This window comes from Geotrypetes seraphini, chromosome 13 (genome assembly GCF_902459505.1).
Source record: "Geotrypetes seraphini chromosome 13, aGeoSer1.1, whole genome shotgun sequence".
Lineage (NCBI taxonomy): Eukaryota > Metazoa > Chordata > Amphibia > Gymnophiona > Dermophiidae > Geotrypetes > Geotrypetes seraphini.
In genome coordinates, this window is record NC_047096.1 from 45,784,675 (window position 1) to 45,928,853 (window position 144,179).

General features: G+C 43.4%; 1 protein-coding gene across 1 annotated transcript; it reads left to right on the forward strand.

Moving 5' to 3' along the window:
• Positions 1-2,451: 2,451 nt before the first annotated feature.
• On the forward strand, positions 2,452-116,878 carry ADAMTS8 (ADAM metallopeptidase with thrombospondin type 1 motif 8). The gene is made up of 9 exons (XM_033917514.1): positions 2,452-3,247; positions 58,042-58,281; positions 65,955-66,087; positions 68,930-69,097; positions 78,276-78,574; positions 91,680-91,863; positions 106,137-106,309; positions 107,826-108,001; positions 113,888-116,878. Exons 1-9 carry the CDS (start codon positions 2,534-2,536, stop codon positions 114,621-114,623), a joined length of 2,823 nt encoding a protein of 940 aa, XP_033773405.1. The 5' UTR covers positions 2,452-2,533; the 3' UTR covers positions 114,624-116,878.
• Positions 116,879-144,179: the final 27,301 nt, after the last annotated feature.

The following is a 144,179-nucleotide window of genomic DNA, read 5'->3' on the forward strand; positions in this document are numbered from 1 at the left end:
GATATAAAAAGAACTGTGTAAGAGCTGTTCCGAGAAACGATCCGTAGTATCAACTAGTCTTTAGTTGGAGGAAGCGTTTCACTGCTGGGAAGTATCGCCTGGCTCCAGCCCGAAAATGGCCAAAGCCTCGGTGTTTTTCTTTCCTGAACTAGAAAGGTTTCCAGTAATAAGGAGAAGACGTGAACTTGTGCTGATGGCTTAAAACTAGATGCAAGACTGGTTGTCAGGGGATTAATATTTCCATTTTGGAAATTAATAAAAAGGTCCAAGTGCCCAAATTTGGAAGCATTCCTCCTTGCTTTCTGTGAGGCCGTCACAATAAACAGATTTTTTTTTTAAGGAAACAGATTGTTAAAATAATAACAACAATGGAATGCATTTGTAACCTTTGCGGTTCTGGAGATTATTTATTTTTGGAATTTTGTAACACTTTTGGAGAGTAGAAGCAAAAGCTCCTAATGGATACGATCAGGTTCGAGTTTCGTATCCGTTTTTTGTTCTGAAATTAATGACGCCCAAACGCCCTAAACTCCTATTCGGAGTAATCAGAAACGAAATTCAATAGCCTGAATTGGTTTAACAGTTTATATCTCCATTCAGCCGTGAAGTCAAAATGTTTATATATCAGCGAGGAAGCACGTGTGTGTGTGTTGCTTAATCTTGCAATGGGGTTAAAACCCGTTCAGGGCTGATGGGCTCTAAACTAGGAAGATGGATGTGTGTGCGTGATGATCTGTTCTTACAGATCCCCACGCCCACCCCCACTTTTCATTTGCTAGAGGTGGGGTGCGGTTAGATCAGGGGTAGGCAATTCCGGTCCTCGAGAGCCGGAGCCAGGTCAGGTTTTCAGGATAATCACAATGAATATGTATGAGATGGATTTGCATGCACTACCTCCTTGAGATGCAAATCTAACTCCGTGCATATTTATTGTGGATATTCTGAAACCTGACCTGGCTCCGGCTCTCGAGGACCGGAATTGCCTACCCCCTGGGTTAGATTAACCGCAGGGGTAGGGAACTCCGGTCCTCGAGAGCCGTATTCCAGTTGGGTTTTCAGGATTTCCTCAATGAATATGCATGAGATCTATTTGCATGCACTGCTTTCAATGCATATTCATTGGGGAAATTCTGAAAACCCGGCTGGAATACGGCTCTCGAGGACCGGAGTTCCCTACCCCTGAACTCATTAATGCAGTGGTTCCCAAACCCTGTCCTGGGGGACCCCCAGCCAGTCGGGTTTTCAAGATATCCCTAATGAATATGCATGAGAGAGATTTGCATATAATGGAAGTGACAGGTATGCAAATCTCTCTCATGCATATTCATTAGGGATATCTTGAAAACCCGACTGGCTGGGGGTCCCCCAGGACAGGGTTTGGGAACCACTGCATTAATGCATCAGTGACTGAAGACAAACAAGGGGGTAAAACACGGACCTGGCGGATCTCAACCGCAGGTTCTTTAAAAAATCTTCCTTTATTGACAGCTGAGGTTTCAGATTTCATGCGTGGCAAGTGTTTTAGCTCCTCATTCCACCGCAGTGGCTGTTTCTTCTAAGACTAAAAGTGGCAAAACTTGGTTATCGCGCGAGCTACGAAAGTAGCCCAGAGGTTAGGGCAGCTGTGCCCTGCTGATCTGGGTTCAAGACCCCAAATTCGCTGCTCGTGCTAAGAGCATAAAGTATATCGTCCATTAGTTTATAGGGCGGGTGCATGAGATGTCTGAAAGAGTTAATGCAAAAAATGTAAAAGAACAAAAAAAAAAAAGTCGGATTGACACTTAAAAGGAGGGGCGTGACTCCCTAACTCATTGGTCTTAAATTTCATCCCGAACTTGTGGAGGGTTTTTTTTTTTTTTCTTCTTCTTCTTCTCTCTAGTGCAGGGGGAGGAGAAACTGGAGTAGTGAGAGATCAAAAATAAACCGCTTAGGTCAAAGCGAGGGAAGGAAGTATAAATACGCCGCAGCTCTTCAACCTGCGCCTGTGCTTCAAAGACCTCCGAGGAGTGGATCGGTCAGATCAGAGCAAGAGCTTCATCGGGACGCCTGAGACGGGCAGTCGCTCGCCTCCCGCGACCCCTGCTGGACCACTCCACATCCCCCTGCCGGGTGTCTATCGCTTTGCATTTGTGATTTGGTGGGCTGCAAGCTTGGTTCAAAGCCCTAGACCAAGATCTGAAAATCCTCCACCAAAGCCCAGATTATTAACCTCTGTCTGAAATACGTTTCTAGAGTCATCCACATCTCCAGCTGGAAGGATGCAACGAGGATGCTGAAAAGACTTCACCCCTCGTTCTCTTTTCTCTGTTTCTCTTCAGCGATAAAAACCTACAAAAACAACTGGGTTCATTTAAACCCTTTTTTTAATGCATAAGTCATTTTTTGCAACACTTTTCGTTATTTTTGAAATTGACCTTCCAGTTCCCTAAGTGCCTTTTTTTTTTTTTAATGCAGATCCGCATCAGGTTTATTTTGCAAGTTGAGAGGCGTTAACATATTCCTGCATATTTATTTTCTTACTAAAGGGTCTCCCATGGCACGTCTGCTCCTTTCACTGGGTGGCTTTGGCGTGGTGGTGCCAGCCCTCTTTTCCCTGCTGGTAGCATCCGGCTCCCCGGCACTGCCCAGCTCCCAGCTGACGGTGCCAGTCCGGCTTCCGAGCCCCGGGGGGCGGCAGTTTCTCTCCGTCCGCTTCTCCGCCTTCGGCAGGGACTTCAGATTGCACCTGGTGCCCGATGCCAGCTTCCTGGCCCCGGGACTCCGGATCCAGTACGTGCGGAAGGGGCAGAGGACGCCGGGCGACGCCAGCGAGGTGCCCGACGGGCTTCGACGCTGCTTTTACTCGGGCGTGGTGAACGGGCGGAGGGACTCGCTGGCGGCGGTCAGTCTGTGCCGGGGGATCCGGGGCTCCTTCGCTCTGGACGGCGAAGAGTACGTGATCCGGCCCGAGGGGCGGGGGCAGGACGAGAGGATCAGCCGCCGCCCGCAGCCTCACGTCATCCTGAAGAGGCCGAACCCGAGCCCCGAAGATCCCGGCACCCGACAGAGCGAACCCGGGGAAGGAGGGGCCGGAGGAAAGGCGCCCCGGGGAAGGGAGCGAACGATCCTCGGGCGGGGAAGCCCGGGAGAGACCGTCCCGACGGCCCCCCAGCTCCGGCGCCGCAGGTTTGTGTCCGAGGCTCGCTTCGTGGAGACTCTGCTGGTGGCCGATGCCTCCATGGTCAGCTTCTACGGCGAGGATTTAAAGGTAACATTCCAGTTCTTTATTTTTGTCAACTTTCATTGGGTTTGGGAGGGTTAGTATGATTCCTTCAATAAAATGTTATAAACGAAATTTTGGGGGAGGTGAATAGGGAAAAGGGAAGGAGGGTAGGAATTAGGGGGAGGGTATTGAGAGATGTAATGGGTATTTTGGAAAGATATTTGATGGAAATTAATATGACGAATTTTAGTTTAATGACTATTTTATTGTATTATATTATTGTATATTTACTGATTTCTTTAAAAAAATGTTATAAACTACAGGTAAGAAAGAGACGGGTCCTTGTTGATCCTCCTCATCTCCCCTACTCTACTCCTGCATTAATCTGCACACATGGACCTGAGCACCCTCCCCCCTCACAGAAAGACAGCATGCATTTTTTTTCCTTCCCTTCACTCTTGTGAAAGTGTCCCCAATAAATACAGGTGTGACCACACACGCTTTCCCAGCCCTTTCTACTACTGACTCCCCTAAACAGGATTTGTTGCGGGATTTCTGAAGAAGGGGGGAGGGGGCTTCCTGCGTCTGCGAGGAAACATGTTTGATTCTCAGTCTGGCTGTGGAAATATGGAGGACTGGGCAAATTGGTCCCATGGGGAAAAAAACCCAGTACGTACATAAAAAAATCTTTTCTACCATACCTCCTAGGTGGCAGAAAACATAGTGCACTCACCTTGAATGCACCAGCAAAAATGCAATAGAACACCTCTGCAGGTTGTCATTAATATATGCAATGCCGTGCCCTTCTGTAAGAGAAAAACACTTTTAATTGGGGATTTCCTAGTGGGGGAGTCCCCGGGAGAACAGAAGGGGTAACGGCCTTCAGATAGGTTTGCTGGAGAGGAGGGATGTGTGTGTGTCAGACACCCATGGAAAATAACTTTCCATGAAAAATACCCTGCAGCACTGCACAGTGCACACCCTGGGATGGGTAGAGGGAGGGGCTCTTTGGTGTAGGCACCCTTTGAGTCAGTCTAACAAAAACATCTTGGTAAGAAATTATTACAAGAAAGATTGTGAAGGTTGCCTGTGGAATTCAAATTCATGCCTGGAGTGAAGGGAAGGAGAGGAGAGAGTTTAAAGTTTGGGGACTTTTAAATTGAACAGCAGGTCAGGTGAAATGATTGCCTCCTGCTTCCTATTTGTAGGTAAAGCAGTTGAGGAGGTGCTGAGTAGGGATGTGCCTTCCTATTGGGCGAGGGTTTTCATGTGTCATTAATAGGTGCTTTCTTCCAAAGAAGGGTGCACTCTTCCAAAAGAGTGCTCTCTCTTCCTAAGTATGCCCTGTTTGCAAAGAAAGCACATTCTTTTGCATTACTGTACACTTCTACAAATAGCACGCAGTCAGGAAACCGTGTGCACTCTTTCAGAAAGAACACATCCTTTTTGTAAATAATGCACACTCCTTGTGAAATGTGCAAACTTTTGGGGAACAGTATGCCGTTAAGAACATAAGAACATAAGAACTGCCATCACCGGATCAGACCTTCGGTCCATCAAGTCCGGCGATCCGCACACGCGGAGGCCCCGCCAGGTGTACACCTGGCGTAATTTATAGTCCACCATATCTTTATATGCCTCTCTTAAGGAGATATGCATCTAGTTTGCTCTTGAAGCCTAGGACGGTCGATTCCGCAATAATCTCCTCTGGGAGGGCATTCCAGGTGTCAACCACTCTCTGAGTGAAGCAGAACTTCCTGATATTAGTCCTGAACCTGTCTCCCCTCAGCTTCATTCCATGTCCTCTAGTCCGTGTCAAATTGGACAGTGTAAATAATCTTCTCTGCTCTATTTTGTCGATTCCTTTCAGTATTTTGAAGGTCTCGATCATATCCCCACGCATTCTCCTTTTCTCAAGGGAGAACAATCCCAGTATTATAAGTCTATCCTCATATTCCAGTCTCTCCATACCCTTCACCAGTTCTTTCTAAAAGACTCTAAGGCAGGGGTGTCAAAGTCCCTCCTCGAGGGCCGCAATCCAGTCGGGTTTTCAGGATTTTCCCAATGAATATGCATGAGATCTATTTGCATGCACTGCTTTCATTGCATGCTAATAGATCTCATGCATATTCACTGAGGAAATCCTGAAAACCCGACTGGATTGCGACCCTCGAGGAGGGACTTTGATAGCCCTGCTCTAAGGGGTCCTTTAACTAAGCTCAGCTTAGTGGGGGGTAGAAAAGACCCCTTAATAATATTGTTTCCATAACACAAAGAAAGCAGAAAATGACGAAAATGGGAAACCAAATGAAATTAACATTGTTGAACTTCACACCCCTAGTGCTGAGCTCTTCCTCACACAGAGAGTGACAGATACACACCTGGGCAGGTTAGACGTCAGACGGAGACTTCCCATTGACACTCAATACCTGTCTAGAGCTATCTTCACAGCACACACAGCAAGCTTTTAAGAACCACACCTAAACTCTTCTTGATGACCTTCCAGTGTTTTGAAAGTGAAATATAATTAAGCACCAGAGAGATTAGAAAGTTATGAAATGAAAAAACATTTGTGTTATTTCAGTTTATTATTCTTTAAAAAAAACAAAACTGTAAGTAGAAATTTCTAATAGAAATTGTAGTAGCAACATATACAGGATGACAAAGAGGTTCATAACTTTACCAGCTGGCTGAAGATAAAGTGAATGATAATGTGTTGATCTATTTATGTTTGTTCAAACAGGCTCACTAGTGCTGCCTTATGTGAGTTAGAAAGTCCAACTTTAAATTGCAGAAGTGTAAGGAGTTATGGCCAAGACTTGCTTGAACACTGTGCAAACTAGGCAGTTACCTAGGGTGGCAGTTTCTAGGAGGCAGCAGAAAACAACTGCAGTAAAAAAAAAAAAAATCTTGATAACTACTCAAAACTTAAAGAGCCCTCAATGAGCAATCTTCCAAGAACCCACTTACCAGGGGAAATGATTTTGGCAATTGCTTTCATGATATGCAGCCCAATGAGCAAACATATGATTACCTCAGGGCTTCCAGTAATTTGAAAGTAACTGCATAACAGGGCAGATGCAATTTAATCAGTGCTGTCACCGTTGCCTTAAAACATGGCAGCTATCTGCACTGAACTGCAGCAGCAATTTTAAACTGCAGAGGTATGACTGTATCAAGACGCCGGAGCAGCATGGGGAAGCTAACTTTGTGATGGATATTATCTCTTCTTGGGATAGACATGAGAAGAGGGTTGAGGGGACAGGCGGAAGACTTGGGCAAGAAAGGAATTGGTATTGCATTGTCTTCGGAAATTCTATAAGCAGACTGTATGGTCAACTTGGGTCTTTATCTGCCATTATTTACCATGCATATACTACTGAAGGTAGGCTGGTGGCAGTCAGCATTTTCTAAAAGCTGGCTGAATTAAGCTGGATAGAAACAAAGAAACATGATGGCAGATAATGGCCAAATGGCACATCTAGTCTGCCCATCCGCAGTGACCATTATCTCTTTCTCTCTCCAAGAGATCCCAGGTGCCTATCCCATGCCCTTAAATTCAGACACAGTCTCTGTCTCCACCACCTCTACCGGGAGACTGTTCCATGCATCTACCATCCTTTCTATAAAAAAGTATTTCCTTAGATTACTCTGGAGCAGGGCTGCCCAAGTCCGGTCCTCGAGATCTACTGGCAGGCCAGGTTTTCAGGATATCCACAATGAATATGCATGAGAGAGAACATAAGAACATAAGAAGCGCCATCTCCGGATCAGACCTTCGGTCCATCAAGTCCGGCGATCCGCACACGCGGAGGCCCTGCCAGGTATACACCTGGTTTATTTTATAGCCAACCGTACTTTATATGCCTCTCTCAAGGAGATATGCATCTAGTTTGCTTTTGAAGCCTAGGACTGTCGATTCTGCAATAATCTCCCCTGGGAGAGTATTCCAGATGCCAACCACTCTCTGTGTGAAGCAGAACTTTCTGACATTAGTCCTGAACTTGTCCCCCCTTAGCTTCATTTCATGTCCTCTTGTCCGTGTCAAATTGGACAATGTAAATAATCTTCTCTGCTCTATTTTGTCGATTCCTTTCAGTATTTTGAAGGTTTCGATCATATCCCCACGCAGTCTCCTTTTCTCAAGGGAGAACAATCCCAGTGTTTTAAGTCGATCCTCATATACCAGTTTCTCCATACCCTTCACTAGTTTGGTTGCTCGTCTCTGCACCCTCTCCAGCAGTTTTATATCCTTCTTTAGGTAGGGAGACCAATGTTGGACACAGTATTCCAAGTGGGGTCTGACCATTGCCCTATAAAGCGGCATTATAACTTTCTCCGATCTACTCGAGATTCCTTTCTTTATCATGCCCAACATTCTATTTGCCTTCTTTGCCGCTGCCGCGCATTGTGCTGACGGCTTCAGGGTCCTATCTATCAGTACACCCAGATCCCTTTCTTGTACACTTTTTCCCAGACTTGCACCTGACATTCTGTACTCGTATTCCTTATTCTTACTGCCTAAATGCATTACCTTGCATTTCTCCACGTTGAACTTCATCTGCCATTTCTCCGCCCATTTTTCTAACCGACACAAATCGCTCTGGAGTTCCTCACTATCCTCCTGCGATCTGATTTCCCGGCAGAGTTTTGTGTCATCTGCAAACTTGATGATCTCACTGGATGTTCCGTTTTCCAAGTCATTGATATAAATATTAAAAAGGATCGGTCCAAGTACCGAGCCCTGGGGTACACCACTAGTCACTATCTACACTGCCTTCTTGGTATGCAAATCTCTCTCATGCATATTCATTGTGGATATCCTGAACAACTGGCCTGCCAGTAGATCTCGAGGACCGGACTTGGGCAGCCCTGCTCTGGAGCCTATCACCTCTTAACTTCATTCTATGCCTTTTCATTGCAGCGTTTCCTTTCAAGTGAAAGAGACTCGACTCAAGCGCATTTACATTACAGAGGTATTTACATTTCAGAGGTATTTAAACGTCTCTATCATATTTCCTCTCTCCCGCCTTTCCTCCAAAGTATACAGATTGAGATCTTTAAGTCTGTCTCCATACGCCTTATGATGAAGATTACATACCATTTTAGTAGCCTTCCTCTGAACCAACTCCATCCTTTTTATATCTTTCTGAAGATGCGGTCTCCAGAATTGCACACAATATTCTAAATGAGGTCTCACCAGAGTCTTATACAAGGGCATCAATACCTCCTTTTTCCTATTGGTCCTACTGGCCATACCTCTCCCTAGCATCCTTCTAGCTTTCTCCATAACCTTTTCAACTTGTTTGGCCACCTTAACATCATATCACATACACTCCAACCCAAGTCCCGCTCTTCTGTTCTGCACATAAGTTTTTTAACCCTAAATTGTACCGTTCCCTCAGGTTTTTGCAGCCCAAATGCATGACCTTGCATTTCTTAGCATTAAAATTTAAGCTGCCAAATTTCAGACCATTCTTCAAGCTTCGCCAGGTCTTTCTGCATGACATTCACACCATTGCAGATTTTGGTATCATCCACAAAGAGTCAAATCTTACCTGACAGCCCTTCAGAAATATCGCTTATAAAAACGTTAAAAAGAAAAGGCCCAATAACTGAACCTTGTGATACACCACTGGTAGCATCCCTTTCATCAGAGCGATCTCCCTTTCCAGTCACTGGCACCAGGAGGCTCATCTGGCTACCAGCTCTTATGGAGGCCCTTTCTGATATTCATCTAGGACCTACATAAGATTTTATTTATTTATTTTTTCAATTTTCTATATTATTTTTCCAGGGGAGCTCAGAATGGTTTACATGAATATATTCAGGTACTCAAGCATTTTTCCCTGTCTGTTCTGGTGGGCTCACAATCTATCTAATGTACCTGGGGCAATGGGAGAATTAAGTGACTTGCCAGGGTCATAAAGAACAGTGGGGGTTTGAACCAGCAACCTCAGGGTGTTGAGGCTGTAGCTTTAACCACTGCACCCCATTTCTGACCCTCCCCGATCCACCCCAATAGCAGCACACACCACTTCCAGCACCTACCATCCACCTACCCACTCCCAAGAGTTGCTTCCCTCCTGGACCCCCACTTGAAGCTCCTCCCCTTTATGCTCCCTACCCACCCACTCACAGGCTCCCTAGGCCTACTTTGTCTCCCTGGTGGTCTATAGGTCATCTTTGGGACAGGAGTGAACCTCACTCACTCCTGTCCATGTATTCTGCTATCACAAAATGGCTGCTAGTTGGGAGGACCAAGAGGAGAGCAGTTATGAGGAGACTTGAGGAAGAGCTCAGCTCTTGTGGGTGGGTTGAGAGGGTGGAGTGCTGTTGAGAGTGGGTATCAGGAGCCAATCCAATTAAGGTTACTACCCCGATATTTGAATAGCTAACCAGACAAAGATAGGACTGGGTTTTTATGTGAATAAGTCTGGGCTCCAGAGCTGGATTAGCGCCAATTGAAGCCCTAAGCAAAGCACAGCCCAACAATGGTGCCCCTTCCATTATTTAACTGACAAGACATTAAGATTTAATAAGTGTTGAGAAAAATCATTATTGGAAGCCTAACATGGTGGAGGCTTAATCGATGAGCTCCGTACTTCCGCAAGCCTTTGTTATACTTTTCGTTAATTAATTTGTTTAAATTGGAAAATTTCACTCACCAAATATGTCCACATCGCGTCAAGCCAAAAATGAATCGGCATTTCAGGGAGGAAATGCAAAGAGGGCCAAAGCAGACCCGCCGACTCATTCCAGAGTGTTGTCGCCGCCGGAAGAAGCTATGGACAGCGCAGGCATTATAGCGGAGCTGAAAGCTATAATGCTGGAGGTTAAAGAGGAAGTAGTCAATCTTGCTAAAAAGATGGAAATCGCTAATGCTAGGACATTACAAATTGAAACCAGTTTAGAAAATACAGAAAACATATACATTATAATGATTAGAAAAACACTGAAATTCATCTTGGACAATGGGTGTGGCAGACACAAGTGAAAAAGTTAAGAGCATGATAGCTAGAGGGGAAAAAAATCTGTGGTGCCATAAGCACATGCTTATTTTGCTTAATGGTTAATTCAGGAATGTCTGGCTCCACTCATTCTCAGCTCCAGTCCGCCCCATCACTACCCAGGTAGTATGGGGGCAGTTTGTTTCTGATATTTGGCGGCACAGTCTGGTTAAGCGCCACTAGGATAAAGACAATAAATGCGCATGAAAGAAATTTGCATATAATGAAGGCAGTGAATGCAAATCAAGTGTATGCGTATTACATTACATTACATTACAGATTTCTATTCCGCCATTACCTTGCGGTTCAAGGCGGATTACAAAAGATTTAAGAACGGGGGTTACAATGGAAGAACATTAGTATTCATTGTGGATGTCCTAAAAACCTGACTGGCAAGGGGGGTACTCCAGGACCGAGTTGAGAAACAATGATTTAGGGCAGTGTTCTTCAACCGCCAGTCCACGGACCGATGCCAGTCCACAGAATAATTCTTTTATTTCTGCCGGTCCATAGGTGTAAAAAGGTTGAAAAACACTGATCTAGGGCACTATGGGGTCCTTTTATTAAGGCACGCTAGCTGATTTAGCACGCACTAAATGTTAAGGCAGCCATCCTGCCTGCGGTTTGTCATTTTAAGCTGTGGTAAGCATGAATTAGTGCTTACTACAGCTTGATGAAAGGGCCCTAAAGTTTTGGGAGCATTGCAATATGCAAAGAGTGCACTCTTCTGAAAGAATATGCACTCTATGAGGGAAATTCTATGGAAAGCACTGAAAATTAGGCGCTGAAAAAAAATTTAACACAATGCGCCATTCTATATAGAATAGCATTTAGTGCAGATTCTGCACTTAACTTTCAGGTGCTGGACTTACACCTGCTGAACCTAGTGTAAATGTCAGTGCCCAAGTTAGGCCCGGTCAGGCAGTATTCTGTATTTCAGTGTGCAACTTTTTGGAACGCCTCTGACAGGCCTATGGCCATGCCCCCTTTTTTTTTTTTTTTTGATACATGCCATGGGAGTTAGGTGTTGTGCCTTATAGAAGAGCATACATCCAGATATGTGTGCAAATTTTAATGAGTGCTAATTAACATCAATAATTGGTTGTTAACACTCAATTATTGTTGATTCAGAGCTCATTATCCAGTTTATTTGTGCAAGCCTAAAGATGACCACACAGCTTTGGGTGCAATATATAGAATCTGGGGATTTGCAAATAGTAAATTTGTAATAGTGCTTCGTCCAAGGCAAGACAAATGATGGGCTGCATCCGTAGGGGTTTTGTCAGCAGAAAACCTGAAGTCATAATGCCACTATACAGATCCATGGTGAGACCTCATCTCGAGTATTGTGTTCAATTCTGGAGACCACACTACCGGAAAGATGTGTTGAGAATTGAGTCGGTTCAGCGAATGGCTACCAGGATGGTCTTGGGGCTCAGGGATCTCACGTATGAAGAAAGGCTAAAAAAACTGCAGATGTACTCACTGGAGGAGCGAAGAGAGAGGGGGGACATGATTGAGACCTTCAAGTATATCACGGGGCGTATAGAGGTGAAAGATGATATCTTCAGTCTTACAGGGCCCTCGGTAACCAGAGGACACTCGCTGAAAATCAGGGGAGGGAAATTTCAAGGTGATGCTAGAAAGTACTTCTTCACCGAAAGGGTGGTCGATCATTGGAACGAGCTGCCTCAGCAGGTGATTGAGGCCAAAAGCGTGTCAGATTTTAAGAGAAAATGGGATATTCACGTGGGATCTATAGGGGAGTAAAAGTCGGGGAGTGGGTCATTGGTATGGGCAGACTCGATGGGCTATGGCCCTTTTCTGCCGTCAATTTCTATGTTTCTATGTTTCAAAAAGAGTCATTAGTAGCGGTATAGAAGCGTGCAATAAACATATACTGTCAATGGCATTGCTTCAATGACAACATAATTATGAGAATTATGAGAAGCATCAACCCACGGAGACTGCACTAGCCTAAAGCAACTATAATGTATTATAATACATTATAATAATTTTATTTTAAGGGGTCCTTTTATCAAGCTGCGATAGGGGTTTAACGCGCGTATTACCGCGTGTTAAACTGCCTGCCACGCTAGTCGCTAATGCCTGTATTGAGCAGGTGTTAGTTTTTTAGCCGCATGGGTTAGCGCGTGATGTAATATCCGACGCGCTAACCCCATTAGCTCGGCTTGATAAAAGGACCCCTCAGTGTGTAACCTTAAGCCATAAGATCTAAAAGTCAAAAGCCCAAGCCCAACTGCTTATCAACAGCTCAGACATCCAGTAGGCATACAGGCTTTCTGCTGCACACCATCATCGGGATACACTAATGTGCAAGTCAGCAAACTAATACAGTGAAAAAGGTGAATCGAAAAAGTGCTTTCCCAGTGAGATAATGTTAATCAAAATAAATTTTCAAAACCACTTATTTTGGAAATTCTTAATTTTGCTAGATGCCATCAGTATATATTTTCTCAATAGTATGCTCCGTATACAAATCACAATAATAGGTTTTTTAAAAATATATATAGCAGTAGTTTTGTTCCTACAGTAGGATGTTTTGCTGTATTGATCTATGACAACATAAGGCAAAAACAAATGCACATTTCTAGAAACGACATAGGAAATGACACGAAATGAAAATTTTCTGGTTGCATACCTCTAATTAATGTCAGCAAATCTATGTAATTGGCTAGGAAGTCCTTTATTTGCTTCTTTTCGCTGTGTCCTATGGATGTTGTCATTTCCGGTAAGGAAGTTATGAAAACTTTGGGGGAGAATCTAGATAATGATCTGCTTTTTGATAAACAAATATCTTTGGTTGTTAAATCTTTCTTTGTATTACTGATTGTCGAGTCTGCAAGTTTTTAAAGGACAAAGAACTCCAAACACTGCTATTACATGCTCTTGTTCTTTTCAAATTAGATTATTGTAACTCTCTCAACAATAGTTGTAGTCTGAGTTTCATGAATACTGCAGTGTGGTTAATAATTCATGGTCAAAGCATAGATTGTGTGGTATCATTGATGTTTAGTAAAGTTTAAGATTTTGCTATTAGCTCATCCAAATTTGCATATTGCATAAAGATACCCCTATATTGTATATCTCACTGATTGGATCATTTTGGTTACTGCACTCATAACATATGGATCTGGAATGACCAAGTTGTCACCCCCTCACACCCCATCTACCCCCCAACCCTCGTAATCACAAAGTCCCTTGCTTATCAAAGCTCATATAACCTCAACAATAATGTCAACAATAAATAAACCACAGACACTTTATTAATAGTAATAACCAGGCCGCAGCTTTGATTATTGGGGATAACCAATAAGCAATCAACAATTGCTTCACTTCTTGAGCTACAAAACATTGCAATTTGACGTAACTCCCCGCCATGTCAGCAAGAGCCTAGGGGGTGGCATGGACCTCCATGCCCCTATTCGAGGCCACCTGCCTCCAGGCATATTCGCTCATCTGAGCTCACTTCCCCTTAACTGCTCATCCCCTGATGAGCCTGGGGGGGTAGGCATGGACCTCCATACCCTCTTTCTGGGTCACCTGACCCATGGCATTGCCACTCATCTGAGCTCACTACCAAATGCCCGCTCATTGTCCAATGAGCCAAAACCTTGTAGCTCAGGATTACCGCCATATCTCCCGCACAAACACTATATCCAAAGGGGAGGGTGGGAGGGAAAGTTGCCTTCGAGGGACAGGGAAGCACACTGTTCCTCGGAGGCATGAAGCCTACATAACCCCTATCTCCTCACAGCCCACTCCCCTCCCGACCATCCAGCAGAAAGTCCCTCCTTACCTACCTCTTCCCCCCCTTCCCCTTAACCAATTACCTCCACGTAGGCACCTGCAAGCTGGCTCACCATGGGCGACCAACTTGGGCCATCCAGCCCATTGTTATAGTTGCCCATCGAGACAAGCTCGGCTCTTTTTTACAAACTGGTTTATTGACTATTCATCCTCTGCTTAGAATCTGCTTTGCATGACTCAGCACTCTTCTTTCGCCTTCTAGTGGAATACTCTTCCTCTTGATTATGTGCTGGAGGCTTGTTTTTTCATTACTGCTTTCCAATATTGTTGCTTTGTAAACTTGGCCATAGGTTAGCCATAAGAACATAAGAATAGCCTTACTGGGTCATACCAATGGTCCATCAAGCCCAGTAGCCCGTTCTCACAGTGGCCAATCCAGGTCACCAGTACCTGGCCAAAACCCAAGGAGTAACAACATTCCATTTTACCGATACAGGGTAAGCAGTGGCCAAGCCAGGATGTTTGGCACCTCTATGTTGCAATCTATTCCTTTATGAAATATTCCTTCCCCTTTTTCTTTTTAATTGGTGTCTATGTAATTTTAATTGACACATTACAGTGTTGCATTGTTTATTGTACTTTGCTATTTATGTATTATTATGTTTGAATATTATATATGCATTGCTTTCTAAACCACTTTGCTATATTTGTTAAAATGCGGCTAATCAAATTTAAATAAACATGCATATCCCATACTTGCAGGCATTCCCAAAAGTGGAGGTTTTTTGTTTTTTTATACCTAAACAGCATTGATCTCTGAGAAAACCTTTAAGCTTTCATCTTAAACAGTAAGGTAATAAACAGATAGTGCTTTGTTATATATACCGTATTTTCACGCATATAATGCGCGCGTTATACGTGTTTTTACCTACCGCGCATACCCCTCGCGCGTTATATGCGTGAGCGCGGTATACAAAAGTTTTAAAACATAGTTCCCACCCCGCCCGATGCCCGATTCACCCCCCCAGCAGGACCGCTCGCACCCCCACCCCGAACGACCGCTCGCACGCGCTCCCACCCGCACCCGCATCCACGATCGGAGCAAGAGGGAGCCCAAGCCCTCTTGCCCTGCCGACTCCCCGACGTCCGATACATCCCCCCCCCGGCAGGACCACTCGCACTCCCACCCCGAAGGACCGCCGACTTCCCGACAATATCGGGCCAGAAGGGAGCCCAAACCCTCCTGGCCACGGCGACCCCCTAACCCCACCCCGCACTACATTACGGGCAGGAGGGATCCCAGGCCCTCCTGCCCTCGACGCAAACCCCCCTCCCTCCAACGACCGCCCCCCCAGCCGACCCGCGACCCCCCTGGTGATCCCCACGACCCCCCCACCCCCCTTCCCCGTACCTTTGGTAGTTGGGCCAGAAGGGAGCCCAAACCCTCCTGGCCACGGCGACCCCCTAACCCCACCCCGCACTACATTACGGGCAGGAGGGATCCCAGGCCCTCCTGCCCTCGACGCAAACCCCCCTCCCCCCCAACGCCCGCCCCCCCCCAAGAACCTCCGACCGCCCCCCAGCCGACCCGCGACCCCCCTGGCGACCCCCACGACCCCCCCACCCCCCTTCCCCGTACCTTTGGTAGTTGGCCAGACAGACGGGAGCCAAACCCGCCTGTCCGGCAGGCAGCCAACGAAGGAATGAGGCCGGATTGGCCCATCCATCCTAAAGCTCCGCCTACTGGTGGGGCCTAAGGCGCGTGGGCCAATCAGAATAGGCCCTGGAGCCTTAGGTCCCACCTGGGGGGGCGGCCTGAGGCACATGGGCCCAACCCGACCATGTGCCTCAGGCCGCGCCCCCAGGTGGGACCTAAGGCTCCAGGGCCTATTCTGATTGGCCCACGCACCTTAGGCCCCACCAGTAGGCGGAGCTTTAGGATGGATGGGCCAATCCGGCCTCATTCCTTCGTTGGCTGCCTGCCGGACAGGCGGGTTTGGCTCCCGTCTGTCCGGCCAACTACCAAAGGTACGGGGAAGGGGGGTGGGGGGGTCGCCAGGGGGGTCGCGGGTCGGCTGGGGGGCGGTCGGAGGTTCTTGGGGGGGCGGTCGTTGGGGGGGAGGGGGGTTTGCGTCGAGGGCAGGAGGGCCTGGGATCCCTCCTGCCCGTAATGTAGTGCGGGGTGGGGTTAGGGGGTCGCCGTGGCCAGGAGGGTTTGGGCTCCCTTCTGGCCCAACTACCAAAGGTACGGGGAAGGGGGGTGGGGGGGTCGTGGGGGTCGCCAGGGGGGTCGTGGGTCGGCTGGGGGGGCGGTCGGAGGTTCTTGAGGGGGGGCGGTCATTGGGGGGAGGGGGGTTTGCGTCGAGGGCAGGAGGGCCTGGGATCCCTCCTGCCCGTAATGTAGTGCGGGGTGGGGTTAGGGGGTCGCCGTGGCCAGGAGGATTTGGGCTCCCTCCTGGCCCGATATTGTTGGGGAGTCGGCGGTCCTTCGGGGGGAGGGATGTATCGGACGTCGGGGGGGGCATCAGGCTTTCAGGATGGGGACAGACCTTCAAGGGGGGACAGTGCACGGAAGTCAGGGGGGGTGAACGGAGAGTCGGGACAGCGCACGGAAAGTCAGGGCGGGCGAAAGGAGCGTCGGGCAGCATGCGCGGTATACCCGTGAGCGCGGTATACCAAAGTTTTTGTACATATCATCGTGATTTCTGTGCGCTATACCCGTGTGCGCGTTTTATACGGGTGCGCGTTATTTGCTTGAAAATACGGTACTCTTGTTCCTCATGAAGGCTGTGTCCTTGGCATGGCTTCAGATACCTGAGAACTGATCATATTTATTACAAAGCACACCCTGCAGAACTTCAATGCTTTTCTGAAACTGATTTCTGAAGGAGTTGTGCAGGAGCTTTACATTTTGATAAATTAGAATTCTGATTTCTCTCTGTTCTCAGTGGGAGTGGTAGGTCAGTCCTACTTGAGTGGAGGGTATGTTAAGAGTCGGGGCTTTATTTTTATGGTTTCTCAACAGCCCACATGATTACGGCACAATCCCCTTCCAACTGCTCTTGTTCTCCTCCCCATTTACATAAATTCTAGCAGAGTTATTTGAGGCCAGGAGACTGACTCAGATAACAAGTTCTGCCTAGAGCCATAAAGAATTCTATTCTGCAGGCAGATGCAGAAATACGTTTTGAAAATATTTTTTTTAAAAAAGATTTTTGAAAATTCTTATGATCCCTCTCCCATCTGCTATTGGCTAACTAAGGTTTACTGTGATGCCCCGCACTGAGCCTGCACTCTGTGGAGGCCTACAGCAGGGAAACACAGCTTTGATTTGTTACCCCTCATGAGTCTTTGATTTTGGAAAGGGTAGAGTACATGTTGGGCAAGTGTGATTATGCAGTTTATGTAATCTATTCAGTGCTCAGATTAACAGACTTGTTCAGTCAAGTCTGCTCTCTCATATGAACCAGGAGGGCTTTGCATCATAGCTATCATAAATTCTGTAGCCCCTGATAACCTTTGATAAACGACTACCTGTTCTTATTGTACTGCCATCTCAAAACTGTATCTCTGCTTTCCAGTTTCTGCCTACCTCTGCCGTCCCTACCCCTCCACTTGTCCACCAAAGTAGAGCATGAACCCTACTAACTAAAACTAGAGTAGTGAATGTGGCTTGAAAGACCCTGGCTTAAGGCCCTCTTTATGCTTCTAGACTTCTGTTTGTAAGAACATTCATTACAAAGGCATCATGCAATGAACCTTCTGTTTCTAGAATTCTGGTAACAGAATAATGGTAATTTAGGATCAAAATAGTTTGCTTGCTTTTTTTTGTTTGTTTATTTAGTATCTTTCAGAATACAGTGTTCCCCCACAAATTCACGAATCGCGGACTCAGCAATTTGCGGTATGCTCCGACCGCCTCTTCCTGTAAGTAAAGTCAGGCTACACCAATCAGGAGCTGCTTGTAGGAAGGCTGGTGTTTTTTTGCGTTAATTTTGCCTGCCTACAGCCATTTCTGATTACATGTTATTAAGACTGTTTTCAATCTGTTTCTTTATCTGTGCAATTGAGATCCATTGGACCCCTGAGGAAGGCGTGTTTGCCGAATCACAGACCATGTAGGGTTGGTTGGACTATTGCATTTGTAATTTTATGCTTTTAATTGTAAGAGTGTATCTCAGAACATCAGTATTCACTGTTTTTCTTTTTATTGGTGGATTGTTTTTTCTGTGGATCCTAGGGTCTTCATCTCTTTTTTTGTTGTGTTGCATTTTTTTTTGTTATATTGCACATGTAAGTAACAGCATTTACACATGTAAACAGTGGTGTAATAAGGGGAGGGCAAGGGGGCAAGGAGGGGGCAGTCTTCTCCAGCGCCACTTGATTGGGGCGCTGGGGTGTCAGGTCAAAAGCGCGCCGGGACAAAGGCGTGCCCAGACAATTGAGCGCAGCGCACGCCGCCGCGCCGCTTTAAATTACTGTTTTTAGCGCTCCGACGGGGGGGCGTGGGGGGGAACCCCCACTTTACTTAATAGACATCGCGCCGCGTTGTGGGGGCATTGTGGTGGGCGTGGGAGGTTGTAACCCCCCACATTTTACTGAAAACTTCACTTTTTCCCTGTTTTTAGGGAAAAAGTTCAGTTTACAGTAAAATGTGGAGGGTTACAACCCCCCAAACCCCCCATAACGCCGGCGCGATGTCTATTAAGTAAACTGGGGGGGTTCCCCAACAAAACCCCCCGTCGGAGCCCCTAAAAACTGTAATTTAGAGCGGCGCAGCGGCGCATGCTGCGCTCAATTGTCAGCACGTGCTTTTGTCTTTCGCGCCGTTGTCTATGAACCGGGCGCTGGCACCCCTCCTCTACCCCTCCCCACTCCTCCCCCTGCTGCATGTGCGCCCTTTCCCTTCCCCATACCTTTTTTACGTCAGCATGAGCAGCCACCAACTTACTGCCCGCGTTGGCTGTGGCGCTCTCTCTGATGTCACTTGCAGGACCTGCATCTAAGAAGTGACGTCAGAGAGAGCGCCGAAGCCAACATGGGCAGTAAATTGGTGGCTGCTCGCACTGAAATTAAAAAGGGAAGGGGCGGGGGGGCAACGCTCATCCTCGCTACACCACTGCATGTATACCTGCTTCCAGTGCAGGTGATCGAGGCAGACAGCGTGCCAGACTTTAAGAATAAATGGGATTCCCATGTGGGATCCCTACGAGGGTCAAGATAAGGAAATTGGGTCATTAGGGCATAGACAGGGGGTGGGTTAAGCAGAGTGGGAAGACTTGATGGGCTATAGCCCTTTTCTGCCGTCATCTTCTATGTTTCTATGTTTCTATGTTACAAGTCTAAATATCAATTTTGGAAAGTCACTATTTACTAGTGGAGATCTATATCAGACAGAGATTTCAAGGGGGTGAGGTTTGGGCGTGACTAAATCTTCACAAGTATTGCCATTTTAGTAAGGAAATACATATGTATGGTAAAATTTTCCACATCAGGTTTTACACCAGTTCAAAGACTCACATAGGTTTTTAAGAAGTGCTCATTTTGGCTACAACTGTTTACACAAGAGATTAGGGCATAGTAAGGGCGGGGACTGCCCCAAGTGTAGTCTTGGTGGAGGCGCCGGCACCTCTCCTCCACTCCTCCCCTGCCACATGTGTGCCTTCAGTTCCCCCCACCATACTTCAGGCTCTTTGGGGTGCGAGCAGCAGCTCTAACCTGATCCTCATGCCAGCCTCGGTGCTCCCCTCTGCCATCACTTCCAGGTTCACTGTCCCAGGACAGTGATGTCAGAAGGAGAGCCAGCGAGGGCAGTAAATTAGAGAAGCTGCTTACGCCCGGGGAGCATGCATGGGGAGCATGCAAGGAGGGTGAGGAAGGGCAGAGAAGAGGCCGAGGGGCCACCACTGTCCCAGGCACCTCCCACCCTCGCTATGTCACTGGATTGGGGGGAATCGTTTTCCTCAATCTAAGACTGCCAACTGGATCGAAATTCTCAGGACAGGCTTGATCTAGTCTTAGGGACTTTTAATTCTGATTTTCTTATTGCATTCTTTAAGAAAAGCAAAACTATAATTTCCCAGCATGTACTGGGGTAAACCCAGGATTGGATCAACCCTGTCTTGTGAATATATTTTCAGTTGGCAACCTTGCCTCAGTCCCATATAGTTTATTTCTACCTCCAAAATGAAACCAAGTTAAAATAGTGGCCTTCCTACTTGCATTGGTGGCACTTTCTTTTTTTAACATAATACATGACACAGTGACAGAATTCATCACTGTTCCTGTCTCCGCGGATAACCACAGGAAACCATCCCGTTCCATTCTTTCATATCTATCTCAACCTCAATCTTTCTACACCAGCATTTTTCAACGCAGGGCTTGAGGGTCAGTGATTGTACCCATTCATACTGATTAGTCCCTCTTTCCTTAAAGAATGATGTGGGGATGGTTTCCCATGGTTATCCTTGGGGATGGGAACGGTGATGAATTCTGTTACCATGTCATTCTTTGCATTTGCACTCCTGCAGATATTTTAGAAAAAGCTCTGAGTCGACTGATTATTAAAATACTGCCAGAATTGAGCATGTCCAAATCTGGATGTCTTAATTCCGATTTCAATTTTTTTTTTAATATAAAATGGGGTTCCAAGAGGCTACAAAGAGGACAAAACATAAAAAAACAGAGGGATATCTAATTACCATATTTTCACGCATATAACACGCGCGTTATACACGATTTTTACAAACCGTGCATAACCTTGCGCGTTATACAATGTTTTTTTTACATAGTTCCCCCCCCCCCGACGTCCGATTCACCCCGCAGGACCGCTGATGTCAGAGAAAGGGCAGGACCACCGGAAGAGGAAGCAGCGCAGACGCAGGGCTCACAGAAGGGCCGGGACCGCCGGAAGAGGAAGCATTTCAGACGCAGGGCTCACAGAAGGGCCGGGACCGCCGGCAGAAGAAGCAGCAGGAGAACGGTAGGAGCTTCTCCATGATGGGGGGGTGGGGAGGCTGTGGGGGTGCGAGCGGTCCTTCAGGGTGGGGGTGTGAGCGGTCCTGCAGGGGGAGTGAATCGGATGTCGGGGGGGCATCAGGCTTTCAGGGTGGGGACAGGACTTCAAGGGGGAGAGGAGAGTCGGGGCGGGCCAGAGGAGAGTCGGGGCGGCCAAAGGAGAGTCGGGGCGGCCAGAGGAGAGTCGGGGCGGGTGAAAGGAGAGTCGGGGCAGGCCAGAGGAGAGTCGGGGCGGCCAAAGGAGAGTCGGGGCGGCCAGAGGAGAGTCGGGGAGTCGGGGCGGGCCAGAGGAGAGTTGGGGCGGGTGAAAGGAGAGTCGGGGTGGCCAGAGGAGAGTCAGGGCGGGCGAAAGGAGAGTCGGGGCGGCATGCGCGGTATACGGGTGTGCGTGGTATATAAAAATTTCTTTACATAAATTACAGTTTCTTGCGCGCTATACCCGTGTGCGTGTTTTACACGGGTGCGCGGTATATGAGTGAAAATACGGTAATAGTTACAATCTTAAAATATGAAAACATTACAAATAAAGCAATATTTCCAAAATATAAAACAAAAGAAAAAGGAGGCGAGCTATTCATGATTGAACTGGCCATCATCCAGCTCTTTTATGGGACTGATCAATCCACAACAGCTTGGGATAGATATAATACTTTAAATTAGCCTTTAAAGGAGGTTTCTGAATGAAATGAGGATAGTAGCAAGTTCCACAAAGAAGGAGTTAGGCAAGAGAAAGTAGACCCATATGTACTATCAAGCCATACTCTGGCTGGCACAATTAACAGGCTATGATTCTAACATAAGAAGGAACAATAAAGTATCAAATGACTTAGACAAATACAGAGGAACTTCAGAGTGGAGAATGCATAATGTTTTGAATCTAAACCTGTAAGAGATAGGTAAGCAATCATGACATTTCAATAAAGGGTATAAACTACTGCTTATATAGAACAATACACATCAGTATTATTAAGTCCTTGTCATGGACCTACTAGAGGGCCTCAGAAATGGAGCCTACGCACAGCACTGTAGTCACAAGCTGAGACAATCCGCGTAGTTAGAATGCTCCTGCTCCAATCATTGGCCACTATATACCTATTTAAAGTGCTATATATCTAGTTAAAGTGCTATTTTGCTTGACTTAAAACAATACACTATAATTGTGATATTCTTTCAAAAACTCTTTTTCAAATACTGTGTGCATTATTCGGATTTGAAAAACTAGATCACAAAAACTTATCTGCTTTGTTTAATCTTCACTGGCGGAGTCTTTATAATAAAATTTCAATGCATGTCCAATTTGCCAACGCGGCCAGCGTTTCGCGGGAATTATGTACATCCGCTGCGTCAGGGCCACCGGGACATTAACACATACATCCACAATCAGGAATGCACTGATTGTGGATGTATGTGTTAATGTCCCGGTGGCCCTGACGCAGCGGATGTACATAATTCCCGCGAAACGCTGGCCGCGTTGGCAAATTGGACATGCATTGAAATTTTATTATAAAGACTCCGCCAGTGATGATTAAACAAAGCAGATAAGTTTTTGTGATCTAGTTTTTCAAATCCGAATAATGCACACAGTATTTGAAAAAGAGTTTTTGAAAGAATATCACAATTATAGTGTATTGTTTTAAGTCAAGCAAAATAGCACTTTAACTAGATATATAGCACTTTAAATAGGTATATAGTGGCCAATGATTGGAGCAGGAGCATTCTAACTACGCGGATTGTCTCAGCTTGTGACTACAGTGCTGTGCGTAGGCTCCATTTCTGAGGCCCTCTAGTAGGTCCATGACAAGGACTTAATAATACTGATGTGTATTGTTCTATATAAGCAGTAGTTTATACTATTTTTTGTGATTGTGATACATACTGCTGGGTTGTACACCTTTAGATTTCAATAAAGGGGTCACATCACGAGTGTAGGAAGACTGTTTTCATAATCTCTTAACCTGACGCCTGTAGATAGATTTTTCTGCATCTGAGGCTTCCATAATGAGCACAGAGTGAAAATGAGGTTATTCTAAGCCAATTGTAGTTCTTCCCCTTCTCTTTTATTTCTAGTATTTGTCTTAGTAATGTTTATATGTTTTTCATTCAACTGGGGTTTTTTTTTTTTAACCATTATTTTAATGTAAATTGCTTAGAAATCATTTATAAGTGTTTTATCAAATTTTTACTAAAATTTGGAATTTATTTTGTTTTCTGATTCTGCTTTCACTACTGTTTTGATCTCTTTTAGAGCAGGTACATCTTTGCTATGCTCTCATAGAGTTATTGACTCGGGCACTAGAAAGCCCAGGTTACTATATACTACGCTCTGTGTGTGTGTGTGACTTTACATTACAGATCCCCTCGATGTCAGTGGCAGCAGTGTCGCTTGGCACTCGGTGACCATGCAGTTGGAACTTACCAAATGACTTTTACAAAAGATTTCAGCACTGCCTGTGCCCATTATTCTCTGTGAGCAACTACAGTGCAAACAGTTGCTTCAGTGAAGTGTTTCTACTTCCTCCCCCTTTCAATGTTGAATATTCTCCTGATTTTACAGCTACCAATAGGTGGCAAAACTGGCGAGCCTAAGAGCTGAGATCATCCGTTCATCCATTCAAGCATGGTCAGTAGCAGTGCCAGCTACTTAAAGAGACAAATTATCTTTCTTTTCAGCAGAACAATTCAATCTTAGCCTCTTCCATCCTCTAAAACAGTTCCTCCACTCTAATACATTTCACTAGGAGCCTGAGGCATTCTCCTTTTGTAGACCCATATTTCCTGCTTAAGAGCTATCAAGTATGGATTAGCGTGGCTGTGATTATTTGTTTTGAACTTCATGAACCCCATTTGGTTTTCATAGTATGGCTTCTGCGCAGCAGTTCTGGCTACTAATGTATCTAAGAATGTCTGCAGGAATGCCGGTGTGAGCAGCAGGCCGAAGAAACTGCTCACTCTGGTGAAGATTTAAAGAGGTACGGAGGGAAGGGATGGTGCTAGTGTGGTGTGGGGGGTTGGGAAAGAGCCAGCGGCAGAGAGGAGGGCACGGGGGAGCCTCTGCCCCAGATGATACCTATCCTCGCTATGCCACTGCCCACAACATTGCCGGCTTATTTTTTGGCACTAACCGAGCATTTTTAGCCATGCTAACTAGTTAAGTGCTGCTGAAAATGCCTGGTAAACCACATGAGTTAATTGGTCAGCAGTCATTCCCAGCTGGTTAACCTGTGCTGAATATTGCCCATGAGAAATTTACCAAGGGAATATTGATGGAGTGATTTCATAACATTTTAATAATATTTTTGGTCAAGAAAACACATTTTTCACTTAGAGGGAAAGTATTGGGAATTGAGTCAGCCGCACATGGTGACATCATTTAATTGTGGCAAGGTCAGATTTGATCTCCCAGAGCTCAGAAGAGCCTTTTAAAAAGGTCCTTCTGAGCATGAGCCAGCGGTCCTCACCACTAAGCCAACTCACTCCCTCAGTCTGTTTAATTTTTCTGCCCTGCTCAATGAATGGATTCTTCTGCTTTCCTCACATATGCAACAATGAAGAAGACTGCAGAAAAAAAAAATCCACAGACTTCAGAAACTACTAAACTACCTTTTAAGTGGCTCCCACCTGACTTCTGTCTCTGTCCCAAACAGGGGTCATGTTGCTGTGATTTTGTTCCATAATGGCACTGTCTCTGATTCGGTCCAAAGCTGAACACTGTATCCAATATTCCAGTATTCTTGTTGCTAATGCTGGATTTGGTTGATATCCACAGTTTTTTTTTTTGTTTCCAGCCAGAGGATTTTTTTTTTCATTCTTTATTGATTTTTAATCAAAAACAGTGTCATACAAATGAAAGAACAAAAGATATACCACATATTACACTATTATCTATACAGGTAACATAAATATCATTCAATAATTTCATTTTCCTGCATATAATAATATCATAATATATTCTAATATACAATATAAATAAAGAATAAAGTTACCCAAATATCACTATCAATACTTATTTCCCTCCCTCCAACCCCCACCCCCCTGGATGTGTAAAGATAAATAAACCAAAGAAAAGAAGAGATATGATGAAAATACATTATTATGTTTTTACAAATTTAGTCAATGGGCTCCAAATTTATTAAATACCTCACTAAAACCCCTACATTCTGCGTTAATTCGTTCATATCTGTATGTAGTACACACATTCACCACCAAAATGTATAATTAATTCTATTGAACGAACAGAGGATTAATTTTAAGTATTATCTCTGTGCATCAAACTTTGCACCACACGATGCCATATTGGTTCCAGTGTCTCTGGGAGATATATAGACCCGGTAAAGCCCTACAATCAGTTAACAGTATGAAGCTAGTAAGTCAATTATCTATGAAAATAAATTGTGTGTCTACAGGAATGAAAATGTTTATGATCGCTGGGATGTCTTCATGGAATAAGTTATCCAGTCAAATACGATTATGTGTAGAATATCCCACTTTTAAAAAACTACTTAAAACTAAGCTATTTGTTAACGCGTATATGACATGATAATTTTTTTTCTCTGAAACTGTCTTGCCTTTCCTTAAGGAAGATGAGTAATTGTTAAGGAAGATGAGTAATTGTTGAAAATACTGTAAATAGTATTTTTTTTATGCACTATGTGTGACGATTTTGATTTGTTATGCTCTAGTGTGCGTACATATATGTTTTTATGTATATTATCCTGGAAACCGCTGAGATTTTTGGAGGTATAAAAACTTTTTAAATAAATAAATAAGAACAAAATGGCTTCTGAGGAGAAGTGGAAGGAATAGAGCAGGTTGAAACAACCAAATCAGCGAGATGTAAAATTCATGAAGTCTTCTCAAGACCAGCACCATCTAAGGCGGCAGTGGAATCTCACAGGACCAAATTGGCATATTCATTGGGCTCCTTTTACAAAGGCGCATTAGCGTTTTAATGCACGTAATAGCGCGCGTTAAACCACCAGCCGCGCTAGCCGCTACCACATCCTCTTGAGCAGGCGGTAGTTTTCCAGCTAGCGCGGGGGTTAGCGCATGATGAAAAGTCACACGCGTTAAACCCGCTAACGTGCCTTCGTAATAGGAGCCCTTTATGTTTCAGCACAATAGGCATGTAACTACTAGAGAGTATGCCCGCTTGTATGGCTATTCACTTTGCTGTCTGCTTGCAAGCCTAGTGGATATCCAAATCTGGAAATTTTAGAAGTTCTGGAAATTTTAGAAGTTCAGAGACCATTTCTGGGACTACTGTTGTAAAACTGAAGCATACTTCAAACCTAAGAAAGAAGGAATGTCATTATGTAATCAAAAAGTGCCAGCATGTATGCGGTATGTGATGTATTTGGAGAAATAACACACAGCCTCTGTTGTGAATATGCAGGAAATTATCCAACAAGACCTCCTCTTGCCTTGGACAGGCTGTACATATAGACAGTGAAATAGGGAATTCCCTTGTCCTCACCATAGGCTGCATATGGTGATAGAAAATACCCCCTGTCTTTGGGACACATTACAATGATAGAATATACCACTTCCCCACCCTGGGCATGGGATGCATACAGTCGTAAGACATGTCCCTCTGCCTTGTCCAAAACAGTAGGGGTAGGCGTGCATTTCATTCATTTGGCCACTTAAAATATAGGGCCCGATATTCAGGCCACAACAATCAGATGTTTTTAAGATGCTAGGTGCCTCAGGCTAAATTAAGAACAGATATTCAGTCGGTAGTATAGTAAAAGGGGGTGAGGGGGGGCAGTGCGTCCCGGGCGCCATCTTGCTCAGGATGCCAGCACCCTTCCTCCTCTCTGGCCCCTCCTTCCCACTCCTCCTTCTGCCATGCGCACGCCCCTTCCCTGTCCCTTTTGAACTTTGACGAGGGGAAGGGAGGCGGGGAAGAGGGTGTGGGAGGGGTGACTTTTCCTCCAGGAACTTGTCCCATCCTTTTTTAAAACCAGCTACATTAACCGCTCTCACCACATCCTTTGGCAATGCTTTCCAGAGCTTAACTATTCTCTGAGGGAAAAAAATATTTCCTCCTATTGATTTTAAAAGTATTACTCTATAATTTCATTGAGTGTTCCCTAGTCTTTGTAAATCTTGATACTCTTTTTACCATCTATTTTGTTTCCCTGGCTAATTTATTGCATGACTTGAAAGTCAAATTTTATATCTATGCAGACGATATTACTATACTTATACCAATGACAGCATTTACAGCAGATATAAAAGATCAGGTTGCATTTCTATTGGCACAGATAGAACATTGGATGATCAAATTTAAACTTCAGCTTAATCCAGAAAAAACTAAGGGTTTTTTTGCTAGTCCAAATGATAGGATAATGGATAAAATACTTTAAATTAAAGGTCAGAACTTTGCCATAGCTACTTCCATTAAGATCTTGAGGGTGACATTAGATCATTATCTAACTTTGGAAGAGCATACCGATCTAATGATAAAAAAAATGCTTTGTGATTCTTTGGAAACCTTGAACCATTAAAAAATATTTTCACTTAGCATCTTTTAGGTTAGTGGTTCAATCTTCAATTCTATCTGCCCTTGATTACTGCAATATCATTTACCTGGCATCTTATAAGAAAATCATAAATCGAATACGAGTAATACAAAACATGGCGGTGTGCTTGATTTTTGGGCTAAAAAAATGTTACCATGTGAGTCCTTTCTATCAACGGCTTCATTGGTTGCCATTTGAGGCAAGAACTTTGTTTTAAATTTGGTTGCATTTGCTTTAAAGCACTGTTTGGTCTGGCTCCAGGATGCCTATCCTCCCAATTTAAGTTACATAAGTCTAACAAAAATACCCAAAATAATTATATGTTTATATATCCATCTTTAAAAGCTTGTCGCTATAAGAGATTTCTGGACAAGACTTTTGCATTTCAGTTAGGAAAAATGAATTCCTGGTTAAGTACTCTGATTCCTCAAGCACAATCATATTATGCTTTTAGGAAGTTATTAAAAACTTATCTGTTTGATGAATTTGTAACTTGAATATTGTTGTATCTCTGCTTATATGTATGTTTCACTGATTGTACAGTTCCTTCTTTGATGTGAACCGCCGGAACTTATGATTGGGCGGTATACAAGAATAAAAATTATTATTACTATTATTCTACACCTCTCAAGATTTTCTAGACTTCAATCATATCTCCATCTCTTTTCCAAAATGAAGAATCCTAACTTGTATAGTCTTTCCTCATACGAGACGAGTTCCATCCCCCTTTATCAGCTTGATTGCTCTTCTATGAACCTTTTCTAGTGCAGCTATATCTTTTTTGAGATAAGGAGACCAGAACTGAATGCAGTACTCAAGGTGAGGTCATACCATGGAGCTATACAGAGGCATTATAACATTCTTAGTCTTGTTTACAATCCCTTTTCTAATAATTCCTAGCATCTTGTTTGCTTTCTTGGCCGCTGCTACACATTGGGTGGAAGGTATGAGCGTATTGTCCATGATGACTCCCAGGTCTTTTTCTTGGGCGCTAACCCTCAAGGTGGACCCTAACATCCGGTAACTATGATTTGGAATATTCTTCCCAATGTGCATCACTTTGCACTTGTCCACATTAAATTTCATCAGTCATTTGGACACCCAGTCTTCCAATTTCTTCTGAATGCCAACCTTATTTTCAGTACGGAATGGAGGTTTTTTTTTTTAGACCTATGAAGCTCAACTGAGGTCTTTTTCTCCACTTCTTTTCTTTTTTTTCTTTATTACAGTAGGATTATGTGTGTGTGTTTTGAAGACTGATTTGGTGTTTTCATAGTATCGCTGGCTAATTGGTAGTCTCAGGAACCAAAAACCTTAAAATAGCTAAGTGTGTATTGTTAAGTTATTTGAGTGGGTGATATGAACACATTTGGGCCTCTAGTGGAACACCCATTATTATACTGTTGCCCAATTTACCAGCTTTCCAGCTTTCCTAATCTCTGAAAACATTTCTTCATCTGCTCATTCTGTCCTGGGGACAGTAGTATAACCCTACCTGTATATTCCTTCCCTTCACACATGGAATTTCTATCCATATGGATTCCACATTGCAATCTGTGGCATGCAGAATGTTTATTTTATTTGATTCAATTCCCTCTTTAACATATAGCACAACCCCCCTCCCAATTTTATCTATTCTATTATTGTGAAATAATTTGTACCCAGATTGTCCTCCTTCCATCAAGTTTCTACCTCATCATTCAGTGCTATATACTCTAAGAGGCTCATAATCAAAAGTTTAAAACATCCAAAAACCAACATAAGTCGGCACTTGGATGCCCTAATAGCAGAGACGCCCAAGTGCCAATTATCAAAACCAACTTTCTGGATGTGCAGCACCACTTCTAAGCTAATGTGCATCCAGAGAGCAAAGGGGTGTGTAGGGAAGTGTGTTATGGGTGGAAATTGGGCAGGCTTCAATCTGGATGTACCCCAGCCCCAAAACTTTCCTAGAGGAAACTTAGACACCGGCAGTTAGACCTGTGTGAGTTGCATCTAAGTTCCACAAAGGTGCCCAAACTGAGAAGAAAACCACTTGAGGATTTAAGGCATGACCCCACCTTTACTCCCCCGGTGATCATGACCCCCTCCCACCACCCAAAAAGCATGGGAAAAAACCCATAGGCTTCCCTTCAGCTGATCATGGCAGAAGGAATCCCCATCAGCTGAGCCAGTTTTGTGGGATTCCTGGTGGCTCAACTGATGGAGATTGGTGATTTTGAGCCAATCGGAGCCTTTGGCCTTTCCCAATGCATATATATTTTGCCCAAATTTGGAGGCACTGGTGAGATGTGCACACAAATTAATTGGTTAACAAGCTCATAAACATCATTTGTTAGGTGCCAACAACCAATTTTTGATGTTAATTGGAATTCATTAAAATTTACATACACATAAACATTCTAACAAGATTCTAACAAGTCATCTACTGTTCCATCTCCTGATTACTTTTTTGTTTTTTTTTCTTTTCTTTTGTTTTATATAATTTTTGTTGTTGATTTCTAATTTTTGCTTTTGTCTTTGATATTACATTAGTGATTTCTATTCCGCTTGTGCCTTAGTTTCTTTTTCTGAGTTTCTTTCCCTTTGTTCTATATTTATTTTTTCAAATTACTTACTGTTTTATGATTTGACCGTTGGATCCAGCTCGGCAGTTGAAGGGCCCTGCACTTGTAGTTCGATAGACTTTATGGTGGCAGCTGGGAGAGACCGGACTGAGACATTGTCATAGCTGAGGTAGTGGAAGACCTGGTCTGAATCCTTTGCTCCGGTGTGCTGCGTGCTGCAATTTGCCCCTATTTAGGAGCGAAAAAGGAGGAGGCGGATCCAGGGTGGGCGGCCGGAAGCTACGATCGAGCAGGGCTCCTGAAGCGAGAGCAGCGCAGATGCCGCACTACTGTCGACAGCCTGCAGTTGGAGGAGCTGAAGGGAACTTTCCGCAAGATCCACTATCCAGATGTGCTTGTTGGACTGTACTGGAGCGGAGGGAGGAACTGGCGGTGAGCCTGGATATGACAGGGTCTGGAGTGCAGGTTTGGCTTCAGTACCGGGGAGCCTTGTGGAGGAAACGGGAGAGGACTGGGGTGCAGAATGGTGCTCCGGGTGTGTCATTACTTCCTCCACTGGGACTGTGTTTGGTTGTTCCTCTGAGCCCACCTCCTTTTCTGATCACTGTATGGAGGTCGGTGCCTGTGTCGGCAGTGACCAAGCCTCTTGTCATCCCGGCTTTTGGCCCTGCTGTCATAGACCTACAAACACACCGAGAGTCTCATGCCAAGCTCCCAGCGGCATCAGCACACACCGACATTCAGATCCGGGCGGCCTTCCCGCAGAGGAGAAAATCCTGCAATCACCGTGAGCCTCATCTGGGACAGCCTCCTTGGAGCGGCTGGAACACGGGCAGTGTGTCTGGGAAGGAATACATAGATAGGAGACCATCGCAGGGGAGAAGACATAGGCATCTTGGGACTGTCAGCCCTTTTCCTGGAAACGTTATCCCTCCTCCTAAACTTACTTGCTCCACTTCATCAATGATGCTGAAACCATGGATTGAAGACAAAGTTTTATTTTTATTTTTCTTTCCAGCTTATGATCTATCTTTAATCTTATCTATTGTTTTGCCTTTTGACTTTGTTTTGTTCTATTTCTATAATTTAAATTTCTCCAGAATTCTACTATTCAACGGTTCTCCCTTCTGCATCTATTCCTTTCTCTCCTCTCTTCTACCTTCCAAAGTATCTAGATCAATGCTGTCTTGTTAAAATGTTTATTCTTATTTTATTTTTCCTCTATCTTTACTTTTCACTTCTCTATTACCCTCCAGGTACTTTAGTTAGATTGTGAGCCTTCGGGACAGTAAGGGAATTTTTCAAGTACCTTTCTTATTTTAATCTTAATGTATATTTTCTGTAAACCGCTTAGAATCTAACGGATGTAGCGGTATATAAGAAATAAATTACATTACATTACATCTGGCTGCGTGCTGTTCTATAAACCCATAAGGGGGCATGGCCTTGGGAGGGGCATGGGCATGTCTGGAGCCCCCCCAAAAGTTGCGTGTGTGGTTGTAGAATACTGGGTAAGAGTGCCTAACTTGGGCATCAGCATTTACACAAGGTTTTAACAGCATGTGTGTTGCCCAAAGTTAAGATAAAGAATCAACGTTATTCATTATTCTATAAAGGGTGTGCACCTTTTGGTAGGGTTACAATATTTATAGATGTTAAAACCCGGACACTTGGCCCTGCCCCATTCTGCCTCAAGCCCTGCCCTGTTCTGCCTCCGGTCCTGCCTTATTACTCCCCCAGCCCCACTCTCACGAAAGCTCATCTCTTCTTCCTCGAACTCCAGCCACATCTGGAGGGCCTCTGAGTATGTGTGGATGTGTGTGATGTCATCTGTGCATGCTTGGAGGCCCTCTAGATGCGGCTGGAGCTCAGGGTTTTCAAAAACCCAGTCAGATTTGCTGGGTTTTGGAAAGTCCGTCTAAAAAGAGGACATATCAGGGTTTTCACAGTCATCTAGTAACCCTACCTTTAGACCTTAATTCTATACACGGCACTTAAAAGACAGGATCTAAGGAACGCCGTGCAGAGCACTTGTCAATCTTCATTTATGCACCATTTATAGAATCATATCTAGCGGCCCCATAAATTGCACTTCAGAATCTTAGATTCTCTCTATTTTTGCCAGGGTTTTCTTGGCCAAAACACTGGCACCTAAGTCCAATGTTTTCACCTAGATGCAAAATACGCTTAAGATCCACCCATGATCTGTCCCTAACCATGCCCACTTTCTGGTAGGCACCTTGGGCTCGGTGCCTACCCAAGATTAGTAAGCTTCTACTGAGTTAGGCGCCTACCACCCAATTAATTTTAATTTTTGCCAATTATGAGCTCATTATTGCTCATTAAAATTTAGGTGTGAGCACTTATGCCAACCAAAGAACTGGTATGAGTATTAGCACCTAAATTTACACTTCTCCCTCTGTATTCACTGTGATAGGGGATTAACAGACCCGTGAATACAGAAAAACTGCAAATAACTTTTTCATATGTTATTTACTGTTTTCTATTAAAAACCATCGTGAATATGGTGAAACCGCAAATAACATGGTGAGAGACCTGGCTTGTTCCTGAAGGAGAGGTAAAACACGGTGAAGAAAGTGCCGGAAATCAGCGATTTTCTCTGTAAATGCTCGGAATCAGTGATTTCTCTATGCAAGCTGATGTAATTTGGGGGGAGGAGCCAGCATGCTAAAAACTGCAAATAATCGAAACCGCAATGTCTAGGATGTTTAGGTATCTTGCAATATTAGAAACATAGAAACATAGAAAATTGACGGCAGAAAAGGGCCAAAGTCTGCCCACTCTAGTGACCCTTCGCCTTGATTTTGCTCATCACCCCCTGCCTTTACATCATTAGAGATCCCACGTAAATATCCCATTTATTTTTAAAATCTGCCACGCTGTTGGCCTCAATCACCTGCAGTGGGAGCTCGTTCCAATGATCAACCACCCTTTCGGTGAAGAAATACTTTTTGGAGTCACCATGAAATTTCCCTCCCCTGATTTTCAGCGAATGCCCTCTGGTGGACGAAGGTCCTATAAGACGGAAGATATCCTCTTCCACCTCGATATGGCCCGTGATATATTTAAATGTCTCAATCATGTCTCTCTCTTCGTTCCTCAAGTGAGTACAGCTGCAATTTATTCAGCCTTACTTCATACGGGAGATCCTTGAGCCCTGAGACCAACCTGGTGGCCATCCGCTGAACTGACTCAATTCTCAGCATATCTTTCCGGTAATGTGGTCTCCAGAATTGAACACAATATTCCAAATGAGGTCTCACCATGGATCTGTACAGTGGCATTATGACTTCTGGCATCCTGCTGATAAAACCTCTACGAATGCAACCCATCATTTGCCTTGTCTTGGAGGAAGCCTTTTCCACTTGATTGGCAGTTTTCATGTCATCACTAATGATTACTCCTAAATCCCGTTCTTCCGTGGTCCTAGCTAAGGTCTCACCATTTAACGTGTAAGTCCTGCACAGATTTCTTTTACCCAGGTGCATCACTTTACATTTTTTAGCATTGAAGTTGAGCTGCCAAGTCGATGACCATTGTTCCAATAGTAGTAGGTCCTGCGTCATACTGTCAGGCATAGTGCTTTTACCTACTATGTTGCACAGTTTGGCGTCGTCAGTGAACAATGATATTTTTCCTCTGAGCCCTTGGGTCATATCACTTATGAATATGTTGAATAGGATTGGGCCCAAGACCGAGCCTTGTGGTACTCCACTGGTCACATCCGATGTTTTGGATGGGGTACCATTTACCATCACCCTCTGAAGTCTACCGCTCAGCCAATCCTTAACCCATGCAGCTAGTGTTTCCCCTAATCCCAGCGATTTCAGCTCGTTCAATAACCTGCGGTGTGGGATGCTATCAAAAGCTTTGCTGGAATCCAAATACACCACGTCCAGGGACTCCCCAGCATCTAGTTGTCTTGTTACCCAGTTGAAGAAGCTAATCAGATTTGATTGGCAGGACCTGCCCTTGGTAAATCCATGTTGATGGGGATCACGTAGATCTTCCTCATCCAGGATTGTATCAAGTTTCTGTTTGAACAGTGTTTCCATGAGTTTGCATACTATGGATGTGAGACTCACCAGTCTTTAATTCGCCGTTTCTGTCCTGCAGCCCTTTTTGTGGAGTGGAATAACGTTAGCTGTTTTTCAGTCCAAGGGGACTCTTCCCGTGCTTAGGGAGAGATTGAAGAGCACGGATAATGGTTCTGCCAGGACTTCACTCAACTCTCTGAGCACGCTGGGGTGTAGGTTGTCTGGTCCCATGCCTTTGTTTATTTTGAGTCTTGAAAGTTCGCAGTAGACGCTACTGGGCATAAACTTGAAGTCTTGAAACGGGTCTTTCTGGTTTTCCCTTGTCCGTAAATGTGGACCGGATCCCGGCGCCTCACAGGTGAAGACCAAGCAGTATTCATTTAGTAATTCGGCCTTAGTGGAATCCGATTCTGTATAATTCCCGTCCGATTTCCTGAGTCATTCTATCCCATCTTTGTTTCTTTTCCTGTCTCTAATATACCTAAAGAAGGATTTATCCCCTTTCTTAATGTTCCGCGCTAGATTCTCCTCTATTTGGAGCTTGGCCTCTCTGACTGCCTTTTTGACAGCTTTAGACCTGTCCAGATAGTCTTCTTTTGCCTCCTGCTTTCCTAAATGTTTGTAGGCAATAAATACTTTTTTCTTCTCCTTAACGAGGTCCGAAATTTCAGTACTGAACTACTGGGGTCTTTTGTTTCTCCGACTTTTGCTGACTGTTTTTACATAGCGATTTGTTGCTTCATGCAGGATGGATTTCAGAGTTGACCACATATTCTCCACGTTGTCAGTTTGTGCTTGGTTTTGCAGCTCCCGATGGACAAAATCTCCCATGTGTTCAAAGTCTGTGCCTCTAAAGTTGAGGACTCTCGTCACTGTATTTGATCTAGAGAAACCCCACTTGAGATTAAGCCATACTATGTTTTGGTTGCTGGAGGCCAGCGTATCGCCTTCCGATACTTCTGTGACGCTGTCTCCGTTGGTGAGTACCAGGTCCAGTATCGCCTGGTTTCTAGTGGGCTCCTGTACCATTTGTTTGAGTCGTGCACCCTTTATGGAGGTTAATATTCTTCTGCTGCCACAGGTAGTCGCAGAGAGTGTGTTCCAATCTGCATCGGGCATGTTGAAGTCTCCTAGCAGAACTGTGTCCCTACGCAAAGTGATGTTCTCTATATCTTCGATCAGTTCTATATCTTTGTCTTCCTGTTGTCTTGGAGGTCTATATACCACACCAAGGTATAGGCATTTTTCGTTCCCTCTGGCCAGGTTCACCCAGAGGGATTCCCCGGAGTATCTAACATCCGTGATTCTGGTAGTTTTGATGTTTTCTTTAATGTATAGTGCTACCCCTCCTCCTAACTTGCCCTCTCTGTCTCGACGAAGCAGGTTGTAGCCCGGTATAACCATATCCCACCCCTGCGAGTCCGTGAACCAGGTCTCGGATATTGCCCCTCCTATATCCTTCTCATGCCTCACCCTTTTGTTCACCCCCTTGCAAATATGTTATGTTAGATGCTATTGACTCATGTTTGAGACCTAGCGACTTGATGAAAATCATCAAGTTTTCATGGCAGTATACAGAAGTAGATTGCCGGGCCTTTCTTCTGCACAGTATAAATTTGATGTCGTTGCCATTGTCGCATCAAACACGATCCTCCGCCTCCAACACTGCCCATCTGCTGCTGCCCAGATGGGTGGTACATCGTTAGTCTGACATCTCCGCTGAAACCTGTCTGCCTTGGGAGGCCCTGCTGGTAGTGAAACAACCGACGGCATAGCTTTCAGCATTTCAGATGCGCACAAGCCCCGATAGTACAACAAGTCCATGCACCATATGCACTATATAAATTAAGCAGGTATGTGCAGAATTGCTCATGGGCAGCAGCATGTGGCATGTTTGTACACAAGTGACCACATACTTACATATATACAGTAAAACCTTGGTTTACAAGCATAATTTGTTCCAAAAACATGCATGTAATCTAAAACACTCATATACCAAAGCAAATGAGCCATTAACAAAATACTGTAAATATTGAAATTACTGCATAGATTAAATATTAATTTTTTTCCTTTTTGTTCATACACGTCCAGGGTGGGGTGGGGGGGATATTTCATGATTTCTTTTGCTTATGAATAATTGTTCGGTATAAGGGAGGGGGAATATTTGATGAGAGTTCAAATTTGATGATATATTAAGTGATGTTAAAGTATAAAATGATTGTATTTTATGTTACACTTATTGTGAGTTTTAAAAATGAATAAAGATTTATTAAAAAAAAAAAAAAAGAAAGAAAGAAAGAATGGAAACTCCACAACCCAAAAACTTTAATACAAAATGCTATATGCACTCGTATTGCAAGACCTTGCTTGTTTAGAACAGTCACTACACTCCTGCAGTGTCAGAGAGAGGGAGAAAGAAAGAAGAACCATTGTTGTGATTGTGTGATGCGTGTATACTATATGTACTTGTATTGCAAAACCTTGCTTGTATATCAAAGTTAAAATTTAATAAAATGTTTTGCTTGTCTTGCAAAACATTTGCATACCAAGTTACTTGCAATCCAGGGTTTTCAAGTTTCAAGTTTAATGGTTTTTTTGATTAATCGCTTAATCATATTTCTAAGCAATGAACAGTTTAAAATTACAATTAATGGGAGACAATACAATACAAAACTGTATATAATGACATTAGGGATTAAAAGTTTAACTTAACAAACTCATATACACAAGGAAAGAGGGGAGGTGAAATACAAAATCAATATAGAAAAGTAGAACAAAAAGGGAAAAGTACAAAAAGGGAAACAAATAAAAGATATAGTATGATACAATAAAAATAATTTGACCTGTGGACTGTTAAGTTAATTACCAAAGGCATCTTTAAAAAGGAATGTTTTTAAATTACTTTTGAATTTTTCCAGATTCTGCTCTTCCCTTAAATAAATTGGAAGGGCGTTCCAAGTCTGTGGTGCGGTAACAGAGAAAATGAATTGCCGTCTTGTATTAATAACCTTAAGAGACGTAATAATTACTGTACTAGTATTCTAAAAATGTGTGCAGGTGTTTTATACATATATATTAATGCCTAATTTATACTATTGCCCCATTTGTGACAAGGCGGTAGCCAAGGCGCAAAGGATTGAGAGGGGAGTACAATAATGAGCTGAAAGAAAGAAATGACAGTGCTCCTGTACAAGTTATTGGTGAGATTCCCCTTTGGAGTGTTGCATGCAGTTCTGGAGGTTGCATCTTGCCAAGGATATAAAAAGACTTAATGCCGTTCAGAGGAAAGTGACTGCGCCATGGGGTCTGCGCCAGAAGATGTATGAGAAGAGACATGAAGCCCGGAAGAGAGAAGGGAGAGAGGAGATACAATACAGATGTTTAAATACTTGAGAGATATTAATGAACAAACAAATCTCTTCCCAAAAAAAATGGGAAGGCTCTAGAACTAAAGGACATGAGTTAAAGCAAGGAAATACTTTTTCATGGCAAGAGTGGAGGATGCCTGAAATGCTCTTCCACAGAAGGAGGAGGGGACAAAAACAGTGATAGAATTCAAGAAAGCATGAGACAAATACAAAGGCAGTGGTGTAGTAAGGGGGAGCAGGGGCACGAGGCGGACTGCGGCGGCGTCTCTTTCTCTTTTGCAGGTTTCTTCTTTTTTTTTAGATCCAGAGAAGAAGGAGGAAGCCGGATAAGCAGAGGGGAGGAGGACTAAGCAGGCAGGCAGATCGGGGTCGCAGCGAGAGATAGCTCCGCCCACCCCCACGCGTCACAGGTCGCATCGGCCCGGGCTCCCCTTTAAAAGGAAGGGAGCCAACGGCGCCCAGCCGTGCTGCAAAGGCGCTTGCCTTAGCGAGAGCGCCTTTGTGAAGGAGCCTTGAGAAGGAGACCAGGCAGCCCAGCAGCAAACCTAATTTTCTAAAAAACCTAACTTTACAAAAAAAAAAAAAAAAGGACTTTTCTCCTCTTCTCATTCTTCTCTCTCTCTCTACTCTTTCAGCTAGCTGCACGCCGGGCACCACTCTCAACCACTGAGGGACCATAGGAGCAAGGGGGCGGGCCCTTTACTCCAGACACCCTACTGCTCAGATCTCTCTCTCTACCACCTAACACCTAACTTTTCAACTTTACCCCTCAGAGGTCCTAACCTTACATACTCTCATACTATCTCTAATACTCAGAGGTCCTAACCTCACATACTCTCATATTATCTCTCATACTCTTACATTTACTCTCTCTCATTTACTCTCTCCCTTTTGTTATGGCAGGGCGGACGAGGAGTGTGAAAACTACAAGCAAGGTTGGCATCCCCTGCACTGAGGTGATCCGGGAGATGAACTCGGCCTACACACAGACGGAGGAGAACACAGCCCCGGGAAAGGACGTCTCCGCGCAGACCGAGGCCATCCCACAGCAGTACATCACGGCCTCTACACAGACAGAGGAGGTCGGTCAGCGGGATGAAGACATCATGCAGGAACTAAGAAGCCTTAAGGAGGAGGTGAAACGTCTGAGAGGCATTAGGGAGGATAAGGCCTACATCGATGGGATAGTGCAGGAACTATCCCAAATCACAGAACGGGCCCATGACAGATCACCCATGATGACTCCAGGGCCGCCGACAAAGAAACCAACTGTTGCAGTTCAGGAGATGGATGGAGACACTGACTCCTGGCAGTTAGTGACCTCCTCCACAGGTAAACGTAGGAGACCCCCCCCCCCCATTTACAATCTCCTCAACTTCTCACTCTTTCTCTCACCAGGGCAGCTCCACATCGACTCCACAGCTGAGCCTGAAGAATAGATTCCAGGTCTTGCAGGAAGAGACTACCGGCATGGACCAGGATCAACACACTTCTCCATCTCCGGGGACGATGGATCGACACCCCCAAAAGAAGCGTAGAGTAATAGCCATTGGGGACTCCATGTTGAGGGGCACCGAGGGACCAATATGCAGACCGGATATGCAGTCGAGGGAAGTCTGCTGTCTGCCTGGAGCCAGAATATGAGACGTGACCACCTGTCTCGATAGACTTCTCAGGCCCCAGGACCACTTCCCCATGCTGCTCATCCACGTCGGAACGAATGACACTGCCAAGAACACCCTGGAGAACATAGCGAGAGACTTTGGAGCTCTGGGAAAGAGGCTGAAGCAGATAGGAGCACAGGTAGTATTCTCTTCCATTCTTCCTGTTAGGGGCAGAGGAAGGGACAGGGACGAACGCATCCTGAAGACGAATGAGTGGCTACAACGATGGTGCCAGGAGATGAACTTCGGATTCCTGAATCACGGAGAGACACTACAGGGACTACAGGGACCAGACGGACTCCACCTGACCAACAGAGGTAAGAATGTCTTCGGACACAGACTAGCCTGCCTACTTCGAAGGGCTTTAAACTCGGTAAGTCGGGGGTGGGTACCCACTTTTACACCGGAGCAGTAAGTAACAATCCTGATGTAGCGAACCAACATTACGCTTCTAGGTCTGAGGTAAGTACCCTTACTGCAAACGAATCGCTAGGAGACAATTTGACTCAAATGGGTGGCTCACAACAGGAGCTTAGCAAACAGAAAGAATGGAGAGCTATGTATGTTAACGCACACAGCCTAGGGAATAAATTTCTAGAACTAGAAACAGAAATAGTTAATGCAGACATAGACATAGTAGCAATATCCGAAACATGGTTCACAGACTCTCATGGGTGGGATATAACCATACCAGGATACAACCTGATTAGACAAGATAGAGAGGGTAAGTTAGGTGGTGGGGTAGCATTTTATATCAAAGAGAACATTAAGACAACCAGGATCACAGATGTCAAGTATACTGGGGAATCCATCTGGGTAAACTTGGCCAGAGGTGGAGAAAAATGCCTGTACCTTGGTGTGGTATACAGACCTCCGAGACAATCGGAGGAAAAGGACGCAGAATTAATTGAAGACATTGAGAATATCACCTTACGGGGGGAGGCTGTTCTATTAGGAGACTTCAACATGCCTGATGTAGACTGGAACACACTATCAGCGACAACTTGTGACAGCAGGAGGATATTAACATCCATGAAGGGAGTGCGGCTCAAACAAATGGTACTAGGGCCCAGGCCATCCTGGACCTGGTACTTACGAATGGGGAAAGCGTCTCGGACGTCTCGGTGGGAGAGACGCTAGCCACCAGTGACCATAACATGGTATGGTTTAACCTTAAGAAAGGCTTCCCTAGATCACAAACAAAAACAAGGGTACTCAATTTCAGGGGCACTGACTTCTCACGCATGGGAGATTTCGTCTACCAGATGCTGCAGGTTCAAGAAGTAACTGATAATGTGGAAGCTATGTGGTCAACCTTGAAATCGATCCTTCATGAGGCAACTATCCGCTACATAAAATCGGTAACCAAACAACAAAGAAAAAGGAAACCCCAGTGGTTCACAGATGAGGTATCATACCTCCTCAAGGAGAAGAAAAGAGCATTTCTATCATACAAACGCATGGGGGAAAAAGAAGCAAACATTGAATACAGGACAAAGTCTGTAGCGGTCAAAACAGCAGTCAGGGAGGCCAAACTTCGTATGGAAGAAACTCTAGCGAAGAACATCAAGAAAGGGGACAAATCCTTCTTCAGATACATTAGCGACAAGAAAAAGAACACAAACGGGATAGTACGCCTTAGAACGCCAGACGGGAATTATGTGGAAACTGACTCCGATAAAGCCAAACTACTGAATGATTACTTCTGTTCAGTCTTTACCTGCGAGGCACCAGGGCACGGGCCTCGACTGGATGCAAAGCAAAACATGGATGACCCATTTCAGAAGTTTGAGTTCACACCAGCTGATGTTTACAAAGAACTGTCAAGACTCAAGGTGAACAAAGCCATGGGACCGGACAATCTGCACCCAAGAGTGCTCAGAGAACTATGCGATGTTTTGGCGGAACCGTTGGCCATGCTCTTCAATCTCTCCCTAAGTACGGGGAGAGTCCCCCCGGACTGGAAAACTGCCAATGTTGTTCCTCTGCACAAAAAGGGTTGCAGAGCGGAGGCTGCGAATTACAGACCAGTAAGTCTCACATCAATAGTGTGTAAACTCATGGAAACTCTACTTAAAGGGAAATTAGACACGATATTGTATGCAGGGAATCTGAGGGATCCCTGTCAACATGGATTCACTAGGGGCAGGTCATGCCAATCCAATCTTATCAGCTTCTTTGACTGGGTGACAGGAAAGCTAGACTCGGGAGAGTCTCTGGACATAGTGTACTTGGATTTCAGTAAAGCGTTTGACAGTGTCCCACACCGTAGACTATTAAACAAGATGAAATCGATGGGGTTAGGTGAGAAACTAACGGCATGGGTCAATGATTGGCTGAGTGGAAGACTTCAGAGTGTGGTGGTCAATGGTACCCTCTCTAAGACATCGGAGGTGACTAGCGGAGTGCCGCAGGGCTCAGTCCTGGGACCATCCCTTTTTAACATATTCATAAGGGACTTGACCCGAGGGCTTCAGGGAAAAGTAGCGCTGTTTGCCGACGACGCCAAACTGTGTAATATAGTAGGTGAAAGCGATCTCACGGATGGTATGGCGCAGGATCTGATCAAGTTGGAAAACTGGTCCTCAACATGGCAGCTGGGCTTCAACGCAAAGAAGTGTAAGGTGATGCATCTCGGCAGCAGAAATCCATGCAGAACATGCACCTTGAATGGAGAAACACTTGCTACGACCTCAGAAAAACGGGACTTGGGAGTAATCATCAGTGCAGACATGAAGGCTGCCAAACAAGTAGAGAAGGCCTCATCCAAGGCAAGGCGGATGATGGGATGTATCAATAGAAGCTTCGTCAGCCGTAAACCTGAAGTTATAATGCCACTGTACAGAACCATGGTGAGAACTGTGTGCAATTTTGGAGGCCACATTACCATAAAGATGTACTTCGAGCTGAGTCAGTCCAGCGAATGGCCACTAGGATGGTCTCCGGACTTAAGGGTCTCTCATACGAGGAAAGACTGGGCAAGTTGCAGCTCTACTCTCTAGAGGAGCGCAGGGAAAGGGGTGACATGATTGAGACATTTAAGTACGTCACAGGTCGTGTCGAGGTGGAAAACGACATATTCTTTCCTAAGGGACCTTCAGTCACAAGAGGGCACCCGCTCAAACTCAGAGGAGGGAGATTTGGTTGTGACAACAGGAAGTATTTCTTTACAGAAAGGGTAGTGGATCACTGGAACAAACTACCGGTGCAGGTGATCAAGGCCACTAGCATGCTCGACTTTAAGAATAAATGGGACATCCACATGGGATCTCTACGTGGGTCAAGCAGCACTTTGACTTAATGGGGTGGGACAGTAGAGTGGGCAGACTTGATGGGCTATAGCCCTTTTCTGCCGTCATCTTTCTATGTTTCTATGTTTCTATGCGCGGTCTTCCTCAGGGCGCTTACCCCCCTTCCCACTCCTCCCCCTGCTGTTCGCACGCCCACGCCCTTTCCCCGTACCATTTTATCTCCGGCGCGAGCAGTGACGAACTTGCTGCCTGCGTCGGCTTCGGTGCCTTCTCTGACGTCACTTCCGGGAGGAAAAGGGCACGCGCACATGCGGCAGGAGAGGGCTGGAGAGGGGCGCCATCGCCCCTGGTGCCGTTCACCCTCACCACGCCATTGTACAAAGGTTCCCTCTCTGGCAAGAGGATGGAACAACTATAGAGCATTTCCACTCAAAGCAAAACTTAGAAACTTTCACAGTATAAACAAGGCATATGAGGAGAAACCTGCACAGAGCAGCAGGTACAACCTTGGCCTTCTTTCTGGGAAGACTGGATGGGCCATGCTGGTTTTTATCTGCCATCACTTAGCGTGTTACTATGTAAGATTCACAGTTAACAGAGTTGTTTCAGTGGCTGAATAGAGTTATTCATGTGCTCTACAAATTTCAACTCCTCCCAGAGCCTGTTTTTTTTAAGCAATGACCTCTCCTCATATAGCCAATAGAAACAGCCAATCAGGAAGCTTCCTTCTATAGAAGTGAATAGCTTATCTATGACCCAGGCAACAAACACTACAGCAGTTTCTCCTGCCTATTACCACAGGCACACTTCAGCACAACTTTGCTTAACTTGTCCTTTGCAGTGCAGGAAACAGACCCAGTGTGCAAGGGTATTAAGACACCACAGGCAAACCTTCAGCCCTGAATCCTCACTCCCCCCTCAAATTCAAAATGATTCCCCTGATATTCAGCCATAGTGATCAACATTTGGTTTAATCGCTGCCACTGTGGTATTTTTATATCCAGATATTCAGCACTGGTATCCAATGGGCAGTGCTGAATATTCAGGTGATTTTCCAGTAGGATTTATTTGTTTTGTGATTATTGTTTTTAATTTTTTCCCCCTGATATTCAAAACTATTTAACAGGCCAGGGATGGCCATCTCTCATTGAATATCTGTGGATAGCGACTAGCCATTAACTGGCTATATCGCACAACATAGCTGGCTAGATGCGGATATTAGGCGCCAAATGAGCTATGTTTAGCAGCTACAATAGACCACATAAATAACAGGCCTATCTTTAGCCGCTAAGCACTTAATGGGATAACACTGAATATCGGTATAGCCAATTAAGTTGCCGCAGACAAAAATGAATCTGGATACTCAATGCCAATCGGCAGAAATGGCCTGGCATTGAATAGTCTGGCTTAACACTAACAGTGGACAGCAAAGTCACTGCACGCCACTAGCAGTGGACAGCAAAAGTGCTGCACATCAATGTTGTTATTATAAACCACTTAATAATATTAATTATATAATTTATTCTTATATACCGCCAGACCACGAATGGTTCTAGGCGGTTCACAGCAGATAAGGCTGAACATCCAGCGAATATACAGTTCAAAAAGATACATCAATTTCTAGAATGTACACAATACATGTTGTATTTAAAAAGCATTAGGAAGCTTGGGCTACAAATTTGTCAAATAGTTGTGTCTTTAATAGTTTTCTAAAAGAATAATAGGATGAGACTCCTGGCATGATTTTGCCAAACCAGGTGTTCATTTTGGCTACCTGGAAAGAGAGAGTTCTCTCGAGAAATCTCTTCAAACGACACAATTTGACAGTAGGATATGTGAATAACTGGACTCGCGAACTGGCGCTGATTTTCTAGACACCAGTTGGCACCCATGCCTCCATTAAAAACACCATCCAAGTGTAGTTTTTAACCAAGATTTGAGGCACACACCGGCATCTAGAAAACTGGTGCCAGAATCATGCCTATGTAGGTGCCTTAGGCTACTGAACACCAAATTAGGCCTGTCCAATGCCATAAGAGGCATTAGGCAGCCTAAAGCACCTATGCAAGGGCAATTGTCCTGAAGATAGGTGCCAGAAATGTAGGCCCGGAAAACCCTGCCCTACATTTCTGCTGCCTATCTTTCATGTTGGTGCAATTCTGAAACTAGCACCGATGCGTGATTGGTACGTGATCGGCAGCTGCTTTTAAGGCGGCCATCGATATCGGTGCCGGTTCAAGAATCCGGGTCTTACTGGTTCTGATTCATATTCCATCACCATATCTGACTACCAGCATTGAATTTCCAGTCTATTTTTAGACATCTGAGACATAGCCATCCATGTCAATACTCAGCGGCTAGCTGGCTAAGTCTTAACAGCCAAATATATTCTTCCCTTTTAGGTGGATATCTTTGGCCACCAAACTTAGTCAGCAAGCCACTGAATATAGGCAGTGACCGGCTATAGCCAGTCCATGGTTAATCCTGAGACCGGGATATTCAGCGTGAGATAGCCAGCTGTCCCTTAGTGAATATTGGTGAATAGCCTGCTATGAGCTATTTAGATGGCACCTGATAACTACCCAGATACAGACAACATGAACTCCTCTTCTGCATGCTGTCACCTCTGGGCATGCCCAAGGACCATCCGCTCAGAGAAGAGCATTCTGACCACGGGGGATGCGGAGGTGCAGCTCAATTACCTGAAGGAGGGGGAGAGGAAGAGATGGGTACCTCACCTTCTTGGTCTTGGAATGGATCTGCAGGGAGGACTCTGCACTGTGTCTACATCAATGCAATGCTGGTTGTTTTGCAGTGCTTTTGCCACTCCCCAAATTAGTACTTAACTGGATCTCATAGGCAATGTGACATAAATTCCTGATTCATCTTTAACCTTTTCACAATAATCCCTCCTCTGAAGCTGTAAGGATCCATATTTGTACTCTAGTAATTTCACAACATTAGTAGACCCCCATCCAATGTATAAAAACTGCTCCTAAAATGTCTGGGACCTGAGATAGATCTAGTAATTCCTGAGGTTCTGAAGTTGCCCCAATCCCTAAATTTGGGAAATGATATTAAGAGAGGAACCTACTCTCTTGACATATTGTAAGTTTTTGCTAATGATGCACTTAGCCCACTTAGACACTGGGACAACCAGCTGCCTCCCTTCAGCTGGAGGAAAGTCCCCTTTCAAAATTGTGAGTTGTGGCAGGCTCTGAGAGGTACCCCTCAATGTTACAACAGTTGGATAACCTAAAATAAAGATGGTACTATGTAGGATCACCACTTTACTGACAGGAGCAGATTTCCATGCTGGTTTGGCACTGTCTCTAGGCAGGGAAGCCTATGGGGAAATTCTCCTCTGGTCTTTCCTATTGATTGATACAGTATATGGCATAGATAACATGACTGCCTAGTTTGATACAACCGCAGGCCTGGAATATTACAGGCAGATGCACTCTAAAAAACTCTGACTATGGTATCTGAGTTGTAACTTGCCTTGTACACAGGTTTGAAAAATCATGCAATTAAATCTAACATCACATACAAGTCCCAAAATATAAAAGGACATTTTCTGCAAGGCCATTCATTTGACCAGACAAGAAGGGTCTCTCAGCTGAAATTTGTCATAGCTAACAAGTTGGCTGCAACTCAAGGCATCTTCTTCCATTTCTCAATCCTTTTCCTCTTTCGTAATGATTACATTTTTTGACCATGACTGTGATTCCACAAGAGGCTGCCAATTGGTAATGACAGTTGAAGTCGGCATGCCTTAGGACTGCTGTAGAATGAAACAGACTCGAGATCAAGTCTCTTCATTCAGCAGCTGTTAATAGCTGATACTCGTACATGCATTTGAAAATGCCTTTCGAGTGCCCCTACCAGTCCCAGTTCGTGGAATAAGGGTAACGACTCAGTGCATTTTAAAAAGAATATATTAAACTTATTAAATCTATACCACATTGCTTCCTACCATCTTTACTACTATTTCCTACCACCCTTCCCCAAGAAAAGGGGTTTAATAGTGCTTTATCCATGTTTACCTCATTTGATATTGATTGATTTGGACTTACCATTGTTTTTCTAATAGATTGAATATAACGGTTTACATTCTCAATATAGAACATAAAATACAATGTGTATAATAGCAGCAAAATTTGACCTCTCCTTTCCAAGCACACTACTAAAACCCCTATCCACACTCTCATCACCTTTTGCTTAGGTTACTGCAACCTGCTTCTCTCAGGTCATCTGCTCAACCATCTCTCTCCCATTTAATCTATTCAAAATTCTGCTGCAAGACATATTCCCCCAGAGCCACCATACATTATCCCTCTCCTCAAGTCACTTCATTGGCTCCCCATCCATTTCTGAATACAGTTCAAACTCCTCTTACTGACTTAGTGCATTCACTCTGCAGCCCCTCAATATCTCTCCTCACTTATCTCCCACTATGCTCCCCCCTCCCCATGAACACAGTTTATCGGAAAAGTCCTTCTTATCGGTACCTTTCTCCTCCACTGCCAACTCCAGACTCTGTTCCTTCTACTTTGCTGAACTCATAGGCATCAGAACGGGGGGGAGAGGCGGCCACAGGAGTCATGGCCTTCCTAAAAAATTGGCCGGTAGGACCCTCTGTGCGGCTCACAGCTCTCCACCGGATTCCAAGGCCCCCCTCACTTCAAAAACTGCAAGGAGGGCGCTGACGCAGGACTGATCCTCCAAAGCTGCTGGGGTCTTCTCTGTACTATTCTTTTGCCATGGTCCACCCCCACTGTGAAGCAATTTTCTGTTTCCAGTTGTGCAGACCGTAACAAAGGAACTGTGCAGAGGAGGCCATGGGCAGCACCAGAGAATTGCTCCCGGCTATCTCCTTGTACTTTTTGAGGTGAGGGAGCTTTGGAACCGCGTGGATAGGTCATTTGGTGGAACGCGAGGGTGAAGAGGGAGGGAGGAAGAAGGGAGAGTTGCTGAATGGGAGGGGCAGAAGAGAGCAACAGGGGACATGGATTGAAGGGAGGGGAAGGAGATGGTGGCACATGGATGGAGGGATGGGGAAGAGAAGAGAGGGAAGAGATGGTACTCATGGATGGAGGGCAGAGAACAGAGGGAAGAGATGGTGCACATGGATAGAGGAGAGGGGAAGAGATGGAAAAGTAGATAGATTTGAGATGGAGGCAGAAAAATGGAAGAAAACTGAATATGAAAATCAATGCCAAAGATGGATGTAGTGCAAAAGGTGAAGAAGGAGAGGAAAGAAACAGCAAATGCATAAGGAGGCCTTGGAAACAGAATTAAAAGCACATAGGGCACAAGATGATCAGGAAAAAAAATTGCCAGATTACAAAGGTAGGACAAATGTTTTTATTTTCAATTTAGTGATTGAAATATGTCAATTTTGAAAATATACATCTGTTATTTTTATATTTTGAATTGTTCATGAAGAAATGCATTTCCTTCTATTTCTTTTGTGGTGTACTGTGTGCAGAGTCTGGCATATTAGGGTTTCGCTTGTGTACAATAGTACTTTTAGTTTGTGGGTTTGTATTTGAAAAGGTCTTTTTCTGTTTTCTGCATGTGTGACTGAGGCCAGGAAACTTTGATTGGTGTCATGGCCCCAAGTAGGAAGATATTTGTTATCTATCCTTTAGCTTTTTTGGACTCAAAATAGCCCCAACTTAAAAATTAGTGAAGACCACTGTCCTAACACCTACTGTATTTTTGCAGTGATTTGTGCTGAAAGTGGGCATTGAAGAACTCATAACACTTCAGTTTGTGCAATATATGTTGTTTATTAAAATTAAATAGTTACAAAAAAAAAAAGAAACAGGATACTGTGTTAGATGAACCATTGGTCTGACCCAGTATTGCTATTCATATGCTCTTTGCAGTGATTTGTATTACTTCTTGATGTGCTATTTTGGCACTGAAGGGAAGTTTTCTGTAGCAGTTGCTGAGGTGACATTGGGCTAGATTCACAAAGCAAACTGAGCGTGTACCGATCGGTTTGCGACCCCTTTGTGACCCGATTTTACTCCGGCCCAATTCACATACCTCTCTACCGATCCAATTCCAATCCACGCATGCAAATGAGGGGAACGGCATGCAAAGTAAGCAGGGAACGTGATTCACAAAACAAATTTTGCGAACCGATTGGGCTGGCCGATCAACCCAAGAAGCAACTGCTGGGGACTAGCTGCAAACGTCCATTCCCACTCTCCAGCTCCATTGCCGTCCTGCTCTCTGCCCTTCTCCTGCCTTTCAGCCCCGACTTTCAGCCTCGCCGCCCCAAACTCCCCCTGCTCTCTGCAGCCTAGATCCAGTTGAAGTCGGCATGCCTTAGGACTGCTGTAGAATGAAACAATCTCAAGATCAAGTTAATAGCTGATACTTGTACACACGGGCTCGCACTGCAGGGAAGAAGGAGAGGCAGGAGAGTCAGGGCCAGTGAATTTTAGCTGAGCTTCCTATCCAATCCCCATCACTTACATGAAACCCAGTAGCAATAGAGAAAGGGGCTCTTGTGCATGGAGAGCGCCTGGAGCTCATCCCAAGCAAACTGTTGCAAACTTTTTGATCAACTGTCTCTGTCATAGGGATTCCGAGTTTGAACAGGGGGAGTTTTAGCCGAGGCTACTGCCGCCGGGGATCGCCCTTCTAGACAACTTTTTAGTTGACGAGACAGGAGAGTCGGGGCCCCCCCAAAAAAACTGCAGCAAAAATGAACACGAACGCGTGCGCAGACTATCTACAGGGAAAGCAGATTGCGCATATGTCAGGATCGCATACTAGCGATCCATGTCAAGTTTATTAGGTTTTTACATACCGCCTATCAAGGTTATCTAAGCGGTTTTACAATCAGGTACTCAGCGGATAGGGGTGTTCCGCCGATCGTCCCCCTAAGAATATTATTGGTTTCTGAATCCATCGGACCTGCCCGGATTGGACACGATAGGGCAGGTTAATGAATCTATCCCATTGTATCTTCCTTGACCTCTCTGCAAAAAGCTTAATATAAATGAGTTAATTAAAATTTTCTCTAAACTAAACTAAACTAAACCTTAGGTTTGTATACCGCGCCATCTCCGCAAGCGCAGAGCTTGGCACGGTTTACAGAAGTTAAGAGGAAAGGAACTGCAATGAAGGGATATAGGAGAGGGACTAAGAAGATAGAGAGGGACCGGGTGCTAGAGATTTTTGAGAAGAGCCAAGTTTTCAAGTGTTTGCGGAAGGATTGGAAGGCGCTTGAATTTCTGAGCGGGGATGAGAGGTTGTTCCAGAGTTCTGTGGTTCTAAAGGGGAGGGATGTTCCAAGTTTTCCTGCGCGGGATATACCTTTTATAGAGGAGAAGGATAGTTTCAGTTTTTGGGAGGGTCTAGTGGAGTGTGGGTTTGAGGAATTCCAAAAGAGTGGGATAACTTTTACCCCCCTTCCCTCCCAATTGTTGTTGGTCATGTTGGATTTCTATTGTTTCTATATACTGTATGTGTTTTACTTAATTGTATTTTTTACTATGTACATCGCTTTGTATAAAGATATAGCGATTCATCAAATAATTAATAAACCTTGAAACCTTGATAACGGGAGGAAGGATCTTGAAGGCTAAGCAGGCACATTTATAGAGGACTCTGGAGTATACTGGGAGCCAGTGAAGCTTGGAGAGGAGTGGGGAGACGTGATCGAACTTGCCTTTTGCAAAAATAAGCTTGGCCGCGGCATTTTGAATTAGCTGAAGTCTATGGAGGTTTTTCTTAGTTAGGCTTATATAGATGGAGTTGCAGTAGTCCAGTCTAGAGAGGATGGTGGATTGAACGAGGACGGCGAAGTGAGAATGATGAAAGCAGGATCTCACTTCCCTCAACATATGAAGGCTAAAGAAGCATTTTTTTACCAAGGAGTTGAGGTGATCATTGAAGGAGAGAGAGGAGTCTATGACGATGCCTAGGACTTTGCTTGAAAACTCAAGCTGAAGAGTGGGGCCGGACGGTAGTGGGATGGAGGTGGGTAAATGATCTAAAATTGGGCCGAGCCAAAGTAGTTTTGTTTTGGACTCATTCAGTTTCATTTGTACAGATTGGGCCCAGGATTGGAGATTCGTTATACATGTGGATATGTTCTCAGCAAGGTTCGAGTCGGTCTCGAGGAGGTTGAGGATGTCATCAGCGTAGGAGTAGAGAGTTTCTAGGGGGATAGATGAAGGAGTTTCAGAGAGGACATGTAGATGTTGAAAAGGATAGGGGACAGGGGTGAGCCTTGCGGGACTCCACATTTCGGCTTCCAGGGGGGGATGAGGTACCGTTTGTGTTAACGGTGTAGGAGCGGAAGAGTAGGAATTCGAGAACCAATCTAGGACTGAGGAGCTTATGCCTATTTCGGAGAGTTGGAAGATTAGGATGTCGTGGTGGACGACATCGAAGGCTGCGGAGAGGTCGAATTGTAGGAGAATAGCAAATTTGTTGCGAGAATGGAGTTGTTGCACCTTAGAGATTAGTGAGGCCAAGAGGGATTCGGTGCTGAAGTTGGGTCTGAAGCCGAATTGGTGGGGTAGGAGAATAGAGAATCTTTCTAGGTAGGATGAGAGTTGAATGGATATGATGGATTATAATAACTTGGTTAGGAGAGGGATATTTGCTATAGGACGGTAATTTGATGGATTGGAGGGGTCAAGGTCGGCCTTTTTCAGTAGAGGGGTCAATGAAATGTGTCCCATGTCAGGGGAGAAAAGGCCCGATGTTAGGGCAGAGTTTTTAAGTTCAGTGAGGGAAGCGATGACCTGTGTAGGGATATTCTCGAATAGATAGGAGGGGAAAGGATCCAGAGTGCACTTGCAAATTTTTAGTTTGAGGCAGAGTTTGGAGACTTGCGATTCGGAAACAGGCTCGAAGACGGTCCAGGATCTGTCAGCAGGAATGGGGGTGGATACAGGTAAGGTAGGGTTGAGGTCAATAGAGGTCAGGGAATTGTAGGAGACTGTGGGTGGGAAGGAGCATCTTAGGGTGGTAACCTTTTCATTAAAGAAATTTGCAAGGGCATCGGCTGATAGAGACGGTGGGAGCAAGGATGGGTCTTTTTTTGTAGTTAGGGAGCGCCAGATGTTGAACAGCTGATCTGGTTGTTGGATCTAGAGATCTTGTCTCCGAAGAAGTTCTTCCTGGCTTTTTTTAGTGTTGAATTGTAAAGTTTAATATTGACCCTCCAGGTTTGACTATCAGAGGGGGATTTAGATTTTTTCCATTTGCACTCCAAAGCACGACATTTCTGTTTCAATTCTCTGTGAAGAGGTAAGTACCAGGAGGCCTTTCGGGGGTAGGAGATGGTTTTAGTGGTATTGGAGCAAGGGAGTGGTAGGTGGACTCAGAGAGGGCAGTCCAGTTGCGCCAATGGGATTCGGGGTCTGTAGGTCTAGGGTTGGAGGAGAGTTGGTTGAGAAATTTGGACCAGAATAGATTGCTCGAGGTTTTTTTGCAGAAGGTTATGGAATGAGAGGAATGGGGTGGGGAGTCAAGATGTGACATGAAGATGGGGAGGCAGGTAGTCCCTAAGAAGTGGTCAGACCAAGGGACTTGTTCCCAGCGAGTGTCGTCGGTTGAAGTTTTGAAAGCGGTAAGATCAAGGAAAGTGGTGAAGTCTAGAGTGTGCCCTTTTTTGTGGGTTGGAGATGGGTTGGGTGAGGGGAAGCCTAGAGAGGTAAGGAAGTTGTTGAATTCAGTCGTGTCCTTGCTGTTGGTGTCGTCAAGGTGGAGGTTGATATCACCAACGATCAGAAGTCTTTGAAATTTAAGGAAGGCATTTGTTATGGTCTCAAAGACGAGATTGGAGGATTTGGTCCAAGGGGTGGGTGGGCAGTATAGTAACAGGATGCCCAATGAGTGGGTGCGGAGTTCGTCATTGACTGAGGCAAGCAAATATTCTAGAGAAGCGTGAGTGCCCGTCTCAAGGAGCTGGACGTCAAAGAAAGATTTGTAGAGGAGTGCTAGACCACCTCCTTTTCGATTGGGCCTGGGGGAGAAGAGGCCTTGGTAACCATGGGGGAGGAGTTTGTTTTGTGTGAATAGATCGTCTTTGGCGATCCATGATTTCGTGATGCATAGGAATCCAGGGTCGAGCTCGTCTAGAAGGTCTTTCAAGATTTGGGTCTTATTGCACGCGGATCTGGCATTACAATAAAGTGTCGGGACTGGGGTGAGAGAGTCCGAGGCAGTGTTGGGAAGATTGGCAGGGGGCAGGGGCTTTAAAGAATCTTTTTTGACTTTTCAGGGGTTTTTCTTGAGAGGGGGATTTCTGGTGCGTATCAGTGTGGGGATTCTGAGTCCAGGGCAGATGTTATTGGTGTTAGCGGGGTCGAGTAGGTTGGGAGAGGGAGGTTTCAGACAGAGGGAAGTATAGAGAGGTGAGCAGAGAAGGAGGAGAAGGATCCAGAAGGATGGGTTCATGGTGGGGTTAGGACAGGGTGGTTGGTGTGTGAGAGTCTGCAGCAGGGGGGGAATAGAGTTAGTTGAGGAAGGAGCAGGGGAACTTAAATTAAACTGGCTAAGTGCAGGGCCAAGAGTAGGAAGGAGTGTGCTTTGTGTAGTTTAATTATGTGGTTACCATTATGTATTGTTAATAAGATTATGTTGTGTGTATATGAAGAATGAATTGAAGAAATTACATTACAATTTAGTACTATTATTATGGGGTGGAGTCTAGGGAGGGGCTTGGGTGTGATCTAGGGAGGAGCTTTTGGGCCCCCCCCCCCAAACAAAAAGTGTTTCGCTGCTTAGAGCTGCACTGTTTGCCTGGAACAGACTGCTTGAGTCAATACATAAAGCTCCGTCTCCAGCAGTATTCAAATCCAAGCTAAAAGGCTGCTTTCAAATCCTAACTCTCACTCACTGTAAGATAGCTATATCCATCCTATCATTCTCTGCAAGAAACACCCCCAATCCCTATCTGTCCCATTTGTTCTGTCTGTCCTAATTAGATTGTAAGCTCTTCAGAGCAGAGACCATCTATTACATGTTGACTGCATAGCATTGCGTATGCCTTCCAGCGCTATAGAAATGATAATTGGTAGTAGAAATAGTACACACACATTTTATTTACGATAAATTTTAACACTGAAACTGTTACGGCAGGAATGCTGTCAATAGCAGCAGGTTTTCAACAGAATTGTGAGAGATGGTTATCTGGATTGCTTGGCAGAAAATTCCTAATTATAATAAAATATATTGCATAGTATTATACATAATATATTTGAGTTATAGTTTGTAAATGTCACCAGTGCTCCCCGGATGCATTGCAGACACAAAAAGTTTAAGATTCCCTTTCGTTGACTCATAGACTCTTGTGAGCAGAAACCTTGGGTTGTCGGGTCAGGACATTATAAAGTTATTTTGTTTTCTGAGGCAGAATTCCAAGGCATGAAATGTTCACAACCTTTTCGGCCATGTGTTTAGTCTTGTTCTTTTTTTGGGCCTTGTAATGCACGTTGGGACACATTTAGGGTCGAAGAGGCTCCTACCAGATTATCTCCTGATGACCAGTTGATCCCTGGATTTTCAGCAGTATTTAAGTAGATAGTGTCACCGGAAATCTGGGGAGACCACCACTGCAAGTTAGTGCCAGGAAGGTTTAGAGGCGGAGTCGGGACAGTTATCCATGCACTGCTGATGTGATGGTGCTTGGATAACTATCCGAGGGGGGGGGCGGGGGAGATAGGACTGCATAAATAGCTCTCTTAACGTCCACATAATCATCTGTGTACCAGCACTGAATATTGGCTGGCACCCAGATATCTTCCAGTAGCCAGGCAGACCTGGATATTCAGTGCTGATCAGGGTAGTTTTAACCTTTCTTGGGGCCCTAGGCAAGCAAGTGTGTTCACCCCTCTCCCCCATTGTAATATAAATATATTTTACAGCTCCTATAAACTAGGCCTCATATGATTCTGACTGCAGAGAAGGAAACGGCAGGTATTATGTATTAGTACTTGTTGACTGGAAGACAATGCACAAAAGATGATGAAGAGCAGACAGATCTTTGTGGGCAATAATGGCTCTTGTCCCTGCCATAAGAATATAATAATGTAAGCATTGCCATATTGGGACAGACTGAAGGTCCATCATGCCCATTATCCTCTTTCCAAAAGTGGCCAATACAGGTCACAAGTACCTGGCAAGATCCCAAAAGAGTAAAACAGATTTTATGCTGCTTATCCTAGAAATAAGCAGTGGATTTTCCCAAGTCCATCTTCATAATTGCTTATGAACTTTTCTTTTAGGAAATTATTCAAACCTTTTTTTAAACCCTGCTAAGCTAACTGCTTTTACCACATTCTCTGGCAACGAATTCTAGAGATTAATTACACATTGAGTGAAGAAACATTTTCTCTGGTTTGTTTTAAATCTATTACTTAGTCACTTCATTGCATGCCCCCTAGTCCTAATCGTTTTGGAAAGAGTAAACAAATCATTCCCATCTACCCAATCCACTCCACTCAGTATTTTGTAGATCTTTATCATATCTCCCTTCAGCCGTCTCTTCTTTAGCCTTTCCTCATAGAGAAGTCATCCCATCCACTTTATCATTTTTGTCACCCACCTCAGTACCTTTTCTAATTCTACTACATCTTTTTTGAGATGCAGTGACCAGTTTGCACAGAGTACTCAAGGTGTGGTTGCATCATGGATCAATACAGGGCATTATAACATTCTCATTTTTGTTTTCCATTTCTTTCCTGATAATTCTTAACATTCTATTTGTTTTCTTCGCCACCACTGCACACAGAGCAAAGGATTTCAACATACCCTCAACGATGACACCTAGATCCTTTTTCTGGGTGGTGATTCCTAATGTGGAACCTTGCACCATGTAGCTATAGTTTGAGTTCCTCTTTCCCACATGCATCACTTTTCACTTACATTAAATGTCATCTGCCATTTTGATGCCCAGTCTCACAAGGTCTTCATGCAATTTTTGACAATCCTCTTGCGACTTAACAATTTTGAACAACTTTCTAGCTTTTAAGCAGCTCTTAAACCACAATAGGACATTACTTCCTATCCCATGACTTTCAAATTTCCTCAAGAGTCCTTCATGAGGCACTTTGTCAAATGCCTTTTGATAATCGAGATACTTAATATCAACCAGCTCACCTTTATCCACATTTATACTGTAAACCGCCTCGAACTATCATGGCTTTGGCGGTATATAAGAATAAAATTATTATTATTTATATTTACCCCTTCAAAGAAATATAGTACATTGGTGAGGTGAGATTGCTCTTGACCAAATCCATGTTGGCATGTTGGCTTTGTCTCATTACTCCATTCTTATGCATATGCTAAACACCCCCATTCTCACTCTTCTTTCTGCCAGCACCTACAGGGCAAAATTCTGCCTGAGAAGCCACCGAATTACATATCTGAGAGGGCCACTCCTAAATCTTTAGACCCTAGCAACAAGCCCAGTTTGCCTATGCCTTAATCCTGCCCTGGTGCTAATGCCCACATCAAATTCTGCCCATGGCAGTCAGCAACTTAAAAATCACTGACTATTGCTGGCTGAAATTGGGCCCATCGTTTCTTCCTAGGTTTCAAGAGCTATTCGCTCTTTATCAGGTCAAAGCAAAATGCAGTGAATGTAGCTCTCTGAGCTGCTCAGAAACGTATAAAATTACTTTAAAGAAAATGTAACACCCACATCTTATTTGTTGGCCTTTAGCTCTTATGTAGGTTTAACCTGGACATGTCCTCTTTGTAGACTTTCCAAAACCCAACAGTTTGTCCGGGTTTTGGGAAGCCGCATCTGGAGGGCTTTCAACGAACATGCACGGATGATGGCACACACATTCACGCATGCTGAAGGCCCTTCAAACGCAGCCTGGAAGTTGGGGAAAAAGACACGAGGCTTTTTGGAGGTGGGGCTGGAGGTAGATCGGGGTGAAGCTGGAGGCAGAACAGGGCAGGCTGGATGCAGAAGAAGGTAGGGCTAGGAGTAGAATGGGGCGGGGCCATGCATCTGGGTGTGTTCTTCGTTAAATATGGTAACTTTACTCTTATGCATGCACAGAGGAGCAGCCTAATGGAGCAGCACACTAGGAACTAGAGGGCCCAGGTTTAGGGTTACCATATTTAAAAAAATAAATCCCTGGACACATGACCCCACCCTGTTCTGCCTCCTGCCCCGCCCAGTTCAACCTTTAGCCCCGCCCCATTCCTTCCTCCAGCCCTGCCCCTCTCTTTGCTACAAGCTCTGGCTGCGTCTGGAAGACCTGGAGCATGCGCAGATGCGTGAGACGTCATCCACGCATGCTCAGAGACCCTCCAGTTGTGACCAGAGCTTTTAGGGGCTTTCCAAAACCCGGACAAATGCCGGGTTTTGGAAAGTCTGTCCGGGAGTCCGGACAGTCCTCTAAAAAAGAGGACATGTCTGGGTTTTCCCAGACGTCTGGTAACCCTACCCAGGTTCATATCCCACAGTGGCTCCACGTTTCCTAGGGTAAGCCACCTGTTGGCAAGGGGTGGCACTAGAAATCTCACCCCATTTAGGCCCTGCCAATGAAACTGTTATACTTGGGGCAGTCACCATTCACAGCTTACTGCTTGTGGGCAGCAAGGATAAGAGCACCGTATATCCAAGTGAATCAGCTACATTACTTTAATGTAGCATTTGAATTTATGGTTAGCATAAAACCATAACCAAAACAATTGGCAATAACTTTTGGCTCCCACTGAGAACAATATTAGCATGTGGACATAGAAGCAAATATTTAATAATAATAACACATCAGTACAGGCACTCCACCATATGTTTTAAAAATCATCAAGCAATCTTAAAATTGTAAAAAACCATAAATATGGTTGACTTAGCTGAGTTCTGTTAGACGTAAGATGCCGGCTTGGTGAAATCCCATCAGGTTTCTGTCACCCCTCTTGATTTTTCAGTTTTTGGTATAACGGTAGTTTGGGGTGTTTAAAGTGCTCTACTTTTTCCTCCTGCTTTGAATTTTTGAGCTTGTGGTTCCTTTTTAATAGATTTTGCACTTCTATTTAAAACTATTTAAGACACTTAATGATGTGTCTTAAGTAGACTTTTGTCTGGTGCTTGTCACCTATGTGTTCCTGCCCGGGGCGAAGTTAGAACGTATGGTGACGTTCCCGTACTGATGTGTTATTATTATTATTATTATTAATAAATATTTGCTTCTATGTTCACACACTAATATTGTTCTCAGTGGGAGCCAAAAGTTATTGCCAATTGTTTTGGCTATTCTTCTAGTATGATTGGTATTCACATTTTGGTTTTTTTTGTAGCCTAGCATAAAACCAAACAATTGTAACACTTCCCCCTCTTCTGACATCCTAGCCCTCTAACACTCTTCTCTCCTCTGATCTTCTTCTAGCCTTTCCTTGGAGTTCCTTTCCCATTATAATTCCTGTAAACCGTGCCGAGCTCCACAACCATGGAGATGGTGCGGTATACAAACCCAAGGTTTAGTTTAGTTTAGTTTAACATATGTAAAGATTTTCTTCCAGGTTCCTTGAGGACTTGGAGTGAAGATGAAGGCTTCAGGTTCTTCTTAAGGGGTTTTAAATATTGTGCTGTTTCCTTTCTTCCTCTAGAACCACATTTTGACTCTGATGTCTGTGGCGTCCCGCATCTACAAGCACCCCAGTTTGAAGAACTCAGTCAGCCTTGTGGTGGTAAAAGTGATGGTGGTAGAAGATGAGGAAGTGGGACCAGAGATATCTGAAAATGGAGGACTTACTCTTCGCAATTTCTGCAACTGGCAAAAGACCTTCAACCCCCCGAGTGATCGTCACCCTGAGCATTATGATACTGCCATTTTGCTCACCAGACAGGTATGGGCACTCGGAACATGCATGTACCCCATTGCTTGAAGGGCTTAGACAGAAATCCTTAGGAGAGTATTATGGGGTAGTCTACTGTTCAATCATTCCCTTTGATTTAATATTTAGGGAGATATTTAAAACATGACCCTTTATATCATCAGGTGGACTTCAATCCTAGTGCTACTGCAGATACTGCATCACATTTGATTTTTGCTTTTCCGCCTGTTAAAGGATGCAAACTTAAAAAATATCAGCAGCATCTTCTTTCATATCATTCTGCAGCATGGAGCAAAGATCTAGATCAATTGCTCATTTCTACTGAAATTTATGGGGAATTTAGAAAACACCTAAAAACACATTTATATCTGAAGTACTTAAGTAGTTAATTTGTAAAAAATTTTATATTATGTAATTATCAGATTTTAGGATTTTTTAGCCATTGGTTCTTACTCTCTAATTTCCTTCTGCTTTTATTGCATTTCAAATGTATTTCAAATTGTGTAAACCGCATAGAACTTCACAGTTTTGTGGTATATAAATAAACTGTTATTATTATTTTTACTATATTATTATTTTTACCAACATACATAGTGTGAGGGAAGGGAATGAGACAGAAAATCCTATAGAGGCTCAGACTTAACAGAGAAAGAAATAGGAAATGGGAACTGATGGAAGAGAAAGAGAGATAAATGGAATGTGAACCAGAGATGGAGAAATAGTCATATGGGAAAAGGAGTAGGTGTCAGAAGAAAAGTCAGATGTGAAGAGATGGACAAAGAAGAACAAGTAATATCGTGATTCAGGGAGCAGTAAAAGCCTTCCACAGCTGACTCTCTGGCACAAAACCTGTGAGCTGAATCTGAACCAAGAAATTTTTTCATTCCTTTCTAATTTGTCTGGGTCACCACAAGCTGCAGAACATGCTGCCATGAGCCATGATTCACGCAGGCCAGTTGCCCTTGGGGGACTAGTGGTTTTGCAGCATGTGATCCAGGAGGTGGAAAGGGCCAATCACTGACATCAATGTAAATTTCACTGAAGATTCTATAGCCGCTGGGACTTGAGCATGGAACTCAGCCATCCACCGTGAGGAGGAGGTGAATTCCAAGCCCAAGTGCCAAGAGCAGCACAGCTGAGATACTTGGTTGTTTTTTTTTGTTGTTGTTGTTGTTGTTTTGCTTTTCTTTTTCTTTTTTTGGCACACAAATTTTCCATCTCATTGTCTTGGATGATGGGTGTTCCATGACATATGTTTTGTTTATTGACATGAAATGAGGATGATCAGTAAAGTTGTATACCCCCCTACATTTTCTGTGAATGTTAACAGATCAATGCACAGAATCCTTGGGAAATTCATTATAGTAATAATTAGGGATGGATTGTGGTTTGCAATGACATAGGAAATGTCAACAACATATACCATGTTGTTGCAGGTTATTAAACAAAAGCAAGTAGGGAAAAAACCCCACATTTTTGTGTTTTCTCATTTGTTGATAAAAATACACATTATTTTGGAGAGTGTGCCCTCAAATAGTGTACTCAATATACTTCTCCTAGTACTCTTCGCTATGACCAGTCTGGTCTCTAGAATAAGCTCTGTTATTGTCTACTGTAATCTATTTGTTGTCATGACTAGTCTGTTTTCAAACGATTGTGAATGTCTACTTGTAACCCGTTCTGAGCTTCTGGGAGAATGGGATAGAAATCGAACTAAATAAATAAATGCATAAACCATCATGCATAGGGTCACTAGGACTTGAATGAGTGGGTCAGTAGAGTGACAGTATAGTTACAATTATACTTTAGGGGGTCAGTAGACTTAAGAGGGTGGGTAAATGGTGTGGGCAGACTTGATGGGCTATAGCCCTTATCTGCCATCATCTTTCTATGTTCTAGGTGAACCATCGCACATACACAAATTAGTGCATGTGGGCATGTGCTATCAAGAAAGAGTGTGCACTCTTTTCAAAATTGTGTACCCTCTTTGCAAATAATGCGTACTCTTTGCAAAGAGTACACACTATTTCCAAAGAGGGCACACTCTTAATGACATTGCCCCCAAATGAAAATGAAAACTAACCAAAAAAAACCCCTAACTAAAACAAACAGTGTTAGGAATAATAAAGAAGGGGATCACAAACAGATCGGAGAAGGTTATCATGCCACTGTACTGGGACATGGTGCGCCCTCACCTGGAGTACTGCATACAGCACTGGTCACCATACATGAAGAAGAACACGGTACTACTCGAAAGAGTCCAGAGAAGAGCGACTAAGATGATTAAGGGGTTGGAGGAGCTGCCATACATACAGCGAAAGATTAGAGAAACTGGGTCTCTTCTCCCTCGAACAGAGGAGATTGAGAGGACATGATCAAAACATTCAAGGTACTGAAGGGGATTGATTTAGTAGATACGGACAGGTTGTTCACCCTCTCCAAGGTAGGGAGAACGAGAGGGCACTCTCTAAAGTTGAAAGGGGATAGATTCCGTACAAACGTAAGGAAGTTCTTCTTCACCCAGAGAGTGGTGGAAAACTGGAACGCTCTTCTGGAGTCTGTCATAGGGGAAAACACCTCCAGGGATTCAAGATAAAGTTAGACAAGTTCCTGCTGAACAAGGACGTACGCTTGTAGGTCTAGTCTCAGTTAGGGCGCTGGTCTTTGACCAGAGGGCCGCCACGTGAGCAGACTGCTGGCCATGATGGACCACTGGTTTGACCCAGCAGCGGCAATTCTTATGTTCTTATGCAAACAACATGGGAAATAAAATGAACATTTTGGGGCTGCCTATCCCTAGCTTAGTATTAATACTACAGTATTAATAGTAAAAGCAAAGTAGAGAGACACTACTATATCTACCAAGGACCATATTCTATATACGGTGCCCAAAATATCAATGCCAACTAGAACAGCACATATCACGATTCTATAAAAGGTATGTGCACCTTATAGAATCGCACTAAATGCCAGTGTGTGTCATAACATTTAGGCACACCCATTTAAGCCAAGGAAAACCAGGCCTAAACGCCTGTGCCTAAATTATGCATAGATCAGATGTATTCTATACCAGAGCACATAACTTTTATTATTTTTTTATTTATTTCATTGCCGCCGATAATAATAACTTTATTTTTCTATACCGCCATAGTCAAACTGACTTCTAGGTGGTCACATAGAAAGAAGGCTGGACAATCAGCGAATTACAAAATGCAAGAAGAAGGATGTTACATAACTAAGCGGTTTACAGCGTAAAACATTCACAGTGACTCAAAGAACAACATATAACAATACTTTCAGTACACATATTTAACCCACTAAAAATAGCAGGGAACTATAGTAGGATTACATATCATCAATCGTTAATGACTCAAGAGCATTGTTCATAGTACAGATTCCTCTATAAACATCTCCCGTCCACATAGCATCACAGGAAGGCATCTACATACAATTGAGTTTTTAACATTCGCTTAAACTGTAATCGATCCGAACAGATCCTTAGAAATGCCTATGACCCGCCCATGATCCTTCCCTGGCCACACCCCCTTTTCAGATTCACACTGAAACTGTGCTTGCACAAGTTGTATGAATAGCTTCTATTTACTACCAATTTGCAACAATTTGCATGCATAACTTATGGCACTATATACAGTGCATAAAATTTTAGAAATAAAGATAGTCACTAAATAGCTAACATAGACTGGAGTATTGGGCACTCAAACTGCGCAAGAGAGACCAAATTCATAGAGGTCACGAGGGACTGTTTCATGGAGCAACTGGTCACGAAACCAACACGGGGCGATGCCACTCTTGACCTAATCTTCAACGGCCTAGGAGGGCCAGCAAAGGAGGTGGCGGTATTAGCCCCGCTAGGTAACAGCGATCACAACACGATCCAGTGCAGGCTTGAAATTGGATCATCAAAGGGGAAAAGAACCACAACGACGGCACTCAATTTCAAAAAAGGAAATTATGATGCCATGAGGAAAATAGTGGGAAAGAAACTCAAAGGCAACATAGGGAAGACGGAATCCGTAGAACAAGCCTGGACCTTACTCAAGGAGACTATGCACGAAGCGCAAAACCTATGCATCCCCAAGTTCAGAAAAGGGTGCAAAAAAAATAGAACAAAAAATCCAGTGTGGATAACAAATGCAGTGAAGAAGGCGATAAGCGACAAGAAGGCATCGTTCAGGAAATGGAAAAAAGACCAAACAGAGGAGAACCAAAGAGTGCACAAACAACACCAGAAGGAGTGTCACCGAGTGGTTAGAAAAGCAAAAAGAGAATACGAAGAGAGACTTGCAGAGGAAGCAACAAACTTCAAGTCGTTCTTCAGATACGTCAAGGGGAAGCAACCGACGAGAGAAGAAGTGGGACCATTGGACGATGGTGACAGAAAGGGAGTAGTAAAAGAAGAGAAAGAGATAGCTGACAGGTTAAATGAGTTCTTCACGTCAGTCTTCACAATGGAAAATATAACCAACATTCCGGAACCCGAGGAGATCGTAATAAGAGACCAAGATGATAAGCTGGTCGATTTAGAAGTAAGCCAAGAGGATGTACTTAAGCAGATTGACAGACTAAAGAGTGACAAATCGCCAGGTCCGGACGGCATTCACCCAAGGGTACTCAAGGAGCTAAAAAACGAAATAGCGGAGCCATTTCGACAGATATGCAACCTATCCTTAAAAACCGGTGAGATCCCGGAGGATTGGAAAATAGCAAATGTCACGCCCATCTTCAAGAAGGGCGCAAGAGGAGACCCGGGAAACTACAGGCCGGTAAGCCTGACCTCAGTCCCGGGAAAGATGATGGAAGCACTGATCAAAGACAGCATCTGTGAGCACATCGAAAAAAATGGGCAGCTAAAACCGAGTCAACACGGCTTCTGCAAGGGTAGGTCATGCCTCACTAACTTATTGTACTTCTTTGAGGGGGTGAGCAGTCAGGTGGATAAAGGGGAATCTATAGACATCATTTACCTTGACTTCCAAAAAGCCTTCGACAAGGTGCCACACGAGAGACTGCTTAAAAAGATATGGAACCACGGGGTACAAGGGGAGGTCCACCGATGGATCAAGGTCTGGCTGGCAAACAGGAAGCAGAGGGTTGGCGTAAAGGGCCACTACTCAGACTGGAAAGGGGTCACGAGCGGAGTTCCGCAGGGGTCGGTGCTGGGACCGCTCCTGTTCAATATCTACATAAACGACCTAGAGGCGGGAATCAAGTGTGAGGTCATTAAATTTGCAGATGACACGAAACTATGCAGCAGGGCTCAAACCAGGGAAGACTGCGAAGATCTTCAAAAGGATCTAACACAGCTGGAAAAGTGGGCCGAAAAATGGCAGATGAGCTTCAACGTGGGGAAATGCAAGGTCATGCACGTGGGGAAAAAGAACCCGATGTTCACATACAAAATGGGGGGAACATCACTAGGGGTCAGCAACCTGGAGAGAGACCTGGGAGTGATGGTAGATGAAACACTGAAGGCATCAGCACAATGCGCCACGGCCTCAAGGAAAGCAAAGAGAATGTTGGGTATCATTAAGAAGGGTATTACAACCAGGACGAAAGAAGTCATCATGCCGCTATATCGTGCAATGGTGCGGCCGCACCTGGAGTACTGCGTCCAGTACTGGTCGCCGTACCTCAAGAAAGACATGGCGGTACTTGAGGGAGTACAAAGAAGAGCAACTAGACTGATAAAGGGAATGGAAAAACTTCCATATACCGAAAGATTGAAGCAGTTGGGACTTTTCTCCCTGGAGAAGCGAAGACTTAGAGGAGACATGATAGAAACCTTCAAGATCCTGAAGGGCATAGAAAAAGTAGACAGGGACAGATTTTTCAAATTAAGGGGCGCCACAAGTACAAGGGGGCACTCGGAGAAATTGAAAGGGGACAGGTTTAGAACAAACGCTAGGAAGTTCTTTTTCACTCAGAGGGTGGTGGATACGTGGAACGCGCTTCCAGAGGCTGTTGTAGACAAGAAAACATTAAATGGTTTCAAAGAAGGTTTGGATAGATTCCTAGAAGAAAAAGGGATTGAGGGGTATAGATAGGTATAGACCATTGCTCAGGAAATGGGCCTGATGGGCCGCCGCGGGAGCGGACCGCTGAGCAGGATGGACCTAGGGTCTGCCTCAGCGGAGGCAACTTCTTATGTTCTTATGTTCTTATACATTTTTCACTCACCCATAAATGCTTCATTTTATAACTCAACAATGCCGCCTCTCGTCACATTGGAATTCTATATTCATCCAAATTCTATATAATGGCGTTTAAAATTGCTTGCGTAAATTTGGGTGTATACCCACTTTCCATGTGCAATTTAATTGATAAATAAGAAAGTGTTATAATAATTATCGGCATTAATTAAAATTTGCACACACATCTTTAGGTGCCAGGATGCACCATTTACGGAATTGAGTTCGTTATGTAGTGAAAGCAGAGGTTCGGTTTTGAAATACACTGTGATGAGTTACCACCCGGTGTTGACTTAGGGGCTCATTTTCAAAAAAGAAAAACAGCATAAAGGGGCAGATGAATGTTTTTCTCGCCAAACCTTCCAAATCTGTTTTGTAGACAGATTTCTATGCTGTTTGTATGCAGTGCATCTAAATTTCAAGGGGGGGGGGGATGTTGTAGGCGTGGTTTGGACAGGACTAAGGTGGGCTTATAAACTGGACTTTTTTTGTTGCAGTAATGGAACATTGCAGAATACATCCAGGGCACAGTTTGGATGTCTGAGGCTAGACCTGTTTTAATTTTAATAATGAATAAAAGTTAAAAAGGTGCCCAAACTGACCAGATGATCATTGGAGGGATGAAGGCATGACTAGGGTTACTATACATCCAGGAAAACCCAGGCATGTCCTCTTTTTAGAGGAATGTCTGGGTTCCTGGATGGACTTTCCAAAACCCGGCATTTGTCCGGGCTTTGGAAAGCCCTGATAAACTCCAGCTGCATCTGGATGCATGACCCTTTAACACTCCCAGAGTGGTCACTGACCCCCCCCCTCCCACCCTCCCGAAGATGTAAATGAAACAGTGCATACCTGCCTATATGACAGCTTCACAGGTGAGCAGCCTTGAGTAGCCTAGTGGTCAGTATAGTGACTATGGAGATGAGGACTCAGGCCTATATCTCACTCTAAGTAGGACCTACCCTTATGGTAGGTCCAAAACCCACCCTAGTCCCACTGTACTTACATATAGGTTACAACTGAAAGCATAAGAGCTATTGGAGTGGTGTTCAGTTGGGTATAGTGGGTTTTGGAGTGCTCACTATACAAGGGGGTTATGGTAAGATGTACAGGGATGTCTTTGTGGCCAGTAAACGCTGGCCCCTCCTACATCCCAATGGCTTGTGTAATTTTATTTTGTACTTTCTTTGTAATGGTTCGAAAAGATTGACAATGTGCACAAACACATCTACAAAATAACCATTTTCGAAAGAAAAAAAATGGGTGCTTTCCTGTTTTGAAAATGGTCGTGTTCACTACTGGATTTGTGTGTATGTTCTGCCAAATGTATAAACTCGGATTTAGATATCACATCCAAAATGCCCCTCTACATCTGCTCGCATGACCTGGGGGCTCCTGGAAGAATTAGGGAAGGGTATGTTAGAAAAGGAGGATACTTCAGTCATGTTTGTGCTTTATTGTGTGTGTGTGCTATAGGACTTTTGTGGGCATCAGAGCTGTGATACACTGGGATTGGCAGACATAGGAACAATGTGTGACCCTAACAGAAGCTGTTCTATCATCGAAGATGATGGACTTCAAGCAGCCTACACATTGGCTCATGAGTTGGGTAAGTCAGAACAGTGGCTTAGCAAGGGTAGGAGGCGCCCTTGGCAGATTTGCTGTACGTAGTTTTAAGTCTGTTGTTATCTATATAGAACTATGAAGGTTTTTGCGAAATATAAGACCCACGATGTAATGTAATACATGGAACTGCTCTTGAAGGAGAGTAGTTCTCTTCTCAGCATTTCCAGAGCAAAGTCACTTCTTGCAACTACACTGTCTTTTATCTGTTAGTGTCTATCCAAAATTCAACCGTAATGACTTCAGCATTATTATGACCTTATTGAAAACCAAAGAATATACTGTAAGGTGTACTAAGCTGGGTCAGACAAGCAAATCCATCATTAGGAGGATGCAAACTGGGCAATTGTCCTGGGACCCCAGTTCACAGAGGGCATCGAGAAGGAATAGTCTGTTATGGAGCTTTGGGGGCCCCATCCAAACCTTTTGCCCTGGGCCCCAGCATAGGGTTACCAGACGTCTGGATTTCCCCGGACATTTCCTCCTTTTGAGGACATGCCCGGAGGTCCAGACGGCTTTTCAAAACCCAGCACTTTGTCCGGGTTTTGAAAAGCTGTGGCGGGCAGGGAGGAAGTCTGTGCATGTGCGGCCATCACTTGATGTCATCACGTAGCGTCCGCGTATGCCTGACAAGAGCAGACAGCAGGGGGCAGGCCTAAGGTGGGCTTGGGGGGCGGGGATGTGCGTAACCAGGCGGGCCTGGGGGCAGGGCTAGGTGTCCAGATTTTCTGAAAGGAAAATCTGGCAACCCTACCCCAGCATATTTAACACTGGCCCCCAAAAACAAGGTCTCTAGCCCAACATCCTGTTTCAAACCGATCCAGGTCACAAGTACACAGTAGGATCCTAAAAAGTAACATGAAATGGATCCTAAAAAGTATATCCATTTCATGTTGCTTTCTCTCAGGGAGTCATAGGCGTCGGAATGAGGGAGGCCACAGGGTCCATGGCCTCCCCAAAAATTCTTGGTTGTTTTTTTCTTCTTCTGTTTTTGCCCTCCACTCCCACCCTTCTCCCAGGTGAATTGCTTAAATCCTGTTGGGAGTCTACCACACAGCATCAGATAGCAGGCCTGACCCAGAACCCTTCATTTACTTCCGGGGGCAGGCCTGCTTGTGGAAGCTGCACAATGCTGGGAGGAGGTGGGTGGGAGACTCGGGAGCTCCTGGACCCCTCCAAACGAAGCAGCGGTCTGCTGCCTATGCAGGGAGAAGTAGGGGCTTCTTCAAATCTACCTATTCATGGTTTATAGACTTTTTCTTCAGGAGGAACTTGTCCAAATCCTTTGTAAATCCAGCTATGCTAAATGCCTTGACCACATCGTCTGGCAACTAGTTCCACAGCTTGACAAAATGCTGAGTGAAAAAAATAGTTTCCAAGTATCATGCTGTGTTTGCTGTTAAGTAACTATTTTACATTTACCTGAGGTAGTACCTGCAATCTATCTCATGCATATTCACTGTGGATATCCTGAAAAACCAATGGGGCAAGGACTGGTGTTTCTGCTTCTATCTACTGGACAATTACTGAAGTGTTGCCAGACCTTTTTCAAGATGTCAGAAACAAAGGGAGCAAAAACAGAAATGCCCTTCACAATTACCTCTGACCTAACAAGATCCTGAATCCAGGGAAGGCAGCAGGCACCATCAAAGGCAGGTCCTGCAGTATCTGAAACACTGATAAAAGAGCCCAAAGCATTAAAATGTCTAAATCAGATGAACTATGCAGTGGCGTAGTAAGAGGGGGGGGTCTGCCATGGGCACCATGTTGGTGGGGGTGCCGGAACCCCTCCTGCTCTCCTCCTCTCTGCTTCCCAACACCTGTTCCCATTCCTTCCTTCCATGCGTGCACCCTCCTTCTCTTCCCCCATGTCTCTAGTTGAAGTTGTTGTTTGTGGCGATCAACAATATGCTCTTAGCGGCCCTGTCGGCTCTCCCGCTGATGTCACTTCCTGGTGCTGCACATAGGAAGTGATGTCAGAGGGAGAGCCGATGGGGTCACGAGGAGCACGTTGTTGACCGCCGCAAAAGAAGGGGGGTGCGCGCGGCAGGCGGGATCAGGGAAGGTGCGGGGGAGGGCGTGCGTGACAGGCGGTAGCGGGGGAGGGCAGCCATTTTGGATGAGTGCTCTGCATGGGGCAGGAGTGTAGGAAGATCACTCTTGCCCCAAAAGACCGCTAGACCACCAGGTAAGGTCCGGGATGCCAGAGTCGGCCCAAAAGTTATTCACAAATTTTCAATATTCGCGGGCCGGCTCTGCCTCTAACCCCTGCTAATATTGAGGGAGGAGTGTATATGCTCATGCTTTCACTTTGAAAATCTGGCACAGTTTGCCCAAAGGTATGTGTGTTTTACCCATGTGCATCATTGGAAAATTACTCTAGATGGGTTACTCAGTGTTTTGTTGCTTGAGGACTTATTAAATTTAAGCCCGGAATTACTGATTTTAGTGACTATCTTTTCAGAGCTAGAGTAACTTATACTCTAGCTGTCACAGATGGAAAGTGGGGTTTACACTCTGAATAAATCCCACATCTCAGAGTTTTATCTGTATTACAGATGCAGATATAAATACCTGGGGCCACTTCCAGTGATAAACCCTACCATCCAAGATGAACTCTCCAGGCCTTGGAAAATTTCACAGATAGTGTCTCATTTTCCTGGGCACGTTGACTTATGGAGAGTTCTATAGGAGGCTGAATTCAGTGCAGAGGAGACATTTAGAGCAAATATGGGTCATGGCAATGTGATATCCCGTGTCCTTCTCTCCACTTTCTTATTTCCAAACCTAATCTTAACAGTCTGGCTCCTTCCCTTTTTCATCCATAGGACACGTGCTTAGCATGCCCCATGATGACTCCAAGATTTGTGAACGTCTCTTTGGGCACTTGGGGAAACATCACATGATGGCACCTCTGTTTATCCAGCTGAACAAAAGCCTGCCCTGGTCCCCATGCAGTGCCATGTATATCACTGACTTTCTGGACAGTGGACATGGTAAGAATCTATGGAATTAATCAATTTCATACTATCTTTTTTTTTCTCCTTTATCTAATTCCTTTCTTTGTAACATTCTCCTACTCTCTGTCTCTTTCACTGATTGGCATCTCTCCATCCTTTACTTCTTTCTCTAAGAAGATTTGTCCATTTTTCATTGTCTCTTTGTGCTTCTTTTATAATTTCTTGTTCTTTTGATATTTTTCAATCTCAGTCTGTATCTCACCATTCTACTAGTTCTTCCTCCTTTTCCTTTATGTTTCCTACTCCTTCTCTTTCTCCAGCACATACATCACTTTAATTTAAACTGATCCCTTCCAACCTCTGTATTCCCAGAATGGCATCTTCTAGGGGTATGCAGGGCTGTTTTCATTTTGCTTTTATATAATTTCATTGATTGGGTGTTGTAGTTACCTTTTGGTTTGTGGGGGCTCGTTTCATTCCTACTGCATTCAGCAGCACCCTTCCTCCTATCCACCCAACCCCCACTCACCCGCCCGCCTGTTCACGCGCTTCCTGTTCCTCTCCCTGCTGCGCGCACCCCTTGCCTTCCCTGTACCTTTTTGGCACTCTCTCTGACGTTAATTCCGGGACCCGCACTTAGGAAATGACGTCAGAGAGAGTGCCAAAAGGTATGGGGAAGGCAAGGGGGCGTGTACACAGCAGGGGAGGGGGCACCCCTCACCTTTACTATGCCACTACCTCTGGAGTTTGTCTTGGCATCTTACAGCCATACATAGTCTAAGAATAAGGCAGAAGTAATCCCCAGTCCCTCCTGCTCTGTTCAAGCTGTACCACAATAAGAAGAGCACAAAAGTAGTTGTACTGGGTCAGACCAAGGGTCCATCTAATCCAATATCCTATTTCTAACAGTAGCCAGTTCAGGTCACAAGAACCTGGCAGAGTCCCAAAAAGTAGCAAGATTCCATGCTGCTTAACCTCATGGATAAACGGTGGTTTTTACTCTGGTCTGCCTTAATAAAGGTTTAGGGACTTTTCCTCTGGGAATTTGGTCCAAAACACCTATAAACCCTGCTACATTAACCGCTTTTACGACTTGCTCCAGTGAATAATATTATAATAATGATAATAATAAAATAGCTTTATTTATATCCCGTAATACCTTTTCAGTTCAATACGGTATATAACAAGAAATGTTGTAAGGACAGCGAGGTTACATCAGATCAGAAAGAACTGGGATGGAGTGGGAAACAGTTGAGTGACCGGGCTGGTAGGGTGGGAACAGGGGGTGAATAAGAAGAGGTAAGAGAAGAGTGTAATTGAAGGATCAGAAAAATTTGCCGAATAAGTGGGTTCTGAATGAATGGTATGTGGGTGCATTCAGGATTAGGTTGCTTAAGGTGTTGTTCCAGGTCCCTGCTTGAAAGGACAGTGTCCTGTTGAGGAATCTTTTGAATCTGCATCCTTTGGGAGAAGGAAATGTGAACAGTAAAGTACTGCAAGAGAGGCGGAATTTGTCCTGTAGGGTGAGGTGTTTCAGGAGGTGGGTGGGTGCGGTGCCGAGGAGGGTCTTGAAGCAAAGGCAACCAAATTTGAAGATTATTCTGGCCTCGATAGGTAGCCAGTGGAGTTTTTTGTAGTATGCGGTGATGTGGTCGGATTTTTTCAAGCCAAAGATTATTTGAATGGATGTGTTCTGGATGAGTCTCAGTTTCTTGATGGGGTTTTTTGTGAGATCCTAGGTAGATTATGTTACAATAGTCCAGTGAGCTCAGGACTACAGATTGGACCAACAGTCTGAATGATGTGAAGTCAAAGTATGGTTTTAGTGTGCGTAGTTTCCATAATAAGTGGAAGCATTTTTTGATTAGGATGTTGGTATGGGCTTTGAATGTCAGTTGGTGATCTAGAGTGACAGGTAGGATTAATTGGGAAGTTCGTTCCATTTAGGTTGATAGCCGATCTGTAGGTTTGTTTGTTGGGGAGGCTATGAATATCTTGGTCTTTTCCGGGTTTAGCTTTAGTGTTCTAGAGCTTAATTATATGTTGAGTGAAAAATTATTTTCTCCTATTTGTTTTAAATATGCTTAAGAAGAACATAAGAAGTTGCCCCCGCTGAGTCAGACCAGAGGTCCATCTTGCTCAGCGGTCCGCTCCCGCGGCGGCCCATCAGGCCTAGTGCCTGAACAGTGGTCCCTGATTAATTTTGTAACTTACCTCTAATCCCATCCCTATAATCTACCTTTACTCTTATCTGTACCCCTCAATCTTTTTGTCTTCCAAGTACCTATCCAAAGCTTCTTTGAACCCCTGTAGCGTGCTCCTGTTTATCACATCCTCTGTTAGCACGTTCCATGTATCCACCAACCTCTGTGTGAAAAAGAACTTCCTGGCGTTTGTTCTAAACCTCTTCTCTTTCAATTTCTCTGAGTGCCCCCTTGTACTTATTGATCCCCTTAATTTGAAAAATCTGTCCCTGTCTATTTTTTCTATGCCCTTCATGATCTTGAAGGTTTCTATCATGTCTCCTCTAAGTCTCCGCTTTTCCAGGGAGAAAAGCCCTAGCTTTTTCAGTCTGTTAGTATATGAGAGGTCCTCCATGCCCTTTATTAGCTTAGTTGCTCTTCTCTGGACCCTCTCAAGTACCTCCATGTCCTTCTTGAGGTACGGCGACCAGAACTGAACACAGTACTCCAGGTGCAGGCGCACCATAGCACGATACAGTGGCAGGATGACTTCCTTTGTCCTGGTTGTGATACCCTTCTTAATGATACCCAACATTCTGTTTGCTTTCCTTGAGGCCGTGGCACACTGCGCCGACGCCTTCAATGTTGTGTCTACCATCACTCCCAGGTCTCTTTCAAGGTCGCTGATCCCCCCATTTTGTAAGTGAACATCGGGTTTTTTTTCCCTATATGCATGACCTTGCATTTCCCTATGTTGAAACTCATTTGCCACTTTTTGGCCCATTTTTCCAGTGTTGTCAGATCTTTTTGGAGATCTTCGCAGTCCTCCATGTTATTGACCTTGCGATATAGTTTGGTGTCATCCGCAAATTTAATAACCTCACATTTTGTTCCTGCTTCCAGGTCGTTAATGAATATATTGATTAGGAGCGGTCCCAGCACTGACCCCTGTGGAACTCCGCTCGTGATCCATTGCCAGTCTGAGTAATGTCCCTTTACTCCAACCCTCTGTTTCCTGTCCGCCAGCCAGTTTTTGATCCATCGGTGGACCTCCCCTTGCACCCCATGGTTCCATAGCTTCCTTAGTAGTCTTTCGTGTGGCACCTTGTCGAAGGCTTTTTGGAAGTCAAGGTAAATGATATCTATGGATTCCCCTTTATCCACCTGGCTGGTTACCCCCTCAAAGAAGTATAATAAGTTTGTGAGGCATGACCTGCCCTTGCAGAAGCCATGCTGGCTCGACTTTAGCTGCCCATAGTTGTCAATGTGTTCCCAGATGCTGTCTTTAATCAGTGCTTCCATCATCTTTCCCGGGACCGAGGTCAAGCTCACTGGCCTGTAGTTTCCTGGGTCTCCCCTTGAGCCTTTCTTGAAGATGGGCGTGACATTTGCTATTTTCCAGTCTTCCGGAATCTCTCCAGTTTTTAGAGATAGGTTGCATATTTGTCGAAGTGGCTCAGCTATTTCGTTCCTTAGTTCCTTGAGTACCCTTGGGTGAATGCCATCCGGACCTGGCGATTTGTCGCTCTTTAGCCTGTCTATCTGCCTGAGGACATCCACCTTGCTCACCTCTAGCTGGACCAGATTTTCATCCTGCTCTCCTTTTACGATCTCCTCGGGCTCCGGAATGTTGGTTGTGTCCTCCCTCGTGAAAACTGACGTGAAGAACTTATTTAGCCTGTCAGCTATCTCCTTTTCCTCTTTTACCACTCCCTTTTTGTCCCCATCATCCAAGGGTCCCACTTCCTCCCTTGCTGGTTGCATCCCCTTAACGTACCTGAAGAATGATTTGAAGTTTGTTGCTTCCCCTGCCAGTCTCTCTTCATATTCTTTTTTTGCTTTCCTAACCATTTGATGACACTCCTTTTGGTGTTTTTTGTGTTCCTTTTGGTTCTCCTCTGTTTTGTCCTTTTTCCATTTTTTGAATGATGCTTTCTTGTCACTTATCACCTTTTTCACTGCATTTGTTATCCACACTGGGTTTTTTGTTCTATTTTTTTTGCACCCTTTCCTGTACTTGGGGATGCACAGGTTCTGTGCTTCGTGCACTGTGCCCTTGAGTATGGTCCAGGCATTTTCTACGGACTCCATCTTCCTTGCGCTGTCGTTGAGTTTCTTTCCCACCATTTTCCTCATGGCATCATAATTCCCTTTTTTGAAGTTAAGTGCAGTCGTTGTAGTTCTTTTCACCTTTGATGATCCAATTTTTAGCCTAACATAGTAACATAGTAGATGACGGCAGATAAAGACCCGAATGGTCCATCCAGTCTGCCCAACCCGATTCAATTTAAAAATTTTTTTTTTTTTTTCTTCTTAGCTATTTCTGGGCGAGAATCCAAAGCTCTACCCGGCACTGTGCCCGGGTTCCAACCGCCGAAATCTCTGTCAAGACTCACTCCAGCCCATCTACACCCTCCCAGCCATTGAAGCCCTCCCCTGCCCATCCTCCTCCAAACGGCCATACACAGACACAGACCGCACAAGTCTGCCCAGCAACTGGCCCAGTTCAATCTTTAATATTATTTTCTGATTCTAAATCTTCTGTGTTCATCCCACGCTTCTTTGAACTCAGTCACAGTTTTACTCTCCACCACCTCTCCCGGGAGCGCATTCCAGGCATCCACCACCCTCTCCGTAAAGTAGAATTTCCTAACATTGCCCCTGAATCTACCACCCCTCAACCTCAAATTATGTCCTCTGGTTTTACCATTTTCCTTTCTCTGGAAAAGATTTTGTTCTACGTTAATACCCTTTAAGTATTTGAACGTCTGAATCATATCTCCCCTGTCTCTCCTTTCCTCTAGGGTATACATATTCAGGGCTTCCAGTCTCTCCTCATATGTCTTCTGGTGCAAGCCTCCTATCATTTTCGTCGCCCTCCTCTGGACCGCCTCAAGTCTTCTTACGTCTTTCGCCAGATACGGTCTCCAAAACTGAACACAATACTCCAAGTGGGGCCTCACCAATGACCTGTACAGGGGCATCAACACCTTCTTTCTTCTACTGACTACGCCTCTCTTTATACAGCCCAGAATCCTTCTGGCAGCAGCCACTGCCTTGTCACACTGTTTTTTCGCCTTTAGATCTTCGGACACTATCACCCCGAGGTCCCTCTCCCCGTCCGTGCATATCAGCTTCTCTCCTCCCAGCATATACGGTTCCTTCCTATTATTTATCCCCAAATGCATTACTCTGCATTTCTTTGCATTGAATTTTAGTTGCCAGGCATTAGACCATTCCTCTAACTTTTGCAGATCCTTTTTCATATTTTCCACTCCCTCTTCGGTGTCTACTCTGTTACAAATCTTGGTATCATCTGCAAAAAGGCACACTTTTCCTTCTAACCCTTCAGCAATGTCACTTACATACATATTGAACAGGATTGGCCCCAGCACCGAACCCTGAGGGACTCCACTAGTCACCTTTCCTTCCTTCGAGCGACTTCCATTAACCACCACCCTCTGGCGTCTGTCCGACAGCCAGTTTCTGACCCAGTTCACCACTTTGGGTCCTAACTTTAGCCCTTCAAGTTTGTTCAACAGCCTCCTATGAGGAACTGTATCAAAGGCTTTGCTGAAATCCAAATAAATTACATCTAGCATATGTCCTCGATCCAGCTCTCTGGTCACCCAATCAAAAAATTCAATCAGGTTCGTTTGGCACGATTTACCTTTTGTAAAGCCATGTTGCCTCGGATCCTGTAACCCATTAGATTCAAGGAAATACACTATCCTTTCTTTCAGCAACACTTCCATTATTTTTCCAACAACTGAAGTGAGGCTCACCGGCCTGTAGTTTCCTGCTTCATCCCTGTGACCACTTTTATGAATAGGGACCACATCCGCTCTCCTCCAATCCCCAGGAATCACTCCCGTCTCCAGAGATTTGTTGAACAAGTCTTTAATAGGACTCGCCAGAACCTCTCTGAGTTCCCTTAGTATCCTGGGATGGATCCCGTCTGGTCCCATCGCTTTGTCCACCTTCAGTTTTTCAAGTTGCTCATAAACACCCTCCTCCGTGAACGGCGCAGAATCTACTCCATTTTCTCGTGTAACTTTGCCGGACAATCTCGGTCCTTCTCCAGGATTTTCTTCTGTGAACACAGAACAGAAGTATTTGTTTAGCACATTTGCTTTCTCCTCATCACTCTCCACATATTTGTTCCCAGCATCTTTTAGCCTAGCAATTCCATTTTTTATCTTCCTCCTTTCACTAATATATCTGAAAAAATTTTTATCTCCCTTTTTTACATTTTTAGCCATTTGTTCTTCCGCCTGTGCCTTCGCCAAACGTATCTCTCTCTTGGCTTCTTTCAGTTTCACCCTGTAGTCCTTTCTGCTCTCCTCTTCTTGGTTTTTTTTATATTTCATGAACGCCAACTCTTTCGCCTTTATTTTCTCAGCCACTAGGTTGGAGAACCATATCGGCTTCCTTTTTCTTTTGTTTTTATTGATTTTCTTCACATAAAGGTCCGTAGCCATTTTTATCGCTCCTTTCAGCTTAGACCACTGTCTTTCCACTTCTCTTATGTCCTCCCATCCTAACAGCTCTTTCTTCAGGTACTTTCCCATTGCATTAAAGTCCGTACGTTTGAAATCTAGGACTTTAAGTATCGTGCGGCCGCTCTCCACTTTAGCCGTTATATCAAACCAAACCGTTTGATGATCGCTACTACCCAGGTGAGCACCCACTCGAACATTAGAGATACTCTCTCCATTTGTGAGGACCAGATCCAATATCGCTTTTTCCCTTGTGGGTTCCGTCACCATTTGTCTGAGCAGAGCCTCTTGAAAGGCATCCACAATCTCCCTACTTCTTTCCGATTCCGCAGACGGAACATTCCAGTCCGCATCCGGCAGGTTGAAATCTCCCAACAGCAGAACCTCCTCTTTCCTTCCAAACTTTTGTACTGGATCGTGTTGTGATCGCTGTTTCCTAGTGGGGCTAGTACCGCCACCTCCTTAGCGGGTCCCCCCAGTCCGTTGAGGATTGGCATCACCCCGTGTTGGTTCCGTGACCAGCTGTTCCATGAAACAATCCCTCGTGACCTCCAGGAATTTGGTCTCCCTTATGCAGTTTGAGTGCCCAATACTCCAGTTTATTCCCGGGTAATTGAAGTCTCCCATCACCACCACACGTCCGCTTTTGCATACCTGCCTCAGTTCAGCCTCCAGATCCTGGTCGATTTCTTCCGTTTGTCCAGGTGGGCGATAGTACAGACCCAATTTTATGTCTGCTCCAGTTCCTCCTGGTAACTTAACCCATAGTGATTCCAAGTCGTCCGCCTTTACTGTTGTTTCCATTCTGGTTGAAGGTATGGAATCTTTTATATATAGCGCTATTCCTCTACCCTTTTTGTGTGACCTATCTCTCCTGTAGAGTTTGAATCCTGGTAAAGCCACATCCCATTCATTGTCATCAGTCCACCACGTTTCTGTGACTCCAATTATGTCTAGGCCCTTTTTGCTGGCTAGGATTTCCAGCTCTCCCATTTTAGCCCTTAGGCTCCTAGCATTAGTGTATAGGCAAAGTAAGTCCCGTTTGTTCGCCTTTCTTGCTGTTTTTCCTCGTGGTTTGGCGCTCCTGGCCCCCTCGTGAGTTGCCAGACCCCAAGCCTCGTCTCAGTCATTCTCCTCCTGTGGTGTGTCTGTTTCGTCCTCAGCCTGTTCCCCTGTTTTTGGTTGTCCCTCTGGATTCCGTTGTTCTCTATTAGTGCTGCTTGCCAGTTTTATTTGTGCACAAGACCCCTGCAATTCTCCCTTAGGTCCTTTTTCAAAAAGTTCCCACTCAGACCTGAGCCCTCTTTTACAGTGTCCTTGCTCAATATCTTTGGCCCGGGTCCCCTGCATTGCGTCCTTAGGTTCTTTTTCCAAAAGTTCCCTCTCAGTCCCGATCCCTTTTTTACAATGTCCTTGCTCTATGTCCATGGCCCTGGGCCCCTGTGTTGTATCCTTAGGTCCTTTTCCCAAAAGTTCCCACTCAGTCCCCAGCCCTTCATGGAGTGTCCCCTAGTTCTTTTATTTAGGGAGGAGAGTGTGGCATAGTGGTTAGAGCTACAGCCTCAGCACCCTGAGGTTGTGGGTTCAAATCCCGTGCTTCTCCCTGTGACACTGGGCAAGTCACTTAATCCTCCACTGCCTCAGGTACATTAGATAGATTGTGAGCCCAACAGGACAGATAGGGAAAATGCTTGAAGTACCTGTATGTAAACCACTTCAAGTGTGGTTATAAAACAACAAAAAGGCAGTATATAAGTCCCAATCCCTTTCCCTTTATTTTTTTTAAGGAATAAACCATTGATTTACATCTACTGATTGCATTACATTCAGGATCATTATAGATCGTTATGATATTTCCACTCTCTTCTCCAAACTGAAAAGCCTATCCCTGAAAGATGCTGAGAAGAAAAGGAATGGGGATAGCCCAGGATTTTGTTTTTTGTTTGTTATATGGCTTGAACCTAAAAAAAAAAGAGAGAGAAAAAAACCCAAATACGAACAAAACATCGTTCTTTTCTGTAGTAAAAACAAAATGAAACATAGGAAGTTTTATTGAAAAGTTCTGTTTCATGTCCAATAAAAACACATTACTCATGTGTCCTCTGTGTTAGGTTCTGAGAAATAAAAATAAATAAATAAATAACAAAAAAAAACCACCTCTCAATTATCTTTTTAATTTTTGGTAATACTTTAAAAAAATCTTTTTACCCTCCCTTTGTACTTACCTTTCATGTTATCTTTACTATGCTTATTGTATTTCTCCCACTTCCCTTTTGTATTAGTTCATAATGTTCGTGTGTTTGTTGTAGTTAATAACTAAGACCTTGTTTTTAATTGTAAATCGCTTTGAATTCATGATATTGCGATACATCAAAATTTTAATAAACTTGAAACTTGATCTTCTGCAACTGTCTAGAAATGCCCCTTCAACCTCTGGAAATGCATGTTTCGGATTAGACTTATTTCAGTGGGACTGTGCAGCTAAAACTTGTTTGGGGATTGTTTTTATTTTTGTTTCTTTTTAAACAATAGGAGACTGCCTTCTTGATGCTCCAGCCAAAACCATCCCACTGCCTGCAGATCTCCCCGGCCAGAATGGCATGTATGATTTAGACCACCAGTGTCAGCAAGTCTTTGGGAGAGAATTCCAGCACTGTCCAAACACAACGGAGGAGGACATTTGCTCACAGCTCTGGTGCAAGATAGAAGGTGAACTTCTCTGTCACACCAAAAATGGTAGTTTGCCCTGGGCAGATGGCACATCCTGTGGAACACATAAGCTCTGTTGGGACGGTGTGTGCTTGGCACAGGAAGAGGTGATAAAACCTAAGGTAATAAAATTAACAATTGTTAAGAAGTATTTCATATCCCATAAAATAATCATTACCAACTGCTTCTACTGATGAGTATTTCTTGGAGGGGATTTATTTAAAAAATTTATATACCCCCTGGAGTCTCAGCGATTTCCAAGTAAATCAAAACAACTTAAAAAGTGCAACCTAAAGACTCCTTAATATCATCCTTCACTATCATTACAGTTAAATGTAGAACAAAATCCTAGGGAGCAATTTAGATATGCATCAACATAAAGCTTTGTTATAAGCAATCTCTTAAAGCTAAGACAATCCAGACATAATCTTAGTTGACCCCGTAGTTTATTCCATAAAGAAACACATGTATGGCCACATTTGTTATGTTCGCAGCCAAATGAGATATTAATTGCATACTACCATCTGATTTCAAAGCTCGCGATGGTCTATAGACCTAAGAACATAAGAACATAAGAAGCGCCATCTCCGGATCAGACCTTCGGTCCATCAAGTCCGGCGATCCGCACACGCGGAGGCCCTGCCAGGTATACACCTGGTTTATTTTATAGCCAACCATACTTTATATGCCTCTCTCAAGGAGATATGCATCTAGTTTGCTTTTGAAGCCTAGGACTGTCGATTCTGCAATAATCTCCCCTGGGAGAGTATTCCAGATGCCAACCACTCTCTGTGTGAAGCAGAACTTTCTGACATTAGTCCTGAACTTGTCCCCCCTTAGCTTCATTTCATGTCCTCTTGTCCGTGTCAAATTGGACAATGTAAATAATCTTCTCTGCTCTATTTTGTCGATTCCTTTCAGTATTTTGAAGGTCTCGATCATATCCCCACGCAGTCTCCTTTTCTCAAGGGAGAACAATCCCAGTGTTTTAAGTCGATCCTCATATACCAGTTTCTCCATACCCTTCACTAGTTTGGTTGCTCGTCTCTGCACCCTCTCCAGCAGTTTTATATCCTTCTTTAGGTAGGGAGACCAATGTTGGACGCAGTATTCCAAGTGGGGTCTGACCATTGCCCTATAAAGCGGCATTATAACTTTCTCCGATCTACTCGAGATTCCTTTCTTTATCATGCCCAACATTCTATTTGCCTTCTTTGTCGCTGCCGCGCATTGTGCTGACGGCTTCAGGGTCCTATCTATCAGTACACCCAGATCCCTTTCTTGTACACTTTTTCCCAGACTTGCACCTGACATTCTGTACTCATATTCCTTATTCTTACTGCCTAAATGCATTACCTTGCATTTCTCCACATTGAACTTCATCTGCCATTTCTCCGCCCATTTTTCTAACCGACACAAATCGCTCTGGAGTTCCTCACTATCCTCCTGCGATCTGATTGCCCGGCAGAGTTTTGTGTCATCTGCAAACTTGATGATCTCACTGGATGTTCCGTTTTCCAAGTCATTGATATAAATATTAAAAAGGATCGGTCCAAGTACTGAGCCCTGGGGTACACCACTAGTCACTATCTCCCAGTCGGAGAACTTCCCATTAATGCCCACTCTCTGCTTCCTGTTATCCAGCCATTTGCCTATCCATCTTTGTATATCTCCCTCTATGCCATGGCTTTGTAGTTTCCTGAGAAGTCTTTCGTGTGGAACTTTGTCGAACGCTTTCTGGAAGTCCAAGTATATTATGTCCACCGGCTTTCCACTATCAATTTGCTCGTTCACGGTCTCAAAGAATTGGAGTAAATTCGTCAAACACGATTTCCCTTTCCTGAATCCATGTTGACTGGGTTTCATCAAGTCGTGTGTGTCCAAGTGCTGAACTATGCTATCCTTGATCAGTGATTCAATCATCTTGCCTGGGACAGACGTAAGACTCACAGGTCTATAATTGCCCGGTTCTCCTCTCGATCCTTTTTTGAAAATTGGCGTGACGTTCGCTTTCTTCCAGTCGTCTGGTATCTGACCAGTTCTGATTGACAGGTTTGCAAGTTTTTGCAATAACTCTCCGATTTCAACCTTCAATTCCTTCAAGACTCTTGGGTGAATTTCATCCGGTCCAGGGGATTTGTCACTTTTAAGTTTGTCGATCTGGTAGATTCTGAAACCAGTTAGGCACAGAATAATAGACAGACTGATGTACCAAAGATAAAATCTTAAAATGAATACGTTGTTCCATTGGCAGCCAGTGAAGTCTCTTAAGTATAGGGGTTATACGTGCTGTCCTTGGAACCCCGCTAATCAGCCTTGCTGCTGAATTCATCAGTACTTGCAATGTTTTCATCTTGGTTTTTGTCAAACCCAGAAATAGCAAATTGTAGTAATCTAACTTGCTCAAGCAAAGGGAGTATTGGTATCATGGAAACTGAAACTAGGTTTCTGAGATTTACAGCTCTGTGCAACAAATTAGGTTGCATTTTCAAATTGTGCAGCCAAAATTATTGGGTTAAGCTACCTGATTTAAAGCAGCACCATCACGAGGTTGGCATTATTAGTTACATAGGATTCATTGTACTTCCCTTGCCCCTCTCACCTCCCCTGTTCAATTAGCACAAATGTATAGCCTACAAGGATAAATGTGGTTTTTTTTAAACCTTGGATTTTAACTTCTGTTTCAAAGCATTCTGTGGTTGAACAAACTGCATCCAGTGAACAAACTGCATCCAGTGACATGGAGGTAGCCATACCTGCAAATTAACCAGAAAATGCATGGTTGGTTAAGACACCAGTCTTTGCAGTGTATCACTTTTCAGTGTTCATAGTTGTGTGAAGCTCTGCCAGTTCCAATTTAGGGCAAATGTTGTAAAAAAGGATTAAATTTGAGGGGGTGCTGAAATGTTCTTAGCCCAACCAAGAAGAGAATGACATGGATATGGTTCAATCAATGATCTGAAACAATGTCAAAACATAGAATTTTGTTTTTGCAAATTGGCAATAAACAAAATAAGATAACACTCGTCAGCTATGAGGTGGTGCTGAAAAATTCTCAGCCCTACCAACTTCCTAAATTCTGGATGTTATTTTGCTGAAAAGGGTGCCAGTTTGCAGAATCGTATTGCTATGTTTTGACATTGTTTCGCATCATTGATTGAACCGTGTCAACAAAAAGTGTATTCTTATATTGAGCCGTAATGAAGTTTCTATTCCTGCAGAAGAAAATTCCAAAGGAAATCCATGAATGTATGATGCAAACATTGAGTGACAAATGTCCATCATACTCCAGTGAAGAAGTGGTGTGCAAACTTTCAGCATGGAGATTTTGAGACCTAAGATGCAGCAAGGTCAAATGGTGTCAACTCCTGAAATTGTTGACCATGTCCATGACCTGATTTTGACACATTGGCAAATATTGGCTAAAACAATTGCTGAGACACTACAGCTATCCAGGGAACATGTTGGGTGTATACAGTGGCGTACCTAGGGTATGTGGCACCCGGGGCCCATCATTTTTTGACACCCCCCCCCCCCCCATCTATATGAAAAATATGATTTTTAGTACCAATCTACATATCGCACCACAAGAGTGTACCTAGGAAAAGGCTGCATCTTAAACATTGCAGTGAGCACTAGAACACCAACACATACATTGTAAAACTAAACAAGCCAGATCCCGCACAGTCAATTGGTCCTGTAGTCAATGCCAACTGAAAACTATGTCTTTTTCAGAACACACAGAACAGAGATACACCCTCGCCCAAAATGGAATAATCACAAACTAAAAATAGAAATATGTAGACAAAAGTTAAACTGATCCGCCAAGAAACCAGACCCTGGATACAATGCAACACCACAAAAAACAGTAACACATGTCCTCTAATACAGTGCAAAATATAAAGACAGTAGATGTAAATTTGAAAAACCTGATACATAACAATCACCACTTTATAAATTAACAAATAAAAATAAAACAAATAATGAGAAATAAAAAAATACCATTTTATTGGACTAATCCCCGTAAGCTCGGTCCCCATCCCCGCAAACCACCTGATTCCATCCACACAAGCCTTGAATTGTTTATATTAAAGTATAAAAAGAAACAATATTCTGTACAATTGTCAATTTATAAATCAGCGTCTTCTCCCCACTCTCTTCCCCATTTCCCTTCAGCATCCTCAGCCCACTCTCTCTCCACTTTCCTTCAGCGCACGCACATAAAAACAAGCAAGTAATTTTATATCATTTTCATTCTATTCATTCATAGAAATTAAAGTCTAGATAATGCCAGTCACATAACAAAACATGATTTTACAAAAATAATTCCCTGCAGTCAAGCCTGCAAGGATTACTAGATGTCTTTCAGCAGTTCCCCTCCCACCCTCCCCCTTACCTTTGTGGCCAAGTCAAAATGATCTACCAACAATAAAATTTTAAAAACACAAAGCACGCTGTACGCAGAGAAAATGTTAATTATCATTTATATTCCGCGGGTTTTCAAAGAGGTCAAGGCAGATGACTTTATGCAATGTCACCTCAGTAACAACTATACAAAAATAGACAAATATTCCCCCTCCCTTTTTACTAAACTGCGATAGCGGTTTTTAGCGTAGGGAGCTGCGCTGAATGCCCCACGCTGCTCTCGACGCTCATAGGCTCCCTGCGCTAAAAAACTCTATTGCGGTTTAGTAAAAGGGGGCCATAGTGCAAAATATAGACAGCAGATATAAATTTTCAAAACGGACACATTTTGATCACTAAGTTGAAAATAAAATCATTTTTCCTACTTTTTTGTCTGGTGATTTCATGATTCTCTGGTCCTTCTTCTGGTCCTTCTTCTTTCTCTCTCCCCCTGGCTCCCCTCTTTATTTCTGCCTTTCTTTCTCTCTCCTCCTGGCCCCCCTCTTTATTTCTGCCTTTCTTTCTCTCCCCTTGGTCCCCCTCTTTCTTTCTGCCTTTCTTTCTCTCTCCCCCTGGCCCTCCTCTTTCTTTCTGCCTTTCTTTCTCTCCCCCTTGACCCCCTCTTTATTTCTGCCTTTCTTTCTCTCCCCTTGGTCCCCCTCTTTCTTTCTCTCTCCCCCTGACCCCTCTTTATTTCTGCCTTTCTTTCTCTCTCCCCCTGGCCCCCCCCTCTTTATTTTTTCCTTTCTTTCTCTCTCCCCCTAGCCTGCACAAAGCCATCGTGCCGATTTCTCCACTTCCACGATTCTTTCCCTACCCTCACCCCCAAGCCAGCAGCCGATTTCTTCCTGCTCCTTCCCCGATGTCCTGATGTCCTGAACTTCATCGGGCAGCAGCAGCATTCACAATTCACTGCTGTTGCCCGCTTCAGGCCTTCCTCTCTGTCGGGTCCTGTCTTCATGAAAACTGGAAGTAGGCAGGACCAGGCAGAGAACAAGGCCTGAAGCCGGCAACAGCAGCGAATTGTAAACGCTGCTGCTGCCCGAAGAAGGTAATGGAGCACCGAGGCAGTCCGCTTCTCCCCCCTCCCAGCCGAACCCCCGCTGACCCTCCTATCTCCCCCCCCCCGTGAACCTTTCCGACCTTCCCAGCGAGAGCAGCAAACCTCCTTCGCGGCTTTCTCCTCCCTCTGCCGCGTTACTGATGACGTCATCAGTGATGCGGCAGAGGGAGGATAAAGCCGACGCTACTGGAGGGAGGTTTGCTGCTTTCGCTGGGAGGGTCGGAAAGGTTCACTTGGGGGAGGAGAGATAGGATGGTCAGCGGGGTTTCGGCTGGGAGGGGGGAGAAGCGGTCTGCCTTGGTGCTCCAAGGCCTGGCGCCATTACCTTTTTCGATAATGGCGCCGATGCTGCTTTCGCTGGGAGGGTAGGAGCGCGATAGGGACCGGGCCAGCTGTGCACCCCCCCCCCTAAGGCGGCACCCGGGATGGACCTCCCCCTCGCCCCCCTTGGTACGCTACTGCCCTGGGGAAACAGCCTGCAACAAGATCGCGCGATGCCAGAGATCTTTGCCTGCTTCGGCTGTTTCCTCCGCCGCGGTCCCGCCCCTCCTCTGACATCAGAGGAGGGGCAGGACCGTGGCGGAGGAAACAGTCGAAGCAGGCAAAGATCTCTGGCATCGCGATCTTGCTGCAGGCTGTTTCCAGACGCGACACCCGGCGCAGGGGGGGGAACTGGACCGGACCGGGAGCACCCCCTCAGGGCTTGGTACCCGGGGCGGACCGCCCCTCCCGCCCCCCCCTTGGTACGCCACTGGGTGTATAATCCACAAGCGGCTGGATATGCAGAAGCTGTCAGCTAAGTAGCTGCCCAAATGTTTGAATGCTGAGGAGAAATGACGTCGAGTGGACATTTCCAAGTTGATTTTGCAGCATTTTCAGTGAGCTGGTGCCAACTTCTTGGAATGACTAATTACTGTTGATGAAACGTGATTACACCACTATGATCCTGAGACAAAACAACAGTCCATGCAATGGCGGGACTCAGGTTCTCCAAGGCCAAGGAAACTCAAGACCCAAAAGTCAGCAGGAAAGGTTTTGGAATCAGGAAGGTGTTATAATGACTGACAATCTTCCAAGGGGCCAAACAGTTAATGCAAAATATCAGTGTAACTTGCTATGCCGATTAATGGAGGCATTGAATTAAAAAGGGAAAGGGAAGCTGTGGAAAGGAGTTCTCTTTTTACAAGACAATGCACCTGATCACAAGGTTGGCAAAACGATGGATGTTTTGACGCAGTTGAGATTTCAGTGCATAGACCATCCACCCTACTCACCAAATCTTGTTCCATCTATCTTCTGTTTTCAAACCTTAATAAGAGTTTGAAAGGATGACAATTTTCGAATAATTCAGAGGTGATTGCAACAGAGGAGCAGTATTTCAGTGACCAGATATCAGAGTATGATGATGTGCCAAGTGTGTTGAACTTAGGGATGAATATGTGGAATAACTTGTAAGTTTCATGGCTCCACGTCATTCCCTTCTTGGTTGGTTTGAGTTTCAGGTTTATTAAAATTTTGATGTAAACGCAATATCAAATATTTTCAATGCGTATAACAATAATAATTTTAGGGGACAAAATAAAACAATTTATACCAATAAACATACCGTTGATATGCATACTAGATAGTGATACATAAGGAAAGAGGGGGTGAACTACAATTATTTAAGGAATAGAAAAACATTTAAGGGGAAACAACATCTGGAGGGTAATTAAAAAATATTTTAAATAAAACTAGGTCTAAGAGTGAATAGGAGAGATTGTGACCTATATACAGATCTGGTTAAATTTAATTGTTTGATCCTAAGATTGTTGATAGAAAAAGTTATCCAATCTATGACTCATATGCATCTTTGTATAGGTGGATTTTTAGTGTGTTTTTAAATTTTTCTAAACAGGATTCAGCACGTAGATAAATTGGTAGCTTGTTCCAAAGCTGGGGTGCTAGGATAGAAAAAAATTGAGAAACTTTTAAGCATCCCCTGGTAGTATAGTCAAATTAGCAGGTCTCTGCAGATACAAGTCTAGCCCAATCAGAGCAACTTGGTCTGAATAAAAAGAGGCAGCAGTCTGTAGACAAATTTTAAATATTATCTAGTGGTTTTGTGCAGATGTTCATGAATCAAAATGTTTGCAGATCATACTGGTTCCAGGGAACACTGGATGCTTTAAAATTTAAATCACTTTTCTTTGGCTCATGTAAATAAACTGCAAATAACAAGGCAAACAATAAATTAACAAAACTAAAATCCTCCTACAATTATTTTATACTATTTAAACTGTTAGGGCTCCTTTTATCAAGCAGTGGTAGAGCCTTTTACCGTGGAAAGATGAGATAAATGCTCCGACTCTCATAGGAATTGCATGAGCGTTGGAGTATTTACCTCGCTGGCCCATAGTAAAAGCCTCTACTGTTGCTTGATAAAAGGAGCCTTTAATTTAATGTTTGCATAGTCAACTTCTCAGAATTCCTCCTCACCAACTCAATTACAGGTCCCTACAATCTTCTGATCGGGGATCTCAACATCCACCTAGATCAGATTGAACAGAATGACACAAAAGACCTACTATCCCTCATCTCCTCTCTAGACTTTTTCACTCCGACTCCAGTAAAAACCCACCACAAAGGTCACCATCTAGATCAGTAACCTTTTCCTCCAAAGAACAATATCATCCCAAGATTCTTTGGAAACAAGCTACCTGGACAGATTCACTATGGTCAGACCACAGACTATGCAACTTCTACCTCAACTGGCAAACAAGACGCCACCAACCCTATCCTAAGACAGCAAAAAGGCCTAAAAGGTGATATCCTCAAGAGGCTTTATCAACCCAGTGGAATTCTGGTCCCTCTATGACATCACTTCCAACCCTGACCCTGACTCCTTTACTGTCGACGACTGGACAAACGATAGCACACAGATCCTAAATTCAATGGCCCCCTTAAAAACAAAGAAAATGAGAAACAAAACTCTGGATGGCTGGTTTGATGCCGAACTTGGAGCAGTAAAACGGGAACTTCAAAAATTGGAAAGACTTTGGCTTAAATCCAATAACAACAAAGACAGATCCAACTGAAGAACAAAACTAAAAGACTACAAACATCTGATAACCTTCAAACGCACTAAATTCTACGCCCAAAAAATCGGATCCCCTAACCCCGATATCAAAAACCTATTCAAAATAGTCAACCACCTCTACAATACTCAATCCTTTACCCGACCTTTCTCAGACTCACCCCCACCGGCCAATGACCTGGCTGCGTTCTTCAACAACAAAATCTCCAATCTCAGAACCACCCTATCTATTTCCTCCAACAACCATCTGAACTATCTGGACATTCAGTCCCATGACGACGAAACCAGGGCTGATTTTTACTGGAACAACTTCACCACCCCCACCTGGCAACAATTCTGCAAATTCTACTCAAAATACGCCAAATCCCACTGCAAACTAGATAGCTGTCCACCAAATGTAATGCAAGCTGCCCCAATCTCTTTCAAAATCAAATTATATACTTGGCTCTCCTCCCAATTACAATTAGGCTCATTCCCTGTGGACCTAGGCCAGATTCTGATTACGCCTATCGTCAAAGATCCCATCTCCCTCATATCCAATTACAGACCCATTGCGAACATACCCTTCTTTACAAAGTTGATGGAAGGTCTGGTCAACCAAGATTTAACAACCTACTTGGACAAATTCAACATCCTAAATGACAACCAGTCAGGTTTCCGCCCTGGACACAGCACTGAAACCGTCATCGCTTCTTTGGTAGATTACCTTCACAACCTGTTCAGCCAAGGCTCAAGTGCACTAGTCCTACAATTAGATCTTAGTAGCGCCTTTGACTTGGTTGATCATGCCATTCTTCTGAATTGTTTGGAGTCTATCGGCCTCTCAGACAACGTGTTAAAATGGTTCCCTGGTTTCCTAGGTCAACGCTCCTACCAAGTCTACAGCGACAACTCCCATTCTGCCAGCTGGGCCAACACCTGCGGAGTCCCACAGGGCTCCCCCCGGTCCCCTACGCTATTCAATATCTACCTGGTCGCCCTAGGGAATCTACTGCTAAACTTGAAGATCAAATTCTACATCTATGCTGACGACATCACCTTAGTCTTCCCCATCTCCAACATAACCCCCGAGATAAATAACCTCCTAGCTTCAATCCTAATGCAAATCGAACTATGGATGACCGACTTCAAACTGAGGCTCAACTCAGATAAAACCAAGTTCTTCCTGGCAAGCCCAAACGACAAAATCAAAGATGCCTCAATCTCCCTGAATGGCCAAGTCTTTCCCTTAACAAACTCCTTAAAAATACTCAGAGTGACTCTCGACCGCAACCTTACCTTCGAAGCTCACACCAACCTTCTGGTCAAAAAAGGCTTCGCCACCTTATGGAAGCTAAGATCCATCAGAAAATACTTTGATGCCCCCTCATTCCGCCTACTTGTGCAATTCTCCATCTTAAGTCTAGTCGACTACTGCAACATCATCTACCTGGGATCTTTCAAAAAAACCACACAAAGATTGCGAATTATTCAAAACACGGCAATCCGACTGATCTTCGGACTAAAAAATGGGAACACATAACTCCTTATTACCACAAACTTCACTGGCTACCCCTAGAAGCAAGAGTGCTATTCAAGTTCTCCTGTTTCTGCTACAAATCCATCCTTGGCTCGGCCCCCCTTTACTTAGTACCCCATTTTATCCTAGACCGCCCATCCAAACTCACACATAGAACCCACCTGTTTAGCTACCCTACCCTAAGGACCTGCCATTACAAAAGATATCTAAATAGAACTCTTGCCTTCCAAGCAGGTCATCACAATAACTGGCTGGCCCACATCATCTCAAGCACTTCATCCTACTTAAACTTCAGGAAACTACTAAAAACTAATCTTTTCACCCGATTCATACCCTAAGACCCTATGCCCACCCTGGCCCCTTCTATCTCTCTATGTCCTTTACGCAGATTGTCTTGACCTTCTTCCCTGTACCATTTCATTGCCATAATTGTACCCATCTTTCTTTCTGTTTGTACCATTTTTTCTCTCTGTTGTACCATTTTTTCTCTCCATTGTACCATTTTTTCTCTGCCACCTATTTTTCTCTGATTGTAACATTGTACCATTTTCGCTGATTGTCCAGCCCTTCTTCGTTGTAAACTGCCTCGAACTACTATGGCTTTGGCGGTATATAAGAAATAAAATTATTATTATTATTATTAACGCTGGCTTTTACAAAGCTGTGCTAGAGGTTTCTACCGCAGGCCAGTGAGGTAAATGCTTTGACACTCATAGAATTCCTATAAGCGTCAGAGCATTTACCTCACTGGCTCGTGCTAGAAACCTCTACCGCGGCTTTCTAAAAGGAGCCCTAAGGTCTCTTCATCAGATACCATAGAATGCTGTTTCTCATTCATTTATTGCTACACAGCTGAAATACATTTTAAGAAGCTTTCATACTAACCCCCTCTTTTACTAAGGTGTGCTAACCGATTATCATGCGCAAACTGATTTAGCGTGCGCTAAACACTAACACGTCCATTATATTTTATGGACACGTTAGCATGTGCTAAATTGATTACTGCGCGCTAAATCAGTTTGCATGCACTAATTGGTTAGCGCACCTTAGTAAAAGAGGGGGTAAATGTACTTTACTCTTGTCCTCTACCTTCAAAAAATCTTTTTGAAATATGATGGTGATTTTCAGTCATTCTGTTGGAGGTTTAAGGTGTTTTGATTAAAGAATTTGGCAAAATACACAGACAGAAAATATTGAATGCGCCAATGAATGTGTAGTCTGAAAAATCCAGACAAGTACCAAATAATGCAGACTTCAAGTATTAAAAAATGTCAATATTCCTGCAAAATGTAGGTCCTGTAAATGCCAAAAACCCAGATCTAATGTCAAATGAAAAGGATAGGCATTCAGCTAGTTTGTGCATGAGAAATCAAATTCTGGCATTAAATTCTGAGCTTAACACAATTTAATTTGGGACTTTCCTAAGCACTAAGTTTAGATTTAACATGGCACATTGTCAGGTCTTTTTTTATTATTATTATTATTATTATTTTGTTTGCAGGTCATGCACTAATCTTCCCATTAGAATGTGTTACCTGCAAAACAACATGGGAGCACTCAGGCCCCAATTCTATAAATGGCGCCTGAAGCTAAGCGTCTAAATCGGCAGCACCTGCTGATTTAGGCACCTATCTTAAAATTTTTAATTGGCACTGTTAATTGAAAGCACCATTATACACCAATTAAAAAAATTAATTAGCCTGTAGGCGCCTAACTTGGTAGGCGTCTACACCAAGGTGCCTACTGGCGCCTACAAGTGTACGTTTTTAGGAGCAGAGTTTGGGTGCGAATTGATTGATTGATTTTTAGTATTTATATACCACTTATAGCCTAAGTGGTTTATATTCAGGTACTCAAGCATTTTTCCCTATCTGTCCTGGTGGGACTCTATCTAATGTACCTGGGGCAAAAGGGGGATTAAGTGACTTGCCCAGGATCACAAGAAGCAGCATGGGATTTGAACCCACAATTAGAGAATGACACGGGGACAAATTTGTCCCCTTCTCCACAGGAACTCAATTTCCCCATCCCGTCCCTGCGAGTTTTGTTTAATAACAGGTTTAATAACAAACCGCCTATCAGTCTTCTAAGCGGGTAACATACATTAAAACATATAGGAGCTACTGGAACGATAGGATTAAGATAAAGAATTACATTATAAAATAGGAAAGAGAGCCATATAGGGGAAATACAAAAGGAAGGTAGAACCCATCTGATAACCAAAGCAGAAATGAAGATGTTTCATTGCATTAGAGGTTGAATGCACCTATAAAAAGAAACGTTTTTAGTTTTCCTTTGAAATGATCTAGCATGAGTTCATCCCGTAGTTCCGGGGGTTCATAGGCGCCTACTGAGTTACGTGCCATTTATAGAATCTGGCCCTTACTGTCTGCTGTTTAAGAAGCAATAATGGGGAAATTCTATAAAGGCCGCCTAAAGTTAGGCGCTTACTTCAGTGCAACTAACTTGTTAAATAGACTTTATTTGTGCCAATAATTGACAATTAGCACCTCATAATTGATGTAAATTGCACCTAATTGGATGCTAGATGCCCAACTTGGTAGATTCCTATCATAAAGTAGGCATGGTTAGGGGATAGATCGTGGGCATGTTTTGCATGTAGCTGCCTCTTTTGGACTTAAGCACCAATAGGTCAAGAAAACCCTGGCTTAAATAGAGTGTTCCTAAATGTTAGGAAACCTAGTAATGCCTAAGACTACTTAGGCAACGTTAAGCGTAATTCTATAAAGTGTGCTTAATTTTTATAGAATTGCGCTTAACATTGCACTAGTTGGCGCCAACTGATTTGTGCCATACATAAAATCAGGTCCTAAGTGCTTCCGTGTTACTCTGCATTATCCAGTTAGTGTATGCCTGCCAAAGTAGGAATGCCCACTCTCCACCCCCTCCCAAAAAAATATTTTAAAAAAATTTGGTAATACACAGGTTAGTGCCATATACAGGCAAAATAAAACAAAATGCTTTAATGCATTTCTGTAGTACCCTGTTTGTAAGCATTAACTGCATGTAAAGGGATTAAAACCTTTAATAAAAAGACTTTTATATTAAACATGAAAACATTTTTATTAAATTGTCAGATGTGACATAAATAGATAGATATAGATGTATGGGAGGTTTTAAGCTAAAAACGTTTCTGTGTTACAGGTGACAGTGGATGGAAACTGGGGAGCCTGGGGTCTCTGGGGTGAATGTTCCCGTACCTGTGGAGGAGGGGTACACTTTTCATATAGAGAATGTAACAATCCAGAGCCCCAAAATGAAGGGAAATACTGTGAAGGCCAAAGAGTGAAGTACCAGTCCTGCAACACTGAGGAATGCTTACCAAGTGGTAAAACACCCTTTAATATTATGTTACCAAATGTATTTGCAGAGGACTTTCTATTCAAATCTGCATTTTGGGATGGTACATTCAAAATAACACAACCCAGTACTTGTATAGTTTTCTAGGGGCAATAAGAATAGCCCCACTGGGTCAGACCAATGATCCATCAAGCCCAGTAGCCCATTCTCACGGTGGCCAATCCAGGTCACTAGTACCTGACCAAAACCCAAGGAGTAGCAACATTCCATGCTACCAATCCAGGGCAATAACACAAAGAGGCAAACCAAGTCACATCAGGGTTCATTCGGAGGACGCTCAGGGAATTAACTTTACTCACAGCTTACGAACAAAATCGTGTGATTGTAACAATGTAAAGGGTACTCTCAGTGTGAACCATCAGCGATAGGAGTCCAGCTCCGACACTTCACTTCTGGGTCAAGGCAGTAAGCCCCCACCCCCACACCATCATCGAGCACCCTAAGTGTGCTGAAAATTAAAGCAACCTTTCATCAAATAATCCAATAAATCAATAAACCAGTGAGTAAATCAGTATAACTCAAACAATAATACCTGAGCGACCCCCAAATGAGCCCTGCCAGCCAGACACGCAACAAAATCAAAATCAAAAAATCACCATACAAAAATGAAAAAATAAATGAAATACTTATCTGAAAAACATCTCACGAACTACCAAGTGAAAACCGCGCCAGGAGAAAAGGTTCAACCACGCTGGTTTCGGGGAGGAGCCCTTCTTCAGGAACCTGTCCCCCGACGAAAACAAGAACGCGGAGGTCGGCTGGAGGGCGGGGTGCCCGGGCAGAGCGACACTCACGCCTAAAAGCGGATCAGGGGACGACGTCATGCACAAACCAACCAATCACATAACCACACACCAACCAATCACACACGGGGCAAGAATACACCCACATTCACACAACCGCAAAAAAGGGGGAAGAAGAACCCAAACCCCATGCCCGGAATCCAGCCTGTAGCCCAAACTGCGGAAAGCCAACACTAGAACCTAAAACCTAAAACCAGGAAACCGGTTAGATAATGGTTAGCTATTCCAACGTTTCAAGGCCTGCGGCTATCCTGAATGGACCATCAAAAGAGCTTATCGCAGAGCACGTTATGCCAACCCTGAGTTGCTGGGGTCTCCCGCAACCAGGGCTCCTATGGATCAGCAAGTGTGTGTCATCTCGTTCTCTAACCAAGCCCATCGGATAGCTAACATTGTCAGAAAACACTGGCACATATTGGATCACCATCCTGTATTCAAGGAGGCACCCTGTATAGCTTTCTCCCGCCCTAAAAATCTCAAGGACTTATTGTCCACGAGAAGTCGGGAGCCTACTGGGGGCAGTCACAAACCGTGTGGTCACTGCGACATGTGTGCCTTATCCCTGTCCATCTCTCACTGGCAACATCCCTGGACCCAACGTACTTACCAACTTAGATCTCAAACTTCTTGTGATTCTGAATGGGTAATTTATGTTATCATCTGCCCTTGTGCGTTGTGTTATGTGGGGCGGACCAGCAGAAGGATTAGAATTAGATTGTAGGAACACAGGAGTTGTATTCGTACTGAAACCGATTCTGCTCCTCTCGTGCCCCATTGTGTGGAACTCGGGCACTGGTTCACGGACCTGTCTTGGTTCGTGCTTGAGCAAGTCCCTTGGGATTTCAGGGGGGATAGACAGTTTCATTTAAACCTTAGGGAACAATATTGGATCTTCCAATTACAATCTGTCTATCCTAATGGCCTCAATGAAAGTGTGGAATGGAACACCATTATCTAACCGGTTTCCTGGTTTTAGGTTTTAGGTTCTAGTGTTGGCTTTCCGCAGTTTGGGCTACAGGCTGGATTCTGGGCATGGGGTTTGGGTTCTTCTTCCCCCTTTTTTGCGATTGTGTGAATGTGGGTGTATTCTCGCCCCGTGTGTGATTGGTTGGTGTGTGGTTGTGTGATTGGTTGGTTTGTGCATGACGTCGTCCCCTGATCCGCTTTTAGGCGTGAGTGTCGCTCTGCCCGGGCACCACGCCCTCCAGCCGACCTCCACGTTCTTGTTTTCGTCGGGGGACAGGTTCCTGAAGAAGGGCTCCTCCCCGAAACCAGCGTGGTTGAACCTTTTCTCCTGGCGCAGTTTTCACTTGGTAGTTCATGAGATGTTTTTCAGATAAGTATTTCATTTATTTTTTCATTTTTGTATGGTGATTTTTTGATTTTGATTTTGTTGCGTATTCTGGGGGGTCTGGCTGACAGGGCTCATTTGGGGGTCGCTCAGGTATTATTGTTTGAGTTATACTGATTTACTCACTGGTTTATTGATTTATTGGATTATTTGGTGAAAGGTTGCTTTAATTTTAATTTTAATTTTCAGCACACTTAGGGTGCTCGATGATGGTGTGGGGATGGGGGCTTACCTCCTTGACCCAGAAGTGAAGTGTCGGAGCTGGACTCCTATCGCTGATGGTTCACACTGAGAGCACCCTTTACATTGTTACAATCACACGATTTTGTTCGTAAGCTGTGAGTAAAGTTAATTCCCTGAGCGTCCTCCGAATGAACCCTGATGTGACTTGGTTTGCCTCTTTGTGTTATTGCTATTTTAGGATTTTTGGCAAAAATTGGAGTGTAATTGTTGTGACCAATCCAGGGCAAGCAGTGGCTTCTCCCCATGTCTTTCTCAATAACAGACTATGGACATTTCCTCCAGGAAATTGTCCAAATCTTTTTTAAAACTAGCTACACTATCCGCTCATACGGCAACCTCTGGCAATGCATTATAGAGCAATAATTTACTTGAGACCCGTGTAGCAGCTCATTTCACCCAGGGATGTCAGCCCTGAGTGAAACGAGTCGCTATAGAGGTCTCAAGTAAATTATTTTGATGCCCTTAGAAAACTATGGCCCCCTTTTATCAAGTTGCGGGGTTTTTTTTTTAATCAAGGGTCACTGCAGTAAAAGCTCCGACGCTCATAGGAATTCTGTGAGCACTGGAGCTCTTACCACAGCGGTCTCTGATAAAAAAGACCCCTAGCACAGCTTGATAAAAGGGGGCCTATATAAGCTATCGGTTGTGTTGTTTGTGTGTTGTAAATACCCCTGCTATTAAGAGTTATTCACCTTGGTTAAGTTAACTTAGGGAAGGTAAATTAAAAGCAGAAATCCCCAACCTTTGTCCTCTAGGCTTACCAAATATCTGGTCTTCCATATGACCAAACCATGTTATTGTGGCTCTCAGATCAAATGCAGAAATGACTGATGAACCCTCATAGTACAAGGGTGGTTTGAAAAATTTGGCAGCGACTTTTTTTTACAGAAGGCACACTGCCACATGACTCACCAAATTTATTATTGGTCCAATTATTAGTATATTTCTAAACATTTTTATCTTTATAATATAAAAATATTATTGTATTCATTTATGGTTATATATAAAAATAAACTTATATCCACTGGGGAGCAGGAGGATTTTAAAAATGTCCACTAAATAACAAAATCCTGTATATACTCGAATACAAACCGACCCAAATATAAACTGAGGTAACCATTTTTCCCCCCCAAAAAAGATGAAAAAAATGTTTACTCAAATATAAACCAGAGAGGGGGAGGGAGGGTTAATATTCAAGAGCAGTGCATTGCCATGCCAGGCTCTGCACCCTGTTCCCCTCCCTCGATGCTTTGCCAGGCTCTGCATCCAACCCCCTCACTCACTCCCTCCCCTGCCCAACTCTACACCCAGAACCACTCCCTTCTGTACCCTGTCCCACTCCCTCCCAATGACTTGCTGGCCTCCACCGGGCCTGCTGTGAGACCTGGTGATCTAGTGGTGGCCGGGACAGGAGGGATCCCTCCCGCCTCTTGTCCCAGCCAATTCTAAGAATTTTTGCTTCCATCCTGCCTCCTCCATTTACCTTTAGTATCCATGGTGGTCCAGCAGTGAATTGCGGCAGGAGCGACCTTCCTTCACTCCTACCCATACAGAGCAGCTAGCTGATGCTGAGTTCATAGCAGCCAATCTCTAGTGGCTCTGCATGGCAGGAACGAAGGAAGATCACTCTTGCCCATGCAGAACCACTAGCTGATCAGCTAATGGCTCTGCACGGGCAAGAGCGAAGGAAGTTTGTTTCTGCCCATGCAGAGCCCTAGCTGATTGGCTGCCGTGAACTCACGACCTTCCTTTGCTCCTGCCCACGCAGAGCTGCTAGCTGATTGGCTGCCATGATTTCTTGCGGTCCTGTGAGAACTCGTGGCAGCCAATCAGCTAGCAGCTCTGAATGGGCTGGAGCGAAGGAAGGCCACTCCTGCTGTAGTTCACTACTGGACCACCAGGAATACTAAAAGTAAGCAGAGGAGGCAGGAGGGAGGTAAAAATTCTTAGAATTGGCTCCGTTGGACCACCAAGTCTTATGGCAGCCCGGCAGAGGTCTGCAACAGGTTCAGGAGGGGGCAGGTCAGCGTTAATTCGAATATAAATCAAGACTTCCATTTTTGGGCCATTTTTTTGGCCCAAAAATCTTGGTTTATATTCAAGTATATAAGGTACTCTCCTATATAGTTGTCCACTAATTTTAGGGATCCTTTTACTGAACGGCAGTAGAGGTTTCTATTATGGGCTGGTGAGGTAAATGCTTCAATGCTCATAGGAATTCTATGAGCATCGGAGCATTTAGCTCACAGGCCCACTGTAAACACCTCTACCGCCATTTAGTAAAACCCAGCGTTAGATAGCACTTTTTCAAGATAAGTTTGCAGTATTTTGAGCATTGATATGTTATATTTACCATTATGGCCATTATCAGGAGGTCTTTTATGTCATTGATTGAAATCACAAGCTACTCGTAGAAACATTCATTTTGTGTATGAAATACTCTGAGGCTTTTTTCTCCTGTTTTAATGGTGGTGTGTTTGCTATCTATAAAGAGCGCTATTTTGTTATTTAGTGGAATGTATATAAAAATATACATTTATCATCTTAATAGCAGGACACTAGCCCTACAGTAAGTGAGGCCTTCATAATTTGGCACCTAGGCACTTTCCTATGCCTGTATTCAGACCTGGACACAATGATAGAGTGATTCCAAAAAAGGATAGACATAAAACATAAGTAAATACACATGTCCAAAGAGTTTATGCTCAAAGACTGCATGTCCTCCATCTGTAAGTAAAAAGCAAAACTATAAACGTGTCCTGGTTTGAAGAATTAGGCTGGAATTTTGCTTTGGACAAATGCCATTCCTGCTCAGACATCATCTTCTTTATAGAATGCTTCTCTCTTGTGTGAATCTGCTTCTGGAGTAGCACTAGCAAGACAAATTATTCCATGCATATGCACACATCTATTTCAGATGTTAATCACACTTGTATATTATTAATTAGAAGGATGAAAAATGAGTGAGGTGAGGCAGAGAGGTGTTGAGAAAATTAATTATTTATTATAAAATTTTCTATCCGCTTGAAGTCAAAGCAGATTACATAAAACATACAAATTCAAATGTAACACACATCACAGAAAGCACCTGAGAATCAATTAAACAGACTTTACATTATCAATATCCTTTTCCACAGAGCTTCATCAAATTTCTAAAAATGTAATCTAATTAATTAAAGGCCTGAACAAAAAGGTGTGTCTTTAACATCTTCTTAAAATTCATCTTATCACCTCACAATCATAATACTCCTGGCAGTAAATTCCACATCCGTGGTCCTGCTGTTGAAATAGGAGATGTCCAGGTTTTTATATATTGTACATCACTCACTGCCACTGTTTCCAGTTTCATCATGCCCTGGGATCGTAAAACACGATCTGGTGTATATCTCTGTAGTATCTGAACCAGATACCATGGTACATCCTCATAAATCACATGATGAATAATCATCAAAATTTTGTAGTTTATATGGTATGAAATTGGAAGCCAGTACAGTATGTTTTAGTATGGGGAGATGTGTTCATATCGTGATACTCCTGTTATTAACCTTCTCGCAGTATTCTGAATAAGCTGCAGGGCCCGTATCCTTGTTTATACAATCATTCGAAAATCCTGGCTGGTTTTCTCTTGTTAATTAGCCACCTGCATTTTGAGAGTATTGTGGTCTTAACGTGACCATTTATTTTTTTCATCAGCCCCGCCTCTAATCCCACCCTAGCCCCAGCCCCGCCTCTAATCCCACCCTAGCCCCATCCCCACCCCCATTCCCACCCTAGCCCTGCCCCAGCCCCGCCCCCATGGGGACAACGGGACAGGGGATCTGAAAAAGGGACAGTCCTGTTCAAAATGGGACGTATGGTCACCTTATTCATTCTACATATTATCCCTTTACTCCTTCCCTACTGTGGAATAGTATTGGTATGTGTTTGTGCTTAGTGTGGCTGGTTCTGTTCTATCAAGATCTTTAGTTCTTTTCCTCTATTTTAAATTGCAGATTGTGCACCAACTTGCTCCAATTATAGTTAAAGGCTCGTAATTTTGGGGTCACCACCCAGATACAACATATCGCTAAAACCTGCCTCTTCTTCCTCTATAATATTATCAAAATCCGACCCTTCCTCTCTGAACATACTACCAAAAACCTTATCCATACTCTCATCACCTCACGCTTAACTACTACAACTTGCTACTCTCGGGCCTTCTGCTTAGCCATCTCGCTCCCCTCCAATCTATCCAGAATTCAGCTGCATGACTCAGATTCTGGAAGGGCCGCTATACTCACATTACCCCTTTCCTAAAGTCACTTCATTGGCTTGCCATCCATTTCTGAATACAATTCAAACTCTTCTTACTGTCCTACAAATGCACTCACTCAGCTGCCTCTCACTATCTCTCTTCACTTATCTTCCCCTATGTTTCCCCCTGCGAGCTCTGCTCAGCTGGTAAGTCCCTCCCATCTGTGCCCTTCTCTTCCTCTGCCAACTCCAGACTCCGTCCCTTCTACCTTGCTGCGCCGTATGCTGTGAACAAGCCGCCTGGAAGTTCAAGGCCCAGTTAAAAGCCCACCACTTCGAGAGTGCTTTCAACTCCTAACTCTTCTCACCTTGGGTTCTGCATCCCCAGTCCTATATGTTATGACTGTCCAAGTTAGATCGTAAGCTCTATCAAGCAGGAACTGTCTATTAAATGTCAACATGTACAGCGCTGCACACGCCTTTTAGCACTATATAAGTAATAAATAGTGGTGGGAGTAAATAAATAAATAAGAAATAACAGGAGAAAATAGTCAGAGCAGGAGAAAAAGAAACAGATTAGGAAGGAAACCGAGAATGTATGAGAATTTTGAGACTTTTGGAGAGAAATAAAGTAGATTTTACATAGTATATAGTTTATAACTTTTAGAGCTCCTTTTACGAAGGCACGTTAGGGCCTTAACATGCAGAATAGCGCGCGCTAGTCACTACCACTTCCTCTTGAGCAGGCGGTAGTTATTGGGCTAGCGCACGCTATATCGCACGCTAATCTGGTGCGTGCGCTAAAAACGTTAGCGCACCTTCGTAAAAGGAGCCCTTAATCTATCTTCTCCCCCCCCCAAAAAAAAAGGAAATGTGCATAATTTTAAAATACAACACAAATTACATAATACGTAAAATAATATCATCCAAAACAAGCATTACACAAATAAAAATCACTCATCAGGTCATTTTCACAACTTATTCAGCTTACTGAAATAACTTTTCAACTGATTTTTAAAACCAAAGGTATCTTTTTGTGCTGTTTTCCATCTCTCCTACACGGCAGTGGAAGAAAAACTCCCTGGAAGGCGTGTTCCATTTGTAACGACCTACTGAAGTCCATGCTATGGCATGAATTCAGTTGCTGCACCAGCCCAGAGTTACACAAGAGTTCTTTATTCTTTCACTTGGATGCTTCTCACGCCCTATGTCTCTAACTGTTGTGACAGTGAATCTGATAAAATAGGGCCGTGCCAGTTTGTATCAGAGTTGAAGATCTATAGCTTGGCTTCTGAGGAGAAAATAGGCGAATTAGTGAACTATTGTATTGTAACTGTACCTTTGACATATAACATCAATAGAAACTAAAGTTTTCTCTTGAAGTGTAAGACAGGAACAGAATGAGCTGTCAAGGTGCAAGTTTGAAAAAGGGCAACATAGAAATAGTAATAGATACAAATTTGTACATAAAGGACAATCATACAGAATTGTCAAAAATTTAAAGCATGTTTAAGATCTATTTTTTAAAGAGCTTTTAATAGGGGATGTGTTAAAATTGTAAGGGACAGTAGGGGTTTTTGCACTGCTGTACACGGAGTTGCAGAACTATTTAATTTCTCTTTTTTTCCTATTTTAATACTCTGGAGTTCCTTTTTAACATATTTTTAATATAATTGTAAACCGCATAGATGATTTTGATATGCGGTAAGTCAAGTATATGTAAACTGGAAACTAGAATTACAGGTATGAAATAATTTCCTCATCCATTGACATATCGAAAGTCTTGTGTGCTAATCAAATGTTATTGTGCAAAGCACAATTTCAGAAAAATGAAATAGTGCTAAATTTAAATGCATACTACACTAAAGTGATGGAGATCGGCCAAAGAGTTATATTGCTGTAGGCGCAGGAAGCACATACTCAAACAACACCGCTGAGAAATAAGTCAGACTTGGGCCAGATTTCAACAAATGTTTCTCTCTAGCAGATACACCTTACTTTCAACACCTTTTACTAAGGCGCGCTAGTGCGTCTTAGCGCATACTAAATGCTAAATGCTAACACGTCCATAGGATATAATGGATGCGTCAGCATGCATTAGCATTTAGTGCATGCTAAGACGAACTAGTGCACCTTAGTAAAAGGACCCCATAGTCTTAGTGGTGCACAGGTAGTGGAATGGGGGGTGAGCACAAGAACCATTGTCCCACCAATATTTTGACCAACACAGCATCAGCAATTAGAAAACTAGAGGGCAGGGCTGGATATTAGTTTATTTGGCCCCTCCAATCAATGATATTCTGCTGCTCCTTCAGTAGTGTGCGGTCATGACCTTGAAGGGATTCAGTGAATCCCCAGCCCTGCCATGACACCAACTGTTGTTGGGTTATTTTTATTTTTAATTTAAGTCTGCAGTAGCATTCTGCCTCTTTTCCCCTTCCTCCTAGGGGTCTAGTATTTTCTCTCTTCCTCCCACTCTCCTCCTGTCCTTCGCCATTCTTCAAACCTGATTTTGCTGGCAGCTAGCTTCAGAGTCTTCCCTCTTATACTTCCCTCCCATGTGGAAACAGGAATATGGCAATGGGAAAGCTCCAGGGTTAGATGGTGGAAATGTGTGTTAAATGCTGATGATGCTTACCAGGATCAAGGGGGAACAAGAGAGGGAGAGATAAACATGCTGTACCCATGGAAAGAGGTCAAGGACAGAGGAGTTAACATAGGAATTGCCATACTGGAACAGACTGGAGGTCCATTAAACCCAGTATCCTGTTTCCAACAGTGGCTAACCCAGATCCCAAGTACCTAGCTAGATCCCAAGTAGTAAAACAGATTTTATGCTGCTTATCCAGGAATATGCTGCTTATCCAGGAATAAGCAGTGGATTTCCCCAAGCCATCTCAATAATGGCTTATGGACTTCTCTTTTAGAAAATTATCCAAACCTTTTTTAAACCTTGCTAAGCTAACTGATTTCACCACATTCTCCGGAATCAAATTCCAGAGTTTAATTACACATTGTATGAAGAAATATTTTCTCCGGTTTGTATTAAATCTACTATTTAGTAGCTTCATCGCATGTCCCTAGTCCTAGCATTTTTGGAAAGAGTGAACAAGAGATCCATATCTACCCTTTCCATGCCACTCATTATTTTATAGACCTCTATCATATCACCCCTGAGCCGTCTCTTCTCCAAGCTGAAGAGTCTTTACCGCTTTAGCCTTTCCTCATAGGGAAATCATCTCATCCTTTTTATCATTTTTGTCGCCCTTCTCTATACATTTTCTAATTCCTCTATATCTTTTTAGAGATATGGTGACCAGAACTGCACGCAGTGTTTGAGGTGCAGCCTTACCATAGAGCGATACAAGGGCATTATAACATTTTCATCTTTATTTTACATTCCTGTCCAGATAATTCCTAACATTCTATTTGCTTTCTTAGCAGCCACCGCGCATTGAGTTGCTGGACTATGAGGGAGGAAGACCAGGGAAAGAGGGAGGATATATCAGAAGATGGGGGGAGATGAAGAGAGATGCTTGACCTTGTGGGATGGAGGGAAGAGTGGGGATAGATACTAGGCTCATGGAGGGAGGGAAAGATGCTGGGAGAGGGCAAAAAGGAGAGAGATGGAGAGATGTGGGATCATGTCAGGGATGGGGTGAGGATAAGAAAGACGCTGAACCATAATAGAGGGACAATCTGGACATGGGGAGTATAGGGACACAGAGGCAATACTGGAAGGAAGGGAATAGTGACATAGTGATGGGTTATTCGAGAGGGCAGACTTGTTGGGCTAATGGCCCTTTTCTGCCGTCATACTCTATGGTGGAACAATGCTGGACACAGAGGGGCATATGAACACAGAGGTGCAATGCTAGACATGGGGAGAGAATATAGACACAGAGAGAAGATGCTGGACATGGGGGGCAGCACAGAAGTACAGGGATTATTGGGCAAGGAAGATAAGAACACAGAAGGGTGATGCTGAACACAGATGGGGATATAGGGACATGGGGTGATGTTGGATATCAGGCAGGACACTAAGGGATGATGCTGAGCATAGGGATACAGGAGCAATGATGGACAAGAGTGATAGGGACACACGGATGTTGCTGGACAGAATGGGAGGAATATGGGCACAGAAGGGAGATGGGATGGTGAACAGGGGTATGTAGTGACACAGAGGGGAGATGCTGGACTTGGAGGGGAGGAGAGGAAGAGGTACAGAAAACAGAGACCAGGACAAATCTGAATAGAAAACTGAAAAAAAAGACAACAAAGTAGACTTTTTTTTAAAAATTTCAAATTAGTGATTAGAATATGTCAGTTTCTGGAACATATCCCTGTCAGAGCTGGCATTAGACATGGCTGAGGCCCAGAGCAGAAATTTGAAATGGGACTCCAAAGCCCATTATCAAGCTGTACCTTTTTCAGGTTCAAACAGGGTTGGGGCCTTCTCTAGCCCAGGGAGGTCAAAGGCAGTTGCCCTAGGTGCAGCCTTCACCCTAACCTTGCCTCCAATGCCATCCTTAGCATCTGCTTGTTGTTAAGTACATTTACTGTGTAACTGCATGATAGTCTGTCATAATTTAATCCTATTCTGACTATAAAGGAGCATGTTCAAATAGGACTCCCAAATAAGACAATATGGTTTTTGTCATTATGGAGACCCAATTTGGAAAAAGGGAAGGGATTATTGTTGACAGTATACCTAATGCCTGCGGAAGGTTCTCTCACATTTCATTACAAGCTGAGTTTTTGGCTACAGGGGTGTCAAACTCAGGCCCGTGGGCCAAATCTGGCCCGCAGTGTAATTATATTTGGCCCGCGAGAAAATACCAAATGTCTACTAGAGCTGGCCTGCTGGGAATGTCAATGTAGGACAGCTATACTATCTTGTGTCAGTTGTTTTTAGACCTTTCACTTTTAATTCATCATGTGACCATCGATTTCTTTAGCGTCCAACCTTTTTATTCAGATCTTTGGGCGTTTTTATTGTGCCACTTTTTGCTTATGATTACAGTTGTGACTACAGCACTTGTCATGTAACCCCCCCCCCCCCTTTTAAATTGGCAGCGTTTTTCGAGCCAATTTTACTTTCTGTTTGCTCAGATCAGAGCGCTACAGATTGTCTACTAGGTAAGAGCCACTATGACTTTATTTCATTCTTCCTTTTTATTTTTAACATGCACATTGTTATTTTAAGTTATCTTAAGTTCCCATAAAATATTAGCTGATGGTTTTTATGTTTTCTATAGTTGCCATACTGCAATGTTTGTTAATGCAGGACAGCTACACTTTTTCATGATCTGCAGCAGAGACTTTTTAAATGCATTTTTAAACCTTTTTGCACGCAAGGTTTTGTTATTATTTCTTTTTCACTATTTATATTATATTTTTTTGTTGGGTTTTAGTTTATTATGTGCTCACAATGCTTCTTTGGCCACTTTTATACACTCTTTAAGTCATGTAGTTCTCTACTTTTGGCTTCCTCAATTGTAGACATTTTTTCAATAAATATCAAGGCTGGCCCGCGACTTTGTCCAAGTTTTTAATTTTGGCCCACTGTGTATTTGAGTTTGACACCCCTGCTCTAAGGGCTGGTGTATCAGGTAGCTCTCTCTCCAAATGGGTCAAAACACATGACCATGTAATTTTGTGTTTGGGGCCACAGACACAATATGGGAAAATCCTTTAATACTTAGAAATGACCCTATACTTAACGTGACCATTTATTTTTTTCATCAAAAGGGGATATCTATTAATTGTCAGTCCCCAACCCCGCCCTAGCCCCACCCCCAATCCCACCCTCAATTTCTTCCATTCATTTTTCATGTACACATATCTTATTAATTCATAATGGTAACCATAAAATTTTTAAAAACTACAAAGCACACTGTACGCAGAGAAAATGTTAATTATCATTTATATTTGGGGGGGGGTTTCAAACATGTCAAGGCAAATGACTTTCAAATATGCAATGTCACCTCAGTAACTAAAGAAAAATAGACAAATATAGTGCAAAATATAGACAGCAGATATAAATTCTCAAAACTGACACGGCTCACTGAGACCAGCAGCAGTATTGGGAGCCCCTCTCCAGCAGGGCACCTGATCAAAGTTACACCCCTCCCCCGATCCAGCAGGGGAGAACACTTTAAAAGAAGCAGTGCTAACGGCTCACCGAGACCAGCAGCAGTATCGGGAGCCCCTCTCCAGCAGGGCACCTGATCACAGTTACACCCCTCCCCTGATCCAACAGGGGAGAATACTTTAAATATATATTTTTTATTTCTCTTGAAACTTATTTTTTATCTCTATTTTTTATTTATTTTTAATTCTATCTTTAAATTTATTTATTCATTACTTGGTGGAATATTCATTTCTATCTCTATCTCTATCTCTATCTTTATATTTTATCTTTATTTTTCATAAATTGTCTCTTCAGTTACTTTAGTTAGATTGTGAGCCTTTGGGACAGTTAGGGGATTTCCAAGTACCTATCTTATTTATTTTTATTTATTGTATCTTTTAATGCATTCATTTTTGTAAACCGCTTAGAAACCTCACGGTTATTAGCGGTATATAAGAATTAAATTAAATTAAAAATAAAATCATTTTTCCTACCTTTGTTGTCTTGTGATTTCATGAGTCTCTGGTTGCGTTTCCTTCTGTCTGTGTATCCTTTCTTTTGTTTCTTTCTTTCTGCACTCAGGCCCAACAATTGTCCCTTTCTATTCCCTCCCTCCTTCCTTCCCATGTCCTTAGTGCCCCCAGAGCCTCCTTCCCATGTGCTTAGTGCCCCCAGTGCCTCCATCCTGTGTCATTAGTGCTCCCAGTGCTTCCGTCCTGTGTCCTTAGTGCCCCTTCCTATGTCTTTAGTGCCCCCAGTGCCTCCTTCCCATGTCTTTACTGCCCCAATGCCTCCTTCCCATGTCCTTAGTGCCCCTTCCTGTCCTTAGTGCTCACAGTACTTCCTTCCCATGTCTTTAGTGCCCCCAGTGCCTCCTTCCCAAGTCCTTAGTGCCCCTTCCCATGTCTTTAGTGCCCCCAGTGCCTCCTTCCCATGTCTTTAGTGCCCCCAGTGCGATTGGCTGGCCCAGAACGTCCTCTCCGACGTCAGAATTGACGTCAGAAAGAAGACTTCCTGTCGGGTTTAGCAGCTGTAGCGACAGGGCAGTAAGAGCAGCAGACAGGGGAAAAGATGGGGAGGCTTTTTTTTTTTTTTTTTTTTTGGCGGCAGGGAGGGACAGGAAGTGATCACCTGTTCCGTTGTCCCTGAGCACAACTTCGGGACGCTGTCCCTGAAAACGGAACATTTCGGCGTCCCAAAGCTGTCTGTGGGGACAACGGGACAGAAGGTCTGAAAATGGGACCGTCCCGTTCAAAACGGGACGTATGGTCACCTTACCTATACTAGTGTCTAGGGGAGGCCCAGAGCTGGTGTTAAACATGCAGGGCCCAAAAGCAGAAATTTTAAAAAGGCTATATCTCCTTCAGACTTAGGAAAGGTTGGGGACCCTGTTTATACTCTCTTAACATCAGGCCTGAGGAGATCTGATTGTCATACTTGGTTGACTTTCTCTACCAGTTTATTTCATTTCTTTTTAGGGCAGAGCTTCAGGGAACAGCAGTGTGAGAAATATAACAGCTATAACTACACAGATCTGGATGGAAACCTCCTAGAATGGATCCCCAAATACTCTGGGATTTCCCCTCGAGACCGCTGCAAACTGGTTTGCCGAGCCAGAGGCAGGAGTGACTTTAATGTTTTTGAGTCCAAGGTAAGATTTGTTCATCTGTTTAATACAAGAGAAAAGCTATTTAAATAAGTTAATAAAACCCCTAGCAAAAGTCAGTGGGAATAAAATGAAGACCTTCTGCCAGACATGACTTCTACTATCATTCTGTCTACACTTAATTACTGCAAGGTGAAAATGGAATACAAAGTTCAAAATGTGTTGTACAGGTTCTTCATTCCGAAGCTTATATCACAAGGTTCAAGGTGTATCTAGATTTTCAGAAAGCTTTTGATAAAGTTCCTCACGAGAGGCTCCTGAGAAAATTAAAGAGTCATGGGATAGGTGGCAAAGTTCAGTTGTGGAATAGGAAACAGAGGGTAGTTCAGTTGTGGATAGTAAACAGAGGGTAGGGTAAATGGTAATTTTTCTCAATGGAGGAGAGTAAACAGTGGATTGCCACAGGGGTCTGTACTGGGACCGGTGCTATTTAACTTATTTGTAAATGATCTGGAAATTGGAACGAGTGAGGTGATTAAATTTGCAGATGACACTAAACTGTTCAAAGTTGTTAAAACGCATGCGGAATGTAAAAAATTGCAGGCGGACCTTAGGAAATTGGAAGACTAGGCATCTAAGTGGCAGATGAAATTTAATGTGGACAAATGCAAAGTGATGCACATTGGGAAGAATAACCTGAATCACAGTTACCAGATGCTAGGATCCACCTTGGGGGTTAGCGCCCAAGAAAAGGATCTGGGTGTTATTGTAGGCAATACGATGAAACCTTCCACCCAATGTGTGGCGGCGGCCAAAAATGCAAACAGGATGCTGGGAATTATTAAAAAAGGGATGGTTAACAAGATTAAGAATGTTATAATGCCTCTGTATCGCTCCATGGTGCGACCTCATTTGGAGTATTGCGTTCAATTCCGGTGTCTTTATCTCAAGAAAGATATAGTGGTGCTAGAAAAGGTTCAAAGAAAAGCAACCAAGATGGCTATCTCCTGCTGAATATCCACAGTTAGTAATGTAGTAACATAGTAAATGATGGCAGATAAAGACCTGAACGGTTCATCCAGTCTGCCCATTAGTTATACCCATTAAAAATACATGATTAAATTAACTTCTCTCTTTGATATTTCTGGGTCATAGACTGTAAAGACCTCCTGGTATTGTCCTAGGTTCCAAATGCTGAAGTTGCTGTCCAAGCTCACTGCAGCCTATCCAACCATCCTGTTTGCAGGATATTTACCATAAAGTCTCTCCAGTAACATCCTTATGTTCCAAAGAGAATCAAATGTCCTTTGAAATCAATGAAACAAGCAAGTATTTTCCTTTCAGTAGTGTTTGTCACATGCTAGCTTGTCCATAAGATAAAAATGAACTTAATAGTTCAGTCCTTGAGGAGCAATCCAGTATAACTTTCTTTGTACAGTTTTTTTTGTTTTTGGTTAAAAACTGTAGTATTCTTCCGTTCATGACAATACAGAACAGTGTATGAATATTACCATTGATGTAGATCCCTTTACAACATCTATCTGTTTCATGTATTGCACAGGTAACTGACGGGATGCTTTGTGGCCCGGAGAGCCTGTCCATTTGTGTTCAGGGTCAGTGCATCAAAGCTGGTTGCGACCATGTCATCGGGTCCTCCAAGAAGCTTGATAAGTGTGGGGAGTGCGGAGGCAACAGCTCCAGCTGCAGGAAAATTTCAGGGTCACTCAACAAATCCAAGTAAGAACAGGACCGGATCAAACCCTATGACGCATCCTCAACAAAGCTTGTCACCATCCACATCAGATGAGCCACATTTCCATGAAAATCTTAGCACATCGTGCTATTCACTGGAGAAAATAACTTATAAAAGTCCATCAGAGATTCAAAAGAGGTGTCCAACATCCCATCAGCCAGGGTTAAAAAAGGTGAAAAAAAAACAACCCATAAGTCTCTCAAATAATAACAATCTAAAATCCGAAATCTCAGAACCTAGAGAAAAAGTAGACATATGGGAGATCATAAACAGCATTCCAGAAAGGACATCCAACTGAGCATATGAATGTCCAAGCCATTATGTCACAAATGGAAGTCCATTTCGCATGTATTTTAGAACAGGATACAGCCTGTTCTATAATTCATGTGAGATGGATGTCCATGTACTGGAAACATTCAACATGAACATCCATTTTACAAACTGAAAAGTCCTAATTTTGAACAGGGAGAACAAGGGACAAGGATGTCCATGTGGCAGCATTCCCCCCCCCCCCCTTAATTCACGGTTCGCACATCACGGATTTAGTAATTCACGGTATTTTCTGACCGCCTCTTCCTGGTACTAAAGTCATGGTTACATCAATCAGGAACTGCTTTGACACGCTGTCTGGCGTAGCAAAGCAGCTCCTGATTGGTGTAACCATGACTTTAGTACAAGGAAGAGGCGGTCGGAAATTGTGCCCAGCTTCGTAAGTACAATGTAAGCACCCGCCGGCACCCCAGCTGCCCTCTCCTGCCTTCGATCAGCTGAAAAACAGTATTTGTGGTTTTTCAAAATTTGCAGGGGATCCTGGAACCGGATCCCCGCGAATTTCAGGGGAGTACTGTAGTCTAAGGGATAGAGTAGTGAGTTGAGCACCTGGGGGCCTAGGTTCAAATCCCACGTCAGCTTTTATGAATTTTGTTTTTAGCTGTGAGTCCTTCAGGAACAGAAAAATACCTACTGTACCTGAATGCACACCACTTCGAAAGACTTTGGGCTTGCACATCTTGTCGGCATTGTAGGTACTTTTCTGTCCCTGGAGGGCTCACAATTTTTTAAAAAAGGAGCTGAAAGTAGGATTTGAAACTAGGTCTTACAATGTTTTCTTGGATCTTAGCCTACTGCACTAACTCTTAGGCTACAACTCAGATTTATTTATTCTGTTTTCTATGCTTACTTGAATTTATTCAGGTATTCAAGCATTTTCCGTCTGCCCCAGAGAGCTCACAATCTACCTAATGTACCTGGGGCAATGGGGGGATTAACCCCCTCTTTTACAAAGATCGCTAGGCTCTTTAGCGCACGCGCTTAACAAGTGCTATATGCTAAAGCGTGCATGTTATCATATGGATGCGTTAGCGGTTAGCGCATGCGTTGATTTAGCACATGCTAAATCGCTTAGCGCACCTTTGTAAAAGAGGGCCTAAGTGACTTGCCCAGGGTCACAAGGAGCAGCATGGGTTTGAACCTACAACCTCAGGGTGCTGAGGCTATAGCTTTAACCACTGCACCATACTCTCTATTAAGAATATCTTTAGTACCTGATGCTGTCATACAACCTAGTGTCATACAACCTTGCCAGTTTCACATTCGGGAGATGGGAAGGTGACAGCAACCATGACATCATGCTTTATTTGCTCCAGTGGATGACTGTTAAAAAAAGGTCCCTGTTTGGGGCCTAGTCTACAAAGGAAAGAACCATATATATTCGAATATAAAATGACCCGAGCTAACCATTTTTCCCCCAAAAAAAGAAGAAAAAAAGATTGACTTGAATATAAACTGGGGTGTTAATATTCAAGTGCAGTGCCTTGCCTTGCCCTGGTTTGCCAGACTCTGCACGCTGTTCCCCCTCCCGCCCTGCTCTGCCAGGCTCTGCATCCAGGCCCCTCACTAACTCCCTCTTCTGCCCTGAGAGTCTCTGCATCCAGCCCCCCTCCCTCCCTGGTTCTCTACCCTGTCCACCCTCCCTCTTGATGACTTGCAGGCCTCTACTGGGCCTACCGTAAGTCCAGGTGTTCCAGCAGTAGGGACTCCCAGACGTTGGCTGACAGAGCTAAGTATTTGCATCACCTTTATATAGAGGATAATATTTTATGATTGCATGAAGGATTTTTCACGGTTCTACATACATACTAAAAAATATGAGCAGCCGATGATGAAGTGCCACATAAATCTCCACACAGTCACAAGATAGCACAGCGGTGGAGTGGTGGGGCTGAGGCATACTCATGAAACATCAAAAAAGTAAAGTTATCATTTGAAACTGTTTTCACTAGTCCAGTTTAGTGATATTATCAATTATTCACATAGTCAGGTAAGCACACATTTATTATAAGCACAACCACTTACACCAGACATACAGCTGCTTGTGCCTAGATTGCTAAAAAATGTGCCCAGCTGTATGTGCCATCACATTTAGGTGCCATTTTATAGAATAGTCCATTGCTGGAATAATGGCATTTACAGGCTATGTTTATGCTAGTATTTTGCCACACTCCTTATAGAATTGGCACTGGTATTTGGCACATTCTTTATAGAATTAACCTTCTGGGTACTTAAATTAAGTCTACTGTTTTTTGTCTCAGGGTACCCATTTTAAATGGAATATAAGAACATAATAGCCTTACTGGGTCAAACCAATGGTCCATCTAGCCCAGTAGCTGATCTTCACGGAGGCCAATCCAAGTCACAAGTATCTGGCAAAAACCCAAATAGTAGCAGTAGTCAATGCCACCAGTCCAGGGCAAGCAGTGGCTTCCCTCAAATCTGTTTCAAAACAGCAGACTGTGGACTTTTCCTCCAGGAACTCATCCAAACCTTTTTTTTAAACCAGCTATATTAACCACTCTTACCATATCCTCTGGCAACGCTTTCCAGCGCTTAACTATTCTCTGAGTGAAAAAATATTTCCTCCTATTGTTTTTAAATGTATTTCCCTGTAACTTCATCAAGTGTTCTCTAGTCTTTGTAATTTTTGATGGAGTGAAAAGTCGATCTGCTTGTACCCGTTCTACTCCATTCAGGATTTTGTACACTTCAATCATATTTCCCCTCAGCCGTCTCTTTTCCAAGCTGAAGAGCCCTAACCTTTAGTCTTTTCTTGTACAAAAGGAGTTCTATTCCCTTTATCATCTTGGTTGCTCTTCTTTGAACTTTTTCTAACGCCGCTATATCTTTCTTGAGATAAGGAGACCAGAATTGAATGCAATACTCCAGATGAGGTTGCAGTATTGAGCAATACAGAGGCATTATAACATTCTTAGTCTTGTTAATCATCCCATTTCTTAGCATCTCGTTTGCTTTTTTTGGCCTAAATTATGTGTCCCTGAAAACAGACGCCTGACTTAGAAGCTTAAATGTAGGTGCTCAACTCTTTTGATTATTGGCCTCATAGCAAAGGACAGTAGATAAAGACCATAATGATCCCTCCAATCAACCCAGTTGAGATGTGTTCACAATGGGGGCAATTCTATATAGTGGTGCCAAGGATAGGTGCCACTTACACTCATCAAAGGTACCATCAAATTAACAAATGCCTAAGTGCACTGCATGCCATTCTATAAGGTAGCTCCTAAATGCCATAGTGTCTAACTGCAAGGGGGCATTCTTGTGAGTGGAGCACAGCAGGCCACAGGTGTGTCTCCCAGTTTGGTGCATAGTTTATAGAATACTATAAACTATGCATGCCAATTGGCGCAATTAGGCGCACCAACTTATGCCTATTACTATGGCATAATAGGACACGCCTACACATGAGCACACCAATGCCAGTATTCTACAATGGAAGCTTGGCGCCAAGATACCATTATAGAATTAATGCTAAGTGCACAGCATTGGAGCACCTAGACTAAGGTTCCAATTTCTAAAATTACCTTAAAATTTGTGCTTACATAAAAAAAATTCTTATATGCAAGCCTTGTTTTCAAATTCTGGATGGCCATTTGTTGATTGGGTAGATTTCTATCACTGTAGCCTTGAAAAGCGTGATGGAAAAGGTCTTTCAGTCCTTCATGCACCAGTTACATTATGAACTTTTATCTTCTTTTTTCACCAATGCTAAATCAATGCTGGTCTGGTGTGGCTTGTTTTGTACTACACTACTCTAACTGTCACTTTCAGTGAAACCATTTTTCTAGTAAATAATTATATCCTTAAATAGTTTCAGTGTATTTCAAGAGAACTAAACATTTTGGGGATAGCAAATTTCCTCTTATAGACTGCATTTGGCACAGCAGTGCAGTATGCCTAAAATTATACTCTGGATTTAGTAAGTATGCTGCAGTGTAACACTTATATGGTCATACTCAGACACCAGCTCTCTTGTCAGTACATCCAGCAGTTTCCAGGAAAAAAAAATATTTCTGAAGGATAGAAAAAAAACCCACAAAACCATCCAACCTTCAGAGAACTTCCTTAGGTGATTATTACATTCAGGTCAAAATGTCCTGAAGGATTTTTTCTATTTTGTGACTATGGGAAAAAAGCTTAGCGCATTTTTAACCCTCAGTCCTTTTCATTTTTTTTATTTTATTACTTATATACCACTTATATCCTAAGTGGTTTACATTCAGGTACCTTATTTCCCTATCTGTCCTGGTGGGCTGAAACTCTATCTAGTGTACCTGGGGCAATGAGGGAATTAAGGGCTAGATTCACCGATCCGGGGAGGTCTGATGAATTCTGCAAACTTAAATATGCAGATGGGGACGATTGGAGGAATGCCCCCATCTGCCTGCCTGGATTGCTGGTGTGCTGGTGTGCATGCGCAGACCATCTGCTTTCCCTGCGTTTTGTGTCCTTTTTTTTACTGGGGGGGTTTTTCCAGGACCCGACTCTCCTGCTCCTGTTATCTCTGGCAGTGGCAGCCTCTTCCCTCCTTCCCTGCAGTGCGAGCCCGCGGGTTTAAAGCGGGCCTGCACTGCGACGTGAAGCCCCGCTTTAAACCCACGGGCTCGCACTGCAGGGAAGGCAGCAGAGATCAGTCTGGGCAGCGAGAGGAGCTATTTCAAATTGTCAGGGAGCCAACAGGCACTGCTCTCCCCCCTGCCTCAGGGCTTCTGCAGCTCCTGAAACAGGCAGCGAGATTAGGACAGCAGAGAGCAGGGCAGAGTGCAGGGGGACAATGGAGCAGGAGAGTCAGCAGAGAGGTGTGCGACTGGTCCCAAGCAGTCGCTTCTTGAGTTGATCGGCCAGCCCAGTCGGATTGAGAATTTTGTGTTGTGAATCACTGCCTTCCCTACTTTTGAATGTCCCTCCCCTCATTTGCATGCATGGATCGGAGGATGGTCGGCAGAGGTAAGTGAATCAGGCCGGAGGGAAATTTGGTCGCTAAGGAGTCGCAAACCAATCGGTTTGCTTTGTGAATCTAGCCCTAAGTGACTTGCCCAAGGTCACAAGGATCAGTGAGGGATTTTAACCTACAGCCTCAGGGTGCTGAGGCTGTAGGTCTAATCCCTGCACCACAAACTTCCCAAATTTATTCTCAACTGATCTTGCCTGTCACTCTAACCGCATAAGTAACCCCTTTCTTGCCCTTCCAGTCTTTTAATGCTCATCCTTCTTGTCCTAAGTACTAATGTAGCTACAGATGGTGGCAAATCTTTATCTTTCATTACTCTTTCTGCCTTAGTTGACTTGCCACTTCTTTGCCTCAAGAATCATCTTATTCAGAACCCTTCACTGAGTACTCTTTCATTACTGCATGGCAATTTCCATCCAAGTTTATTGGTTTTTAATAATATGTTTTATTGTACCTACTTCTGTTGTGAAATATTATGTGATGCATTTCTTTATGAAATAAGCCACAGAAAACTGTATTGAATTGAAAATAACTTTAAATGTAATTATTTTATTTGTTTGCATAGATATGGATACAATGACATTGTCACAATCCCTGCTGGAGCCACTAACATAGACATTAAACAGCGCAGTCACCGAGGAATCAAACATGATGGCAATTACTTGGCGTTAAAGGCCATGAGTGGCATATATCTTCTAAATGGTGACTTTGCAGTTTCATTCATGGAACAGGATATCCTATTGAAAGGCAGCATCTTGAAATACAGTGGATCCTTAACAACACTGGAGAGAATACAGAGCTTTCAGCAACTTCCAGAACCCATGACTGTTCAGCTGTTGGCCATATCTAGTGAGATGTTCCCGCCAAAGGTCAAATATACTTTCTTCATCCCTAAAGATGTCACTTTCAGCAAGCAAAAGAGCAAAGAGAAGAAATCGGCAAACATTATCAAGCCAATAGTTACCTCGCAGTGGGTTTTGGGTGACTGGTCTGCCTGCTCCAAAAGTTGTGGCTCTGGGTGGCAAAGACGAACCGTTGAGTGTCGAGATATGGAGGGTAAGGCCTCAGTAGCATGTACCAGAGAACTGAAGCCAGAAGATATCAAACCATGTGGTGACTTGCCGTGCCCACTATGGCAAATGGGATCTTGGTCTCCATGTTCGCAAACTTGTGGGAGTGGATTGCAGACACAAAGCCCACTCTGCATTGACTACACAGGAAAGACAATTGAACCAGAAAAATGCAGTTTGTCTAAGCAGCCCCAGCCAGTTACAGTAGCTTGTGTTGTGCAAGAATGCTGAGTCAAGTTCTGAACTGAAACAATAAAACCACACAAAATAGGCATTTACTAACTGGTCCTGACCTTGCTTACAGTCAAGCAGGAACATAGATGAAAGTGCACTAACTGACCCGAGCAAGTCATACATTTTCGACCTGCTTGAAAGACTAACAGACTTAGAGAAATAAACCACACTTTTGCTACTCCTCTACCCCCAATAGTTATCTACCTCAAAGAAGAGAAGAGTTTGAACAATGATTTGCTCGAGAATAATTAGTTGAATTTCAAGCTGTTTGAGAAGGAATAATAACCACTGAATTTTTTTTTCAAAGAGAGAGAGCTTCAGTGATGTACATTTTCCAAGAAACTGAAAGGCATTTTTCACCTGGGATGAAATCATATGAGGCACTGTTGTAATCCATCATCAGAAAGTCAACAAGGTGAAACCAAGCAGAAGGTGCCACACTGATGGGATCACAGTAGATAGTTGAGGAAAACATATTTGAAAAGTCCATTGTGTGAATAATTTCGATCCTAAGATGTCACTGCCTCCAACAGGGATTGTATTAAATAATTTTACAAGGTGCATATATAATATATAAATCTCAATTTGTGACCTAATGAGTGAATAAGCCATCTCTAGTACAATATCTTAAGAGTTCTTAGACATCATTCATATTTTTCCTTCTAATTTGAGCACAAGCATTGTATTTATTTCTGGTATGACTATATAGCTCCATGTCAAAGGGGACTGCCTCAGCCGGTGAGTGAGTGGAGCTATAATTCTCATTTTCTTAAGAGAAATAATAACTCATCTACCTGTATGCCATGGGATAAAACCAGGATTGGATCAGTTTGTCCCCTCTGACATGGAACTATTATAGTCATTCTATTTATATATCACTTCCTATGTATTCCCCTTCACCCTTTCCAACTAGTTCACTGTGTGATACACCGTACCTTCCAAAGACAAATAATTGTGTGGTTTACAGTGATGATCAGCCTGGGAATCTGCAATAATAATAATAATAATAATAATAATTTATTTTGTATACCGCCATACCCAGGGAGATCTAGGCGGTTCACAGCAGTTAGTCAAAAATACATACAGTAAAGTCATTGAAGTTAACAGTTGGAAGGGAAACAAAATAAGAAAGGGGCGGGAAGGGTTGCAGGTCATAAGGGGATGGGAGAGCAGTCATAAGGTAGTAGTGATGAGGGAAGGTAGTAAAAAATAGTAGTGGTACAATGCATTAAGAGTTCAGTCTTTGGAATAAGTGTGTTTTGAGCAGCTTTCTGAAGTCAAGATAGGAGGGGGCATCAAGTACAATTTGGGCGAGCCATGGATTCAGTTTAGCCGCCTGAAAGGAGAAAGTTTTATCAAGGAACCTTTTGAAATGACATAATTTTAATGAGGGAAAGGCGAACAGGTGTATTCTGCAGGAGCTCTTATCATATTCCTTATCAATCTGCTTTGCTCCAGGTGGTCCAGGTACCTCAGCTCTTGGGTAATCTTTTGGGTAGCCCTTTCTTTCATAGTTTTCACAGAAAGCTTTGAAACAGAGAGCCCAAATGTTTCTTGTATCCTAAAGCCAGGGGTCATCCTAATTAGACCAATGACTATAAAAATTTAGCAAGCTGAATTTAACTTTAGGCTGCTCAAACAAAAAAATAAACAAACACATAAACATGACGATGGATAAGGCCCAAATGGCCCATCCAGTCTGCCCATTCGCAGGATCCACTATCTCCTCTCCTTTTAGACTAAGGGGCTCAAACATCTAAAAAGTGGCCTAAATGGGTACTTGGACGATCAAAAAGCCTGACATGATTGGGGCACCCTACCCCTACCCACCACCCCCACTAAAATATGGGCAGTAGGGATCCCAGGCTGTCCTGCCCCGATGAAGCCCCCCTACATCCGGCCCCCCCAAACACCTCCCCCCACCCACTGACCCCACCCCAACCCCCCAATACCTTAAGAACGTTGACCGGACGGACGGGTCCCAAGCCTGTCCGTTCGGCCTGCCATCCTCAGAATGGCGGGTTTTAGGGCCTGATTGGCCCAGGCGCCTCAAGCCCCGTCCACAGGTGAGGCCTTAGGCACCTGGGCCAACCGCAATAGGCTCAGTTGTCTTAGGCCCCTCCTGTGGGCAGAGCCTTAGGCACAAGGGCTGGGTTGGGCCAACGTTCTTAAGGTGTCGTGGGTGGGGTTGCGGGATCGGCGGGTGGGGGTGTTTGGGGGGGGGCAATCTGGGGTTCGGGGGGGCTAGACGTGGGGGGACTATGTGGGGGCAGGAGGGCCTGGGATCCCTCTTGCCCGTATTTTAATGGGGGGTCGCCGGGACAGGAGGGCTTGGGCTCCCTCCTGCCCCGGTCATGTCGGGGAGGGGGGTGGATCGCGGCAGGGGAAATGAGCCATCTATCCTGCTGCGATTGTTGCTGGGGGGTGTGGGGTGTGGATTCTGTAACCGGTGTTCTTTTTGGCAGACACCGGTTATAGAATCCAGCTTTTAGGCGAAGGACTGGCTCCTCCTTCGCCTATAAGCTCTAGTGTTGGGCATTTGGGACTTAGGCTATTTTTCATTGATTATATGTGGTAAGTGTAGATGTTGTGGTGGTCTGGGCGTTTAAACAGCTCAACATCCTTTTGGATGTTTTTTTTGAGAAAGGACATTTTCCCTGCTTCTACTTTCAGCATTTAGCGCCTAGGCCAAAAGACGTTTTTTAAAATTATGTCCCTCTAAGGTTCTTAACATCTGCATTGTGAGGTCACAGAGCTTTATGGCAATAGAAACATGAAGGCAGATAAAGGCCAAATAGCCCATTCAGTCTGCCCATCTACAGCATCCACTATCTCCTCCTCTCCCTTAGAGATCTAATGTGTCTGTCCCATGCTTTCTTGAATTCATAGTCTTTGTCTACACCACCTCTACTGGAAGACTGTTCCACATATCTACCACCCTTTCTGTAAAGATGTATTTCCTTAGATTATTTCTGAGCAAATACCTCTTAACTTCATCCTATGCCCTCTCATTCTAGAGCTTCCTATCAAATGAAATAGATTTGCCTCATGCACATTTATGCACTTATGAATTACAAATGGTTTTGAAACTGAAAAACGGGAAGACCCAATGTTCCACAGAAAAAGAAGCAATCCAACAACAAAACAAACTGTGGATGAAATACAATGTTCTTGACCTTCCTTTATTTCTTCAAGGTTAAGAAAAATATCCACATCAACCATATTAAAAACTAACGGTTGATGTGGATATTTTTCTTAACATTGATTAAAGAAATATAGGAAGGTCAAGAACATTGTGTTTTGTCCACAGTTTGTTTTATTCTCTAAATGGAAGCTTAATAATTGAATCATAGGGATTCTTTAGCAGGTGCACTGGGTTTATTCTCTTTATTGTAAGAAGAGGAGATTCCCCTAACCATCTTGCATCTTCAACCCTCACGATTAATAGAAATGCCTCTCCGTTTTGTGTCTTGTTGGAATTAACCCTTTATTGACTGTAGAAGAATAATGCAAGGTGGTGGTTCTCAGACTCATCCTTTTGACAACCCACCTCCAGCTGGCTTTTTAGATTATTCATATGCAGACATGACTGTATATTGTAGAGAGGCATATCATGGGCGGTATTAGTGTAGCTACATTGCCACTTGCTATCTTGGTTAGCACACAGATACAAGAAAAACAAACAAAAACTGCAGACTATGTACAAGATGCAGGCAAAATTTATTGTACCAAAATTAAAATGCAGTGATATAAAACCTTTTTACCAACCAAGGGACCCAACACGGTCCATGTTTCGGTCAACACGCCTTCGTCAGGAGTCCATGGTAAATAAGGTATAAAGTATACCGCACAAAATGAAGGTAACAACAAGTGCCTGTTTGTTTAGTACGCCAAGGATCGCTGCCAAAAGTAAAGCCCTTACCATCTACAAAATGGGAGGCGGTATGTACTTGAGCACTAATTTTAAAAAATGGCCACATACTAAAGGCAACATCATTGCATCACTGTTAATGCAAAAAAAAAAAAAAAAAAGAAAAAGGCGGGAAAGACCTGTGTAAGGGCGCGTAAAGGCCGCTTTTTACCACAGCTTATTAAAAGGGCCCCATAAATATTATTTTATCGTCATTATTATTGAACTAAAAAAGCTGCTGACACCCCTGTGGATTTCTGTGTATCTGGTATTTATGAGCCTGAAATCTTTCATTAAATTTCTTCCCTAGCAGGGACTCTGAATACATAAGTACCTGCACAATTTACAGCTGCATACTCCCTGAAAACAGGATACTGGTCTAGATGGTCTAGATTAGGGGTTACCAGAGGTCCAGATTTCCCTGGACATGTCCTCCTTTTGAGGATATGTCCGGGGATCCAGACTGCTTTTCAAAACCCAGCACTTTGTCCTGGTTTTGAAAAGCGACGTCGGAACATTCGCACATGCGCAAAATTGGGTGTGTGCCTACATTTGAATGCACAATTTTCAGTATAGAATTAGGGAGAAGGTGTCAAACTCCCTGGGGCTAATATTCCGCTGGTGGGACGCAGCCTACATAAGTGCCGCGATCAGTGCCGACTCTGGATATTCAATGCTAAGCCATTTCCGGTGACCAGCATTGAATATCCGGGGGTGGGGGGAAGGGGTTTGGCTGGCGCAAACTTAACCAGCTAAATGAAAACTCAGCGCTGGCCAGTTAATATGTATATTTTTTAAATTTCTATTCCACTTATAATCTAAGCAAATTACAATATTCATATACACAAATCTAAATTAAAACAACAATACATCAAATTTACAACTCTTTACAAATAATCAATCAAACTTAGAAGGAAAAGAAAAGACATCCTCTAATCTAAAGGAATGCTCTAACAAAAGATGAGTTTTTAAAGATTTTTTTTTTTTAAATTTCAGAGTCTGACATAACCTTAATGAACCATTCAGAGCATTCCATAACTTTGCACAGGCCACAGAGATTGCTATCATCCACCCTGAAAGGTCTGCTATTTATGCAGCCTGGTTTGCCCACTAAACTTTAGCTGATCATCACTGAATATTGCTGGTTATTGCATGATAATAGTCAATTAACTTTTCAGCACTGACTGCAAATATTCAGCGGAGATAACCAGTTATCTCATGATTATTCACAGTTAGGTGTCAAAATACTAATTGGTTAGTGGCCATTTCTGGATAATTAAATACCTTTGAATATTGGGGAGAGGGGGGACTATGTAGATTTTATTGGGTGGCTTAGTTGCAGCCTCCATGCCATTCTTTTTCTCCATACTGAGGTGGGGCTCTTTTAAAAGAGACTTTCTCCACAAGTAAACACATATTTATCTATAAAAGATCCTTTTAAATTTGCATAATAAAAGTAGAGACAGGGAAATGATGACTTTCCTGAGATCAGAGAGAGCAGGATCGCTATCATATATAAAAACACATTGGCTGGTATAGCCAGGTTGTGTTAAAGAGCTATACATATAACCAGGGCACAGTTTGAGATTGGTTATACCATACTCCAGATATTAATTCAATAGGGTGACGGGATAATCACGCGCCAGACGTCAGTGCGCCAACAATCCAGCGCAGACAATTCGGCGGAAGACAGAAGTGCGCGGGGAAAAAAATTATTTTTAAAGAGCTCAGACTGCGGGTTTGGGGTGGCAACACCCCCCCACACTTTATTGGTTAGTGTTCGCGCTGTTGTTGCGGGGGGGGGTATGGGGGGTGAAACCCCCCACATTATAAAGAAAACGGAACTTTTCCTGAAAAAAAATCAGAAAACGTTCCGTTTTCGCTATAATGGAGGTTTCCAACCCCCCGAACCCCCCTCCAACAGCAGCGCGAACACTAACCAATAAAGTGGGGGGTTGCCACCCCAAACCCCCCATCGGAGCTGTTTAAAAATTACTTTTTCCCCCGTGCGCTTCTGTCTTGCGCCAAATTGTCAGTGCGCTGATGTCTTGCGCTCTACTGTCTATGAACCATTCAATAGTGACAAAAATATGCTGTTCAGCTAGCCAACTAAGCACTAGCAGGCAGCTAAGCAACCTTTATCTGGGTCTCATCACCTCTGCCACATCTATTAGCTGGAGTAAGGAAGGAAAAGGGCCAACTTGCGCCTGTCCGGTTAAATCACTTTGAATTTTGACCCTTTTGGGCTCAATACTGAAAAAAATTGAATTAAATTTATGCTCCTAAGTTAGGCTCCTAAATTTGCACCCTATTTTCAGCCAAACTGATAATCCTAAATTTTCAATTGAAAATTCATCTTAATTCTGGAGCTTAAAAGTTACGCTTAAAAATTTAGGCCCGTCGTTCATTTTCCTACATTTACGAGCCTCGTGTTGACAATGCCACTATTGCCACCTACTTATGCTGCTAAATTTAGCAGTTTAGTATGCACTCAGACCTAATAAATGATCAGAGTTCAAAGTTAGGAGCATAACTCTTTTGAATATTGGGTCCTTTGGCCCTGATTCTATAAATGGCGCTTAGCTCCTAAGAGCCGTTGAGTGCGGATACCAATCACCCTCTAGGTGCTGTTTATAGAATCACGCCTAGCTGTGCCTAAGCATTCTTAGATGCCAGTAGGTGTTAAAACCTTAGGCACACTGCCATTTCGTTCAGGGTTTTCTTGGCCTAAATGGCAGTGTACCTACCAGTACCTAAGTGAAACCACCTCCAAACTCCACCTCCCCCCCCCCCAATCTCAGTATAAACACCTATCTTGATGTGGTAGGCACTTACCGGCTAATTGTTATTTTTTTAAATTGGTTTTAATGGCGCTTTCAATTGGCAGTGTGATTAAGCCATTTATACACTCTGGGCCCTTGAGCCTAAATTTAGGCTCTCAGCCCTACAAAATTTTCAGAAGCCAGTTTAGGAGCATAACTCTCAAAGGAACCTTTTTACTAAGCTGTGATAAGCACTAGCATGTGCGTACTGCAGATTACAATGGCAGTCAAAGGGAATATTCAACAGCACTGCCCAGTAAATGCCACTGAATATTCTTCTCCTGGTCCACTGATCAGGATTTAAGCAGGAGTCTCTCCTGCCTACTTAAACCCCTTTGAGTACCTACCCCTAACTATGCTTTTTAAAACTTCCAGAGGTTTCCTTCCACCTGCAAAACAAAATTGAAAGACTGACAAGAAATCCTCTCCACAAAACCTCCTATACTACCTTAGACCCTAGCAAAAAAAAAAAATAAATTCTCGCATTGTGCCCATGCTATCTGTATAGGCTTGGAATACTTAAATTAGCTGATTAGCAAACATTTTAATACAATTTGTGGCTGGGGCTTCTGCATAAGTTAAAACCCAGGCACAAGTCCTCTCTGCTTTGCTCGGTGCATGCAACATGCGTTCAACCCAAGGTAAGCCTGCAGTTACTTTCTGCATTGGCCCCTAGATGTTGAACGAAAGAGATAAGGAACTCGCCACTTCTGGAAGAAAACGAGTAGGGAGTGATAGAAGTGAAATGGTGTACCTGGAGATTTCTGCTGGAGGTACTTTATCCCTCCCAGAAGCTCACTCAGTTTAGAAATATCTCTCCAATCCCAGAGGCATGCTCTAAAAATGCTATGATCACAATGTGTGGATTCAGTTTAGATGACAGGCACTGTTTAAAGGTAAAGTATTCAGATTAATGGTCAAAGACTGTTCTTTCAAAAAGGAAATGTATACATTTTTCACCAATAGTTTCTCAAAAATTGCCGAGAAATGAACTGATAAAAAACATGAATTTAGTGGTTCTGATAATAGGATCTGGCAGTGGGAATTCTGTTAGCGAGAATAGCATTTGTTAAGCACTCAGCTTTGGTTTATCTCCGTTTCTCATATGCTTCTTTTCTGGAGCTCAGCTCTCGCCAATGAGAGGTGTCAAACATACACACACATACATATATCTCCATTGGCTGATTAGGGGGGAGAGTGTGGCGAAGTGGTTAAAGCCACAGCCTCAGCACCCTGAGGTTGTGGGTTCAAACCCACACTGCTCCCTGTGACCTTGGGCAAGTCACTTAATCCCCCCATTGCCCCAGGTATATTAGATAGATTGTGAGCCCACAGGGACAGACAGGGAAAAAATGCCAGAGTACCTTAATAAATTCATGTAAAACCATTCTGAGCTCTCCTGGGAGAACAGTATAGAAAACTGAATAAATAAATAAAATAATGGAATAACCCCCCCAACCCTACAATTACCCCCCTCCCTCCACATCCAATTGGAACATGTAGCATTCCAGTGCTGTACATAAAGTAATAACTTAAATTGTTTTTGCTGTTCCCTTCAATGAAGGATCTGTAGTTATGTATTTAGCTTCCTATAAAAAGATATTTATTTTTGTACAATGGTTGTACCTGTATTTGAAAACCTGTGTGACAGTTTATGCACATGCTGCTACTGTTTCCCACTCCTGAATGCTGATATAGTGCTAAGAATGACTTCCTGACTGTAATGAGTTCTACTGTGGCCTCTGCTACTTCAGTGCTGTTGACATGTGAGAGAAAATACAGTTTCCAATCAAGCTTGTAATCTATATCAAATTTTTTAAAACCATTAAATAAACTTTCTAATTTTATAGAAAAATACCTGGTTTTTCTGGTTGTGTTATGTGCAGCCCCATTTTTAGACCAGTTGTAGAAGTTTACAGTTTTATTTAATTTGATAGACCGCCTGACTGCCAAAGGCTACCTCAACGGTGTACGATATGAAAAAACAAACATAAAAACATATAAAAAAGAGAACTCCGTAATGACATAGGACAGACTCCCAAAAGGACCCACCCAAACCTTCAATTCCACAAAACACATCAAGCATGAATTGAGGTGCAGGTCAATGTGATTCCGTACAAATGTAAGGAAGTTCTTCTTCACCCAGAGAGTGGTAGAAAACTGGAACGCTCTTCCGGAGTCTGTCATAGGGGAAAACACTCTCCAGGGATTCAAGACAAAGTTAGACAAGTTCCTGCTGAACAAGGACGTACGCTGATAGGGCTGTCTCAGTCAGGGCGCTGGTCCTTGACCAGAGGGCCGCCGTGTGAGAGGACTGCTGGTCATGAAGGACCACTGGTCTGACCCAGAAGCGGCAATTCTTATGTTCTTATGTCTCATTTCACCTGTAGTTTAGAACAGCTGTCAATGTAGAGCCTGTTCTAGAGTGCAACAGAAATGGACATTTATGCATCAGACCTGTGTAGAATAAACAAATAGTTAAAAAAAAAACAAAAAAAAACACACATAAAAATTTTACAGGCTCAAAGCCAGCACATAACCGGTTATCCTCGAGACCTTGGAAACATAACCAGTTTTTATCCTAATGTTGTCACAGTGACTGGTTTCTTTTGCCAGTTTCTCATTTGAGGGGGGTGGGAGGAGGGAACCGCTCCCCTATCCCTCCAGTAAAAGGCTGCTCAATAGCAGTGGCTTCCCAAATCCTAAATGTGCTTTGTGACAGATGTAACTCCTGGCATTGATCTTTTAGGACATAGATGTTTAGAATGACATTTTAGAAAGGACGCCCAACTCAGAATATGAAAAATACTAGGTCTAAACAACAACGTCTATCCTTCTGGACATAGACATCCCTTTCCCTTCCGAAACTGGAGTTGGACGCCCATATTTTAACCCCTCCCTAGTCCCAACCAAAACATGCACAGATCACTTCCCTTTGTCATAAAAAACATACTGTGGCTTCAGATATTCATAGCCTGGCTTTATAAAATTGGGGTTTGGTTATCCATGCAATACAGATATCTATATGCTGGTTTTGTTATCCATGAAATACAGATGTCCAAAATAAATATAGGGCTCCTTTTACAAAGCTGCAGTAGAGATTTCTACTGCAGGATGGTGAGGTAAATGTTCCAACTCTCATGCCACTCGCAGCTTTGTAAAAGTGATACCTTCTAAAATACAAGCTTAATCCCATTCTGAAATAGGGAATAAACATGTATGAATTTGCCACACTCTTGTCTGGCCCAAGAGATTCCCTGCCATTTGCACACACTTGGGTTTGAGGCATAGATATCCCAGCTTTGTAAAATGGGAATTTAGACATTTATGCAAGATAGCTGTTTTAAAGTGTTGGGCTCTGCACTTATCAAACATGAATTGAGTTTGTAAAATGAGGGCCATTTAGTTTTAAATGTCAAGCAAGGAATGCAATACACCACAAACCAAACACACAAATCACAATGAAGTTGGCCAGTGATTAGACAGACCAAACCATGAGCAGCAATGAAAAACTGGATTCTATAATCTCAAGAATAAAGGATTTTATTGAATGCAGACTGTGTTTTGGTGCCTTGCATGGATCAGGAATCTAATATAAAACATACATAAACAACTTGTTGGTATATGTTTATTTTTCTTAGATTTTTAACACTTATATATGAAATTATATGTTTCTAAGTGTTTTTTTATGTTTTATGTATATTAGACTCCTGACACAGGCAAGGTGCTATAACATGACCCTTGTCAGGTCTTCAATAAAACTTTTATCCACAAAATCTTGTTATTCATTGCTTATATTTAGTACCAGTCAGTTTGACTCTACATTACAGCTTAATATTGCCAGTACATGACTATTTTCTGTTGTTCTTCAGTGCATTTTGTTTGCAGATATGCACGTAGATTTTTGGTGATATGAACAAAATATCCTGAGAAAAGCCCAAATCAATGCCACATACAGTGGTGACTGTTAAATAAGAGCAATGCATGCTGGTTTTCTCAAAAATTGTAAGAGCGGTTAATGTAGTTAGTTTAAAAAAAAGTTTGGACAGATTCCTGGAGGAAAAGTCCATAAACTGTTATTGAGACAGACATGGGAGGAGCCACTGCTTGCCCTGGATCGGTGGCATGGAACGCTGCTATTTTGCCAATTATTTGTAACCTGGATTGGCCACCGTGCAGACAGGATACTGGGCTAGATGGACCATTGGTCTGATCCAATAAGGCTATTCTTATATTCTTATTTCAAAACTACACATTCTTTACTGTTAGGGAGATTACATTTTAGAAACGCTGAAGTATGCTTACAGGTTCACAGGTACTTTTCACCCCTGGGCCTGTAAGAGTTTCCCTTTAAAATCAGCTAGCTAGTTAATTCCATGGGAACCTCTTATTCTAAATATTTTGAAGTGGAAAATATGCATGGCGAACCTGTGAGAAACAGGTTTGAGAATGTCGAAATGAAATGCCTATGCTTGCTTTTGCCATCCTGCTCCAGTGGCATTCCCAGCACTGATTCTTTTCCCCACAGGGAAACTTCCAGTGCTGTGGAGAGTGTGCATAGATTTTCCTGAGGAAGGAAAAAAGCAATTTTCAAAAAAGCCTTTTCCTTGAATAAACATCCATTTAATAATAATTAATTTTTTTATATACCACTATTCCAAAAAGTTTGAAGCGGTTTACAAGGACAATTGATACATACAGAATAACATCAATAATAATAAAATGCTAGAGGCGCATGCGCTCTTGAAAATTTGTGAGTGCTGGCGCCCTGAGGTGTGCTTCTGTGGCAACATTCTAAACCTCAGGGCACATGCGGGGGCTGGAGGCGCGCGCGCGGTGGCTGAAGGTGCGCGACTGTGGAGCTTTCTCAGCGGTCGTCTTTGGCGCATTTGGTGGTTTGCAGTCTGCCGCTGATTCGGAGGGGGAGGGGGGGCACAGGCGCACCTGCCAGGATCTTCTCACCCTCCTCACCCTCCCGCCGCGGCTCCTCTCTCGAACCGCACCAGGCGGGGATCAAGAGAGGAGCTGCGGCGCAGGCGGCCGGCCCGCAGACAAGAGGCTGCTGAAGCCGTAAACGAAGCTTCCCGGGGGGGGGGGGACGGACGGCGAGGAAGGAGTGGGAGCAGGCTGCAGAGGCTGTCGGTGCCTGCAGGCCGCGGCGGCTTTAGGCAGATGTCAGTGGAGGTAAGGGTTGCTGCTGGACATGGGAAGAGGTGCTGATGGACGGAGGGGAAAGGAAGGGAGGCCTACTGCTGGACAGGGGGAACAGAAAAGAGGTACTGCTGGACAGGGGGAACAGAAAAGAGGTACTGCTGGACAGGGGAAGAGGTGCTGATGGACGGGGGAGGGACGGGGCAAAAAAAGGAAGGGAGGCCTGCTGCTGGACAGGGGGAATAGAAAAGAGGTACTGCTGGACAGGGGAAGAGGTGCTGATGGATGGGGGAGGGACGGGGGGGCACAAAAAGGAAGGGAGGCCTACTGCTGAACAGGGGGAGCAAGAAAGAGGTGCTGCTGGACAGGGGGGGAGTTAAAACAAAGGGAGAAGGGCTGCTGCTGGATAAGGGGACCAGTGAAGGGGTGGTGGTGGACACAGGGGAAGAAAAAGGAAGGGAGAATGGACAGGGGGAGCAGGCAAGGGGTGGTGGTGGACCGCCGAGGAAAAAGAAAGACAGAAAGAAAGAAATACAGAAACAGGTTAAGGAGAGAGAGAGAAAGAAAGAAATACACACACACATACATATTCTAGCACCCGTTAATGTAACGACTAGTAAAAGATAAAATAAGCAAATAATATTGGAATGGATCAGTTAAAACAGGAGATTTTATGTAAAAATACAGAACATATTAAGGCGTCAACCTATCAAACAGATGGGTCTTTAGCAGTTTTCTGAAATCAAAATAAGAAGTAGCCTCTAACATAGTTTTTCCAAGCCCCGTATTCAATTTAGCGGCCTGGAAAGCAAAAGTTCTTTTAAGAAACTTCTTGTATTGACAGGATTTAATAGAGGGATAGTTAAACAGAATACATTTGAAAACTGTCTCAAAACCTATTCTACTCAGTTCATTAAGAGCTGTAAAAGTGAGACTAAAATAAGGATTTCTGCCAGATTTTCAGCACTATTTAACTGGCCAGAAGTGGCTCCTGGCCAGTTACAAAGCACTAAGCTGGCTGTGAATATTCAGTGGGGGATAGCCAGCTATTTCCACTGAATATTCAGTCAGTGGCTAGCCTGATCACTGGCTAAATTTAGCCGCCAGATACACCCGCATAAACAGCAGGCCTATCTTTGGCCGCTATAAATTAGTTGGTCAGCTAATGAATATTGGCTTATCTGGCTACATTTCTAGTGGCTAAAATCCTAGGAAATTCAATGATGGTTGTTGGATCCGGCCCAGCACTAAATTTCTGGTTTCGTCAACGACCACGGGAGTTAGCCAGGATGTCTCCCATGTTCTCAACATTGGGCCCTTCAATTTTCTAAGTTAACTCATTAGAACATAAATAATGCCATTCTGGATCATACCAGTGGACCATTGAGCATAGCATCCTATGTCCAACAGCAACCACTTTATGCCACTTAGAAGTTACCCTGCAGATTCTAATGAGAGGATTTATTCCCTGTTGCTCACTCCAGAAAGAGGTGGCAATCCCCAAATTCAGGGCCTCTGCAAGGTGTGGGCATGATGGGCACCTGCCTGGGTATCATGACACTAAAAGCAAAGAAACATAGATCAACATGGCCGCTCTGAACAGCAGCTAGTCACATGTGATGGGGCTCTTTTCTTTCTCCACTCCTCAATTAGAGCAGCAATGCATCTGTTAACAGTTCTATTCAGTTCTACCTGGCTGACGGCTCCTAAATGACCTTGTCTTCAGAAATTTGTCTAAACCATTTTATCCAGCTATCTACGGCTAATATTGACTAATTCTCTGGCAAAATACTCCAGAGCCTGTGTGTTGACTAAAAATCTCTCTTAAATTTAAATCAGTTACCAGTTAGATTTGATGGAATGTCATTGTCCTGCTAGTATTTGAAAGATAAATAACCATTTCCCATTAACTTGTTCTACACCGCTCAAGATTTTCAAACCTCTACCATATCATCCCATTTCTTCTCGAAACTAAAGAGGCCTAATCTTTGTCTTTTTCATAAGGAAGCCACCCCATACACTTTATCATTTGTGTTCCATTCTCCATGCCTTTCCTAGTTCCATTGGGGGGGGGGGGGGGGTTGTGTTTTTTAGATGAAGCAAATCAGAACTGCAAACAATACACAAGATGTAGTCGCACCATGAATTCATACAGAGGCATATGTTAGTCACAATATTGTTTTCTATTCCTTTCCAAAATATTTCTAGCATTTTATTTGCTTTCTTATCTACTAACATCTACCTGAGGATTTCAATATATTGTCTACCCATGACTCCAAGGTTCCTCTCCTGAGTGAATCTGTTAAGGAACACACAAAGCACAGGCAGTTCAAAGAATGGCCAACCAAATGCTAGAAGCTACAAATGTACTGAGAAAGGAAAGAAATTATATGGGGCAAACTCAGGGAGAATATGGTGCGAACATTCCGATATCTAGCATACCCCCTCTTTTACTAAGGTGCGCTAATCGATTTAGCACACACTAATGGTTAGCACGCGCATTATATTCTATGTGCGCGTTAGCGATTAGCGCTAAATTGGCTAGTGCGCCTTAGTAAAAGGACCCCCATAATGTACTAGGGACTGGAAGGTCAAATTTTCAAAAGCTACATATGCATGTAAATGGCAAATTGCCCTTGTAAATGACCATTTGCTTAGGTAGAAGGGCTTTTTAAAAACTGTCCACTCTTCATATAGTTAGAAGCATGCACAATTCATAATGGGAGGAATTCTATAAATGGCGCAAAAAGTTAGATACTGAGAAGATTGGCGCTGAACTAATATTCTGCAAAGGGTGCTCTGCGTGGAATGCCCTTTATAGAATACTAGTTATGCGCAGATCTCACGCCTATCTTTGTACGCCATTTATAGAATGTGAATGCTTCTAACCATATCTAAAGTGGACAATTTTTAAAATTCCTTTATATCCACTGAAATCTGGTGAAATGCTGGTGTGCGGTTAATGGCAGCTGGATGCGTAAATGACCCTATTCTATAACATCATGTCTAATTTCTAAGAATTCTCCTGACCCATGGTCAAGGCACCCCCTTTTGAATTGAGTACTATAAAATATAGGTACATATTTTATAGAAGAGGGTGCAGGGCAGATAAACTCAAATGACTACCGTTAACACCAATTCCGAATTGTTAATGGCTCAATAACTACTTTGCATGCCAATCTTGGATCCATACCCACATTTTGGCAACCTATATAGAATCCAGTGTTCCTAGAGAAGATAATAGTGTGCATAGTTTTGCGTTTTCAAATTACTCACTTTGGTTTTGCCAGAAAATTACCTGCATGTGCCTTTTTGGGGGGCAGTCTTGGAATCTCCCTAATTCTATAAATGGTGTACACATTTGTGCACCTAGTTATAGAAATCTACCATTAAGGTATATAATTTAATTGGTGCTTAATAGGTAACAAGTATCAATAATTTGCTTCAACTATCAACAATTGGCACTAATTTCGAGTTATAAGCATGTGGGTTACGGTCTATTCTATAAACTGGTGCTTATCTTTGGGTGGGCCATTGCTGTTCCAACTATTTTGGTGCTCTTTATAACAAGGGCGTAGTTAACATTGGATTTTCAGGAAAGTCTGGGGGTGGACTTAGGGAGACAATACATTTCCTTCCTCCTTCTCCTTCCCTCCTTTACATCATTAATCTTACCATGCACGAACTGAGCAGACACGAAAAGTACAGATATCAGCGGCTAGAAAGGAGGCCACTGTTTTCCTCCTGCTGGGGTAATTCAGGCATTGAATCTCACCCGCTGGCAAGGATTGGGCATCCCCACCAGTTATTCAATGTATACTCTTGTTGTGGAGGGGGTTTGAGTCAAAAGTGAGGCCCTTAAGGCCTCTCCCTCCTGTGGTTACAGGTTATAGAATATTTTCATGTATGCAACTATTGTATTTAGGCGCAAACATTACAGCAAATTCATTCAGTCTCTAAATGGCTAGAATCCAAATCGCTTAACATACAGATCCACTCGTTGGTTATCTCTAAAATTGACTATTGTAATGCTCTATTTCAGGATATTGCTCAAAAGGAGATTAGACGTCTCCAACTAATTCAAAATGCCTCTATCAAAATTATTATGAAAGCAAAGAAATTTGATCATGTCTCACCACTGCTCAAAAAATCTCACTGGCTTCTGGTTGTCACACCAAATACCAGGAGAAATACTATCTTTTCAGTTGTTGCTCCCTCTATCTGGAACTCTGTTCCAAACTCTTTAAGAGAGACAACAACCATGGAGAAATTCAAATCTTCCCTTAAAAGTTCCTTTTTAAAGATGCTTTCCAAGTTTAACTGTCCTTTTAAGGATTTTTTAAAACTTTACTTAGTCCACTTCCCTTGGACTGACATGTTATCACCCCGTCCTTTTGCATTTTCCTGCTCTCTTCTCAGTCCTTTAATTTTATTGTAGTTCTCCCTTGCCTCTTGTTTATCTTTGTTTCATCTGTCTTGTTGTCCTGATTGTTGTCCTTTTATTACAGCCAGTTTTGATTTATTTGTTCTCCCCCTGATTTTATTGTACAACCACCTTGAAATATATGATAAGGCGGTACAACAAATTCTTAATAAACTTGGAATAAAATACAAAATATGTCTACTAACCCTTAAATCTCTGCTCTACAAAGCCCCAGATTTCATTGATAGGGTCCTGATCCCTTACTTCCCCACCAGAACACTTCGATGCAGTGATCAACACTTATTGACTGTTCCTGCACTTAAATCCATCAATACTCGCAGACAATACATTTTTTCAGTTACGGCTCCTCAACTGTGGAATTCCTTACTGATTTATCTAAGGGAAGAAAGACATATAGATAGATTCAAAGGTATGATAAAATGCTTTCTTTTTAAAGATACTTTTGACTGTTAGATCCCTTAGTCAGGACTGCATACTTTATTTCAGATTCCCGATCTTTTTTTAGCCCAACTTTAGATTTCTGACTGCTTTTAATCCCCTCCTTTTGTTGTTTCCCTTAATTGTCTTATTTACTATCAATTACTGTATTTCTACTCCTGCCTTTCCTAGTGGTTCTGTCGGTCCTATAAGTCATGTCTGTGGCATTTGTATTATACCCTTATACATTATAAAAACATTTTAACATTGTACATCACCTTGAATATATGATTAGACGATTAATCAAATTTTTAAATAAACTTGAAACTTGATATAAAATGGTCAAACCTAACTTTAGACAAAGCAATCGCCGACAAACTGAACACATTTTTTGCGTCTGTATTTACCGAAGAGGATATATCCAATATACCAGAAGCCAACAGGTTATACACAGGAAATGAAGACGGGAAATTGACAGGGTCGACAGTCAGTCTAGAAGAGGTATGCAGACAGATTGATAGGCTTAAAAACGATAAATCCCCGGGACCGGACGGCATCCACCCGCGGGTAATCAAGGAACTGAAAGCAGTTGAACTGCTTCAACTAATAGCCAATCTGTCGATCATATCAGGAAAGACTCCAGAAGACTGGAAAGTGGCAAATGTTACACCGATCTTCAAGAAAGGTTCGAAGGGAGATCTGGGAAACTACAGACCAGTGAGTCTGACTTTGGTACCAGGAAAAATGGTAGAGGCACTGATAAAGGACCACATCATTGATCACCTTGACGGACACAAACTGATGAGGATCAGCCAGCATGGCTTCAGCAAAGGAAGATCTTGCTTGACAAACTTACTGCACTTCTTCGATGGAGTAAAGAGGCAGATAGACAAAGTCGACATCGTATATCTAGATTTTCAGAAGGTGTTTGACAAAGTCCCGCATGAACATCTACTTTGAAAAATTGTGAGCCATGGAATTGAGGGTGATATACTCACGTGGATTATAAACTGGTTGGCGGATAGGAAACAGAGAGTGGGGGTAAATGGACAATACTCAGACTGGAAAAGCATCACGAGTGGAGTGCCGCAGGGTTCGGTGCTCGGGCCCTTGCTCTTCAACATATTTATAAACGACCTAAAAATTGGTGCGACGAGTGAGATGATTAAATTTGTTGACGATACAAAGTTATTCAGAGTAGTGAGGACACAGAAGGATTGCGAAGACCTACAACGAGAAATAAACACACTCAAGGAATGGGCCGCGAAATGGCAAATGAGGTTCAATGTGGATGGTAACAAAAATCATATGCACGAATACAGGATGTCCAGTGCTATACTCGGAGAGAGCCCCCAGGAAAGAGACTTGGGAGTACTTGTAGAAAAGTCAATGAAACCATCTGCGCAATGCGTGGCGAAAAGGGCAAACAGGATGCTAGGAATGATTAAGAAGGGGATGACAAACAGATCTGAGAAGGTTATCATCTGCTGTACCAGGCCATGGTACGCCCCCACCTGGAATACTGTGTTCAACACTGGTCGTCTTACATGAAAAAGGTCGAAAGGGTCCGGAGTAGAGTGACAAAAATGGTTAAGGGACTGGAGGAGTGGCCGTACAATGAGAGGCTAGAGAAACTGGGCCTTTTCTCCCTTGAAAAGAGGAGACTGAGAGGGGACATGATTGAAACATTCAAGATAGTAGAGAAAGAGAGATTGTTTACCCTCTCCAAGGTGGAAAGAACGAGAGGGCACTTGCTAAAGTTAAAAGGGGATAGATTCCGTGTAAACGTAAGGAAGTTCTTCTTCACCCACAAAAATCTGGAATGCTCTTCCAGAGGCTGTTATAGGGGAAAGCACCCTTCAGGGATTCAAGAAAAGGTTAAATAAGTTCCTGCTGGACCAGAACATACGCAGGGTAAGGCTAGACTCAAATAGGGCACTGGTTTTTGACCTAAGGGCCGCCGTGTGAGCGGACTGCTGGGCATGATGGACCACTGGTCTGACCCAGGAGGCGGCAAATCTTATGTTCTTAAAAAAAATACTAGTTTAGCACTTAGATTTAGGCAACTTTTAAAAAAAATGCCCCCTAAGCTTCTACTTTCCTTTTGAGAACTGGGGCAAAATCCATAGGTAAAAAAAGACCTGCGGGCTTTGCACGTGCCCATATCATTGTGAAAACTGCCCCAATAGAAGACAGTACAAGAATCTAACATTTTTTTATAGAATGAAAAGGGGTCATCATAGAAAACTAAAGGGAGGGAGAACGGAAAGGAATGTGAGGAAATACTTTTCCAGTGAGACAGTACTGAACAGCTGGAACACACTTCCAGAGGAAGCTAGAGGAGCCAGAACAGTGTCAGAATTCAAGTATGCATGGAATTAACACAAAGGAACCTTGGTGATAGGAGGGAGAGAGGAAACATATTAAGACCTGTGACAAGTACAACATAGTAGGCAAACACAAATAGATATACTAGGTCAGAGGTCCTTAACCTTTTTTGGTTCCCACACCCCTTTGATCAATGAAACCTTGGCACCCACTTCCTAAACCACATACTACTGACAGCTACATATGTTGCTCTTATGAGTAGCTACTAACAAGTGCTGTTAACATGTAGCTAAACTACAGTAGTACTGTTATACAGTAAAACCTTGGTTTACGAGCGTAATTTGTTCCGGTAACATGCTTTGTAATCCAAAGCACTCGCATATCAAAGTGACCTCTTAGGCTTCTAAATCTAGACAAATTAACTAAGGTCATTCAGATTTACAGGTATCCTTAATCATAGCACTATGTCATTTCCTGGTATATTTCTTGTGCTGTTCACTCATGATGATGTGTATGAGCTGGTGTAGCACCCGCAAAATGGTTGTACAGCAAGGGCGCACTCCTTAATGCACTGCCAAGGTAACATACATAGTAGATGACAGCAGATAAAGACCCGAATGGTCCATCCAGTCTGCCCAACCTGACCCAATTCAAATCTTTTTTTTATTTTTATTTTTTTTTTAACCTTTTCTTCTTAGCTACCTCTGGGCAAGAATCCAAAGCTCCACCCGGCACTGTGCTTGGGTTCCAACTGCAGTAATCTCTGTTAAGACTTACACCAGCCCAGGGGAGGGCAGGGGAGGGCTTCAATGGCTGGGAGGGTGTAGATAGAAACATAGAAACATAGAAAAAGCGGCAGAAAAGGGCTATAGCCCACCAAGTCTGCCCATTCCAAGTATTCCCCCCCTGAATTTACTCCCTTAAAGATCCCATGTGAGTATCCCATTTTTTCTTAAAATCCGTTACGCTACTGGCCTTTATCACCTGGGGTGGGAGTCTGTTCCAATGATCCACCACTCTTTCGGTGAAGAAGTACTTCATGGCGATCCCAGGAAGTACTTCTTCACCGAAAGAGTGGTGGATCATTGGAACAGACTCCCACCCCAGGTGATAAAGGCCAGTAGCGTAACGGATTTTAAGAAAAAATGGGATACTCACGTGGGATCTTTAAGGGAGTAAATTCAGGGGGGGGATACTTGGAATGGGCAGACATGGTGGGCTATAGCCCTTTTCTGCCGCTTTTTCTATGTTTCTATGTTTCTATCTACACCCTCCCAGCCATTGAAGCCCTCCCCTGCCCATCCTCCACCAAACGGCCATACACAGACACAGACCGTGCAAGTCTGCCCAGTAACTGGCCTAGTTCAATATTTAATATTATTTTCTGATTCTAAATCTTCTGTGTTCATCCCACGCTTCTTTGAACTCAGTCACAGTTTTACTCTCCACCACCACTCTCGGGAGCGCATTCCAGGCATCCACTACCCTCTCCGTAAAGTAGAATTTCCTAACATTGCCCCTGAATCTACCACCCCTCAACCTCAAATTATGTCCTCTGGTTTTACCATTTTCCTTTCTCTGGAAAAGATTTTGTTCTACGTTAATACCCTTCAAGTAGTTGAACGTCTGAATCATATCTCCCCTGTCTCTCCTTTCCTCTAGCGTATACATATTCAGGGCTTCCAGTCTCTCCTCATACGTCTTCTGGCGCAAGCCTCCTATTATTTTTGTCGCCCTCCTCTGGACCGCCTCAAGTCTTCTTACGTCTTTCGCCAGATACGGTCTCCAAAACTGAACACAATACTCCAAGTGGGGCCTCACCAATGACCTGTACAGGGGCATCAACACCTTCTTCCTTCTACTGACTACGCCTCTCTTTATACAGCCCAGAATCCTTCTGGCAGCAGCCACTGCCTTGTCACTCTGTTTTTTCGCCTTTAGATCTTCGGACACTATCACCCCAAGGTCCCTCTCCCCGTCCGTGCATATCAGCTTCTCTCCTCCCAGCATATACGGTTCCTTCCTATTATTAATCCCCAAATGCATTACTCTGCATTTCTTTGCATTGAATTTTAGTTGCCAGACATTAGACCATTCCTCTAACTTTTGCAGATCCTTTTTCATATTTTCCACTCCCTCTTCGGTGTCTACTCTGTTACAAATCTTGGTATCATCTGCAAAAAGGCACACTTTTCCTTCTAACTCTTCAGCAATGTCACTCACAAACATATTGAACAGGATTGGCCCCAGCACCGAACCCTGAGGGACTCCACTAGTCACCTTTCCTTCCTTTGAGCGACTTCCATTAACCATCACCCTCTGGCGTCTGTCCGACAGCCAGTTTCTGACCCAGTTCACCACTTTGGGTCCTAACTTCAGCCCAAATGCATGACCTTGCATTTCTTAGCATTAAATTTTAGCTGCCATATTTCCGACCATTTTTCAAGCTTCACCAGATCTTTCTTCATGTTATTCACACCATCCGGCGTGCCTACTCTATTGCAGATTTTGGTATCATCCGCAAAGAGGCAAATCTTACCCGACAACCCTTCAGCAATATCATTTATAAAAATGTTAAAAAGAACAGAATCTTGAGGCACATCACTGGTAACATCCCTTTCCTCAGAGTGATCTCCATTGATCACTACCCTCTGTTGCCTTCCACTCAACCAGTTCCTGACCCAGCCTGTCATTTTATGACCCATCCCAAGGGCACTCAGTTTATTTATTAGATATCTGTGCAGCACTATCAAAGGCTTTGGTAAAATCTAAATATACCACATCTAGCACACATCCTCTATCCAATTCTCTGGTCACCCAGTCAAAGAAATTGATCAGATTTGTCTGACAAAGCCTACCTCTAGGGAATCCATGTTGCCGTCAGTCTTGTAATCTACAGGATTCCAGAATCTTCACCATTCTGAGCTAAGCAAATTAATGGAAACACTTTTAAAACAGAGAAGTCAGACTTACTGGCCTCCCCCATCACCAAATAACTAAAGACTACCTCTTTAGTTGGCCTCTCGCACTGCCTCACCACTACATACTTAACTCTGCTGTATATGTACTGTCCCCTGTATGATAAACCTACTCTGTTTCTTTACTGTATAAAATACCTATACTGAATATGTACAGTTCGCATTGTATCATCGCTGTAAATGTACAGTCTCTTACTCTGTAAACCGCTCTGAACTGTTTGTGGTACTGCGGTATATAAAAATAAAGTTATTATTATTATTATTAATTCCCTACTTCTTCCTTTCTTCCACTTTTGTGGAGAGGGACCACATCTGCCCTTCTCCAGTCCTCTGGTACCACTCCTGAAGGTCAGTCAGTGGAGCTACCAAAACTTCCCTAAGTTCCTTCAGCATCCTTGGATGTACACCATCTGGCCCCATCGCTTTGTCTACCTTTATTTTAGCTAGCTCCTCACGAACACAACCCTCTGAAAATCGATCAGGGTCTATTACTCCTCCATCCCTATTCATGTTTGTCTTCTGCAGTCCTGTTCCCAATGCTTCAGCTGTGAACACAGAACAGAAATATTTGTTAAGCAATTCAGCCTTTTCTTTATCAGCTTCTACATATTCCTCCCTTTCACCTTTGAGTCTCACAATGCCATTTTTGCACTTCTTCCTATCATTAATATATCTAAAAAATGTCTTGTCTCCCCATTTTACCATGTCAACTATTTTTTCGTATATTTGCATCTTTGCTTTCCTGACTACACGACCAGCCTCTCTTAACTTTTCCAGATATTTTTGCCTGTCTTTCTCTTTCTGCCATCTTTTGTAGTTTATGAAAGAGAACCTCTTATTCCTTATCTTCTCAGCTACTACTTTTCAGAACCAAAGTGGCCTTCTTTTACTCTTACTTTTACTTACTTGCCTCACGAAAAGGTTTGTTGCTCTTACTCCTTTTCAGTTTTGCCCACTGCATTTCTACTCCTTCCAGATGTTCCCTTCCAGACAATTCCTTGACATAATCTCTCATCCAAACAAAGTTAGTTTTTCTAAAGTCTAGAACTTTTGCTTTTGAATGAGCCCTCTTTATACTTGTCTTAATATTAAACCATACCATGCAATGATCACTCACTGTAAAGTCACCAAAACCTTTAGTCTAGGTCAGGGGTGGGCAACTCCGGTCCTCAAGGGTCGGAATCCAGTCAGGTTTTCCCCAATGAATATGCATTGAAAGCTGTGCATGCAAATAGATCTCATGCATATTCATTGGGGAAATCCTGAAAACCCGACTGGATTCCGGCCCTCGAGGACCGGAGTTGCCCACCCCTGGTCTAGGTGGTCAGGGATCTGGCCACAACTCAAACTCACGGTGGGAATGGGCCCTGGGACAAGCTTAAGGTGGGAAAGGTCAGGTCAAAAACAGTCCACTTAGCTGGATGGGAGTCGACTTACCCATCGAGTCAAAACTATGCAATCTATGAATTTGGGGGAGATTAGGCCTACGTCCTACCCCTTGGTGGGTTAGGAGGGGACCTCCTCTGCAACAAGGCACTAACTTTGCTCACTATGATCCTAGTAGCAGGGCAGGCCAAGATCAGATCCTGGCTGATTAAATCTGATGTGAGCTAACAAGTTGCAGCCATGTTCATAGCCAAACAATCCATACTTCTGTCTACTAATAATAATACACATAAAATATAAGGGATCTTGTTTCTTCAAAGGTGATAACCATATAACAATTCAAAAAATAATTACCTTATTTCCACATAAATAAACAACCAAATACTTTTATGGTCACACAGTGACTCTAGACACTGTATGTTATTAGCAGGTGGCAGAGACAGTGAACTTGCTGTGATGGTCTCTATTATAACTGACTCTGTGACTTTTCACTAGAGTTTGGTTATGGGTCCGAGCGTTCACTTAGAAATCTAGTCACTGTGTGACCATAAAATATTTGGTTGTTTATTTATGTGTAAATAAGGTGATTATTTTTTGAATACTAATAATAATAATCATTTCTATAGTGCTGTCAGACATACGCGGTGCTATACAACACATTAACCATGTAAGAGACAATCTGTGCTCGACAGAGCTTATAATCTAATCAGACAAATAAATAGGATAGTTGGGGAAGGGAGTTACAGAGGGAGTGAGAAAATAGACGTGGGTACTTTACAAGTGAGTTGGAGTTAGGAGTTAAAAGCAGCCTCAAAAAAAATGGGATTTTAGCTTAGATTTGAACACTGTCAGAGATGGAGCTTAACATACTGCCTCAGGTAGTCTGTTCCAGGCATACAGTGTAGCAAGACAGAAGGGACGGAGTCTGGAGTTGGCAGGTGCAGGTGAGGGGAGGGGGATAGGGCACACAGGTGAAGCTGGCAGGGAAGCTCGGACCAGTTGGTCCAGCTAGACAAGAGTTGTGGAAATAGGAACCACATGTGAGGTAATCAAATTTGTATATGATACACCGGTCAATATTTAGCTGGCTGTGGTACTACATATCTGAGTCATTGACGGTGACCGCGTTATGCTGGTACAGTCTGTACCCACACAGCTAATCAGAAGAGACAGAACTGATATTTATGTGATGCTACTTGCCTGGTTATCTGTGCAAGCACCAGCATAACTGCTGGCTCCATCTTGACTCCCTGAATTGTCCAGACCAGTTAAGTAACATACATAGTAACTTAGTAAATGATACCGTAGAAGATAAAGACCCGAATGTGACACTAACTATGAGGCAGCTTGTTCAATGCAGTGATTTACACCTGATGCTTCAACGTTAATCTTACACCCAATGTAATAAGATGTTTTAGTGCAGAAAAACCTGAATTACTACTGTAATGCTAAACATAACCAAGGCGTATACAAAATAAATGTAAAAGGAGAAAGGCTTAATTGCATTTGATGTAAAAATGTGCAAAGACAACAGCCATTTCTGAGTCAAGCATGAGTGAAATAAATATGAGACATACTCAGAGCAATGATTGGAGAAAATGGCATCAAGAGCAAAGGTTGCTTTTAACACCTCTTTTCCCTTTTTTTTTTTTTAATCCAGCATGTACAGTATATGATAGATGTGTGAACAGACAATAGCCAGAGTTGAAGTCTTGATGCTAGGAACTACCATTCACAAATGCAAAACTTAAGTTAATTTAATTTTGTCGTGTTTTCTCCCTCCTTTACAAAGCCGCACTAGCGTTTCTAGCGCCAGCCATGCCGGTTATCAACTCGGATGCTCATAGGAATTCTATGAGCGTCGGAGTTGTTACCGCGGCAGCCAGCGCTATAAACAATTGTGTGGCTTTGTATAGAAGGGGGTTTATTACTTAAATCAATGGGACAATGAGAACTGCAATGCTTTGTATACCTCAGGGTAAGACTACAATTGGGATTACCCTTTTTCTTATAACATGGAGCCATTTGGCAAGTGTACCTGGGAGCAACAGCAAAAAAACAAAAACAAAACAAAACATGAGATAACCAAATTGGAAAATTCTGAAGAAAATCATTCAATGAAAACCTCTTGGCCACCTCAAAATGATTTGTTTTCTACATAAGAATGTAGGTGAGGATTTTATTTAACCACTGAAACTTTGTGAAATAGTATGGCTCAAAGACTGAGTGAAATTTGTGTTTTATATTAGAGAATGACACGGGGACAAATTCCCTGCAGGAACCCAATTTCCCTGTCCCACCCCCGTGAGTTTTGTCTCTGTCCCTGTATAAACGTAAGGAAGTTCTTCTTCACCCAGAGAATGGTGGAAAACTGGAACGCTCTTCCGGAGGCTGTTATAGGGGAAAACACCATCCAGGGATTCAAGACAAAGTTAGACAAGTTCCTGCTGAACCGGAACGTACGCAGGTAGGGCTGGTCTCAGTTACAGCATTGGTCTTTGACCTAGGGGCTGCCGTGGGAGCGGACTGTTGGGCACGATGGACCACTGGTCTGACCCAGCAGTGGTAATTCTTATGTTCTTATTCCTATAAGCTCTGCCTTAACTGCACAAGCTTAGAACACTTATGATTTCTTAAATGTTTGAGGCTTGTGCAGATGAGGACGGAGCATGCAGGTATGGGGCAGGGAAAGGAAAAGAACTTGCAGAGACAGGACGGGAAAATGAGTTCCCATGGGGACGGGGAAAAATCTGGCCCCGTGTCATTTTCTACTTTATACACTAAAAAAAGTCCAATTTGGCTTACATAAGCTAACACTAAAGTGTGTTGTGCGCATGGTATTGTGGAAAAATCCAAATGGTTTATAGTTTTTGGTTTATTTATTTTAATTTTGCCTTAGTAAGAAGGCAGATTTACAAAAATAACATACATAACCAAATATATTCAATAAAAGCACATAACATGCTACACAATATCTATTATAACTTGAGAACCAGGAAAGTTTCATACTTATCTTGCCAAGCCCTGCTATTTTGTACAAGTACTGTGGCTATAATATGTAGACATCTTAGAAACAAGTATGATCTATGAGGAATGAAGGACTGTGAATGATGACATTTCAGGAGCAATGGATGAGATCATGGGGGAGCAAGGATCAGTTCTCACTGAAAGAACTGGCCAACTGCCAGCTCCCTGACAGGTTCAAGAAAGGGAAGACTGTCTGTACATTCAGATGAGATCCTGCCAAGCAAGGGGTCTGGTATTTAACAGGAGGGTGTCATCAATAAATGCCTGATCAGATCTGAAGAAAGCGTCTGTTTTGATCTCAAACAACAAATGTACTATACTTTTTTGTTGATTTAATAAAACATATCACAACTTACAAAGGCTCCAGTTTTGCTCAGGACAGTAATAACCTTGGTCTGTACAGCTCACACATTTTTTTTGCCACAGATTTGTAGAAGTTTGTAAATTTTGATGATAAGATTAAGCTAACAGCTGTGTTTATCTGGCAGGCTACATGTACAGTAATAACTAGAAGTCCTAGTGGAAACACATATGTTATGTAGACAGATGATTTATCTGGCAGGAGACCTAGAAGTCTGAATGTTTAGGTAATAGCCATGCTAGTTTTGATAACTATTTAGATTACAAAGATTTGTGGAAGGGAGGTGAACCAAGTAAAGGATTTTGCATTCTCATGTAATGGTGATATACAAATGAGAAAGAAAACACTCGATGAAGTTACAGGGAAATACTTTTGAAACTAATAGAAGGAATTTTTTTTCACTCAGAGAATAGTTAAGCATTTGAACGCATTGCCAGAGGATGTGGTAAGAGCGGATAGCGTAGCTGGTTTTAAAAAAGGTTTGTACAAGTTCCTGGAGGAAAACTCCATAGTCTGTTATTGAGAAAGATATGGGGGAAGCCACTGCTTGCCCTGTATCGGTAGCATGGAATATTGCTACTCCTTGGGTTTTGGCCAGGTACTAGTGCCTGGACTGGCCACCATGAGAACGGGCTACTGGGCTTGATGGACCACTGGTCTTACCCAGTAAGGCTATTCTTATGTTCTTAAGTAGATTTCTTGAGACAGCTCAAGCAGGGAGAGCCTCTAATGGAGTTAGAAGCTAGAAGAATCAATTTCTCAAAAATGGACTACAAGGAGGAATGGTACAATTGCTATATTTTCCATAGATATTGTGCGAGACTGATTGTTGCAAATTGCTGCAAATGACAGTCAAAACCTAAACATTATTATTTGCTAGTTTTAAGTGTGTGTGGGGGGGGGGGAGGGAGAGGAGATTTATCAAGGTGTGGTAGAAGACATGCTTTTACCACATGATTTACCACAGAAGTCAGCAACCTGGGCCTGACCTTAGAGACCACTGGGCTGATCACATTCCTCCCCCCCCAATCACATTCTCACATCCCTTCCCCCATCCCCAACCACACTCCCCCATCACTATCCCCACTACCCTGACCACATTTCCTCCAAGTGCCCCCATTAGGGTTTTTACACAGTAAAGAGCTGCTTTACTTACATTTGCATGCTTTGTATCTGATTATTGTGTAATCCACGGCGACTTAAATACCATATATACCCGAATATATTGAACCAGGGCAGGAGCTATCTTTCTATGCTCCTGTCCTGTGTAGAGTCACTATCTGAATGGCTGTTGCAAGTTTCTGTGGTCTCGCGAGGTTCCCTTTTGTTTCTTTTCAGTATCTTGCATATATAGCAGCTCCATTAGTCATTCATTGCCTGGCTAAACATCATGAGGTTAGTGACCTTTATTGGTGCGTCATTGATTTTGTACTGCCTAACTAGTGAGGTGGTGATCGGGACCAGTAGTTTATTGTTTAACGTGATGTTTACTGAGTCTTTCTATAATGGCCTTTTCAGAAATTGTAACAGAGTGGTGTACAAACTATAGAGAATAATCTGGATTTATTTACTGAACTCTCCAGTGCCTGTGGATATGAATGCTTAAATTGAGTGAAGTCATTGGTGTAGAAGTTTCAAGTTTCAAGTTTTATTAAGATTTGTTATCTACGCAATATCATATTTCAATACGCATAACATTTTTAAAAAGAGGAGGACAAAATAGAACATTGAATACAAATTATATACGTTCTAATACAAATTATAAACGTTCTAATACATAACTGGTACAGAAGGCAAGGGGATGAACTACAATCTTTAGAGAAAGAAAAGAAACATTTAGGGAAGAACACATTTGGTGAGGACACATAAGAAAAAAAAAGAAGGTCACATGTGGTGCTTTATGTTTTGTTTTGTACGAGGTAATTAAAATTACAATCCAAGAAACAAACTCTTGTAACAGAAATATATGGAACTGATTAAACCTTGGATTTATAAATGTTTGGATTGATATCATATCTATGGTTATTTCACTGTTATGACAAAATGGGGGTGCAGGCCTTCGGGGGGACTGGCCTTCAGGGGGCAGGCAGGCCTTCAGGGGTGGGGTGCAGGCCTTCAGGGGGTACAGACCTTCAAGGGGGGGGTGCAGGCCTTCAAGGAGGGACAGGCCTTCGGGGGAGGGGGCCCTGGTGCAGAAGTACATGGAGAGAAGGCGGGGTTAAAGAGACGTGCATATGCATATGGACTGGGGGGGAGAAATAATGGGTCTAAAAACAGGAGAGGGAGAGAGATGGTGGGCAATGGGATTTAGGGAGGGAAGGAATAGAAGGGGAGAGAAGTTGGACACAAGGGATGGTATGAAGGGGGGATAGAGATACTGGATAGGAGGGTAGTTGGAAAGAGAAAGTGAGAGATGGTGGACCCTGAGGTGGTGGGGAAGAAGGGAGAGATGCTGGATGAAAGGGTAGTTAGAAAAGGTGGATCCGGGGATGGAGACAAAAAAAAGGAAAGATGTCAGCCCTCTGGGGGAGGGAGGGGAAAGAGGACAGAGATAAAAGATGGATGGTTAGCACGGAGAAAGAAGAAAACTACAAATGGGCAAGAGACCCTGGCAAGCGAGTTATCAGAAGACAACCAGAGCCTGGGACCAAAATGATTTGAATAATGACCAGACAACAAAAGGTAGAAAAAATAATTTTATTTTCTATTTTGTGATTACAATATGTCAG

Excerpts from the sequence above, each read along its gene's own strand:
- ADAMTS8 (XM_033917514.1), top strand. The coding sequence starts at position 2,534 with ATGGCACGTCTGCTCCTTTCACTGGGTGGCTTTGGCGTGGTGGTGCCA. Across the intron at positions 106,310-107,825 it reads TTAATGTTTTTGAGTCCAAG|GTAACTGACGGGATGCTTTG; the intron begins GTAAGATTTGTT and ends TGTATTGCACAG. Across the intron at positions 108,002-113,887 it reads GGGTCACTCAACAAATCCAA|ATATGGATACAATGACATTG; the intron begins GTAAGAACAGGA and ends TTGTTTGCATAG.